A 144,179-nucleotide genomic window follows, 5' to 3' on the forward strand; every position below is an offset into this window, starting at 1 on the left:
GCTGGTTTTGATTTTGGTGGTGGGTTGCGGATTTAAGTTCCTTTCCTAGGGCAGAGATTTTGTCACAGAAGAAGGAAGAGAAATCCTCGCTTGATATTAAGGGTTTAGGTGTTTCTTTGGCAGTTTTCGCTAGTTTGTTGGATTGGTGTTTGACCAAGTCGAACAGCTTGCGAGGTACGATTTTTGCCGTTCTCCAGTTCAGTTCTGAAGAATTCTTTTTTAGTGTTGAGGATTTTCTTATTGTAGGCATTTCTGGCCTGTCGAAGGAGTTTCAGATGTGCTGCAGATGGGTGTTGTTTCCAGATTCGTTCAGACTGTCGAAGGGACCTCCTCTCCTTGTTGAGGGCTACGCTGAACCAGGGATTTCTGTCTTTGATCTGGGTTCTTTTCAGTTTTAGCAGTGCCAGGTCATCAAAAATGTCAGATATGGTGGAGGCGTAATGGTCCGCTAGGTTGGTGACTGATGTGCACTGTGGGGGGGGGGGGGGGGTGGTCAGACTCACAACGCGCTGCCAGTTTCTTGTGGTCGAGGTTCTTGGTGTCCCTAACCCATCGTTTGGGAATCACGGGTTGGGGTGGCCATGATTTGTGGGTGCTGGGCAGGAGGAAAGTGATGGCGTAGTGATCAGACCAATCACAAGGATCAATGGAGATAAGTTTGACCGCTGATTCCTTAGCAATGATCCAGTCAAGGGTGGCACCTTTTAAATGAGTAGGGAGGGAGCAGGCTTGGGTAAGTGCTTGATCGGCCAAGAGTTCTCTGATGGCATTGACCTGAGGGTCCTTGGGATCGTTCCAATGCAAGTTAAAGTCGCCAAGGAAAATGTCGTTAGAGTTTGGGGACACCTTGGCTGTGATGATTTCCATGAGGAGGTCCGTAATGGTGTTGTTCTTACCATGGGGGTGGTAAAAGATGTGAAGTTTGCTCAGCTGTGAAGTGTTGTTGGAGATGGCGAGTGCTAGGTATTCACAGGAGTCCATGGGGTCCACCGGCAGTTCCGTAACAAGCAGGTTGGAGCGGTAGATACAGGCAATGCCACCCCATTTTTTCTTTGGATGCCTGTCCATCCTTACGATGCTATAGTTGGGCGGGACTAAGAGGTCAAGGTAGGGCGATGAGGAATCCTTGAGCCAAGATTCCGTCAAGATCGCTAGGTCCGATTTATGACTAAGTATAAGGTCGGAGACATCTGATGCATGCTTTACAGATGACCGGCAGTTTATTAGGAGGCCGGCTAGGGAAGGGTAGGAGTGGGTGTCGAAAGTAGGAGCAGAGGTGGGCACTTTAGCTAGGTTGCTATTGACCACCCCTCTGATGCGGCGGGTAGCAGATCTGTGAGGGTTGGTTGCAACTGTGCAGATAGGGTGTTCTTCCTTCAGGACTAAGGGGCATGAGTCGTAGCTACTGCGGAGGTCAGCCACTTCTTCCTTCGTGAGCTCTGAGGGATTAATCATGCCAGGGCAGGGTTTTTAGGTGTGAAGGAGAGCAAGAATTTCCTCCTCAGAGAGGTGGCAGGGTTGCTTGCGTGGGCGCAAGTGTCTCTGGGATAGTGGTATAGGGTGAAGGAGGGGCTTCGTGAGGGGGATGTGAGTCGCATTCTGTGAGAGCCATAGTTTAGAGAAGGAGAGTTCAGTGATGTGAAGGAGGTGCTTTAGGTCCAGAATCGATTTGTGGATGCTCCGTGTTAACTCGGAGGATCTACGGTGGAGAATATCAATATCTCTAAGAGAGGTATGTCCTGGTAGGCCAGGGGCCAGTTGCCAGGGAGCGGTTCTGATGGTATGTTCAGGTAGCCTAGAGGTGGGTTCAGGCAGGCTGAGGGCTAGTAGCAGGCGAGCTATTGGGGCTAGGTCGATCCGCGTCCCTATGTGAGGGGAGGTCTTGTGGGCAGTGGGCCAAGAGGGTGGGAGCGATTTCATCTGATTGAAATTGCAAGCTAGTGGAGGGGCTAACTCAACCAGAGTTCTGGGCCATATTAGGAGTTTCCATATCAGTCTGGTGAACCCTAGCGGGGGTTACAGTAGGCCGGTAGCAGGTGTTTAAGGGTTTAGGGACGCTACTGGTGTGTGCTGGAAGCGTGATGGCTTGGCTGGGTTGACATGAGAAGTGGGTCCTAGGGGGAGTTTCGGAGTTCGATGGAGCGGGGATTCCTGGGAGGTCTAGGTGCAGTGGTAGGGGGTGCAGTGGATGGCATGCGTGGGTGACAGGGTGACAGGGCCGGGTTGCCCAAAGGCGAGGTCACTGTCAGGAGTGGTTGGTGAGAGGCAAGGTATACTTGGCAGAGTGGGCGCGAGGTGGATTGAGATGGGTTGTGAACATGTTTTTTAAGGAGGGTGAAGAGGTCCGCAAATTTGATGAGGTTTTTGGGAGGCCCTTGAATCAGGAGAGGGCCGCTGTTGTATAAGGTGATGGTAAGGTCAGCACTCAGATTTGTAGAACGAGTGATTGTGATTTTTTTTCCGTGAGGCATGTCCCTTGTTTCTTGGACTTTGAGGAGGCTCGAGAAGGCATCGCGCCAGAGGGACGTTTTCCTGAAATGGAAGATGAGGTCGTTTATGACAGTACCCTGGTTTTCCCTATGGGCAACAGGCAGTAAAGCCATAAATCTGCTGTAATGCATGCCCCATAGGGAAATGGGAGGCAGGGTTCATCCCTGCACTCTGTGGCAGGCACCTCAACTGGAGGCCGGGCACCCAAAGGCCAAGAAACATGCTTTCCGACATGGTTTCCATGTCAGACAGGCCGGCATGGAAACCATGCTGGAAACTGTGCATCATAATCTTAAGGGCAGAAAGGCCAGCCCTTGAGATTACTGGCTGGCTTTCGACTGACCAGTGGGCTCTTCAAGCCTATTGGAACCCAGCCAGAATGACTGGACAGTTTACTTTCCGACCGCCAGCATCATAAGGCAGCGGTTGGAAAGTAAACCAAGGAGTCCACTACGATGCGGCTCGGAGCCTTCAGAGAAGCATCGTAATCGGCACCTTTGAGTGAGGGTCCAACAGCCTCATATTGCTATTGGGCGGTTTCATTGGTTTCACTGTTTTTTATTTTCCGACTTTGTGTGAGGAGTCACTAGCCTCATACTGGTATTGGACCACTAACTTCCCCACTCATAATTGCTCCCCATCCCTACCCTTTCAGTCCAATTTATTGTATTTATATATTTATGTGTATTATATTAGCAAGTGCCTAGCAGCAGTACACTGCCAAGCACTTTTTTTTTATTACACAGCATCACTCATATTTGTTTTATTGTTCGAAAATCGAGTTTGCCATCTTGGAATAATGAATAAAATGTTCAAATAATATAACAAAATGGCTAACAGTGCATCCAAGACATACGCATACACCGTCACCATCTTAGAATGGGTGTCTTTTAGAAAACATCTGTCCAAATCTACCTGTCGTGTGCATACTCAGTGATGTCATGGTGAAAGATTACTCTATGAAACGCATTTCAAAATGGCCACCGGTGCATGAATGTGCATTGCAATGCATGCACACGCCACGAATACCAACTTGGAATACCCTTTTATCAAAGAAAACATATTGCAAGATGACCACCATGGTATACACCTGCGGCATGAGGTAGAAGTCTTGCAGTATGACAACAATACCATTATCTTGAGTAAGACAAATTTGGGCCTCCAAAGACAGCTGCGAGCTATTGAGGAGTATTATAAAGCTAATAGATGGGAACACAGAAAAAAACAACAATTATGGTAATTAGGCTGATGTTGAAAAAACTGGTCAGAAGTTTTAAGTGGACCGAAGCTGAAGTGGTTTCAGGTGTACAAATATCTTGGCATATGGTTTCACAGGAGAGGGATGGGCATCATTATCATCTCGTTGTGATGAAATCAAGATGCTCATTCATCACATGCACCATCTTTAATTTCAGCAAGAAACAAACAGGTATGTGTCCCAAACTAAAACTGAGTGAACTTGATGCCCGCTTTATCATATGGTAAAAAAGCATTTCCTGGATAGCTATCAGTTTGGCTAGTTATACGGCAGCCCAGCATATAAAAGAGGTTGTTTTGCCTGCCCAGTTCTTTGATGGAAGCACAAGTAACGCTTGATTTTGAGATAACCAAATAATCAACCATAATGGAGGCAAAGCTATCAGTGATCTCGAACCACTAAAAACTGACCCGGAGAAGGGTTTCATGCTACATACTAGTTCATATAGCACCCTTGGCAAACGAAATTAAGTCTCCTGCAGCAGGAGCAGAGGCTGAGTAAAATTCCACTCCAGACACCTTTAAAGACACCTTGAGTGAACAGCAAAAAATTGACTCTTTTTATGGTGATTACATGACTTTGCATAGGGAAAATATGCTTGGATACTGCTTAGTTCTTATTCTTACCTACCTACGCACATACCTACCTATCCTAATAGATTAGCTTTAATCCTTTCGCTGCCAGGCCATTTCCCCCTTTGCGCTAAGCTTTTCTTTTTTTTGGCTATTTGGGGTAGTTTGCGCTTAGGCCCCTGTAACTTTTTGTCTACATAAGGTATCCAAGCCAAATTTGCGCCCGTTTCTTCCAGCATCATAGGGATTTTAAAGGTACCCAGGGTTTGCGGATTCCTCTGGAGGGGACCCAGAAATTAGCCAAAATAAAGCTAAAGTTGTATTTTTATTTTTAAAATGGGAGAAAACTGCTGCAGAAGAAAGCGTCTGGTTTTTCCCCTGCAAATGGTATCAAAAAAGGGTTTGTGGTGCTGAAATCATCATCTTCCGGGCTTTCAGGGACAAGTAGACTTTTGTCAGAAAACCCAAAAATGTTACACAGTTTTGGCATTTTACTGGGACATAGCCTATTTTTGCTACTTTTTGTGCTTTCAAACTCCTTCCAGTTCGTGGTAGTAATGGATGTGAAAGCAATAACCGTTCCTGGAAAGCTATGCATTTCTGAAACATAAACAAAAATCTGAATTCAGCAAGGTGTCATTTGTGTCCTTTGTGTAGATCCTTTAAGGTTTTCTTTATAGAAGCTAACAGTTGAAAATAAGAAAAATTGAAAATGAGTTGAAATAAAACAGCCATTTTTGCCAGTGTTTTCACCTGTAACTTCTTTTAAGTATGACAGATGTTTCAAAGCAATATACCGTGACATCCACGGGACCCTTATGGTTGTGGAGATATATAGGACTTGTAGGTTCACCAAGAACCCGAGTAACCCAAAGCCAATAAATGAGCAGCGTCTTGCAGTGGTCTTTCATTGTGTACCGGGTATATAGCAATTAATTTGGTAAAATATAAAGAGTGAAAAATAGGTATCAAAGACACCTATGTATTTCGAAAATGTGAACAAAATATAGAGTTGAGAAACAGTAGCTCTTTGCACATCTCCGAAATTGTGGTTAGCAATACTAGCCTGTGAATTGTAGGACATTTTTCAAAGTGACTTCCTTTTTACACATTGTCTTACATTAGGAAGGGAGAAATGCATAGAAAGTCAATAGGTAATAACAGTTGCTCTATAATTCTGAGTTTCCCTAAGTCTCCCGATAAAAATGGTACCTCACTTCTGTGGGTAGGCCTACTGGCAGCGACAGGAAACGGCCCAAAACGCAACGTGGACACACCAATATTTTTACTGTTAAAACTGACCCTTTTTTTGCACAGTGCCTAGCTGTGGATTTTGAACCCTAGCTCTGCTGGCACCTTGGGAAACCTAGCAAACCTATACAATTTTGAAAACTAAACACGCAGAGAAATCCAGGAAGGGATGACTTTTGTGACTCTCACCAGGTTCTGTTACCCAGAATCCCTTGCAAACCTCAAACTTTGTAAAAATAAACATTTTCCTCACATTTCTGTGATGGAAAGTTCAGGAATCCGTGTGGGTCCACAAAATTCCACCCATCCCGCATTTCCCAAAACCTTCTGATAAAAATGGTACCTCACTTTTGTGGGTAGGCCTAGTGCCCGCACACATTTTCCTGACATTTCTGTGATGGAAAGTTCTAGAATCTTTTATTGTGAATGTCTTTATAAGAACTTCTGTATATGGGGGGGTCAGACTTTTTTTTTCGAGTCTCTAGGGATACCTCCTGAATTTTTAGCATACTAATTTTCTGCATATTTTGAACTTAGAACAATTTTTTCAGATGTGCTCATGCTGCATCTATTTTCTTAAATGCTGCTCATCTTTATGGTAAATGATTTTGATACTTATGATAATTCCTTATTTTTGATTATCACACATTTTTGCCTTCTTTATTGCACTTTTTCTAATAAATCTTCATGGTTTACATTTTACTATTGACTCTACAAGTTTTGTTTTTTTGTAATGCTAATTATTATTTTTGTGTTTGGGTGCCATTTAAGGACACATTTCCTCATACATGTGTGAGGTTCGCCACCGTTCCTGATCCTACGTAGGCGCTTTATCTTGATTATCTGATAAGTTACTCTCAATATCTCATTCATGGAAGGTTTTGTGGCCATCCGTCAAATGGGAACCAACAGGGAGATCCAAAAAATTGATTTTATATGTTAGTTCACTGAGGAAACAGTGCTCTCTGATGCAGAAAAAACTGAACCAATTTTAGCAAGAAAGTTAGAACTTTACTCAGAAAGCATGCTTTTTGTGGATTGGTGTGAATCCGCTCAGCCGCTCATAAGTCATTTTCATACTGTGTTACTGAGGTGCCTGCAACTCTAAAGAAAATGTTGAGACCGCCATTAAAGGACTTGCTCCCTGTGTTTTGAAAAGCATTTTGAAAAACAGCAAAAGGGGGTAGTGTAGAGACACCCTGATACCCAGACACATAGTGGGATAATCCAGAGAGACCCCCAGAGGCTAAATAACATTTAAAAACAATTCCTGCCACAGATACCACAATACTCCTACAGGACTCAGTATGGCCCTCCAGTATTGGACTGTGGTACTGCTACACGACCTGCTACATGAAGCTTCCACCCCTAGGACTGCAGTACCGTGGAAGCTTCCATGAGAAAACTTACACTGTCCTCTGGCACAATAGGGTAGAAGCTTGCATGCCAGCTATCGTAGTAGTACCTTAAATGTTTTGGGAGATAATGCGTGAAAATAGTCTGTGGGAGTTGACAGCCCGTGAGGGGTTCGGCTCATGGTCTGGCCAAAGACCGTGTGCAACAGTGGTATTGGCTGTAAGTTGCTCAAAGTAGTTTAGTGTATGGTCACTTTGCAATGCAATCAAAAAAGCCCAGCAATTCCAAAAAAAACATTAGAGGTTAAAGTGGTACTAAAGTTATATGTGTCAAAAACATTTCTACCTTACGTTAAAAACCCTAGAAATTCACTGAAAAAAAACAGGTTAAAGATTTAAGTGATGTTATAGTTAGGTATTAAAATGAGAATAAAAATGAATGTTTAAGACAAAAAAACTGCTAAAAATCAGTAGTTATAGTTTACTGGACTAACTGTAACGTGTGCCCCTACCATGCAGTGCTTATGTTATGTTATGTGAATTTGTAGAGCACACTTATCACCCAAGGGCTATCCAGGTGCTGGATAGGTGAGTGGGTAGATCAGGGTCCTAATTGAATAGCCAGATCTTCAGTTTCTTGCAGAATTCGAGAAGGGATGCCAAGGTCCTGATGTAGTGTGGAAGGAAATTCCAGGATTTGACAGCGATATAGCATGAGGAGCGTCCTGCCGACTTGCTTCTGCAGACACAGGGTACTTGCATAAGGTGGTGGGATGCTGGGTGCAGTTGCCTGGTGGGCTGATGAAAGTTGAGGCAGTGGTTGAGGTACACAGGTCCAATGATATGGAGGGCTTTGTATGCGTGGGAGAGCAGTTTGAACTAGCATCGCTTTTGGATTGGTAACCAGAGTAGCTCTCTGGGGTGGGTCGTGATTTGTGCGTTGCGGGGGATGTTAAGGATGGGTCAGGCTGCAACATTCTGGGTGGCCTGGAGTCTTTATTACGAGTTGATTCATGTTGCTGGCATAGAGTGCATTGCCGTAGTCAAGTATGCTGGTTATGAGGGCCTGTGTGACCATACATCTGGTTTCATGGGGAGCCCATGGAAATCTTGTGAATCGTACGTAGGATGAAGAAGCAGGAGGAGGTGAAAGCGTTCATTCTTTGGTCATTGTGAGTCTGTTGTTCACGATAATGCTGATGTTTTTTGGCATGGTTGGTGGGGATGGGCGTGGGGGTGGGCATTGGTCTCAGTTCTGTTGACCACCAGGAAGAGTCACATGGAGAGTTCTTGTTCCTAAAGATCAGAACTTTAGTTTTGTCTGTGTTTTATTTGAGTTGGTTCTGTTTTATCTAGTTTGCTACGTTAGACATGCAGGTGTTGAAGTTGGTCCTGATGGTGTGGTTGTTGTCTGTTAGAGAGAAGCTGGGTGTCCTCTGCTTAGGATACCATGTTGATTCCATGGAATTTTATGGCGTGGGCGAGATGTCCCATGTCAAGTTAAAAGGTGCTTTATTCGGTTAAAAATCAAAGCATACAGTTCAAAACATCATGGTTAAAACATCACGGCAAGAGGTAGCAAGCCTGCTAAGAAAGAAAAGTTAAACACAAAACAATATATTAAAAAGTAACTCACACAACAATTCATGAGATAAATCTTATCAAATGATTAAAAATCCAGCAGTGTAACTGCTCAATATGCACAGAGTAACACATTGCTGGGTGCAGGCTTGAAGGCTATCCAAACCAACATTTGGTTATTAAAAACAAGATTAAGGGCCTGATTTAGATCTTGATGGTCTTACCGGCAAGTGGCAGCGGGTCGGTCCCAAGTGCTCCTTCAAGCTGACTGCAGCCTGCCCGCCCTATTTACATATATGGCTACTCAGCAACCGCCCACGTAGATGGAGTGCACTCTGTCATGCTAGCTGCATCCTGCATCCAACTTGGCGGTCTCCAATGATGACGATCAGCCCACTGCTGGCAACTTGATGGTGGGATCCTGCAGAGCCTATTTAGATAACACAGCTGTGCTGGTGGTATAGCAGTGGCAGTCCCATGACGGCAGGAGTCCATCGCAGAACCTACCTGGCAGTGGACCATGGTTGTCGCCATTGGCTGGCAGCCAAAAGTACATACCTGTAGCACATTTGACAATTGGGAACACCAGCAAAACACACTATAAAACACACTCCAGTTCAGAACCTGATCTTCTGCCTTTCCACTGAAGACTAGCATTCACAAGCAGTCAGACAGAAGAAAGACCCTGGTATTCTTTGACAATTTGTGTTTCTCTACTTCTGGTTTTTTTTACTCTCCATATTACATTTTTGTTTGTCACCACCCCTAGCTGCTCACACTCCCCTTTTTTACATTTTCACAATGACAGGGAGGAGAAATCCACGTTTTACTGAGGGAGAGTTGTCTGTCATGGTGAATGAAATCACTAGGGTAGAGCCACAATTGTTTAGAGCCCAAGTCCAAAATACAACAAACTCAAAGAAAAAGAAAATGTGGACCAGGATAATTGGCTGAGTGAATGCTGTAGCCAACAACCTGCTCACATAGGAGGCGATTAGGAAGAGGTGGAATGACCTGTGGAGGAGAGTACACTCCCTTCCCTCCAAGCATCATTTGGAAGACCAGAGGACTGGTGGAGGTTCTCCCAGCCCCCCATTACAACTATTTCCCCTGGAAGGAGAAGGTCTTGTAGATCCTGCATCCTAAAGGCCTGAGTGGAATCCCTGGTGGAGTGGAGTCTGGCACTTTGAACCTAGCAATGTCTTACTAATCGCAAATTAAGTCCTGCGCTTAAGATAGGCGTTTAGAATGGGTCTGCACCCTTATTAAAACGGATAAATATCTAAACTTGACTACCAAAAATATCTTGTGTCATTCCAATTACTATTCACAATATGAGGGACAGGGGCTTGGTAGGTCCAGCATACATGTCCCTAAGCATAGTGATGAAACAAGTGGTATGCAGTTCCTGGTAGGAGAGGGCTGGAAGGCCAGAAAGGGGGAGGGTCAGCAGGGGGTAGGCGGGGGCATGCCAGAAAGCTCCGGGTAAGGAAAGAGAGACACATCTTGTTGATATGTTTCATGGCTGAGTTCTACTATCTGACTGACTCTTCATTTGTAAGGAAGGGTGAGAGGTGTTCGTGAGTGACCAGGGTGGCCCTAATCGGGTCACTTTCTTTAGTTGGCACCCGAACAGGGACCCCCATGGGCGAGTGGCCCATCTCCTCCGGAGGATGGGTGGGGAGGTCGAGGAGGCCATAAGGTTGGACGGACGGACCAGGGATTCCTGCACAAGAGAGTTCCTGAACGAGCAGCTACCCCTTCTGTCCCACCGGACGGTGCCTTGCCCAGCGGTCATCCCAACATGGGTCCTGAATAGCGAAACCCGTGGATCTGACCGTTTGGTCCGAAGAGTCAGCAGTCGAGAATAAATTAGTTTGACCTGTGTGCACCAGGTGAGTGTTTCTTTTGGTTAATTGTGGATATGGTTCCGTTTTGGTTTGTATTTGGTATGGTCTGGGGAGTGATTTTTGGTACAAGGTGCTTGAGAACAATTTGCCAGGCAACATAACGAGTTTGGCCCACTTTTGAAAATGCCTGGATTTAGTAGGTTCTTGGTTTCTTGTTGTCGTTGTTGCTCTGCAGATGCTCGATTGAAAGAAAGTCAGCCAGCACCTCCAGAAGGCACTCCGAACTTTGATATGCATGTGAAGCATGGCCTTGGCCCTATTATGTTTAGTATGGTATGGAACAAATATATGAGGGAGAATGGCAAGTTGCAGTGGCTGTTGACGGGCGCTTTTTAATGAACAAAAAATTGGGTTTCTACAGGAAAAGTTGTTTGCAAAAAGAAGCGACAAAAAGATGCTAAACAGAGGCGAATGAAAGCAGAGAAAGAGGCCCGTAAAAGGAGACTGCAAACATTGACTCAGAAGGCTGTAGCACATGATAGAGAGAAACAAGAGATAGGAATTGACCGTGAAGATAGGTGGTTTCGATTGAATTTTGATAAATCTTATGAGGCGCAAGAAGAAAATGATACATATGCCCCGCTCTTCCCTCACAGGTTCAGCTACCGTTTTTTCTGCTACCGTTGATAGGACTGCCTTTGTCAATGCACCTCCTGCCCTTTCTTTGTCCTCGGCGTCTGCGGCAACTATGACTGTTAGTGCTCTTGCAACACCTATTGCTTGGGCGTCTCTTTCGCCAGTTCTTACACCTGCGACATAGCCAGCAGCAATGTTAGTGCCTTCTGCCTCTGTTATCACTCCCACTGTGTTCTTCCATTCTCCAACATCACAGAGTAGTGGGACACCAGTACATGGATTTGAGGATAGAGACTGGACGAAATTTAAGGAACATATGGGGCGGACGTTAGTGCAATCTTATATGGGAGATGCAAAGAAAAAGGTTTTGGCTAATCAGGCAGCGCAGTGTGCCTGAAACCCCGTTTATGGTGTGGAAAATGCGTGGAGTGTGATGAAAGAATATGAGCCTTTTGTACATCAGCATGCCCTTTAGCATTTGTCGGATACTTTGATCGATCTTTGGGATCAGTTTTTCAACAATGCAGCACCATAGATTCTATATGATATTAAGGATCATGTCTATGTTACGGATATGGCACCTGGTCAAGTTTTTGGTAATGTTGCGACGTTGGTTGCTTATCGGGGTAGACTGCTTGAGAACAGCCCCACCCCGGTAGCTCAGTTCCCATTGTGGGAAGTTCCTCCTATCTATCATCCCGAAATACCAGAGCTAAGGGATCAGCATAATGTTCTTGTTACACCAGGAGCAGAGGCCCGTTTCCAAGAACAATGGGTTTATTCTCCATGGAAAAGGAGTGAAGTCTTGTCTCTTAAGACTCAGTAACCTGATCCTAAAAAAATACAACTGCTTATTATAAAGAGTTGACTGAAGCTGCCTCTTCTACAGTGATGACTCTTGCTGATATTAAAATGTTCTTTGGCTTATTATGCCTGGTTGACATTTGGAGACAGGTACACACACAGGATCATGCTGCGGAGCTGGGTGGTACCTGGGATCAAATTAAAGTATGGGATCAGGAGCAGAAGCCAGGTGATAAGCCTAGACCCATACTTGCTTTGCCCGGCCGCATTATCACGTATATGCATTCCCTTATTCCACTGAGAAAAGTTGTTTGGGACAAGTTATCCGCTTGTCGCCAGAAGAAAGATGAGAGTGTGTCTGACTTTTTCACTTGGTTTGAAGGTGCGTTTCTAGATTATAGTGGACAGGATTTGTTGATCGAAGGTGGCCTTCGATTGTTTTTTAATAGATTTGTTTCCAATTTACTTCCTGAGATTGCGACCCGATTACATGCGTCAGTTCGCACCTGGTCTCATTCTTTCCCTTCTGTCATTTTGAATATGGGTCAGTATTCTGAACACAGGGAAAATTAGGATAAGGAGAGAACAGAGAAGAAGCACAAGGATTCAAAGACAAAGGTATTGTTGCAGCAGGCTTCTAGGGGGATTGGTAAAGGACATGCTTATGGTTCAGCCCGACAGCTTCCACGCACTAACAGGCCAACAAATACCAAGCCTTTAGAGCCGAATCAGTGTGCATATTGTAAAGAGGAGGGACACCGGGGTAGCGAGTGTCTTGTGCTTTTGCAGAAGGTGACGGTCCCAAGAGGACAAAGTTCTCATGGACGGGGTCGTGAAGCTGGTGGTCAGGACAGGGCTCAGACCACTGTGGCCCCGCAGGGTCAAACTGATCAGAATTACTTTGATGACCTTGGGGAGGACAGTATTATCATGATGATTATGACACAGATGAGGTGACAGGTATGTCTTGCAGCTAGGACAGCCATTGACAGAGTGAGGGACCTGTTCTGATACCTGTAGATCAACGTGGTCCGTATGTTAGTGCGGATGTGCATGGTTCGGCTAAGGAGTTTTTGGTCGATAAACGTGCCAGAAACAGTTCTAATTCTCATTCCTTGGGGCGGCTCTGTCTGGCCATAATAATGTTTCGTTAGGTTTTTCTGGTGTACCGGTAGTGAGCCCCAATTCTAAACCCCTTGCGTTGACTGTTGGTCCTTTCACTGGGGTTTCACCATTCTTGTTGACGTCTAATTTTGGAGAAAATTTGATGGGTTTGGACTTGTTAAAGAAATTGCATGCTACGATCTATTGCTCCCCGACAGCCGTTTACATGACAATGTGTCTGGATGTAGTGCACGCTACGCAGTGTCTGTCCAAAGAGGCGCCTCTTCATGCAGAGTTTAAAGATGTACCGCCCATTCTAGGGGCGACAGGTGACACTGATGAAGGACTGCTGCAGATACAGCCAATTTCGATCCCAGTTAAAGACAATGCTATTTTACTTCCCTCAGTATTAAATACTTCAGGCAGGTGAGAGAGCTTTATTGCACATTGTACAGGACTTGATTGAGAAAGGAGTGGTTGATGAACCAACTGCTAATGTTTGCAATAGCCCTATTCTTCCCATTCTCAAACGGACACCTTCGGGTTCCTCTGATGATCATGCAGATGTTTATCGCTTTGTGATTGACTTGCGGAAAGTTAAAAAATATTGACTCCCCAGTTTCCAGTGGTCCCCGACATTATGACTCTTTTGACAATGATTCCATCTTCTGCTACATTCTTTTCTGTTATTGACTTGAAAAACACGTTTTTCACCATTTCCATTCATCCTGACCGCAGGTATCTGTTTGGCTTCATCCTAGTTGGTGGTAGAAGCCTTAGATTTTGTCGCGCTCCTCAAGGCTATATAGAGAGCCCAGGTATCTATAGTCAGGCATTGAAAGGTCAGCTGGATTCCTTGCCGCTCCCTACTGGTAATGTATTGCTTCAGTATGTCGATGACTTGCTCATCGCCTCGGATACAGAACAAGGCTGCAGTGACAGTACAGTGAAATTGTTGTTACATTTAGCTGAACATGGCCATAAAGTATCCCTTTCCAAATGTCAGTATTCTCGACAGGAGGTCACCTATTTAGGTCACCTACTGTCGAAGGAGGGTCGGAGTTTGACCCCTGAGCACATCAGTACCATTGTTAAAATGCCCATTCCGCAAACTCAGAAAGATGTGTGCTCTTTCATAGGTATCACTTCCTATTGCAGGCAATGGATACCTAGCTACTCACTGTTAATTAAACCCCTGCTTGCTTTAACACTAAAAGATGTGCATGAACCCAGTACTTAGCCCCCGACTATGCTAAGCAGTTTGTATAGTACGTCTATGAGATGGCTGGTTGTGCCCTTTCTGTTTTAACACAAACATTTTGAGATAAGCAACGCCTATGTGCTTATTCTTTGCTGTTCTTGACCCTGTTGCAAGAGCCCTCCCGGGCTGTCTAAGTGAGGTTGCGGCTGTGGCTGTTCCAATAAGGCAATCGGCTGGACTCGTACTTGATACTGACCTCACAGTCATGGTACCCCATGCTGTAGATACACTTTTGAATAAGACAAAGACACAGTACCTAACCAGTGCACGTCTGACAGGTTATGAGCTAACGCTGTTCGCCAAACATATCACGATCAAACGATGTGCCACTCTGAACCCAGCTACATTACTACTCCTCCCTTCTGAGAATCAGGAGATTGACATACATGATTGTACCTTCTGGATGGAAGAAGAGACGAAAGGACGGGTAGGCCTGACTTATGTTCCCTTATCTGAACCTCAAGGGGAACTGTCAATGGCTCTTGTTTTAAATTATCAGATGGCACCACAACTGCAGCATACACTATTACTACGCTGCGTACAGTAGTTGAAACATCACAAGTTCCCTATCAGTCAGCCCAAGCTGCAGAGCTCATTGCCATGATACGAGCCTGTGAGTTGAGTGAGGGACTGGTTGTTAATATTTATACTGACAGCCATTACCCCTTTGGAGTCACCCATAATTTTGGGCGGCTCTGGGCAGAGAGAGGGTTCCTTACTTCCCATGGGACAAGGATTTAGCATGGTCATCTTATATATAGGCTTTTGTCCACTTTGACACTCCCTAAGAAATTGGCAATAGTAAAGTGTAGCACCCATAAGAAAGTTACTGATGATGAGGGTAAAGGGAACGCTTTTGCAGATCAGACAGCTAAGGAAACAGCCCGGACTAGGATGAAAAGAATGTTCGTAGCAGGTCCCACTAGGTGGGTGCCCGAGGTCACCATGTTTGAAGATACACTTGAGAATGTGAAGAAAATACAGAGTGAAGCCACGGTGGAGGAGGTAGAAGTGTGGCAAGAAAGTACAGCACAATTGAACTATGAGGGATGTTAGATTGACAAGTGAGGGAAGCAAAGATGGATGTTGCTAGATGCATATGTTCTTTCTGTAGTCACAATGGCCCATGGCCCAGCCCACATCAGTTCTAAGGGTATTTGCAAGTTGTTAGACCCTGCATGGCAGAATGATAACATCTCCAAACTTTCAAAACAAGGGAGCCTAGGGGGTTTAAAGGGTAGGTAGCCCCCCTCTCACAATCCTGAAATACAACAAGACCTACCCTATGAACAAGTTTATAAAAATTCTTGTGTAGTGTGCAGGTGCTCAATCTCTGTAGTGCCTGCCTAACTCTCAGTCACTGATGTATTTACCACATGTGTCTTAAGAACATTGTGTCCAATGGTGCTGTAAAAACCCTACTGGTGATTAGTTCGTGTTCAAGAAAAGTGAAAAAGGTAAAAAAGGTGTGATAGGACGACAGCGCCTCACGGAAGCAGCCCCAACGAGGTATGTGTAGACTGGTACTCGCCTACTACCTCCTGTTGTCATCATCGGTCGCTGCCGCCCAAACAGAAACAGTAAAGGTGGAACAGAAATGTGTAATGTACTGCACTCAAACTCTTCGTGATAGTCCTAGTGACTCCTATCTATCGAGCAACCTATGTGTTGCAGTGATGTGTGCTAATCTACAAAAACAGGAAGTGTCGACCCAGATTCGGTGAGTTGAGCCTGATCAGGACTCAAGTCACTCAGGAATAAAACCGAGCAGCACTACACTAGCTATATGGTGCTTTATTCTCAGCTGTGTCGCTGCTCATTTAAAAACCGACATGTTTCGTTGCCATATTACTTTACCGGCAACTTCATCAGGGCTTGGGTCGACTGGTCTCTCTGCAAACGCTAATGTGTACCAGCGATATCTTTAAATCAGCACCTGGGGAGAACACAATAAAAACAGTAAAACACACACATGTACTCTGTATCTCCTCTACCAGGTCATGCCTGGTCTTACCGAGCAAATGCTCCTCATCCAAGGTAATAGATTCATGCTTGGCAAAGATATTTACCCTCGAGATGCTGTGTAGCAGCATACCTGCACCTCCATCATGTAAGTGTCTTGGGTATTTGTGCACCAGCCCTTTGGCTGTTAAAATCAGAACTGCGGAACTTTGTTTCTGAAAAAGGCACATCAAAGGAATATGTGTATCAAAATCACTGACATCGCATGCTTTTCAAACCAATGTTAAGACTCTTCTATTTAGATGTTATATGAAAGGTATTTAATTGAATCCAGCCATTGGTCGAGAATCGTCATGATAACTCGGTTGCGATTCACCATTGAATTCCTTCATGCTGGAGTGTGTATCATGAGTGGTTGCGTATGGATACCAACTTGCGCTATATAGCTTTTTTACAAACCGTGTAAACATACTGCTATGGTGGCATAACAATGTGTGGTAGTCAAGCCTGTATGGACATCCTGCTAGACGATGTGCTATGTATTTGGACTGGACCGAGAACTGAGTTGGAAGATTTCCTTGTTTGGCTTAACAACCTGGATGATTGCCTGAAATTTACCTGGACCATCAGCGACACCACAGCCACATATTTGGATCTGGACATCAGGGCTGAGAACTACAAGTTGGTCACTAACGTTCATCAAAAACCAACTGACAAGAATTCCCTGTTGCATTACAGGTCACACCATCCGAGAGCCTTAAGGGACAACTTACCTGTGGGACAGTTCTTGCGTTACCGCAGGAACTGTTCTTCCACAGAGGAATTCATTGTACAAGCCCAAGTCCTATCCAATAAATTGGAAGAGAGAGCGTATCCCACGAAGATTATCAAAAAAGCTCGCAAACGAGCCTTGAACACCCCGAGAGCTTCTCTATTAGAAAGAACATCAAAAACTAAGAGCGATTGTATCCCGGTGGTCACTACCTTTGGCCCCTTGTCTACCAAAATCAGACAAGTCATTAGAAAACAAAGTTCCGCAGTTCTGATTTTAACAGCCAAAGGGCTGGTGCACAAATACCCAAGACACTTACATGATGGAGGTGCAGGTATGCTGCTACACAGCATCTCGAGGGTAAATATCTTTGCCAAGCATGAATCTATTACCTTGGATGAGGAGCATTTGCTCGGTAAGACCAGGCATGACCTGGTAGAGGAGATACAGAGTACATGTGTGTGTTTTACTGTTTTTATTGTGTTCTCCCCAGGTGCTGATTTAAAGATATCGCTGGTACACATTAGCGTTTGCAGAGAGACCAGTCGACCCAAGCCCTGATGAAGTTGCCGGTAAAGTAATATGGCAACGAAACATGTCGGTTTTTAAATGAGCAGCGACACAGCTGAGAATAAAGCACCATATAGCTAGTGTAGTGCTGCTCGGTTTTATTCCTGAGTGACTTGAGTCCTGATCAGGCTCAACTCACCGAATCTGGGTCGACACTTCCTGTTTTTGTAGATTAGCACACATCACTGCAACACATAGGTTGCTCGATAGATAGGAGTCACTAGGACTATCACGAAGAGTTTGAGTGCAGTACATTACACATTTCTGTTCCACCTTTACTGTTTCTGTTTGGGCGGCAGCGACCGATGATGACAACAGGAGGTAGTAGGCGAGTACCAGTCTACACATACCTCGTTGGGGCTGCTTCCGTGAGGCGCTGTCGTCCTATCACACCTTTTTTACCTTTTTCACTTTTCTTGAACACGAACTAATCACCAGTAGGGTTTTTACAGCACCATTGGACACAATGTTCTTAAGACACATGTGGTAAATACATCAGTGACTGAGAGTTAGGCAGGCACTACAGAGATTGAACACCTGCACACTACACAAGAATTTTTATAAACTTGTTCATAGGGTAGGTCTTGTTGATAACATCTCCAAAACTGCTACACATTTAGTGAGGTATTGCATGGTGTGCAGGATGCACAATCCTGGAAAGTGTACCCCTACACCTCCTGATCATTTTGCACCACCTACTTTCCCTTTTGAGGTCCTTCAATTAGACTATATTGAATTGGACAGGGTCAATAACTTGAAGTACGTGTTAGTGGTTGTTTCTGCATTCAGTAATTGGGTTGAGGCTTACCCCACTAAAGACAATACAGCTGTGACAACTAAAGGAGTTCTTTCCTCATTTCAGCTTGCTCCGTTTGATCTGGATTGATAACGGAAGTCATTTCAATGCCAAGGTTATCCAGTTAGTCTGTGACGGTTTGCACATAAAACAGAAATTCCATGCTGCAAACCAACCTCAATCAGCAGGTTTGGTTGTGAAATACAATGGTACTCTCAAACTGAAGTTGGCAAAGATTCAGGAGACAACAGGGCAGTGGCGGCTCGCCGAGGGAGTGCTGCAGGCCAGTGGGTGAGGCGGGGCGGCGTAGAGTGGAGGATAGTAAACTCCTTCATGTGGCAGAACAGAGTTAAATAAATAAATAAAACCATTTACATTGCGCACGCTGCAATGCCAACTCTGCGATGCAGCGCAAATGCCGGAGTTTGCTACCCCCTACCCTGCCTCTCCTCTCCCCTGCCCCACCCCACCACCCCGCAGCACTCCCTCTGTGAGCCACCACTGCAACAGGGTTACAGTGGCCAGATGCTTTACCATTAGCTCTTTGGTCGACAAGGACAACAGCACATTCTAGAACAGGATTGTCACCCCACAAGGTCGTGTTTGGGCGCCCGGCAAATGTCTGGGGAGTCCCGCGCCCTTGCAGATTCTCTGATATTGAGTATCCATTGTTGACAGACTACCTGTGCCAGTTAACCAAAAATTTGCGTTCTATTCACCAACAGGTCTGGGAGGCTCTGCATGATATACCAGAGGGACCAGGACACAACATTCAGCCTAGTGATTGGATTTTGATGCGTAATTTTCAGTGGTAAAAGAGTTTGGAGCCATGCTGGAAGGGGCCTGAACAGGTCCTTCTAGCCACCAGAACTGCAGTCTAGGTCGCTGGCCAAAAGAATTGGATCCATGGTACTCATTGCAAACGAGTGCCTCTACCTTTGCCCTATGACCAATGGGTCGCTGATGGAGTTGGGGACACTGAGTGCGAGACGGTGCCTCAGTTTGTCCCATTCAGTGATGCAAAGCTAACGTGGACCCAAACAGATGCAGAGAATGATGATGCACTAAATGCAGCGGTCCCTCCAGAAATCCAAGCCATTAAAGAGCTGCTGTTTGTTGACCCCTCTGTGCCTGGAGTTACCAGGTACAATTTGCGTCCTCGGCTGAGGAATAGTGCACCAAACGAGAAGTCAGATTAGTTTGGGATGGACTGTGCAAGTTAGGGTGTACTTTCCTATAGTACCAACAGTGTTAGGTCAGGGTGTCATGAGATTGGTGCACTGTTCTGACATTGGACGGGATAAATCAAATGTGCTCTCTAGGAAGGGGGTACAATATCCTGTGAAATGTGGGATTCATCGAGAAATTAGGAATGGGAAAGCTCCACCCCTGGTGCTCATGAGCGCCAACGTAGGAGCCTGTACCAGTGAGGCTCTGACGGACACTGGAAACACTTCCCTTTGCTAACGGTTTTGTTGCATTCCTTTTTCTTGTTCCATAAAGCAACCGTTTGGTTGATCTATTGAGGAGGAGGAACAGCCAGTTGCAGCACTGCGTTTAGCGCGGAGTTGGTCAACAAAGAGTGAAATAATTTAGATATTAATTTCTGTGATTACGCTAATAACAATTCTTGGAATAACCTGGTTTCTAGAGGAGAAATATCCTGCACATTCCTTGGTTGGTACAACGCCCACTCCCCCGAGCACATTTTTGTCACTTTGGCTCCACACAAAGCAGCACTTAGGTTGTCCTACACCGATAATGTTTTTATACAAATATTGCATCAAGCCCATAATGTGTCCAATACAACTAATTGTTGGGTTTGTGGATTGTTCCCCTCAGTTACTCATAAGAGCGACAATTTGCTGTTCATGCCATTGTCATATATTGGTAGCTGTGAAGGTTGGTTTGAATTGTTCATTATGGTGCACTACCATTTCCAACTCTCTACTCTGGTTATGACACCTGCTGATTCCCGCACTGTGTATCCGTTTTCATCACAGGTTTACTCCCGCAGGACAGTCAGGACAAGGGACCTTCGGTACATTGTCCCCAAAATCCTGTATGAGCACATATGAAAAAGTGAAGAACGAAACATGACTTCAAATGGAAATGGCTGATTTCAAAAGGTTCAAAACCTCTGTGTATTTTCAATCTTTCAAAGCTCGCAATATTACTAAGGACAAACTGAGGCCGGTGTCCGTGATCAACACAACAGCTTGTTTCTGTGTCCAGGGGACTGGGGAGGTAAGGATGGGGGAGAGTAAATGCAATTTCACCTACAGACTGAGTATGATTAATAGTCTGCCTTTGATCACACCCTGCAATGTCTATTTTGTCTGTGAATCCCAAGCTCATGTCTGGCTTTCAAGGGGATGGTCAAGCAGATGTTGCCTCTCGTTCCTCCTTCCCCCTGTGTATGTTGCCCTGTCAAATTATCATAAAGATCATCAGCTGCAACGTAGGAGTACATACTTGCCCCGAGTCAGAAGGGTTATTGACACAAAGGATATAGATCAGACAGATACCACCGCACAACAGTTTGAGGATGCCATAAAGGGCCTCCTACCTTTTTGGGGCCCTATACCTAATCGTTTTCAACTCAATCGGTTTACAAGGGTTGTGAAAGGGGTTATTAATACAACTGCTGGGATAATGACAAATATCACTGCTGAGCTCCAGGCTACAAGATTAGTCACTTTACAGAACAGGATGGTGTTAGACATCATCCTTGCAGATCGGTGAGGGGCCTGTCGCGTCATTGACAGCAGCTGTTGTGTTTACATACCTGACCACACCCCTATGTGTATGAAGCTTTACAAAAATTGCATAGACTTTCGTCTGACATACATCAAGAGACAGGTACTTGGACCCTATCGGGGAGGTTCTGGAATGTGCTAACAACCTGGGGTTGGAAGATCCTCATCATTTTGATTGCGGTTGCTAGTATTATTTTTACTTTTTGCCTCTATATACACTGTCTTCCGGCTAGTTGCACCTATTGGGTAAATATTCTCACCCCTAAACATAAAATATCAGTCCATGATACTAGTGCTGCGATCATGTTGCAGAAGGACATTGAGGATATGATGCAGATCGATGAGGGTGTCTTTGAATACTGATTATGTGAACACCAGCTTATAGTGATGTTTCTTATCCTTGCAACGTTATACATTTCTTGATAGTAAAATAAAATTGTTAGCTTCTGCTACAAGGAGGGTCCGTTAGAATAAAAATGTCCCAGCTGTGTTGTTTATATATGGTTCTGGATAAGTTAGGATTCGCAGCTCCATTTTATGTTTGGCGGTCATTTTGAGCCATGATCAAAACTAGCTTCTCTCTGCCCCTGCAAGAAGCATCTTTGGTAATTTTTGTTTCCTTCAAGGTTGGGTCTTGCTGTACTAATGAATACACTGTTCTTATTAGCTCATATCTTTCCCATAGAGATAGTGTGTGCCCGGTCTCAGGCTCTAAACTTATCCTTCTGTACCTCCTTTGTGTAGCTGCCTCCATCTGGAAATTTCCAATCTGGGCGTGCCTTTATTGGTTCTGAATCGTACATAATGTATCACCATGTTTTCTGATGTCAGTCCTCTCTGCAGCACCCCTAAGCGACTGGGCAGACGGGGCTCTGCTCGAGTGTATCAGAATAAACATATATTGGTTTATATTCTCTACTGTCTGACCGACTCTTCATTTGTATGGAAGGCTGAGAGGTGGTCACGAGTGACCAGGTGGCCCTAATCGGGTCACTTCCTTCAGCCCGCAATGTGACTAGGCATCATGGTGTGAGGAGGTTCCTACTGATAAACCATGCCACACCTGGTGGGTGAGAAAACACCCTACATCAGTTACGTACAACATCCCTCTCTGTTTCTCTTCTCTCTATCAGACCCAGGTGTTTATTTGTGTTTATTATAATTATTGGGGAGTAAAATCCTGATGGTCTCTAAATCTCTTCTGGCCATCTTTTTGTGGTTTGACTGATTTTACCCACACATTCAGGACCTTGAGATCTATCATTATTCTATATCCTTCAGAGACTTTGGGGACTAGAAACATTATTAAGTATACTCTTGTCCCTTACGGGCCTTCCAGGACCAGAATCACTACATTCTTTACCGTCAAGGTCTTGGGTCAGTTTCTTGAAGGCAGCTCTCTTCTCTGAACACTTCGACAATGGTGTTTACTTGACTCTCGATTCTGGAGGGTAACACATAGCGGCATATTATCAAGAACGGCGTTAAAATTATCGCCGCTTTTAGAATTCCAATAGAATCCCATGTTCACACCAGAACATGGGCTTCTATTGGAATTCACAAGGGCATATTATCAAGCCCATTATCCCCGCTATAGCGGCAGTTTCCTGCCGCTAAAGCAGAGATAATTTTAACGCCGTTCTTGATAAAATACCCCATAAAGTTTATTAGATATCCTTTTGGATTACTTGGTTCAATACTCTGTCCCAAGTAGAGTCCTCCCATTTTCTCCCATGCAAATGTGTTGTATCTGCCCATCAACTTAAAGTTCCTGAATGTCTGCAGCATAGTCAAGAACATGCCTGCTTGTTTGTAGATGCTTTCTTTTGGGTCGCCCCCAAAGCATTTCCTATGCTTCTGACATTGAGCAAACTGCCACTGCTTCTTTGAAGGCTTTCTGAATGACTTTCCAAATTGTCCTGAAGAATTTTACTTACTTTGTTTTTTCTCTTCGAAGAAATTCCAAACCAAAAGGTTGTATGCCTTGGAATGGCATTCTAAGCATCACTGCTTTCTAAGAGTTATCTGTATTCACGTCTTTCAACATCAGATTACTTCATGCTGGCACGATTGCTCCTTCTGTCATGGCTGATACTCTCACAACATCTAAAGATAAGGCAGATACAAACTCTGTATGTCTCTCCATACCTTTTGTAAAAGGCAAACCTTTTTGATGCTTCCTCTGTGGCTTTGAATAGAGACTTAAAATTCAAAATTAAGGACTGGGAAGTGCATCCAACATGGAAGTCCTTCCTACCAGACTTCCCACAAAAGAATCCACCAACACAGTATCTGGAAATATATAATCTGCTACAGCTGTCCATGGGCCCTGCTGGATTTCTGATCTACAGAGGTTGTGCCACCAAGGCACTGGGGGGCAATATCTCTGAGTGACCTGACAGATACTAACTTTTTTTCACCATCTTATGCAGGTAACCCCTGTGTGATTCTTCTAGCGAGTTCTCTGACACACTCCAACCAACCCGCTGATGAGCTGGGTTGTACCTAGTTCATGACACAGTGATGCCCAGGTGTGGGCATGCATCATAGGAATTCACCTTTCCATCCTTTTGTCTTACTCCTCACTATGCCCTGCCTGAGGGAAAGATACTCTGGGAAAGTACCCTGAAAATTCTCCTGTCTCTCCAGATGACACATGCTCGCCCAATGACCAGGTTTTGGGTTTCACAAAATAAAATGGATTCTATTCTCCCAGCCATCAAAGACTGAAAAGACACCCTTGAAAATCAAATCAGCAAGGTGGTGGTGGACCTTGGCCTACTCCAGGCTGACCAACATTAGTTGGGAGAACAAATTACTGACACTGAACTCATCTTGCAGGAACTGGCCGCTACAACTAAAGACCTATCCACACAGATGGAAGACGTGCTCTGGCAAGTGCAAGTCCTTGAGGCATGGGCTGAGGACTCTTGGTTTGTGCCCATAGAAACAATGTACGATTGGTGGACGTGCCTGAGAAAGCTGAGGCTGAGGATGCAGTAGTTATTCTGGAGACCTGACTTTGGGAGAAGGTACGCTCAATGGTTTTTCCCCCTTTTTCACACTTGAGAAATCTCACAGGGTGCTGGCCTGCCTGCCACCCCTTGGCAGACCACCTTGGCCTATTGTGGCACGTCTCCTCCACTTCATGTATAAGGACCACGTCATCAGCTCAACAAGGTTCCTGGCGACCCATGAGGAACCTTGGGGAGCTGATGATGGATAACAGTCACATGCTTCTGTTCCCTGATTTCACTGTCACTGTCCAGAAGAAGAGGGCCTTATTTCTTGAAGCTAAACGCAAACTTAGGGACCTCAGTATCGAGTATGCTATGCTCTAACCCACTAGACTGCAGGTCATCACTGATTGAGGTTCTTCATTGAGTCGGAGGAAGTGTGGGACTGGCTTGACTTACACCATGTGACAAGAGGTCATACTCAATGTCCTCAGAACAGATCACAGAACAGGAGGGGGAGGAGTGGGGCTCCTTCTTCTTATCAGGTGCACAGGGACCGTCAGGGCACCATAGAGACAGCTGCTAGGCTTATAGTTTCCAGCCCGGATAGCCACTCACCTGAAGAGCGAAATACATCTAGTGACCCTGACCCAAGCTCAGAGTCTGATTCCATGTTTAACACTCACCGGACCTAGGACCTGCCCGAGTTCATAGCAAACACAAGGAGATGATGGACGGAGCGCTTAAACTTTTCAGACACTCACCCCCCAGTCACAGATCTGGGTTGAATCCATCATCGTTCTTTAGCTCACTTCGCCACCTCAGTTCAGACCCAGCTATATGCAAATCAGTCTTGACCCTGAACACTTCGACCATGGTGTTTATTTGACTCTTGATTCGGGAGGGTAACACATAAAGTTTATTAGATATCCCTTTTGGATTACTTGGTTCACTGCTCTGTCCCAAGTAGAGTCCTCTCATTTCCTCCCCTGCAAAAGTGTTGTATCTGCCCATCAACTGAAAGTTCTGGAATGTCTGTATCATAGTCAAGAACATCACTGTTTATTTGGAGATGCTTGCTTTTGGGTCCCCCCCAAAACATTTCCTATGCTTCTGACATTGAGCTAACTGCCACTGATTCTTTGAAGGCTTTCTGAATGACTTTCCAAATTGTCCTGAAGAACTTGATTTACTTTGTTTTTTCTCTTCGAAGAAATTCCAAACCAAAAGGTTGTACGCCTTGGAATGGCATTCTAAGCTTTAATGCTTTCTAAGAGTTATCTGTATTCACGTCTTTCAACATCAGATTACTTCATGCTGGCACGATTGCTCCTTCTGTCATGGCTGATACTCTCACAACATCTAAAGATAAGGCAGATAAAAACTCTGCATGTCTCTCCATACCTTTTGTAAGAGGCACACGTTTTTGATGCTTCCTCTGTGGCTTTGAACAGAGACTTACCATTTAAAATTAAGGATTGGGAAGTGCATCCAACATGGAAGTCCTTCCTACCAGACTTCCCACAAAAGAATCCACCAACACAGTATCTGGAAATATATAATCTATATGTACACAAGGGTACGGGGTGTGGCCAACAGCTGATGGAGTGAGACTTGGCCTGCAGTAGCTCCTGGCGTGGCTCCTACATCCGACCCCATCCTGCTTCCGATATTCGCCCCATTGGTCAGCGATTCCTGCTTACACTGCTGGGGATGTTGGGGGACCCCCCTGACTTTGCAAGGTGTGACATGGCTTCTACGCCTGCCACACTAACTGGGCTGTGCACCGACGTATTCAAGATGGTGACTCCCGGTGTCTGAAAGTCGCTGCCACCCAACTTTTTCCCCTGAGTTGTGTGGGACTGCCAGGTGTACTAGGGCCGACATAGATGCCTTGTGGATGCTCCATCATTCTTAAGCTCACTTCACCACCTCAGTTCAGACCCAGCTACATGCAAATCAGTCTTGACCCTGTGCCTCATGGAAACAGTGCCAGCCCAAACTGCCAAACCTCGTCTTCCCTGAACCGGCAGCAAGTATCCTGCCCGAGTTCATGCCACAGATGCCAGAAATTATCAACTGATGTATTGAACCACAGAGATTATGCTCTCACTTGGGGCCAGATGTACGACCAAGCATTTTGCAAGTCGCAAATTGCGTTGCAATTTGCGACTCGTAAAATACTATGTATGACAGTGTCAGAGACACTGATTGCGATTCCCAATGGGGTCGCAAAATGCGAGGCTCATGAATATTAATGAGCCACTCGCAATTTGCGACCCTATTGGGAATGGCTGGCCCTCCCAGAGATGGCCTGCTGGGCTCAGTAGACCTCCATGTCTAGGGCTGGTTTTCAATAAAGCAGGTTTTTTTTTAAATGCAGCCCGTTTACCTTAAAGGAAAACAGGATGCATTAAAAAAAAAGGAATGTTTTTGTTTCATTTTTTAAGGGCAGGTAGTGGTCCCTGGGACCACTGCCTGCCCTTAAAAAATGTTTTCAGATCTAGTCACAAATGGAAAGGGGTCCCCTGGGAACCCCTTTCCATTTGTGACTCCTTCACCACCCTTTTGAAGAGGGTGGTAATTTGCAAGTGCAATTGCGGTCGCAAAACATTAGTACATGGCTTTGTGGTCGCTATTAGGAAGGGAACGCCCCTTCCTTCGCAAAACCTAATTAGCAAGTCGCAAATAAATTGTGACTCGCTAAATAGGCTTTGTACATGGCCCTGAATGTTTCCGCATGGGCAAACGGGTCGCAAACGCATTTGTGCATGCAAAAACGGGTCATACATCTGGCCCATAATATTTATATTTACATGTTTTGTCTCTTCTCTTGATCTCTTCTCCTTCCATCTTTTGTCTCCTTGCTCTGCTAATCCAGACAGCTGTTGTATATCTCAGTGAAGAGTCGAGGGGAGGTCCTCCCCCTGCTTCCTTCATTTTCTCTTTTACAGGGACCTGCTGGGTCGGTGTTCCTCTTTTCACTGATGGTCCTGGGTGAGGGTGCCATGTCATGGCCCTCTTCCCCTTTAGAGGTGCAATGTCTTACTTTTACCGCCTCTCAACTCAGATCATAGGTGTATCTCTGACCTGCGGATTTGGGGCCATATTATCAAGGAACAGCGATAACATTATCACCACTTTAGCGGCAGGAAACTGCCGCTAAAGCGGCGATAATGGGCTTGATAATATGCACATGTGAATTCCCACAGAAACCCAGGTTCTGGTGTGAACCTGGGCTTCTATGGGAATTCACAAGGGCATAATATCAAGCCCATTATCGCTGCTTTAGCGGCAGCTTCCTGCCGCGAAAGCGGTGATAATGTTATCGCCGTTCCTTGATAATATGACCCTTAGTTAATTGTTGTTCTTTTTAGTTTGGATTACTGTCCAGGGGAGAGGGTGTTGGGCTGTTTTGTTTGTTTTATGGGTTTTCGGGTTACCTGCGGCTGATTCCTCCCATTCCCCACTGCTTTGTTACAACTCTGCAGCCCTTTGCCAATGCCTGATTCTCTTATGGGAGTGGATGGTCCTTTGATATTTCTCGATGGGGGATGATTGTTATAGTTAAAAATATCCTCTGTTGAATATTTTGCCTGCAGTATCTAAGATCACAATCCTCTGGTGATGACGCTGCAATGGGTGGGACGCGTACCTGTATTCCCAGCTGACGACTGAAGGAGTTTTGCGACTTGATCCGAGAGCAGGGGCGGCTCTAGGCTCATGGTGGCCCTGTGCAGGGAGCGTAGGTAGGGGGCCCCAGAAGAGGGGGTCCGGGTGGGGTGGAGCTCAGGAAGGTGTTTTAATAAAACTTCCAGAAAAGGCGTTAGATGACCAGTACCTGCGGCTGCTCCTACCCTTCCGAATTCGTCTCAGAACGATAACATTTAGGGGGAAGAGGAGGAGGGCATTGTGACACACGATGTGAGGGACTGGCACAGACGGCTGCATGGCCATGACAGGACCTGTGTCCTCTGGATACGCGGGCAGCGATGTAGTAAATAAGGGTTCGTTTTCACCCAGGCACACCAGGAAAACTGCAAAAGAAACGAATTTCCGCAACCTCAGCATGTGACGCACTACTCATGTTTACCTACTGTTTACCAAAAACCTATCATGCTTCCCTTTCTTCCCTTTTTCACCTAAAATGTTTTTTTTCTTTGCATTTAAAAAATTGTAAGACTCACTGAGACACACCTTCCTACCACAGTTTGGCAATGTGTGACAGGTAGATGGCACCGCACGAGTCGTAACGTTCCGAGTCCGACCACCAGAAAGAATGCAGACTGATGACACACGCCACGACGCATGCAGGAAGCAGTTTGAGGAGGTTGAGTCTGCGCAGATCACTCTATCCCCACAGAGACAGAAACACTAATAGGCAGCGTTTCTGACCCAAAAAGAAAGACAAAATGACAGACAGCACTGACACATCCAGAAAAATACAGGGAGTAAAGGAACCCTGCATTCAGAGACACACATGCCTGTAGCCTGCTTCATCCGCCTGGAAGGCAGATGTCTCACCTGCATTCAGTCACCGCTGTCCCGAGTGGACAGACAGATGGACGTGGTCCGGTATGCGGCCCTCAGGCCGATAAGAGCTTGTGACAGGGCTTGGCCGGACGCGGAGGCTCTCAGATCTCGCGGACGCCACCAGCTCAGCAGTAAAAGGCTTCGTCCCGAGCCGCGGACGGACAATAGAAGACCAGACAGACAGACAGAGCAAGATGGCGGCGTCCGCGAGCGCGCCGCACGACCGTTGCGGGGGAGGTGCGAATCAGGAACGAGGAACACAGGTGCGGGAAGGGGGGTGACGGTCAGGGTGTTTGCAAGTTAGTGGAAGCCGGAGGCCGCCAAATCCCTGCCAGGACCATTTACAGCTTATTATGTTATGTAATTCAACCAATGGATACACATGATTATTTAACGATTAATATGAGTTATTGACATTAAAATAAATTCACATAGTGGGATATGTTTCTAATCACAGAATGTCCCAAATATGCTTAAAAGTGGAAGAACAAGCCATTTGTTTCTGAGCCATGGATTTTCTGTTGTCAGCAATATACACAGAGACAATCAATTGTGTAAATCACTGTATGGGAAATGTTACATCAGACAAAGAACTACAAGGTGTAGGAGTCACATGACAACCATATTAGTAGGCAGTATAGTTTAATAGTGATTGATCTGGAGAAACACAAACTCAGAATTTAAAGCTTAATACCATGATTGGAGGTTCCCTTTAATAATCATTATTGATTTCTATCCAAATGAACACTTTTTGCAACATTAGGATAATCAAAGGCTTAGGGAAAAAAACATAAAGCTCTAGTTTATACCTTGAAGTTTGTATGCAGCTCTAAGATGAAAGCTAATAGCTCACTGTTCTTTGTTAGGATTTTAACTTATAAACTGCAAGTAGCAAAAGGATCTTACTGTCAAAAGCAGTAACCCACTAACCTATTTACAATATGTGCACTTTGTGATGGGCATGGTACATGTTCTTAGCAGCAGGCACATTAACCCTCTGCACTATCTTTCCATGAGTCAAAACTTCCACTAGACAAAACTCCGACCTCGCTCTAGTAAGACGTTTATTCACCGGAGTTATCATGACATTTTTATTATTGCCGAAAATTGCTGTAGGCCAGGAAGGAGGCAGCAAGTGCTTTTAAAACCAAAATATACAATGCCCCCACTCAAAGTCAGCACCCGTTGCGGTCACACAGGTCGCATCACCCTAGTGCCAGCTCTTCTCAGGGGTCCTGTGACCTCACTGTTGCTCTAGGGTCTGCTACTTCTTAGGCCTGCCAGCAAGACTGGAGGTGAACTTCAGTATGGATTGTGGTGGGCAAGCCTTCGAGGTGAACCCACACGCCACTGCTAGGGTCCACCTGCTGGTGTTAAGACACCAGGGTTTTTCCGGATTTGCAGGGTCTTCTAAGGTCTAGCGTGGGAATGTGCTCCCTCAGGAGAGTGGTCTGGGGGACTGCTCATGAAGGCTGAACCTGGTTCCTCAGCTCTGAATTCGGCAGCTCTGCCCCCAGTGCTACATCCGCTCCCTCACTGAACACCATACTGCCCCACTGAGAGAAATTCACATTGCCTTCAACTACAATCCAATTTGACCTGCTATAAACAACTGGATGCGACTCAATTCAAATTAAGCACTGGCAAGAGCAATATGCTCCCTAAAGGAAAAAAGTAACAACATCCTGGAAAAAGCAAACACTCATTGGGAATGAAAGATTAAATAAAGCTTGTGAAATGTAAGCAGGAACAACATGGTGAACTTAACACTTTTACACTCACTATTCAGAAATCAGTGAGTGCTTCTGCCTGAAAACTACAGGGCCCAGAAAGGACCCATTTCAATGTCCACTGCTTATATGCTTACAAAACGTAAGCAGTATGGTTTAAAAAGACCACATTCGCGAACACAAAGCCGCCGTACACATTTGGTTTTCCAATCCACCCATCAACCAGGTATCGCAGTACCTCCAGGTTTGGCGCACTTCCCCAACGGGGAAAACAGCGCTTCACTGGCAAACTGAGTAAAGTGACGCTAATGTTTTTGGGGTTTGAATAAAACCGATCTGGGCAATTTAAGAACATTCCGTCTTGCTTTATTTATTGATTTTTCATATTTTGAACATTTTATTTCCGTGGCTGCACTTTGGAATAGAAAAATGTCAAAACGGCATTTCCAGCAAAAGTGTTTTTCTTTTTTGCATCCATTTCACAGGGGAACAAATGAACGACAGGAAGAAAGAGTCGGATTCCGATTGCTCGTGGCGGCCCCCGGGATTTGGCGGCCCTGTGCAGGTGCACAGCTTGCACATGCCTAAGGCCACCCCTGCCGAGAGGGTATTCATAAATTGTAGAGTGAGAAGCCTTTAAAGTAGTAATTAGGGGAGCTGCTTGTCCGAATCAGCTGAAATCCGGAAGTCCCTCTTGCAGGATATTTTCGTCCATGAATGACACTAAGAGATCCAGACTGCCGGCACTGAGACCACCCAGATCAACAGCAGGAATTGCTGGAAGCTATGAAGAGAGTAACAGAGAATGTGGAGAGCCTCTGCTTGCCTTCAACTACAATCCAATTTGACCTGCTATAAACAACTGGATGCGACTCAATTCAAATTAAGCACTGGCAAGAGCAATATGCTCCCTAAAGGAAAAAGTAACAACATCCTGGAAAAAGCAAACACTCATTGGGAATGAAAGATTAAATAAAGCTTGTGAAATGTAAGCAGGAACAACATGGTGAACTTAACGCTTTTACACTCACTATTCAGAAATCAGTGAGTGCTTCTGCCTGAAAACTACAGGGCCCAGAAAGGACCCATTTCAATGTCCACTGCTTATATGCTTACAAAACGTAAGCAGTATGGTTTAAAAAGACCACATTCGCGAACACAAAGCCGCCGTACACATTTGGTTTTCCAATCCACCCATCAACCAGGTATCGCAGTACCTCCAGGTTTGGCGCACTTCCCCAACGGGGAAAACAGCGCTTCACTGGCAAACTGAGTAAAGTGACGCTAATGTTTTTGGGGTTTGAATAAAACCGATCTGGGCAATTTAACCCCTTCCATGCTCATGACGGAACGGTTCCGTCATGAGCCACGGTTGAGCTGTGCTCATGACGGAACCGTTCCGTCATGAGCCCGCCCGCGCTCGAACCCTTCAGCACCGCGGCGGAATTCGCCCAGCGCTGAAGGGGTTAAGAACATTCCGTCTTGCTTTATTTATTGATTTTTCATATTTTGAACCTTTTATTTCCGTGGCTGCACTTTGGAATAGAAAAATTTCAAAACGGCATTTCCAGCAAAAGTGTTTTTCTTTTTTGCATCCATTTCACAGGGGAACAAATGAACGACAGGAAGAAAGAGTCGGATTCCGATTGCTCGTGGCGGCCCCCGGGATTTGGCAGCCCTGTGCAGGTGCACAGCTTGCACATGCCTAAGGCCGCCCCTGCCGAGAGGGTATTCATAAATTGTAGAGTGAGAAGCCTTTAAGGTAGTCATTAGGGGAGCTGCTTGTCCGAATCAGCTGAAATCCGGAAGTCCCTCTTGCAGGATATTTTCGTCCATGAATGACACTAAGAGATCTAGACTGCCGGCACTGAGACCACCCAGATCAACAGCAGGAATTGATGGAAGCTATGAAGAGAGTAACAGAGAATGTGGAGAGCCTCTGCTGCCGAGCGTGGAATTGCTTACTTCAAACAATACTCGCCTATACACTCAGGGAAATATCAATGGCTCCTTTGCAGACTTCTACTCTCATTTGTATGCAGCTTGTCTGACTCCACGAGATTACTCTATTGATAAGTTGCTTTCCACTCTGGGGGGGGGGGGGGGGTGGTCTGGCCTGGGAGGATGTGGATACGCTGGGGAGAAACATCACCAAAGGGGAGATCTGTGCTGAGATCCCATGCATGGCACTTGGGAAGGTCTCAGAGACAGATGGTCTACCAGTGATGTTTTATGCCACATACCTTGACAATTTTAACTTCCGCCTACCAGATTTATATGCACTCACTATCAAGAAGTCACTCCTCACGTTGCGTGAGACCCTGCTTGTATCTCTTCTTAAGCCAGGGAAACCTGCCATTGACGTGTCCGCTTACCGACCCTTGCCCATGCTGAACGTGGATCATAATATTCTTGTACACTGCCTGCCTACTCACATGCCTGGATTGATCCACCCTGATCAATCCGGGTTTATACCTGGCCGTTGCATGGCCTTTAATATTAGGCATCTCCTAGCAATTCTTAGGGAGCGCCCACAGCACCAGAGATGGATGGGGTGCATGTTTGTTGTCATAGGAAAGGCATTTCCGTGCTTTCATGGTTCAGATGGGACTTGGGCCTTGATTTGTGGCCTGGACCTTTTTATTATAAATGGACCCTGTAGCTAGGATACACACCAGAAGCACAATCTCTGACCAATGTGTGGTGGGCTGGGGTACTCGTCAGGGCTGCCCACTGTCACTGTTACTTTTTGCCCGCAATGTAGAGCCATTGGCATGCAGGGCATGCTGTGGCTTGCCATTTTGGGTGTTCACATTCGTGGGATAACACATTTTATCTCCCTCTACAAGGACGACATGGTGCGCTTCCTTCACGATTTGTGCAAAGAACCAATGAGAGCGGTTTGCCTTTTCTTGGCCTTTGGAGAGGCCTCCAGCCTTAAGGTGAACTGGCTGAAAAACAATCTGTTCCTGATGCTCAGCAATGGGGAGGAGCCCCTGGATTTGGGAGACATGCACTTGGAACTGATTGTAGTGCAGAATTTAGTAGTGCGGGTGTATCGATCTCTCCCTGACCTCCTAGAGGGCAATGTAGGTTGCTATGCGACAAAGTGTGGGGTTTTGGAAGACCTTACACCTTTCTGTTGTGGACCACATCGTGGTGGCTAAGGTGGTGGCATTACCTCACTCCTGTATTTCTTTGCGGTGCTCCCTCTGGTGATTCCACTAGCCACATTCTGAGAGTTAGACTCCATCCTTATTGACCTTATTTGGAACAAAGGTCTTTGACGCGTGACCCTAGCTAAATTGCAATGTGTGACGACGGACGGGGATAAATGCCCCTAACTTTTATCTGCACTACTTAGCAGCCCAATTGCAGTGGTGCACAGGCTGGTTCCCGGAACAGGATGCTGGGGGATTGTTACGCTTACCAGAACTCCCTGACTCGCAGCAGCTTTGAGCCCTAATGCTGAACCTGAGACGAGCCATCCATAGAGGTCGTCATGACTTAACAGTCCTCCAGTCATGTTTGATGTGTGTTCTCACAAAGGAGCGCGTACGATCACCGTACTCCCTGAAGTTGCCACTGCGGGCATTACTTAGTCAATTGCAGGTAAGAGAAGATGGTCAAGTGTTGGACTTGGAGACAGAGTGGGTGTGTTGTATGCTGAGGGTATGCTGTGGCCATTTGATGACTTATGCACAAACTATGATATTCCAATGGGATAATTTCTGATCTACGGTACCTTAACGGCAGCAAAGATCTGGGGCCTTCTTGTGTAGAACCCAAACCCCTCCCCAGCTGTTGCTTCCTTTGAGACACCTCCAATACCTGTTGTTGTGGTCTCAGGCCTTTATGTGGCGTTGAGGGATGACACCGGTTCCCCCCTTGCGGTGCTGCGGCATCGAGGGGAGGGGGACCTGGGAGACCCCATTTCAGATGGAGATCGGGCCAGTATGCGGAGAATGGCACCCAACATTTCCTGCAATGCTCGCTTTAAGTGAATGCATGTTTATGTCCTCCACCGAGAGTACTTCACGCCTTTGAAGCTTAGTGTATATTTTCCCCCGACAATGCCTGACTGCCCACACTGTCGAGTTACTTCAGGAGACATCCTCCATATGCTGTGGGGATACCCTCACTTAACTCATCATTGGCCTGATGTGGTATGCGTGTGGGCGGAAGCCAATGACCACGCTCTAACCGCTATGCCCTGATTTTGTGCAAAGGCATGGAATATATTTCTGGCCGATTTTTGGGAGTGTGGGCCTGGGAGTAGAGATGAGACCTCTGACTGAAGGTACCCTTGACTGCGCCCTTCCTACTAGGCTATCCAGGGCCTGGTATTCGAACCTGAATCTGCACTCATGACTCCCATTGCTCATTACTGTATCTCGATATTACACGATGATCTTGAACACGTGCCTGTTTCTATCACGGTTACCTGAGATCTTGGGAGTTTTTTGTCTGAGGGGAAGTGAGGAGGGAGACATGCTGCGGCAGGTGGGAGCTCGGCCTGGGTGTTTAATTGATCACCTTTTAGTTGTTTTCTTTGTTTACCTTTATATGCTTACTCTCTATTTGTCATGATATTCACCAATTTAGCGGTGGCAAGACTTTTCGTTGCTATGATGACTTCGTATATATTTTGCGTTGCTGGCTTTTGTCATTCTTTCAAACATAATGTCCTCTCTGTTGAAACTGAATGTTATATGAGAGCATCGATATATATTATACAACTTAAAAGTGCTGCTGTATTCCAACAACATTCTGTTCAAAAAAAGAAATCCATCTATTCACAATGGTAAAACGTTTTACATGAATCTAGGCTTTTAGATCTTGTTGGGGTTTTCCCGTTCAAGCAAGACAACCTCAACTGCATGAGGATGGAGCATGATTGTCTCCAAGACCAGACTTTTCATCTTATCTTCCTCTTTCTTGCAGGGAAGAGGGCCATCCAGAGGCTGATGATGTGGGCTCAGCTGAGTGTCCCCATCACAAAACACAATTAACATGTAAGAAACCTGCTGTTCAGAAACCTACAGAACTTACTTGCTGCAGTGTTGCTTCTTAAGTGAACAAATGTCCATTCTAGGCGCAAAGTGAAAGCCTGCGTTTGCTCATAACTGTCCGGTTCTACTCATCATGCTGGACCGCCAAACACTTCTCTTTTTAGTTTTGGCCATCGCACCCTGTTGGGGAAGCCAAACTCCTTGACATTCAGGAAATCAGAAACTCGCTGCTATTGATACTTTCCTCTGCATCGACCATACCAAATTCGAGTTGTGATTGTTCCAGGGCTCGCAAAGAACGATTTGCTAGCCATATTAAAATGGATACGGCCACATGACCCGGTGATAACAGTACAATGCCAAACTGAGCAGACTTACCACTTTACTGCAGTGGCCTTGACATCTAGGTTGTCGTTGTAAATCCAATTCACTGACTGGAAGGGAGGCATGGTCAGACCATACCATGTTTATATCAAACCCGATGTCTACAACAGTGACCCACAAAACACCATTTAAAAGAAAGAGAGGATAGATTTAATAAAGTATTTCTGAATTTGAATCTACACATGCAGCGATCTCTGCAGTTTGATGATTGTTGGCTGAGATACTTTTAGCCAGTTGGATAGCTCAGTGGCTTGAGCGCTTGCACCAGTTGGATAGCTCAGTGCCTTGAGTGCTTGCGGCAGGCATGTGTCTGTACCATGCAAGTCACAAGTATGAATTGAACTAAGACAGACGGTACCTTCTGTTCTTGAGAGGTGAACAAAATAAATATCATGATTTTACTAGGTAATTTGGGCATCACTCATTAAAGGGAATTGACAAATTTCATATTTTGTTTTGCTCTCTATCACATGGTAAATTTAATTTGGGATGCCTTGTTTGGCATGCCTGTTGTTACACATAGGAGTAACAGCACATCAGCTGCGGCTGCTTAGCTGCTCCCTCTGCCTAGGGAACACTTACCATCTAGCCACGCAATGCAGGAACAAATTGACTCTGACAAAGCCAATAGTTCTCGTATTGCGTGACTGACTGGCTTTGCCAATGCTTGTCTGTCTCGTTGCCAGCAAAGAGTTGTACTATGCAGTATCTGCACTAGTTGGGACTCAAACGAATACGAGTGCAAGGGCAGGTGCATAACCACTGCATGTATGGTAAAACCAATTACTCTTTGACTTCCATATATAATCATATAAGAATCTGCAGACGTTTTCACAGTCAGAGCAGGTGTGATAAAGGATATTTCATTATTGAAAGACTGAATCAAAACAAGTCCAAAATCAATGTTTAATTAGTGAAATAGCTGGGAAAAAGTCCTGTTCTTGCAGGTTGTTCGTGTTTTGCATTTCTTCATTTTCTCCTCCTACTGACAACAATAGAATTTAATGATGGCGCCCTGGAAAAGATGGTACTTGATATTCATCGCCTCTATATTGTTTAAGTCCAATATTTTAATTTAATTGACTTTCTTTTTGTCCAGGAAATGTTGTAACGATCTTTTGCTGCTGTTTTTAAAGTTACAGCTTGCCTTCCTCTGCAAAGACTTTCTTCCACTGTGCTTCGTTCATTTCCCATTACCTGAAGTAATTTAAAGATAATTAAATACAAAATGGGTCTCGTGTTGAAAAGTCTACACTGGAAGCTTTGAAGTGCTCAGTTACAGCGATGCACTGAAATGGTTATTTCTCACAGAAGTGAACTTTTACAACTGTGGCCCTCATCTCTGAAGGCTTGAAGGTGGAAATACCGAATATCCGGTTGTCTATGATAGTGTCTAGAAATCTGCATATAACGAATACAATTTGATGAATTGATCAGTATAATAAGTTCATTGTGAATGTATAGATAATATTTGTAAAACCTGTCATAACATGAGAGCATATTAAATACAATGTGGACGATTCACAAAGCATTTATGAATATAGGGAATTGTATAAGAGGTCTACTTGTTTATTTACGCTAATATGCCTTTGTTAACTGCCCAAAAAATCCAGTCCCCATTAGTAAAAGTTAAAGAGGACACAGTCCTCTGTTTATGAGCATAATAGAAATAATCCCCCAAAATTCACATTTTTGAGGCTTGGGGGCCAATTCACAAAGGCATGTCAAGAGTAAGTAAGAGTACGACAGGAGTACTCATTTATGTACTATGCATGGCATGCCTTTGTGAATCATCGCCAATGTATGTAATTTATAAGAGTCCAAAGATAATTGAAAATACGAACCATAAAATGTATTTAAAAAAGACAGCCCCCTCTACAAACACAGAAAATGTTATAATGAAGCTATAAAAATTTAAAATCTATTGCATTGATCTTGTATAATAATCGCTAAGGAAGGTGTTATATGGCCATTAGGGTCATTGTTGACATTGCTAAGTGAGCACAAGCTTTGCTGCCATGATGCTGCTTTTGCGCTCTTTACTACATAACATTATTTTTGCAAGACTTTGGTTATGCCTTTCGTATGAGAACTGTCTTTTTTTCACGTTATCTGCTAAGTCCTCTCCTGGAGTTTAGTATGAACACGATGTGCAAGGTCGATAAACAATGCCCCTTGTTATTCTGTTCTGGTCCGTCTCTAGCTCCTAGACAAAACATGCTAAACACAGCTGCGTTGCTGCAGACTCGTGCTTTGATATTACGGGGATGCATGTTGTTTTATCACACACTTGGAGAGAGCCCTTTCCATAGAGAAGAGCTATGCTGTTCCTATGATGTAAACCTTCCATCTAGGCTTCAAGGTATGGGGTCTGCTGACAAAGCCCAGAGATCTTCTTTTATATAATAAACTTCTTCCAGCCAAGGGGAGGGTGGTTAGGCCTTATAGTCCTTTTTCCACTGTCTTTATATAATGATTTCCCCCTTCGTACTCTATGGAATTGCAACAATGCTAATTGTTCTGAGTTTATGCATTTTGCTGCTGATAGTGGCTCGTATACTCCATTGTAGAGCACAATAGTTAAAATAAACATTTTGAACTATTACAGCGACTCTGCCAATTCCTATTGTGGACAAGTACGAGTGAGCGAGTGAAAGTGTATATCCTGCTACCGCGATTCCTGAGAGAGTCGGGAGTGTTCTGGGTTGTCTAATCATTTGTAGCTTCGTGATTTTGCAGGAGAACGAATGAGACACTATAGCTAGTCGGTCTTGGGATTTTGGGTACTTAGTGATAGGTTGGTACACCCCTATACTCCGAGGTCCTGTTTTCCTGTGCATAGTTCTGTGTAGGTGCAGAATCCTCGCAACATGGCGCCGCCAACATGTGGTCTGGTTCCTATCTGCGAGACTCTTGAGTAATGCTTGTGCTTGTTCACAATCCCCTCACATCTGTTTCCGGAGACAGTTGTGAAGGTGAAACCTCCTAAATTGATGTTTTATAGGTTCTTTCAAGCTTGAAGTTTTAAAACGTTCATTCTCTTTACTCTTAACCCCTATTGCGCTGCCACACTTTAGGTTGTCGTTCTCTGTTATTCCTTATGGCGGTTGTAATTGCTCCCACTAATCAGGCTGCAGTCACATATTATTTGACTCAAAATGGAGTCCCTGATGCTGGTGTTGTGCTCATTTTTGTTGTTGAAGCAGATGCAGTTTACCGCTTTGAGGTGTTTTATTCTTGGGTCACCTTTCCAGCGGTGGATGGAACAGATCATTTGTTTCATGAATATACTGCCACTGCCCTTCCTCTGATTTATCAGCCTTATAGGGCTCTCAAATTTCCACTAACAGCTTGGCAACACCAAATATGGTTTATTGGTGCCCTTCCTCACCCAATAACTCCGGTCCTTTTAGGCCCTTTATCGATAGATGGGGCCACGTGGCCCTTTTTGGCTGGGTATACCCCACACCCACGTTATCTAACAACTGCAATGATTGCAGAAGTCCACATATTACTTCCTTGATACATGTTCATACGGCTGTTATACAGATCATGTCACTCAACTTTCAATTGGAACCACCTGGCATTGCTGCAAAATACGCTGGACCTGGTGGTGTAACCATCAGTCCTCTTATGGTTAATTCAGTGATAGGCAAGCATCCACAAAATTGGGACGAGTTCTTTATTGGCTTACTGAAAAATTCAGACAAACCAAGGCTGTTTTTCCAAATACCACTCCTGTGGAGGAACACAGGATTCTAACTATAGGTTTGCCTAAAGACTTACAGGCACATGCATCAAAGGAAAAACCGGTCGTAAACGGGCAGATTCTCAGAATCTGCCCCTTTGTGACCGGTATTTTTGCATTTGGGATGCATCATCCCAAATGCAAAAATCGCAATTTAAGTAATTTCTAAATTGCGATTACTTAAATAGCGATTGCATTTAAGGAATCTCAGATTGAGATTCCTTAAATGCAATGCATTAAATTAAAAAAATTAGCGATTTCGCTAATAGGGGGAGCAAATTACCATGAAGTTGAACTTCATGGTAATTTGCAAAAACTTTGAAAAATGCACTTTTGTGCATTTTTCAAAGTTTCATGTTGCGCACACACATGCCCTTAGGGCATGTGTGTGTGCAACATATGTGCACAGATCAATTTCAAGAGTGCAATAGGGTGTCATTTTGATACCCTTGAAATTGCATGAGCAATTTGCGAGTACCTACTGGTACTCGCAAATTGCTCATGCAATCTCCAGTTCATTCCTATGGGCCTGGAGGCCCATAGGAATGAATGGGACGGCATTCCTTAATTGCGACTCGCAATTAAGGAATGTGTAGGAATCGCTATTTTTATAGCGATTCCTACATGCATAGGCTTTTGCAATTCCTTAATTGCGATTCCTTAATAATCGCAATTAAGGAATTGCAAAAGCCTACGTTGATGCATGTGCCAGTTAATTCCCAAATTAGCTGATTGTAACACCTGGGGTAAGGTGTTTGCAGCGGTATATTCAAAGTGTTTCGGCACCCCCTCCATGACCGTACTCTCCTCCTTGATAAAACGTGTTCAGGATGAACACGGAGCCGAGGCGGCTCTTGAATTGGGGATGAGACAGGTGGGGTTGTTCGACATCGTTGCTGATATGATCCTTGCTAATGTCAAGGGTGATGCTGGTAGCTTACAAGTGGTCAACCGCTTGGAGGCTGTCGCAGACAAGCCGTGCAAATTACTGAAAATTAAAGCAAAGGCTTATAAAACCATTGGCCGCAATAGTCTGAGAGTTAAGCCTTTTACTCAAATGCAGACGCAATCTCAAACACAAAAAGCCCAAGCTGATAAAGACGGGCGTCCGTTCTTTCCTAAAAAGAACTGGAAAAATAAGAAACAGGGGCAACAACAACAGAAGCAAGGTTCGTATGCAGGTTCACCGACGCCTGAGTCTTCTGAGCGTACTTATGACTTGCACAACCGCACAAAAATCAAGACTCCTGATAGAATTCTAGTCCCTGATCAGCACTCTCCTCATTCTTTACAGGACACATCTGCATCTCAAGTCGGTGGAGGGAAGCACCAGGATCGTGGCAAAGCTCCAGCTAATCAACAGGGACGAGGTCAAGCTTGACAGTTTGATGTTTTCGACCCCCGAATCAGAAGAAAAAAGTTGCCGCTTTAACAGCAAGATATGCCCCAGATGGTGAGAATGCGACTCCTGGACTGGACATGGGCAGCGACTCTGCTGGACAGCAGAGCGGAGGTTACCATAGTGCGGGAGGCACTGCGTCCCTGTCTGGAGGCAACAGCAACTGATACATTCATTACATTGGAAACTGCAGACACCCAGGTTGCCCCACCGGACAGACTATATGAAATTGTCTTCCAAATTGAAGGTGATATACAGCGTCCAATCAAAACAGTTTTCTGGGAAAATCTCACCTCCACATACAACATTTGTTTGTTGGCAGAGGCAGATTGGCCTCCACCCTTTGTGCTAGCCGCTTCTAGAGGGGAGTGTGGAATACTTTTGAGCTTTTCGCATTACGTCCCTGAGGCTTTTGCAGCTGAGTGGGCTTTGGTCCTTGCCCCAGCAATGTACCACAATCAGGTAGGCTGGGATAATAATTGACAGGCACATGAGATACCTTTGCGATCTATGCAACAGCCACAACCGCAATATCCAATCAGGCGTGCAGCTAAGGCTCACGTTTGTGACATTCTAACACAGAGTATCAAGGAGTGATTGAATCCTGTATATCACCGATGAATAATTCTCTTTTTCCGGTATCAAAACCTGACGGTTCTTATCGCATTGTATTGGATTACCCAAATTTGGAAAGTCATTGTCGCACTTTTGAAGTACAAAACTACACTGGACATTTCCAATGGTTTCTACAGTCATTGACAGCATTTACCACCGGCGGAAACCAGGAAAAATGTACGCGTTTGCCTATGGGGTATAAAAACAGCCCCAGGACATTTGCTGCACGAGTTGTGTCTTTGTTGCACAACATAGATCCAGATACATTCTTGTACATTGATGACATTTATCTGATGGATGATGAACTTATACCGTATCTTGTCCGAGTCGACCGCATCATTTTATCATTTGCTGACTATGGTTGCAAGTTCAATTTTGCAAAATCACACATCGCTCATTTGGCAGTACTCTTTTTGGGCTATGACTTCAATAATGAAGGTAAGGGGTTAGCCCCCAACTTCCCGGAGAAATGTGCACAATTGCAACCCCCTTCTACGCTGAAGAAACGTCAGTCTCTGCATGGATTTTGCATTTCGGGAGGACATACATTCCCGATTATGCCCAGTGTATCAAACTGCTTTATGTAGTGATAAAGTCAACATATTCTTCTGCCAGTTGGCTCCTGGAACATATCACTATCCTACAATCTTTGCAATCTGATATGCTTGCAACTAACTACTTGTTGACGCATGATAACACCACAAACCTGGTGATATGTATAGTACCAGGGACGGTGGGTTTCACTTACTTGACGTTCAATGAGGGGGCACAGTACCTATTGCATACAAATCACATTTGTACACTGCAGCTGAAATGCGTTTTTCAAATGTTGAAATGTTTTTGACAGCGGTCCAAATGGCGATTCTGAAAGAACGCTCACTGGCGCAAGGCAAACACTTTCTTATGGTCACACATTTCCCAGCTTTGGAGGCCGTGACTAAGGCAAGTGTACCTAACTCTAAAACACTCCATCCCCGTTGGATTCAATGGGCTACATCTTTGACATCATCGGATGTCACATTTATCTTTGACCCTACACTTCAGACACAGGGGTTTTTGCAGTATGAACCTGTTTATCCTCCTCCGTTGTGGTTGCTTCTCTTACATGAGTACAAATGTACCATTTGTACTGATGGCTCGGCTCAACTGGCCACTGGCTCCAAACACGCTTATTCAGCAGCTTGCTAAATTGTGGTTGGTTCAATTGTCAATGGAGAATTTAAGTCTTTCATAGTGCATACACAGGCACTTGGGGACTGTACAGCGCAATTGGCTGAGCTGCGTGCTCTTGTTATTGCTCTAGAGTTTGCTGATCCTAATGCGAATACTCCTATTGTGTGTGATTCTTACTACTGTGGCCAGTCTTTTATTGACAACTTATTCTTTTGGTATCAACCTGATTATCGAGACCCTAATGGCAGCGCAAATAAGCATAAAACGCTTTGGGTTCGAGTGGCAGACCTTAAATAACATCTGCCCCTCACACATGTTATACATACTCTTGACCATCAGCGTGTGGGAGCACATGATCTTGGTAATTCTTTGGCTGACAAAGCGGCAAAATCTGCAGTAGCCATGCGTTCTGTAGCAGCAGTTACAAGGTCCATGGCTAAAATAGATAATGATATTCTGGCAGCGGTAGCTGCTAGGAGGGAGGGTACTGCTTATCCTCAGGGTTTCCCTTAAAATACTCTTATCATATATCTCCCGGAAAAAGTTCTTTATGCTAAGATTCCATCGGTTGGGGATCGGGTGATTCCCAACTTGGACCGCAGACTTACTTTGATCATTGCCGCACACGAAGGCATGGCTTCTGCACATGCTGGAGTGTCAGCAACAGTCTCGATTTTACAGCAACGTTATTGGTGGCGTGGTTTATATAAGCAGACCAGTAATTATGTGCTTTCTTGTTACATTTGTCAACAAATTAAACCGTCTACGGTCACACGCCCCCCTAAAACACAGCTATGTATTTCTAATCAACCACTTGGCTGTGTATATCTTGATCATTGTGGTCCATTCTCTTCTGATACTGCGTAGAAATAGAAATTTGTTGCAGTTGATTCATGCACTAGATTCCTCTGGGTTTGGCCACAACGTAGTGCTGTCGCTTGAAATGTCATCAGGGATCTGCGTGTCTTTGTCGGGATGTTTGCCTATGGCACCTTCCATTCGGACCAGGGTCCAGTGTTTGCCTCTAAGGCATACTAGGACGTGATGAAGTCGATGGGGTGCTGGTGCAGTTTTCGTCTCCATATAGGCCTGAGGACAATTCCATAGTGGAGCGAATGAACCGTTACTTAAAGCAATCCTTGACAGCTAGAGTCTGAGGGCCCAATTCACAGAACTAACTTAAGACAAAATCCTAAACTTACTACCATTTTGGTATTCACAGAATGCACTTACTGCTTTTGGTATTCACAGAATGCACTTAGTACTTTTGGTATTCACAGAATGGATTTACGACTACTAACTTTACGTCCGCACTCGGGCCGGAAATTCCGGCCCGGAGGCGGAGCTTCCGGCCCGGAGGCGGGGCTTCTGGCCCGGAGGCGGAGCTTCCGGCCCAGTGGTTGAGATTTTGGCCATGGCTAAATCTCCGCCACTGGCCGGAATCCCCACCTCTGGGCCGGAAGCTCCGCCTCCGGGCCGGATTTTCCGGCCCGAGTGCGGACGTAAAGTTAGTAGTCGTAAATCCATTCTGTGAATACCAAAAGTAGTAAGTGCATTCTGTGAATACCAAAAGTAGTAAGTGCATTCTGTGAATACCAAAAGTAGTAAGTTTAGGATTTTGTCTTAAGTTAATTCTGTGAAACGGGCCCTTAGGTACTGGCAGGAACTGGCTGGCTCATTTGTATGGTGTTCAACGTGCACTCAATATTCTCCCTATAAGATCTCTGGGTGGGCAGATCCCATATGAAATGCTCTTTGGAATTAAAATGTTTGTGCCACACCTTGATGGTCTAGACGTTGTGGTGGCTGCCACAACCTTTGACATAGATATTCATTCTACTGTGTTACAGGATCTACAAAAGACCTGTGACAGCTTTGCAACTGAACATTTACCCTCTTCCAATGATGCAGCACTGCTGATTCCGGTTGACTGCCGGCTTCCCAAAATTGGAGATCTGGTACGAGAAAAGCTAGAGAGCAAAAAAGAATTTGGTCCCTCTTATTGTGCACCAGTTCCAGTACTTGGATTAAAGGGTACTCGTACAGTCATATTACCGCCTTTACCTGGTTGCAAAGGCAACAGATACATCTCAGTGGACAATGTCAAGTTACACCGTCTGGCCGATTCTGAATAGTGTAACACCTGCTGTTTCCTGCAACGCTAGTTCTTTGAATCCGGTATCCTCAACTGCTACAGCTAAAGCCTGTACGGGTGAGGGTGAGATGGAAACTAGTATTGACCTTTCGCCTGTTCTGCCTCCATCCCCTTCCACCACAGATGTTGAGTATACGTATCCCACAGATGAGTCCCGGAGGGAAGTGCCGAGCAATACTCAACAATATCACTTTGATACATCCCACCCACCTTTAATACCGAGGGGTGCAAACAGTTATTTGGGGGACCATGCCAGCTTCTCTCATCCTCCTCGTCTTCCACTTTGGGACTTCCATGGAAAAAATTAAGCATTTTCGTCTCTTGGTTCAAAAAGACTTACCTGGTCCCCCCATGGACCGACATCTGGTTTGTCCTTATCCTAATGTTCCTCTTTATGTCGATTGGATTTGTAACAGTGTTCTTCTTGCTCATCAATGGTCATTATTTGCCAGAACGCTCTGCTGTGAACTTGGTCGATGGAATTCTGGCCCCTCACACATCAACCCATATCATGAAACCTGATCAGACACTTGTGAACATTTCAGCATTCCCAGTTGCAGATGGCATCATTTGGGACAAAGTAGCTTTCGAAATTCACGGTCAGACTGAGGTGCTCAGGGTGCCATACGTGTTTCGTGTCTCATTAGGAGGTAACACAGGACATACATAATTTTATTTTTATTTTATTTTATTCATTTTTAGAGCACATGGTTACACCATCGGTGAGTCCCCACGCTGAGACAAAGGCTCTGAGGAGAAGCGGCTGCCATCCACATGTCCTGTTGCGTTGTGCATACTGATAAATGGGATGTGCAAGCAGTACATTCATTGCTTTCCGATTTAAAATATTATGCTGCTTTTGATGCTGAAGATTTGTATTTAAATTCTGCCAGTTATGCTGATTTATTCAGTTAAAAACATTTGGGCATCATTTTTTACACAAAACAAACACGTGAAGACATGTTCTTAATTACACTCAATGGGATTATTGTCCTACTCCGGTACATGGGAGTTCTAAAACTCTTAGAGATAACTTCACATATTTTACAGATTATGACACATCTAATCCGGAATCCTATCTTTTTAAACTGTAATTATCTTCTCAATCCAAATTTATCTTGACCCACACTAAATTGATTTACTCCAACTAACTCTTTTAGGACTAAATTGACCACTCAGGGTTATGATCACTGGAAAGGGACCATTAATTTAAAATCAGTCTGGGACGCGAAGCCTTGGCAGGTTCAGGGAACTGAGGCTTTGCATCGTGCCTGCCTGATCCCGACTCAGATTTTATTTTTAAATGATACAGTGTACCAAACCACTTGCTTTGGCTTGGCAGCTGTAAAAATGTGAATATCCCATCCATTCCGTCATTAGCAGAATATGACAAATGGCGTGCTAAAACAAATTATACTATTGATGCATTGCAGGCTTTGTTTCGAAATGACACTTTCAATGTCTCTGATTTATTCAGGTAGTTGGTGTGGCAAACAAATTTAAATGCATGTCAATTGTGTTTTTACAATGTAACACCTGGTTTCACACAGACTAGACTGGATCCTCGTTATCCACTTACTCATTCGGTCACCACATACTCGGTGGGTACATTATGCCAACAATGGTTGGAACATTCCACCTTATAGTTTGTGAAACAACACCTCACGCTTTTGGCGAGTGACATCAATTTGGCTGATTTTATCTTAGGACCTAGTGTTCCTAGATCTAAGAGGTTTATCTATGCCGCGTACAATGACATTTGGAAACTTTCACAGATTGAGGCAGCACTTCGTCCGCGCCAAATTGATTAAGCAACAATTGATTTTCTTCACGCATTTATACATTGGATAGTATTGTTTCTTCTGTTATTGATATTGTTCAGAGTGATGTGTCTGTATTGTGTCATGATTAAAATCAATTACGATCAGTTATGCAGTTTGCATGGATGTTACAGACCCTCAAAATGGGAAAAGTCCCCGCAACAAAAGTATGGCAAAAACCTTTGAGTAGGGGAGAATGAACCTCTCCTTTGCCTGCCTTGTTGAAGTTCTTACTCATCAGACAGGCCATTCAATTGTGATCAATCTGTTTTGAAAATGATTGTTCTCCAAGCATGCCTAGTGACCGAAATTAGGTTTTTACTTTGGGAGGTGAGTACCCCTACCAACTCAGGAAGGACAATATGGTTAGGTTACAAAACGGTTATAATAGAATATCTTATGAGCCCCTGGTAGCAATGGCACAAGACAAAGGCAATTCTCCAGAGAAGTGCATGTTAAATGTAAGTAGTACTATACTGCTGCAAAAGACAATTCCGAAGCCAGTTTAGAAAAATTAAGAGAAATTTGTTGAGCAAATAGACACCATAACAAATAAAGGTATAAAATCATAAACTGTAAAGTTGAGATATGATTTTGTAAAGTTCTAATGCAAAAGGGCATAGAAAACAAAATGAACCAGTGAAAAGTCATAGTTCGTGGTTGACTGGGTTCCAGGTGAGATTTCGGGCCTGTAATGATCGAGTGGAATTCGGGTAACCCAAGCAATTCACCCTGGTCATACCTTTTTTCTTTGGGCTTAGAGGATTTATTGGAGCTCAATGTACTCGGCAGGAACTCAAGCTACTAAGGTACCACAAAGCCAAATATGTTTTTATCAGACTCCGTCTAAAGCCTTGGTTTTGGTGCAGAAACCTCTGAGTGGGACATAGTAGGATTTCATCACTGTGAGGTCACTTGGCCACTGGGGTAGATTTTCAACCTTGTCCTGGTCTATGGTTTTACCTTTGGACTTAGTCACTCTTTTGGTCCCCGAAATCCTCTAGTGAAGCAAGGCTGAAAGCTGTAGCTGGGCAAAGCTCAACGAGCCTGGATACCTGCACCCCGAGGTTTAGCTGAAGTTTTTTCTTTGTACAAGAAATTCAAAAAGAACTAACCTGGAAGCCTCAACATCTTGTCCGTGTGCTGTGGAGATATAAAATGACTAAGGGCCCTGATATAAAGTGTAGCTGATGGGTTACTTCATCGCAAACATAACTGATTTGCCATCCACCTTATTACAAGTGCATTATACACTGTAGCCCTTTCATTAAGGCAAACTGAATATCCAACACATTTATGATAGAGCAATGCATACTTCAAACTCTAAATCAGGCCCTAAGTATTGATTGTTTTTGCGTGTAAGAAAACAACTTCTGGTCACTCCTAAAGCTCACAGGTCCTCAGGGCAGGTTTCCAGACACTAGACATCTCTCTAGGTATGGCTCTAGCAGGATTCAGTCCATATTAGTCATCTAGAACATAAAAAAAATTAAGAGTCCTTCTGTCTTTTGTGTCCCTGTAGCATCAACCAGATGACAACCGCTTGACCCTTAGAGAGCAGTTCCAATCCCTGGATGCTAGCAGGAGTCAGACGTTCTTGGTTCTTGTTTAGTCTGGTGTTTTCTTAAGGGGTCTGAGAATATTCTAAGGAGGTGATGGTGAGGTGCAAGTCTTCTCCTGTGAACTGGAAGGTGACTGAATAATTTCCAGCATCCAATCATGGTTACTTACTTGCAAACTCCCATCCTCATCTTGCATCAATTTTTTCTTTTGTTTGCAAACTTTCCCAGAGTCCCTTATCCCAAACAGCCCTAGCATTCCTCCAGCTACAGGAGCCCTGCCTCTTCTTCTTGATACTCCCCTATAGAAATGAGGTTTCCTTTCTTCTGACAGTCCTAGAACTGTTTTTCCTCTTGGAGTACAGACTGGACGCTTATGGAAGCTCTTGTCATGAACAATTTCAGTTCCTGCAGACATATTTGGGATCTCCATTTCATCGGAAGTGCTGTCAAAGCTGACCTTTGAGATTCCAACTCCTCAAGTCGCCTTATCAGATGCCCAATCTCTGCCGGTGGACACTGTTAATATAGCCTTAAAGCCCACCTTAGCGGGTTATACCATCCATTAAAGACCTGCTCCATTTTTCGGCGAGGGCCTTTAACAAGGGAACAGACCTTTAATGGCCAGTATATCCCAGCTATAGCAGGCTATAAAGCTATTAGAACATTCCACTCCATCAGGGAAGAATATTCTAGTTAAAAACACAAAGGGTTAAAATCCCCCATGGGCTCCGAAGCCTTTGTTTTCACAGCTCATGCTGTGAATGTTCCACAGCTAACAGCCCACGCAGGGCCATGGCTGTTAGCTGCTGAACATTCACAACACGAACTGTGAAAGGGGGCTGAACTCAGCCCCTGGTTCCAGTGGCTTGGCTAAACTGCTTTCTATACTTCAGCCAAGCCAAGGAGCCCCCGGAGCTTTCACCCCTCCCTCCTTCTGAAGCCCTAGTGACACTGATCTACAGGAGGAAGGAAGGGTGAAAGCTGCATGTGTCCTCCTGCCTCTGCCTTTTGCTTTCCTCTACCTAAATTATATATTTTCGAGAGGCAGGGGAAAGAGAAAGGCAGATGCTGTGTATTAGGACATTGAAATGTTGAGAGCAGCGGGCCTATACCAATTCATATGGGTTGCTACTGCTCCATTGTCTTCAATGGAGCTCTCAACATTCCAATGTCCTAACACCACTTGTGCTTTCCTGCTGCTAGAGGGTCAAAAAAAGCTATCCAGTTATGTGTATTCAGTCTCTAGAGCAGGGTTTGTCAGTCAAACCAATTCTTAACCAATTTACTGTCAGGCTGCACACTTTTATAAAATTACTTTTCCAATTATCTTTTGAAAACCTACTTTCACCATTGAATTAGATTTGGTATAATACATGGATAATAACTTTAATGGACTGCTCTGTTATTTTTCCCAGGTCAAGGTATAAAAATGTGTCTTTATTCATAACTAAGACGGTTAATGTAAAATGTACCTTAACCTACACAGTTCTTTTTAACTGTTGACTGTGCAGACATACGTTACCTTAATATCTAGCATGCTCTACTTTTATATATTTTGCACCCAGCTCTTTGGGGGTTGCAAGACATACTTTGGGGTGACTTAGCTTACATATCAAAGTCGTTTTTCTATGGCAAAGGAAATTGTCCTTGCCATGCAACATTGCAGTGATTTAAACTTAATCTCAGATAGAAAACATTGGTGCTCTCTAAAGCCATACACTTTGTCTTAAGCGTAGTGCAAATACACACTGCTTCCCAATTATGATATTTAACTTCCATGCCACTTATTTTCTGTGCCAAGGGCCATGGCCGTACTCAAAATTTTAATCAGAAATTTATGTGAAACCTAAAGCAATATCACAGTACACAAAATCCTAAAGCCCGTAAAACCAAGCAGAAAGTGCTGGTACTGATCCACCGAAAGGCCAGGATGAACATTTCACAATCAACAATTACTCACAATGGGCCCATATTCACATTCAAGTTTCCTGACTGTTTCGCTGGGGGTCAAGATTTATTTCACTTTGATCTGAATTAGTCAATGTCTAACTAACCTTCACAGATCAACACTCTTCCTTTGTTCAAATGACCATTAGTCGAGTAGTTGATGGTAATATTAACAAATTCACTAATCTATCTTATAACTTTGAATAAAATAATCACAGACTCCAAGTAGATTCAATAAATGTTATCTAATAACTCATTCAAAATGAACTCTCATTTGTACAGATTCACAGTGCAGACTCCATCAACTTTCATGGGAGAGAAAAATTCATTTATCAAATTACATTCAAATATACAGACGCATTCAACAACTTTAATGCATTGGGAATGATAGATGAAGAGACAATAGACACAGTAACTCATACTTTGCAAAAGATATGCAAATTCAAAACAGAAATAAATTTACTGAAATGGGGAAACCCAACCCCTGGCCAAAAGGATTGGTGGAAGTCACCTGATAAAGAGTCAGGAGACAAAGACTATAAACAGGTGCAGGACAGGATTATACTTACTACACTTCTTTAGAACACAATGTAACGGAGCGCATCCCTCTCTTACACTCTCTCCCTCCTCGATATTCTTTTGCAAATCTTCAATCTAATCAGGCTGTCTTTCAGTATTGAATCTTCCCAGTCTGTTCTTCTCCAGCAGCAGCTCTTGCCCACTCCTCACTCAGCATAAACGTTTCAATAATCAACAACCTCTTCACTCAAATCACTCTAGTTATAGTCTTTATTTCTGCATGTCCCACCCTCAAAAGTTGCAAGTATTCGTGAATCATGGGCTGTGATTGGGCACAGGCAGGGGAGTTGTCATCACCTCATGCTGTCATTCTTGATTTCTTAACTAATTCTTTGTTTAGTAAACCCTTCCCATTTAATTTATTGATTTTTGAATTCCATTTCCTTTCACACACATTCATAAAACAAATTAGATACACATTTTATATAATTCTACAGTTGAAGAGCATTCCCAGGCATCTGTCCTTGGTTCTTGGCAGCCTGTCAATGATCCAGTCATCAGGTCACTTCAAAACTTTAATGCACAGACTCAACTTGTGTTACGTTTCATCAGCCATCTTTTCCCTTGGCTTAGCACATCAGGCTTAAACGCACACTATTAATAAAGGAATCATAAACAGATTTTATTTTCTCAAATATGTTATTAAACCTGTTCACCACCCACTTCTACTCTATCTCATGTTATTTTCTTCTTTGTTAAGCAAAAGCCTAAGCAGCGACATCTCCTTTTAAATCCAGGCAAGCATATTCCAGGCACGCGGTGCCTCGAGACCTACAGTTAGTAACTCCTTGCACATGCATGAGAGTTTCCCTCTCACATGGGTTGATCACATGGTTATTTGCGCTGTATTGGTTCGCACATGTGCAATACAAATTTCAGTTTCAAGCGGAATTTCAGTTACGTAGCAAATTATTCTTTGTTTTTTAAGCAAGCATAAAGCCTTTTCCATGTATGGATGTTGTGTGTTTGTTAATTTTCTTTTATTTACTATTTCTATTTGTTAGTACCTGTTAACGAGAGGTTGATCTGAGCAAGTTTCTTTTCCTCGAATCCTTGCTCCATCAGTACCACTGCAAAAATTATATCCTTTCTTATACCTGTGTGGTGGTATTTTCTGTAACAAGTCTTGCCTCATACTTACTTGGTACAGCTTCCTTCTACCCCTGGCACACTTCCAGTTTCAGTCAGAGATTAATTTTTGCTTTCTACCTTGAAGAGAACTGTGCTTTTATTTTTGTTCTTAACGACAATTTGATTGCTACTTTATGCAATGGGAGGGAGAGACCATTGCTTTGATCTCAGCTGTAATTGAATTCCCATAATGACCAAACAATCAGACTCCTATAAGGTAAAGTGGTTTCAAATCAGGACTCTCTTGCTCACTCCTCTGAGACTGGCTCAAGAAGCCATGCTTTACTCAGAGAAACAGAAATGGTACACCACTAAACAAAACAACACTACTTTCAGATAAAGAAGAAACACAATAAAACAAGTCTTTTGAGTTCTAATGACCAGGTTTTTTCTCAAAGCAGGTGTGAGGGGGTAACAAGGAAGTAATTACCACTTCCTTGTAGCAGCAAATGTTTTGGTTAAAATGTGCCTCTATGGAAAAAGTCCAGAACTTTGGGATTGCTTCTCAAGGTCACGATTCCAGTTTCAAGGCCCCCTGTAACCTGAGTAAAGATGGACACCAAAAAATCTACTTCCAATATGTCCTCTGGATTTCTCGGTGGAGCACAATCTGTCTTTGTGCACGTGACCTTCAAGGTTTCCTAGGCACATGAGGAGACGTTTCTCTGAGCAAGCAGAGGAAAAGACCATTTACAGACACCTCAATCCCTCCTCAAGAAAACCACACGAACTAGAAAAAATGAATATACTAAATCAAACTGTCTCTGGAGATTAAAAGAGAAAGACTTTCCAATCACCCAACCTCAGTAACACCTTACCTCACAGGAAAGCATGTGAACAGATGGATTTCGGCTAGTTTTAGAAACCTTTCACTGTTCAACTTCATTTACTCCTCCTTCCCAGGTCTGCTTGTCAGGATACATTCTTGAATTGCGAGAGCATTTTCTTTCTAGGTGGAGTTGATTGACTGCAGCATAGATCTGCTAAATTGAGGCTTTGATTTATTGCTCGCAGCATGTCTGCTCTGCATTTAATGTCATCCACAAGCGTACCACGGTGGTCCATTAAGTGTGTACCGGCTTTCTACCTTGGCAGGGACGGCGAGCACTCAGCACATACACAGAAGCACTTGAAAAATGTTTTTGCGAATCTATCAATAGTTGCTTTGATTAGTAGGAATTAGGTTGCTATTCATCTTTCACAATCCATGCTGGCCCATAAAACACTATTAAACGGAGAGTCCAAGAGCATGTCAGGTGGCAAATCAATACTTTGAGAATAAAATGTGAAATATAACAGCCCTGAACTGTAAAACATGCAACAGTGAAACTTTGATTGCTGAGATTTTGTTGCTCAATTCAAACTCCCTGTGAATAAACAAAGAAGTACAGGCAGATACATGCCCCCAAGACCTCCACTGCCCCAGAGACTGCTAGGTGAATTGACTTGAGCCGATTCACGTGCTCTGGGGCATATATCAAGGACGGCGTTAAAACTTATCGCCGGTTTAGCGGCAGAAAACTGCCGCTAAACCGGCGATAATGGGCTTGATAATATGCTCTATGGAATTCCCATAGCAGCCCATGTTCTGGTGTGAACATGGGCTTCTATTGGAATTCTCTGCGCCTTATTATCAAGCCCATTATCGCCGGTTTAGCGGTGATAATGTTAACGCCGTCCTTGATAATATGCCCCTCTGTTCTTTCAGAGTAGTTTACTTTACGCATTTCAGTGGCTGAACAATGCACTAATGTATGTATTGCTTCAGGACATTTCTTTCCTTTTACCTGAAAGGGGCCAATCTTACTTGTGGGTGCCAGGAAGAGCTACGAGCTTGAAGCTACATCAACAACAGGCAGGCTGGCGGCACTCAGAGTACGCTTTGCCCCTGCTGTTTTATTTTTTATTTCAATATTTTTACAGCATGAACCATGGCCTAGGGCACTGGAGAGTGGTCGTATGATGTATATACAGATTTTATACAGCAGGCCGTTGATTTATATGGTTCCACAAGTGAACCGTGATCAAAACAAGTCCTGTTTAGCATCACGGGCGAAGCACAGCTTTGTAGGTGAAATACAGGAACCATTGGTTTGTTTTCATGTAGATTGCTGTCTTTGTTTTAATTTCGGATTATATTATGATATTTGTGTTAATATGAAAAAGAATTCCTACATCAATGAAAATGAAATATCAGCATAATTAACAGGTTCGCTATTTGAGACCTCTACATCAATCCCCACTCTCAAAATTGTAGTTCAGCAGGCCCTGGTACCTAGGCCTCTGAATTGCGGGAATTGCAGAATTATGGGTCAAAGGTGGGACGGTGTGTAGCTGGCAGGCAAACACTTGGGCAGGAATCTCTTGATCAATCGCAAAGATTAGCACAGCAATATTTCAATGGTTAGGGAAGATTGCCCCAATAGAGCACACATTTTGGGGGGGTTACGCATGCTCCTAAAAACACCATAAAGTCAGATGCCAAACAGGACCTACCACACATAGTGATCACGCGCCCTCCATGCTGAACATTTGGACACTTTCACCACTCGCAACACATTGTCCACACGAGGTGGAGACCTACCTGTAGTAGCCATCGACCATTAATTTATGACTCCAAAGGCAGCAACCAAAATTTCACACGATATCTAGTAAGCTAAAAACTTTTTGTTACCTGTTGAATTTTGGATATAAGAAGGACACAAACCAAATATAAATTGAGACAGTCCTTAGACCTAGTGCCTGTAACTTTTCTCCCAGCCAAACTGTGTAATTAACCCTTTGGGCGCGGCCGGAATTCCACTCTTTTTTAATGCTAAGGACTTGAGCCTATTGGTCATAGAAAAGTATGTATATTGGGTCCTGTTTCCATTATTGGCATCAGGTTTAAACTCCACTTACCAGAGTCCTTTAGTACTTTGGAAGTACCTCGATTAGGGATTTGATTCAGTCAGCACCAGTTTACAAGGACAATGCTTACCATGCTAACTGAGCACTGTTTAATGGATTCCTTAAAACCTAATTGCTGTGCTGCAAATAAACATAACTGGTTTAAAGATAGGCAATAGAGCACATCTCACTTTGAAAGCCACAAATTTGCTTATATTGTCACTATAAGAACACAAATAACCCAGCTTCAATGACCCAACACATATCTAATGAAAAGGATATTGAATACCATTACAGTTACAAAGAAACTATTCAGAATCTGTGAGGACCTGAAGAATGCACATAACAAGCTCTTTACCTAGCCCATCTAATTTGCAGTTGTTTCATAACCATTACTTAAATATCTTGGGCCCGATTCACAAAGGCAATCTAAGACAAAAGTCTAACTTTACGACTTTTGCTATTCACAGATTACGAGTCGTATCTTTACGTTTGCAGTTGGGCTGGAATCTCCGCACCTGGGCCGTACTCTCCGGTTCGGGCCGTACTCTCTGGCTTGGGCTGTACTCTCCGGCTTGAGCCGTACTCTCCAGGTGAAGTGTAATCAATGGGCCAGAATATAATTTTTTACAAAAAGGAACATTAGGAACTTGCGATAAATGATAGCGGAGGTCATGAAAATCAGTTTGGGCAAGGACCGGACACTACATCATATCCCAAAAAGGCTTGCTCCATTGTATCATGGTACATGCAGTCCATGATTTGCTTTCACCTCAAAAAGGAGAATTGTACTTAGGTATGGTCATTAATCCATTAAAGATTCAACTTAAAGCATTATTGTCACAGATTTAAATAGTCCAAGAGTCAATATTTCAAGATAAGGAAAAATAGAACATTAACAACAACTACATAAAGAATAACAAATATCCAGAATGTGTTACATAAAGGAAATCCCTGATCTAGATTAATTGGAAAGGGCCTTTGGTTAGGCAACTAAAGTAACGTGTCTGCTTCAGAAAACCAAATAAAAGTCTCAGAAAGAGAGAGTAAGTCTGCTTAGGCATAAAGTCTTTGCACTCTGGCTGTGGAGATCAGCATAGGCATGGAGGGTCTTCTCAGTTTGAAGTCAGCAAGCATCTCCTTCTCTAGTCTAATTTGCAATATGACAGCTTGTTCTCACTCACAGGAGCCAAGCATATTGCTCCGGACTCTGGGAGCAGGTAACCTCAACTTTTCTGGAGGCAACACAATGGTCCATGCATGGCTATGCCCTTGGTTTATTACATGGGACAGACTGTTGGATATAGTCAGCTCTTCCCACGAGTCGCTCTCCCATCCTGGCATTTTCTTCTTCTTTTAATGAGAACCTAACTATCGGTCATCTAGTACATACAAATAAACAGTGAACTATCAAGCTAAAGGCGTCTGTAAAAACAGCATCTGCAGTGGAAAAACACACACTGTGCAAAACAAACAAGAATGAAATGCACAGGCCTCTCAGCTTAAACATTTAAAATACAACATTCAAAATGGCAAAAGAAATGTGGCTGACTTAATTTACATAGCAAGTTAATTTGGGTGCTGCTAAAAATGATTAAATGTAGCCACCTACTACAAATTATGTGATTGCCATGCACACATTATTTAGCAATGTAGATAACAGTTGGCTCATAAATGTTTTAGGTTTGCAAATAAAAAATTACGCTCCTTCAGTCCTTCCTGTGACGGCTAGAATAACGATCACAACAAACTGAAATGAATCTCCAAGGAATATTTTACTCCCTCATCTTACCCTAAAATGTTTCCAACTCCTTCATCAATTTTTGAGCATTTTAGCTCCTTTCTTCCATTTGTATTTCCTCCTTCTTTTATCTTCTTGCTTCCTTCCATTTCTTTTTTGCTTGCAGACATCTAAATCTCAAATGGCAATAATCAAAATAGACCTTAATATAGCGCCTAAAATTTGACTACCAGTGCTTACAAGCCAGCTAATTATAAGAGATAACCTTTTTCCTAAGGTTCCCAAATGACTACTTACTTGTAAATCCTCTAATTGAGGTTTCAACTCAGAAATGTCCTATGCAAATCCCTCTATCTCTTTTCTCTTTTCAGGCATATAAGCACAGCAATGCTGCACTTTCAACAACTTACAGGCTCCTCGTTTTCTGCTAATATACCTAAAGCTGGTGGATCTTGCAAAACCATAGATCCAAGAGCTACTAATTCTGGATCTACTGCTAACAAACCACCAGAAGTATTGGTTTCTAATTTATTCACTATTGTTGAATGCTCGCAAATCTTCTCTTCATTTAGGACTACTCCTTTACTCTTGGAATAATGGCACCATAAATATCTCCCACTTAATGTGAGCCATCATTAGTATTATGTCTAGATTTATGTGGTGGATTCTTCTCAAAAGCCTCTAAACTATTTACATGATATATTTTCAGGAACACTAAAGCTAAATAGCATGTACCTACCCAGCCAGCAGGCAGTTGGAAATAGGCATCCTGTCCACATACAAAATATACTCCATGGCTTCAGGAAGCAGGAGTGAGAGCAATGGGTGAAATATATTAAAGAAGAATAAAGATTGCTAGGATTCTAGTTAGTGCTGGGATTCTTCTTTCACTACTTATGTCATTGAATCTGATCTGAGATCTACCCTTAGTTTTGGTACCATTACAGATGGAACCTTTTGAATCATTGGAGCCTTTGGATGTCAGTATTCTAAACATAAGGCAGCATTTTTGGTAGCTAGTACTTTGGGCTCTCTTTCTTGTGGTTAGAATGAAGTCAGTGACATTAAGGTTGTAGTCAGCGCTTGCTGAGTAACGGCTAACCCATATGTCTTAAGAAGCACCACGTGAACTACCAAGCACAGCAGTGCTGAGCAATGCATTTTCGCTATTATCTCTTCACACGTCACAAATTTCAGGCCTCCATTACAGATTGCAAACTGAAAGTAGTGCACCAGGTATCCAGCTGCAACCAATCAAATAAAAATAAACAACTTGGGTAGTCAAATGGCTTTATTTCAGCTGAGGCTATAAAAGAGCCAAATAAAATAAAATCCAGCGATAGAAAAGTACAATAAATATTTAAAACACAATAAAATAGATGAATACAATAAAAATAACACACTTTCCAGTGTGGGTTAAAATAATGAAACATTGCATAAATTCGTGCTGACTAAATGGTAAGTGTTAATCAGCGACTGTGGATACGTAGCAATTGGGCCACAAAAAAGACTATACGTAAATCGCATAGGCGTATAGGCTCATTTAACCGCACATTGCCATATTGACCACATTGACCCCAAGAATTTAGCTACCCCCACAGGAAAAACAGAGGACAAGGGTGCATTTTCAATATTCTCAAGGCAACAGAGTGACAAGTGGTATGCAGCTGTCTGTAAATAGATACCAACCAGCTGAGCGGGGCTGGGCATAGTCGGGGGACACAAACATAACATGCAGTACAGACTCAACATGTGAACTGCAAAAGGGACACATGGCGCTCTCAGAACCTGCCCATTTTAAAGTAAATGACGTAGTGTCCCCACTCGTAATTGACAATATAACTTCCTGTCTACAGTGACAGAGATCAAGTCCCAGTATTTTTCTAAACAATGCAACGATTTGAAATATCAAAAGTTGTCAGTTAATGTACCCACAATGTTTTGTTCCTCCCTACTTGCTAGTAAAGCCCTATATTGTTTGTTCATGGCACCCTTGGACTGCATGGGCGCTGCCATGGGATGTAACCTGCTATCCCCAATGATTAGGGTGAACAACAGACTCTTCATGGCTCTCAGCCATGGAATTTGGTTAAATCTATCCACCCTAATAATTTCTTGTAAAGCCTCTGCATAACGGCCCAGCTCTGGGGTGAACAAGAATCTCTGCCAAAAAATGTAAAAAGCTTTAGGAGACTTTTGAGGCGGTCTTGTTAATATCCAAATCCAGATAAAATGATACAGCGGAGCACTAGAGGGAAGGGAAACTAGTGCTCGCAAAAAATCTACCACTGAGCACTATGGCAGAGACATCACCAAGGCCCCATAATTCAGCCCCGTAAAGTGCGGCTCCCAAGGCCTAGGTGACCTGTAAGACAGGGGCTATAGGTTTAGTGTAAGAAGTATGGAATTCTTTCAGGATAACTCCAACGATATGCCTGTGTTTCAGAAAGGTCATGTTAATATGTGGGCAAGACAGAGTTGGCGAGAGTTTGATCCTCAAATAGTTCATTGAGTCGACTATCTTCAAGGCCTTTCCCCCTAGCACTAAGGTGCCCTTGACCGTTCTACGATTTGGGAGGACCATGAATTTTGTTTTGGCTATATTTATTTCAAGGCCGCAATCATTACAAAAGATACAGCATTTATTAATAAGTAAATGAAGACGAGTGGGGGAGAGAGAAGCTAAGATTCATTCGGCTTCCATCCGTTAGATGAATAATCAATTGTGAATTAGTCCTTTGTCCTGTGTGTAACCAGGGTCTGGGGTTCTAGTCATGTTAAAAACCCCCATTCATGAATTAACCATGGTGTGGTATATCTTGATTCTCCGGCTGGTAGGTTACGTGAAAAGCATCATCATTGGGTCTTTGTTACGCTTTCCTCCATCCGGAGGAAGATCAACTTGTATATTACAATAGTGATCACAAAAAGTGAGGGTGGAAATGAAGTGTGGTTAAAATACCTCCATCTCAATCTCAATTTTATTATGTTGAGGATGGGGTAAAGATAAAAGCAAGAGAGCTGTGCAGAAATAGAAGAGCTACTGTTCTATGGCACCTACTGAGAATCGTGTCTGGTTGACATGTTTCAGCCCAAGGGTGCCCAGTCGGATCAGCGGGCTTTCATCAGGACCAAGTGGTTGCACGCTACTGTGTGGTAACGTGCAAGGGTAAGTAGTGCACTTACCCTTCTTCTTAGGTGCGTCTGTTCACACACTTGTGAGTTATAGATGAAATTCTGTCTAGAACTAGAGGAAAGTAAAGACCGTAAAGATAAAACATAACTAAACAAAACAACATTTAAAGATCTATTGTGATCTCATTTTGTCAATCATGATGCTAATAGTTAACTATTCATAACTATGAAATCTCTGAATGTCATTGGGTGGGGTAAAATAACACATCAGGACATTGTAATAGTCATTGCAACAAACAAGTGCGGCAGAGAGTGGTGTGCATGCGCCCATGTGGATAGAGAGCGTGTGGAGAGACTGAAAGGCTGCATTAGCATATTAAGACAGTAAATCCATTACCTTGTTCAGGACATGTTCATGCTCCATCGGGGGACTGGTGGTCAGACTCTCTCTGTGAGTGCATTCAATCGATTTATTTACCTCAAGGTAAATCTGCCATAACGTGTTTTGGCTCAGAAGAGCCTTGATCACATGACACGCATTAAAGTCAGCTGACCAGTTTTAGACCATTTTTTTGGGGGACTTGAAGTACATTGCATGTTGCCACCTTCAGCTTGTTTGAATAATGGTATGAATAGCTATTTGATGACATAAACATCAGTACATTGTAGATATTCCATAAATGATTTACGATCACATTCCTCAAAATGTCAATACCATGTGCAACATTTATGCATATTGTCATAAATAAAATACCAGTATAAATAGATTTTAAAATATCATAAAATTGGTACAGGGAGGTAGGAATTTACATTCAAGGTTTAAATACCAGATCATCCACCTCGAATACTATGTATTCATAAGACTCCGGGTAAATCGCACAAAAGTGTATTCAATAAATAGATAAATAAATAAATAGTAGACATATATTTCATCATAAAAACCCTGGTCTAAAATCATTCATAAAATCATATTGTGCGTTGATGCTTGTGACCCTTGATATGGTCATATATTTATGACTTGATGTATGGACTTGATCTGTATAATGTCTTCGATTCAATGTGATGTTCTATAGCCGCATGGGTTTCACTTGACCAGTCAACACAATGTGCAAAGATTGTGCGAATAAAGTGCAAATTACAGTATCTGTTTGACAAAAGCCTTTGTCAATAGTTACTTAAATAACTAAAAAACTGGTGAATTAAAAAAACAAGATAAAAGCCTTTATCTTGTTAGGACTTCTGTGGGACCTAAGGCTATGTTTACTGCATCTTTATAATATATGGCTCCATACTCCTACTTGATTTGTGATGTTTAATTTTGTTCTTTATACATGAAACTTATATGAGGAGAAAAACAGGGATCTGTGTCGGGGTACGAGCATTCATTCTTGTCAATTAGAGACATGTGTACAGATCTTCTGTTACATTCAGGCCATTAGGACTTTTGGAATCCAGTTCCAAGATGTATCGGGTCTCTAGTTGTCATAGGGTTCTTTCCCTGTCTCCACCTCTTCTATTAAAAGGTACACAGTCAATTATAAAATATTTCAAATGTTTGGGGTCTGACTGATGATGTTCCTTAAAATGACGGGCGACTGGATACACAGGATCTTGGTTGCTGATTGCTCTGATATGTTGCAAGATCCTCTTGTGCCCCTGTAGCTTGGTATTTCCCATATACCGAAGCCCACAGGGGCACCCGAGGACATATACAACAAATTCAGTCCTATAAGACAGAGCTCTATTAATCACTTGATCTTGTCTGCTGACGACAGTTTTATATGTCAGGGTGTTGGTGCCAAATTGACAGGCCTTGCAGGTTCTACATCTGTAAAAGCCTTTTCTTTGGCGTTACCAATTGCCTTTCGGTCTATCTATTGGATTATTTTGAACCCGCCTATCCTTCATATTGGGGGCTCTTTTGTTAGTGATTGAGAGCTTTGTGGGTAGTATATGACCTAGGACTGGGTCAGTTTTCACCAGCGGCCAATTTCTTTGGATGATGTGGTTGATTTCTTTGCTCTGATTACAGTATCCCACTATCATACGAAAATCATCATTGGCCACACTCTTTGATTCAAATGGTGATCTAAGGACCTCCTTAGTTGTACCTACTACATCAAGCTTTAGGAGGGTGTCTCTGTTAACTAACCCACTTTTCAATATGGCGGCATCTACGCACCTTTTACTGTAGCCCCATTCAAGGAACATGGATCGACTGTTTTGTTGGGCCTTCTGTAGTTCACATACAGTGCTACAAATTCTTTTCAGTCGAATCATTTCCCCATAGGGGATACTTTGGATAAGGTGTCTTGGGTGTAGACTGGTCGCGTGCAGCACTGAATTCACTGCTGTAGGTTTCCTGTGTATGTTTGTCTCAATTTTCCCTTTTTCTATGTACACCTCTACATCCAAGAAAGTAACCATCTCTGCACTGATGTTAGCAGTGAACTGCAAATTAATGTCATTTTGGTTCAATTCATCAATAAACGTTTTAGCATCTGTTTCTGAGCCATGCCATATTAAAAACAAATCATCAATATAGCACCACCAACATTTCACATTCTGTTTCAGAGTGTTGGAGAATTTTCTTTGTAGGACCAGTTCCCCCCACCAACCCATGTGGAGACAGGCGTAGCTGGGGGAGAAACTGGCCCCCATAGAAACTCCCCGTAATTGTTGGTAGAGAACATTCTGAAATAAAAAAATATTATTATTGAGGCAAAAGTCAATCATATCAATCAGCATTTTGTTGTGTTGTTCATGTACAGCTGGTCTTTTTCTAAGATAATGTTTCACTGCCCTCAAACCATCTTTGTGGCTAATGCTCGTATTCAGAGCTGTAATGTCCATTGTTATCTATAAAAATACATTTTGCCATTTAAAGTCGTTTATTTTAGCCAGAAAATTGCCAGTGTCCCTTAAGTATGAGAGCAATGTTCGAACAAACTATGGAAGAAAATAGTCTATGTATTGTGAAGTATTTTCAGTAAGACTATTGTTGGCGGACATAAGGGGGCGTCCAGGCGGTTTAGTTGGATTCTTGTGAAGTTTGGGTATAAAGTATATTACTGGAATTGTGGGTGTGTTGTTTCTGAGAAAAAAATATTCATCCTTACTAATTAACCCCAAGCTTCTCCAGGCTATCAGTTTGCTATAATAGCTATCATATGTTGCTTTTAGCGTGGATTGGTCGCTTCTACGATAGCATTGGTGATCTGTCAGTTATTCTAGCGCCTCTTCGATGTAATCCTCTTTAGCCCAAATTACCAAATTGCCGCCTTTGTCCGCACTCCTTATGATGATGTCTTTATTGGTCGATAATTTTTTCATCAGTTGTTGATACTTTATTTCCTGTTTGTTCTTTTTGTTTTTTTTTATGACTTTGATTTTGTTAACTTTGATATTCAGCTGTTTCAATCCCATTATGACCTGCTCATGGTATAAATCGATGGCATCCCTCGGGATGATTGGAACGTATGATGAACGTGGTTTGAATTTTGTACTATGAAATGCTCCCTCAGTAATGGTTGTGGTGGATGCATATGTAATTTTCAGAAAAACACACATTCACTGGATGATTTCATCAGTGATTTCATCAGTGATGTCATTTGAGATGTCATCAGTGATGTCATGAGTGATGTCACTGACCATGTCATGAGTGATGTAATATGTGACGTCATCAGCAGTGCATTGCGGGCGCGCAAGTTATAGTTAGCTGAACTAAGTATAACAGGGGAATTTCAATGGTTTTGTACGATTGAAAAGTCCAGCTAACCATAATGCCCCTGAAACCTATGTTTTTTTCAGTGAATTTCTAAGGTTTTTTAAATGCTAATTCCTAACTATACCGTGCCTGAAACCTATGGTTTTTTCAGTGAATTTCAAAGGTTTTTTAAATGCTAATTTCTAAACTATGCCTACAGAGATAGGACATGTGAAGAAAGAAGAAAAAACGCACAGAAAGAAAAAAATAAATGCAGAAAGAAGCAACAGAAGTTCTCAAATACGAAGAAAAGTGCAAGAAGAAGGATAACGTGCAGAAAGAACAAACAGAAGAGCAGAAAGAAGCCTTGTTGCAAAGTCATCCTGTACCCTCAACTTTTTCAGACAGATACTGGTGGTAACTGAGTCTGACTAACCAGTCCTAGAGCCAGTGCTATGTTAAAAGACACTCAGAATACAGTGAAAACACCTACATACACTAGGGAACACTATGCGTTGGGGTCCCCCTGTGATTAGCATGACCTCCTCTGTAAGCCCCTAGCATATAATAGGGCAGGGGATTAAAACTACCTCTGAAAACGCGCCACAGGGCGTGTTTGCACACGTCACCTCAGGCCCCGTCCCCTCCCTTCCCCACTGTGAAAACACACCCTGTGGCTGTTTTAAGTTGGGAGATTAAATCCCCTTGAATCCTGAGGGTCCCAAGGGTCCAACTAGACCACTAGGTACCTCATGTAAGCGCCACAGAGCTGCGTTGCAGAGAGATGTAAAAAGGGGCATGGCCTAGACCACCTCTGTGCAGCGCAGCGCAGTGGCGCTTGCTGGAAGCACCTGGTGGACTAGTTGCCCCCAGGGGCCCTCAGGATTGAATGGGAATTATTTCCCCAACTTAAAACGCGTCATAGGGTGTGTTTGCACATGTCACCTCAGGCCCTGTCCCCTCCCTTCCCCACTGTGTAAACACGCCCTGTGGCCATTTTTTAAGTTGGGAAATTAAGTCCCCTTGAATCCTGAGGGTACCTAGGGGCAAAATAGCCCTCTAGGTACGTCCAGTAAGCGCCATTGCAGAGAGGTGTAAAAAGGGGCACGGCCTGCACCACCTCTCTGCAACGCAGAGCAGTGGCGCTTACTCGAAGCACCAGGTGGGCTAGTGGCCCCCAGGGTCCCTCAGGATTGAAAGGAAATTATTTCCCCAACTTAAAACGCGCCACAGGGCGTGTTTGCACACATCACCTCAGGCCCCATCCCCTTCCTTCACCACTGTGTAAACGCGCCCTGTGGCCATTCTAAGTTGAGAGATTAACTCCTAAGGGTCCCTAGGGTCAAACTAGCCCACTAGGTACCTCCAGTAAACACCACAGAGCTGTGATGCAGAGAGGTGTAAAAAGGGGCATGGCCTCAGAACACCTGTATGCAACGCAGCTCCCTGGCGCATACTGGAGACACCTGTTGGGCTAGTTGGCCCTCAGGGACCCTCAGTTTTGAAGGGGAATTAATTCCCCAACTTACAACTGGCCAGGGGGCACGTTTGCAGAGTGCTGCAAGGAGGGGGCGTGGACTCCGGCGCGATGCCGGTCTTTTATTTATTTTATTTTTTTAAGAAGGAGGGCTGTGTGGCCGCCCTTCTTTTTCTAATTTATTGGCCCTGGGGACCCTATCCCCCAGGGCCTGCACCCTAATTGTTTTTGTTGAAAAAAAATAATTTGGCCCTCCCAAAGCCTTAATCGGCCCCGGGGACCCCAACTCCCGGGGCATGGTCTTTTAAAAAAAAAAAATCTTTAGGAGGGGGGCTGCGATGCCCCCCTCCTCAGGCCACTTATGGCCCCGGGGACCCCATCACCCGGGGCCGGCCTTTGTTTTTTATTATTTTTTGAAAATATATATTTATAGAAACACCTAGGACATGCTGGACAAACCATATGTACCTATCACCATGACGATTTGCATGATATTCATTAAAAGGCGACTATGCATACAATGAATCCACGTGGAATGTATTTACACCTCTAGTGAAGCTCTGACGTGTCTGACGCCCTACCATGCCTAATCCTGGCGCCCCCGCCGGTGGGTACTCTCCAAGTAGACACCCTTGTCGTTTATTTATACAAACATGGGTAGCTATTGACGGGCACATTTAATACACACGCACAGCAAGCCATTCAAAGGAGATTCGACAAAAATTTGACCAAACTATGCAAGAATCCCCCCCTCAGGGTTAATAAAACACACATCCACCGCTGGATGTGTAATACTTTTTATTTTACTCTCTGGAAAGGAGACGAACCTCACTTGAGAGTCACAGTGTGCTCCTGGCTGAGCCCAATGCTGTGTTACACACACCAATGCCCGGCAAGTGCCACACACCTCTGTGTTGTATTCCACCAGCTAGTGCGTATGCTATGACACTCTCTAGCCCATGTACACTGTAACACCACCCCGTGAATATGTCATGCCACACTTGCCTTCGCACGGGTTATATTGCCCCATCTAACGTACTTTCCTCGATGCCTACGTTATAACGTACAGTGCTATGCCATACATATTACAATCTGGGATCCATCTCTTTGTCACAGTGCATATGCAACGTTACACTCCCCAGCACATATTTTATATTACAACTTTAGAGACTAGTTAGGTTACACAACACTGCCCTGTGCATATTACACTCCAAGGCGCATATCACATAGCACGCGCTAGTGCCTGTGCTATCTCGCACTCCCCAATGAATCTGTCATTGCGCACAATGTATGGCATATTATATTTCACGCCCTGGTTCATCTTATATCACACTTTTTGGTGCATAGTTTATACCATATACTATATCTAGTTTTCATTTTCAATCGTGCTCTCAGGACTATGTTCTATATAACACTGCGTCCACCTACCCTTTTCACGGGCATTACATTTTGCGATGGGAGTGGAGGGTCAGGGGGTGTTTCTGCCAGGTGAGCCCGGAGTCACAGTCACAAACGTCCTCTTCTTCCTGAATAAAAGTGAGATTATGCTGCATACTTGTTCATATTTTAAGTAGTTCGCACAGACACACATTTTAAAAACAATAAAGTTCCTAATACCCACCTTCTCTGAACAGTTAGCTTGCTGCCCCATCCACCTCCTCCCTATTCTCTGTTGTCTGAATCCATGGACTAGCCTCCTCCCTCCTGCCATGCATGGTCTGATGTGCTGCCACTGCCCTCCATTTAGCATGATGTACCAGTCCACTCCTCCTGCCCTCCATTGCCCAATTCTATGGCCCATCATTGACCTCCTGCTGAGCCTCTTTGCTTAGCTTGCTGCCCCTATTCTCCTTCCCCCTGCCCTCCGATGTCTTTGTGCATGCCCCTGCTCGATCCTTTTTGCCCACCATGTTCCATGGACCTGCCACTCCTATCTACTCTTAGTGTTCTGTTGAGCTGCCACTCCCCTCCCACCTGCCTAGCATTGTCAGATGACTGTAACCTGTCCCTGCCACCTCCACCCTGCCTGTCCACATGCCATGCCCATATCCCCTTCCTCCTGTCCTCCATGGTCCATTTTACTGCCACACCCTCCTGCCCTCCCTGGTCTGTTGTGCTGAAACTGCTCCTCCTGCCTGCCCCACGCGGTCTGTTGTGAGGCCCCTTCCCCTGAACTCTCTTGTCTGTGCCCAGGTCCTGACCCTCCCTTCTATCCTCCATGGTCCTTTGTGCATGCCCCTGCACCCTCCTTCTTGCCCATCATAGCCGTTGTGCTGCCACTAACTCTCCCGCCTGCCATGCATGGTCTTCTGTGCTGCCATGGTCCCTCCCTCCTTCCCTGTGTGGTCAGGTAGCTGCCCCTGACCCCCTCCAACCTTCCCTCCATGGTCTGTGCGTATGCCATCATAGTCTCACTGTTGCTCTCTATGGTGTGTCTTGTTTCTAGTACCCATCCTGCCTGACCTCCATGGTCATCTTGCTGCTCCTGCCCTGCCCCCTTGCCCCCAGCCCTCTGTTTCCATGTGCAGGCCCCTATTCCCTCCCTCCTGGCTTGTCTGTTCCATTGTAATGCCCCTGATCCATCCCTCCTGCCCTTTATGGTCTGTTATGCTGCAGCTTTCTCTCCTGTCTGTCCATTAGTGTCAGCTAGCTACCATTGCCTCTTTCCCCTCTGTTCTCTGTTGTCCATGTGCATGGTCCTGTCCCCTCCCTATTGCTTTCTATGGATTGTTGTGATGCACTTCCATCCTGCATGCCCTGTGTGGTGTATTGTGCTGCTGCAAACCCTGATGCCTGCCCTTTAGGGTCAGTTTGGTGCACCTCTCCATGTCCCTCCTGTCCTCTGTTATCCGAGTCCACATCCCTACCCCAATTCCTCCTGCCTACCATGATCCAATGTACCATACTTGCGAACATTTTGAACTTGGTAAGAGGGAGATTTTGAAAAAAAACTGGGGTATTGATTTTCCCCTTTGAGTTACATTGAAAAAGAGGAGATTGTAGACAGGAGACAGATCAAATAAAGCCTATTTGAGCTTAAAAACCTTGGACGTTTCCTGGCTGAAACGGGTCGGTTGGCATGTATGGTTGTACTACCACTGCCTCTTCCTTCTGCCCACAATGGTCTATTATATTGCCACAGCCTCTCTTGCCAGTCCTGTATTGTTGGTTTGTTGCCCCTGCCCCCCTTTCCACTGCCCTCCATAGTCTGTTGTGCTGCCACTGCTCTTCCTGCCTGCCCAGTGTGGTCATATTGTTGCCTCTGCACTCTCCTACCTGCCTTCAATTTTCAGAGTACGTGCCCCTGGCCTCTGCCTCTCAACAGTATCCCAATGAACAACTAGATTGCTAACATTCTATATTTATACAAAAGTGTGGAACGCCTGACATCATGTTGATGTAATCAAAACCGTAATACCTAGAGCATTTCCTTTAGAAATTACATATATGAGAGGGTCTTATTTGCATCACAATGATGGTTAGTGCTCTAAAAAACTAAAATGAGGACATATTTTCTGAGTTTTCAAATAGCGACAAAGAACTTTTAAATTATTTGTAATCTTTATGTTTTTTTATCCAGTTGACCACTTGATTAAATGTTACACCTAGGGAAGAGGATGTGGTGTTACTTCCAGAGCTGCAGGCTTTGCAACTGGGGAACCAGGTTGGAGTTTCTGCTTCAGCTCAACATTCTGTGATTCTGGTCAAATCACTTAATCTCCCCATGTCTACAACCAAAATGAATTTGATCTTGTGTGATGTAACCAATGCTCATGTAAAGCACTCCAATACCTGACAAGTCTGCACTATATAAAACTGCAAATACACAAAATATAAGTGTTTTGCATACTTCTGTCATTGGGCTACATGTGGGCTACATCTGGGTGATATTTGTGCTGCATTTGGGCTCTTTTGTCTCTGGTGGCCATCTTGGGAGATTTATTTGTTATGAAGATTCCTAATTTCCTCATTTACTGCAGTCTTCTCAGTAGGAAATGCTTTCAGTTTTTTACTTTGATTCCCTCAAGAAGGTATTCAGATATGTCACACATTTGCCATAAATTCTGAATGTTAGCACTCTAGTTTCTCATTAGATCACTGTAGTAAAGCTACTGCTCACCAGGGAAGTCTGCAGATGGTATTGAAAGTGCATGTTTCAGTCTGCATGTCAGAATTTTTTAATGAAATAGAAGAGGATTTGACAAGTCACTCAAAATGTGCCCTAATTTTTCTTTCTTCAGCACTAATCATAATTTCTATGGTAAAATGAACCCCCTCATTGTGTTCCTTTTTAAATTAAATGTTTTAAGTGTTACCAGTTTATTCCAATCAAGATGGCTTCAGGTGTGCCATACTTTTGTCATATGTAAGACAGTAAGCGCTCTAGTTTTTCTTAAGAACACTCTGGGACATTCTGTCATTGGGCTATACTTGGGATACATCTGGGTGATATTTGGGCTACATTTGGGCTCTTTTGTCTCTGGTGGCCATCTTGGGAGATTTATTTGTTATGAAGTTTCCTAATTTCCTCATTTACTGCAGTCTCCTCAGTAGGAAATACTTTCAGTTTTTTATTTTGGTTCCATCAAGAAGGCATTCATATGTGTCACACATTTGCCATAAATTCTGCATGTTAGCACTCTAGTTGCTCATTAGATCACTGTAGTAAAGCTACTGCTCACCAGGCAAGTCTGCTGCTGGTATTCAAAGTGCATGTTTCAGTCTGCATGTTAGAATTTGTTTATGAAATAGAAGAGGATTTGAGAAGTCAAAATGTGCCCTAATTTTTCTTTCTGCAGCACTAATCATAGTTTCTATGGCAAAAAGAACCCCCTCATTTTTTTCCTTTGTAAATTAAATGTTTTAAGTGTTACCACTTTATTCCAATCAAGATGGCTTCAGGTGTGCCATACTTTTGTCATAAGTAAGGCTGTTAGCGCTCTAGTTGTTCGTTAGAACACTCTGGGACATTCTGTCATTGGGCTATACTTGGGCTAAATCTGGGGGATATTTGTGCTACATTTGGGCTCTTTTGTCTCTGGTGGCCATTTTGGGAGACTTATTTGTTATGAAGTTTCCTAATTTCCTCATTTACTACAGTCTCCTCTGTAGGAAATACTTTCAGTTTTTTACTTTGATTCCATCAAGAAGGCATTCAGATGTGCCACACATTTGCCATAAATTCAGAATGTTAGCACTCTAGTTGCTTATTAGATCACTGTAGTAAAGCTACTGCTCACCAGGGAAGTAGGATTGGCGCCAATGCTTCGCCGCCATCCACGGGATCAAGGCGCTCCTCCTCGACTCCTCGCATTGAGTCTTTGACAGCGACGCTTGCTCCATCCAAAGTCCTGAGTCTTGTAGCCGGCCTGCCCTCCATCATGGTGAACCTCAACTTTGGATTCATCCCGGTCTAGCATGCGTGATCTCAAGTAACCCCTCAGCGCTATTAACATCTAAGAAGTAGATGGTGTATTCTTTAAAAATCCATAACTCAGATTCTACTTATTGGATTTTTGTCATTTTGGCTTGATTTCTCTCATAAAAATATTCATAAAAATATTCTATATTTCCTAATCCTGTGTGGAGTATTTTTGTGGTGTTTGTGTGTCACTGTGTGTTGCACAAATACTTTACACATTGCCTCTTTTGAGAATCCTGACTGCTCTGTGTCTAGCTACCAGAGTGTGAGCACAGGTTATCTTTTATTGTGTATCTAGGTTTCCCAGTCTAGTATTATAGTCCCTACTAGGACAGGGTGCATGCCTCTGCCAACTAGAGACCCCATTTCTAGCTCGAATAGGCGATGTAACTTCGCTTGTGCTACAACGCATGCGATTACAACGCAGTCGTTACAATGACTGTGTTGTTACAATGCAAGCCATTACATCGCAAGTCATTTCTACAACTTGCTGTAGGGGGCGCGCTGGACTTAGGAATAGTATAATTTACTCTTTCAACTCCAGCGTGTGCAAAAGTAGGGAAGGTGTTGGAATAGTAACTTATATTATTCCTTAGTTTTGCGCATCCCCTACAGCAAGTCGTAGAAATGACTTGCGATGTAATTGCTTTGTAACAACACGGTCGGTGTAACAACTGCATTGTAATCGCATGCAATGTAAACCCTGTTTCGCTTCTAGCACAAGCCTTCAAGACAGTGAACACTACACACTCATTTTTCACATTATGTATCCTTTGCAACGTAAGGAAGATTGAGCAAGAGTGTAACTTCAAGAAAATGTGAAGCATAATTGTCTCTTTCACAATTTTCAGTTGCATTTTAGGCCCATGTTGGTAACAGAGACTGCTCTTGATATCAATGGGGATGGCCTCCTCTTCACCAAGGTGAAGGCAAGCAAGCTGAAGAGGAACTTTTTAAGATTTCTGCAACCTGCATGATGCCATGGGCTGCAAGATTTTGATGAAAGGATAAATACATTGATGGGAATGTCCAGAACAAGCTAAGAGTGGATCCCCCCCTTCTCCACAACGAAACCGAACAATTGACCAAGGATTGGATATATCATCGATTTGATTGTTGGTTTTCAGTGTTCCACAGGGATCTGCTCTCTCCTCCCTCGTGTTTAATATGTTTTTGCTCTTGCAGGACCACATACTTGAACATGAACAGGGTAATTTCGAAGTGTAGGCGTAGCACATCCAAATTTGCAGACATCAAGTAATAAATCAGTGACCAATATAAATATCACAGAATGCTTAGATTATATGTGCTGTCTGATATGCACTATTGGATAAAAGGAACCTTTCTTTGTCTTAAAGCAGTGAAAACGTATCCTGTTACTAGGATGTAACTATGATGTCCAGATCATCTGCAACAAGAGGACTATAAGAATGAGATTCTCTCCACACTCATCTACTTTAACTGCACCCCAGAAAAAAATACAAAACAATGGGAAAGATTTTTTTCCTCCTTTGTCATGAAACCTCTCCATCTCCTGCAAACCAGTCACAGATTCATACACAAGGAGCCCTGCTATTGATGAAACCACAGGACTTCCACAACAAAGACTATTATGGGCATTCAAAATCGGTGGCAAAACTGTGTCTAAGTTTTCATTATCGTGATCACATGGAACCAGCATGGAGAGTACTCCGCCCGAGTTCCAGTGAAGTTAAGATTCAAATTGAAACCTCTTTGCACCATCCTCAAGGCCTACTTTAAATTATTTCCTACTTGCAACAATTGGCTTCTCATTAAACTCCAGCTTGGAACTTCCTATTGGCAGACTTGTTCCTGGTTCACCAGTAATACTTTATGCTACAGAAACTTGCTATCATTGAGTGTTCACAACGCTTGACACTGGAAGTCTGCTTGTGAGTAGAACTCAGCCATCTCTGTTTGAAGAACCTGGTAAAAACTGATATTTTAGGCTGGCATTTTGCTGAAGATCTCAGACAACCAGTGAAGGAATTAAAAGTTAACATATATGAACCCAACTGACTGGCATTAAATATTGCACATGTTGATTTCTGCATTTGGGATTCACTATATTTTGACACATTTTACTACATCACTGTGAGAAGGAGGTGCTGACCATCTAATCCACCTTGACATTTTTGCTTTTTGATCACCTGATTTTTGACCTTTTACTGTGGGAAAGCTTCATAACCTGTGACTCACCCACGGTAAACTCATGGTAAAATGGACAATGCGTGTTTACCGCCAGTGTCTGCCTTGTGAGATGTGGCCACTGTGATGCAGCCAGGGTAAGGGGCACTGGACTGATTGCATGTGCACATGTGTGCACATGTGTGACATGGGACACTCCTATTGTGTGCAGCCCAGGAACTGCGTACAGGTATCCTAGCACGGAAGGGACTATGCAGAGTTGGGTGGTGACCTAGAATAGTCCTTATAATAGGGGGGTGCACATGTATGGAAGTCAGTATGTTTTACTGCCTTAAATATAGTAACACTCCAGTAAACTCCTATTCGAAAGTCTGCCTTAAGGAGCAGCTTCCGTTCCCTTGGGTCCACAGAAACCAGAGTCGCACCAATGTACACTGTAACTTGTGTGAAAAAAACTATTCTGTAAAGTCCAAAAGCATATCTGCATCGCTTTTAGGTCATCCAAAAATATCATGTTTCTCTTGCTCATCTCAGAAACAGAGCCCAGGCCTTTTGTGACCCCACTGGGCTAGGTTCATTACTTTTCTTCCCAACTGCAGAAACAAAGGACACACCCTTCAAAGCAAGCATTGGACAGTGCCTAGGCCATCTTTCCAAGAGGAAGGGACTGGGGGAAATTGCTCTGCATCAATCAGCCAGCTGGCATCTTATGCCTGGAAGAGGGACTGCCCCAGGCCCCACAACCAGGGAGGGGGCCCAGACCTCTGGAGCCAAACCAGAGAAGGGGCTCCGTTTGAAGATTTGTTGGGGAAAGGTCCTGTTAGATTTGTCAGCGAGGGGGAGCTGAGACCCTCAGAAACAGGGATGAAGAGGTGATGTGGCACCTCAGGATAGGCCTGTGGTGCATTCTTGCTGGCACCTCCCACTCTGCTCAAAAGGTCTTGTGCAGGGGGGAGAGCTCTCCTTCGGATGTGTTTTCTCTGAGGAACACAGGGACTGGAGGAGGATGCCATGGACAGTTGGAAGAAGGAGTCCCCTGACTGTCAACAGGAATAAGGACTCTGTCTATGATTGACCCCAGGACCAGTGGGTGAAAGACTGGGCTTCTGCGCAAGGAGGAGAGAGGCCCAGAAGGCTGGAGGAAATTCTCCAGGTGGCTAAGATTTGCCACCAGGAGCAAGAGGAGCCAAAGACCATCCAAATCAGCTGAACAGGGCCCAAGAAATCCCTTTTTAAAGTTTAGCGACCATTTGCGAGACACCGACGACGAAGCTAGGGCTCTGCTGCTGTTTTCGGCCTTACCCCTCGGGCGGGCCTGGACCCAAGCGCTGCCAAAGGAATGAAGAAGGTATAGGAGAAGCACCGTTGTGCTTTCCCGCAGCAGGGACGAGGGTCACAGGATCCTATCCCTGGGTCCCGTGAAGTTAAAGACGAGGTGGGCACCTTCAAGCTCACCCCATGCCAAAGTCAAAGGGGGCCCATGGTGAGAAGACTGGCGCGAGGGAGTTCAATTGGACTCCCTTGGTTCATAGAAAGGGGCCTTGACCCCATCCCTGGGGCCAGAGAAGACCAGTGCTCCAGGGGATGCTATCACACTACTCCAGGGAAGGAGCCTAGTACTTCATCCCTGGACCCCAAGAAGGCTGGCAGCACCGCATACATCTGCTCACAGGAGTGGGCAGACCACAGTGAAGTGTTGGCTCCTGCTGCAGCACTCAAGTTGCTTGCTATGCGGGAAGCCTATGAGAGCAGCTGGGAGTGGGCTTCCCCGAGCGGCTCTTCAACGTTGCAAAAGGTGCAGCGTGCCAGGGGGTCCCGGGTGCCCCAAAGAAAAAGTATAGTGAGGCAGCAAAAGGAACGTAAAGGAAACTGACACGGCTCCCCCAAACGCAGCAGGAGGGCTGCTGCTTAAAAATGCACAGAAGAGCATGAGGAGTGCCCCATAATGCCTTGTGGGGCTCAATGATTTTGCCCACATTGAGAAGAATGAAAATCGCTCGTATGTGGCTTGTGGTGACCCCAGTAGAGCAAGATCACTGCCAAAATGGTGCCACCGGGTAGGGGGAGCTGCAGGAGTAACACAGCCTTCCCCCAATAGTTGTCCAGAGTTCCCACACTAAGCTAGGTGGGACTCTAAGATATCAAGACGTTTTCAAGCCTTCCCTAGGCTTGAGCTATGTCTCTACAGCTTGCACCATCAGGGGAAATGACTATGGCTGCAGTGCTTGTGGCATGAAATGGTGCTATGTGAGCATTCATATTCAGAGACACCCTCTAGGGGTGAAAACTGATAATTTTACCTGTGTGTAGTTACAAAAATGAAGCTCTTTAGAGACTATGTTTAAAGTGCAGTATTTATGTGTCTTAATCATGGTGACAGTTATGATGAGCACACCACACTCCCAGTCATGCTCAGATACTGACTCTTGCTAATGCTTTATTTGAATAATGAGACTGATAGCAAATTGTGATTAAAGTGCATGTTTTATTGCCAGTATTAGGTGCCCTGAGTCATGGTTATATGCAATGTTTGCATTTATTCCTATGACTAAATGGTTGCTGAAATAATGTGGTGGATTATTACTCACTTTGGTGCCAGTATTAAGTGCTTGTACTGTAAGTTATGTTCATCCGGTGGCATTTAGGAACAAGATAACGTTCAGGCATAGAAGTTGTGCTATTAGATCCCCCTCTTTAGGGAGGGGTAAGAATGTTTGCACAATGTCATCCAAAAGTAATTCCATCCGCCTGTGTATATTTGTAAAGTGCTGCCTAGTATTGAGTGATGTGTGTGTAATAAATGACTTTTTCCTTTTCCAAAAGAAAAAACACAGACTAGACAATCATTTTTTGGGTGTTATTATTGTGTATCAGCAGTAGCGGGCAGTGGTGGGAGTGCTGATGTGCGGGGGGACGGGGCAGGGTTGGAGCAGGGTGGGGGGTAGTAAACTATGGAATACGGGCCAATGGAGGTAAGTACACAAATAAATAAATAAAACGAATTTCGTTGCGCGTGCTGCATCGCATTTCGCAATGCAGCGCGCGCAATGAAATTCATTTTATTTATTTATTTGTTTACTTACCTCCCTTGGGCCGTATTTCATAGTTTACTACCCCCCCACCCTGCTCCACCCCGGCCCCACCCCACCGCCCCACAGCACTCCCACCACCGGCTGCTACTGTGTATCAGTGAATGGCAACTACTAGCCCGTATCACTTCCTTGAGAAGGCCTTGGACAGCTCTGCATCGCTACCCTATGGGAGTCAAGCGCTACAATGGGATGTTTGGTTCCCAGTGGAGGACCAGTGTGGACCCATTACTTGTGCAGGCCACCCAAGTAATGACCCGTTTTCCAACAATCACTCATAGGCAGTAAGGTGTAAATACATTTGAACACCACTACATAAGATATTTGCTCCAAATGAAAGCAGGAGTCAAGCCATTCATGGCCTACGTAATTCGATATTTTACTAGAGTTGAGCATATCAGAATTATGCAGATCACGTCTATCGGATTAGCGACTTTGATTTGTCTTTGGTTTTTTTTTCTGACTGATGCAAAATTAGCTCAGCGAGAGGGAACCATAGGTTATAAAATCTAGGGTTTTTCGGCTTTTCAAATATAGGTTTAAACGAACTGGTTGTAAAATGAGATGCAGAATATTTCAGAATGTGGCCTGCTTTGCATGCCTTTCTGTACAGTGATTAAAAGCTCCTCACATGCACATCCCTCTTCCTGAAATTCTTCACGCTTACTGGGAAATAATAGTTGCAATCAAAGTGTCAAAGGGCTAGAATGTACTCCTCAGGGATGTAATTATAGCAGTGCTGTGCAGAAGGCAATGCCATCATTCACAGTGTATTTTACAAGGCAGTTCAAGGTATTTGTCATAGTATTAGTGAATCATAAACTTTATGTAAATTGAAAGTGGATGCAGGGAATGAGGTAAGAATGTACGCTGGCTAATAAAATGTAGAAATTACAACGTTTTGAAATAAAGAAAATATACTATTTGTTTTTTTAATTGCACTGTGAATATGATCTAGGTATTGGTAATGTGCTCATATGCACAGCATATCTTCTAGTAGTCAATGAACATTCTCACAAAACATAATTTAAATTTGGAAATGGGATTCAATAAATGTCAGCAGCAGTGGCAGCATACTGCCATAGAGGGCCATTGGGGACTTGTCTTTAATGCTGTTCATCAAATCTAAGCTCGTTAAAAATGTTGCAAACTGACCAACTGCAATCAAAAGACTCAGGGCTTGATTTAGATCTTGGCTATGGGTTACTCCATCACAGCAGGGACAGATACCCCGTCCCCTGAAAAATAGATCCCATTACATGGGATTTATATTTCGGCGGACGGTATATATCCATCAGGTTGTGACGGAGTAACCAGTCCGCCAAAATTCAAATCAGTCCCTGAGTCACACGCATCACCCCTTCTTATTCAACATCATCAACGGTTTTAAACAAAACTATGGGGCAGATTTACAAGCCCCCTGCGCCACTTTTGCGTCACTTTTAACATGGGAAAAATTGTAAATCTGCCCCTCTATATTTTGGGGAAAATGTTATTACATTTCAGGGGCCGAAGGTTAAATGATTCATTTAAGTGCAAGGATGTTCAATGTAGGTCTAAGAGGCCCAGATCCATTCCAAATTTTCAGGATATCCACACAGGCATCATTTACATAAAATGAATCTAAATGGAACTTATGTACATAGTCAGGAGCAGATTTACAAGTCCCTTGTGACACTTTTATGTCGCAGTTGCGTCACTTTTGTGATACTCTGCCTTTGAACCTACGTTCCACATTGCTACATGGGTAGTTTAAAATCTAATTAAATTGGTTTCCAAATAGTTTTTTATGTAACATGACATAAAACAAACACAAATCAAAATCTAATACTGAATTGTAATTACTCATTCATGCTGTTTTACATTTTTCACTTTTACTGCTTGTAGACTATTCTCAGACATATTTTCGATCGGAACCCATGTAAACTGCTGAAAAATCTTGTACCTTTGTGAGCATGCAAAAACTCCGATCTGACCTACTTACCACAGTGGAACCGGTTTGAAAGCAACTTCAGACGAGGGCTGGACTCACTCCTTTTCTGGGATTAGAAGAAAATAGACCACCTCTAGATGAATGGGAATGCTAAAGAAGGGGCTTTCTTCATAAGGAAAAGTGTTTTCCCCATGGAAAAAATGTATTTATTCTCCATTTAGATGTTCACATGGGGGGAATAGTAAACTGTGGGAGATATCACTTGACATTCCCACTAGTATCCTGGAAAGCTACACCTGACACCACTTTCAAGGCCACTAACAGGAATATTTGTTAATTGAACAAAATAAAAAGTATTTTGAGGCGGATTTTAACGCTGCTATTTTTATGTTATGGTCTCTTCAAAAATGCTGCCTATAAGCCAGCCATTCTAGACCCAGCATTTCCTCACACTTTTTGCCAGTACTCAAACACATATTAGGAGCTAAACTAATATTGGTAAATGTTCATATTGGCTCCTTATAATTATTGTCATGGTTCATCAGCTGTGGATGAAAAATAAGCAGCGTTTCATTTCGTTTCAATTTCCACAGTGTATGAGCAGCATAGCACCCTGTAATAGGGGCTGTTGCAGTGATTGATGTGTTCATTACATCATGTGGCTTACAGTAATGAATGCATATATCATACAATAAAGCACACGGAAAATGTTTTCTGAATTTATCGCACTATTTTCATTAATCCTTGATAAGTACAATGCTGTACAACCATGTCTCTTTCTTCTGAACATTATGATAAAGTTTACATGCTCAATTTATGCTTTCGCATTAGACATGCGAAGGCTACCGTTCACTCTGTAAATTTTCTGAATCAATTTTTTTATCCTGGACCATACTTGGAGGCAGTGGCAGCTCTTCCGCTAAGGCGGCGGATCGTCGCCCCACTGCTTTTAAGTAGTGTAACTAGAGGAAAAATAAAATGATAATAACTAACTTATCATTTTATTTTTTCCATTTTGCGGATAGGGCGGGGCTGCTCTGACAGAGCAGGGGAGGGGAGAAGTGGTTCACACTCCCTGAAGAGCACCTCTCGGGCCGCCCAAACATTCATGCACACTTTACATGTTCTCCACCCAGGCTGGATTTGCAGCCTGGGTGGAGAACATGCCCAGGCCCCCAGTCACCATCTGAGAGCTAAACCATGGCGCTCAAACAAATCACAATGCTGCAATGCAGCGCTGTGATGGGCTCAGGGGAGCATGGATGCTTACTGGGTGCTATGTTCCTGTTCTCGGAGACAACAGTGAAGAGAGTGGTGAGAAACAGCAAGTAGGTACGTTTTTGTTTCTTTACCCCCTCTCCCGACCCCCTGCCCTCCGCCCTCCCACCCCCGATCTGTGCTGGCCCCCGCTGCTTGGAGGACCCAGCTATTGAAAAATCCTGCTTTACATTTCTCATCTTAGGTACTGTTGAGATTATCTTTAACACTACAAGACTGCTTTGGTTGTCCTTTCAGAAAACCCGCAAAGTGCCCACTGTAGAAACTTTGGTAAGAATTGAGAACGGAGCAATGAAGCAATTTGAAGTGCATCAATCTGGGTAAAGCTAGGTTTTTTAAATTGAAAGTTTTTGTGTGCCCCGGGACATAAAGTCAAGAGACCCCAAGTTGGTCATTCACCATCGTCGAGGAAGAATCTACGTAGAATACAGTAATGTCTTTGAGAAGCCACCCATACTTTGCTTCCACCTGACTCTCATCAAAGTTGACCCGTCACTATACATTACGCCTGCCTCGATCTCCTCTTCCATTGCAGTCTTACTTACAATGGATGAGCTCGAGTTCCTCCCTTCCCGCTATTGCCATTTCACACCATACACCGTGAAAATGCTTAACATGTTTCATATGTTCCAAAGTGATTTGATACCCACATTGGTCTGGGTCGTGCTATGTAAACCCAAAGTACATAAATAAAGGTGTACAATGGCCTTCTCTCGTTTACCGATTTCTTGAGTCCTCTTAAAAGAAGTGGTGTTTCAATGGTGCCATGAGCCCTATTGTAAGCAAGAGATATTGACCCCATTCCTTACTCTGGTAGTAAACGGCTATAATTGGGGTGCAGTGGGCCTGTCAGACACCTGGATCTGTTGCCAATGTACCTGATGCATTATTGATAGCTGCATTTAGATTATAACAAGCTTAAGCAAGGAGCTGGTTCTGAATTTCATTCTATCTCTATCACATCAGTACTAGAATCTATGCACAGATGTTGTGCTGTCACATGTCAACAATAAATGACAGTTATCAATGGTTGTGTTGTTCCGTTATTTAGTGAATTATGGGATGTCATAATTTACATTTATATATATGTGTAAAAAATGGACCTAGCAGTTTTTCTTCTTGACATGGCTTGTATTGTATTCAGTGTCTTCACGAGTGAGCCATAACAAACCAAGGGCCACAAGTATATCGTTTATTTGCCCAATTCACAGAATCAGACCTTTGCAACTGACAAAAAACACTTTTCTATGTAAAAAAGCATTTTGTGGTTCAGTCGCAAAAGATTCACATTTTACCACCAATTTGAAGTTGGTGGTAACCCATGCGCAAACTGGAAGGGTCTCCATAGGACCTCAGCATTGTATCCTACGCCTACGACACCCAGCTCATCGTGTCCCTCACCCGACACCCCCACCACTGCCAAACTGAACTTCCAGAAAGGAATGCAAGACGTCACAGATTGGATGACCAACAGCTGTCTGAAACTCAACCCAGAGAAGACAGAAGTCCTCATCCCTGGAAACACCCCTTCAGCATGGGACAACACCTGGTGGCGACAGCCCTCGGGAGCCCACCCACCCCTCAGAACATGGCAAGAACCTGGGTATCATCCTCGACTCCTCACTCACCATGAACCGACATGTCAACGCCGTCACATCCAGCTGCTTCAACACCCTCCGCATACTCCGTAAGTCCTTCAAAGGGATCCCCCTCGAGTCAAGGAAAATGGTCACCCACACACTCATCACCAGCAGACTGGACTATGAAAACGCACTCTACACCGGCATCAACAAGTCCCTACTCCGCAAACTCCAGACCATACAGAACACCGCAGCCAGACTCATCCTCAGCATCCCCTGGCAAGAACACATCAGCCAACACCTACAAAGACTCCACTGGGTCCCCTTGGAGAAAAGAGTCCCTTTCAAAATCCTCACCCACACCTACAAATGCCTACACAACAACGGACCCGAATACCTCAATGACAGAATAAACTTCTACGTACCCAAAAGAAACCTCTGATCCTCCAACCTCACACTGGCCGAAACCCCGTGCATCCACAGAGCCAGAGCAGGCGAAAGATCTTCACTCACATTGCAGCCAAAACATGGAACAAACTACCAGCAGACATCAGACACGCTCCCTCCCTGAACACATTCAGAAAGACCCTCAAGACCTGGCTCTTCGGTTAAACAGACCAGCGGATGCTCCCACCCCAGCACCTTGAGACCCTCACCGGTGAGTAGCTCGCTTACAATTTCCCTGATTGATTGATTGACCACTTCTGCTTCGTGAATGTCTGTGAAAACGATTTTCAAGAGATTACATTGGTTCCACGGGCTACTGCATAGTCTTAAAAAATGAAAAGAAAACTTTTCATTTTTGCATCCTGTTTCTTTTAAGGAAAATGGGATGCATTAAAAAAACTTGCTTTATTTAAAAACAAATACAGACATGGCACTCTGCTATCCCCAGCAGGTCACCATCCCTGTGTCTTCAGTGATTCCCAATAGGTCACAAATTGCGACTTACCTCATAATTACATTAATGAGATAAGTCAATTGCGACCACATTAAGAATCGCTAAATGTGTCAAAGACACATAAGCACAGAGGCGTTTGCGATTACCTTAAAGCGAATAGCAAAACTTTGCTATGAGGTAATTGCAAATGGAAACCTATGTACATATGGCCCTAGATAACACCATTTGAAATGCAGTGTGGCTTGGCTTTCCTGGCTTTGGGCAACTGAAATATAGAATGTCAGCGAAATTTTGAGTAATTTCAAGAGTGTAGATGAACCAAATGTGCTCATAAGTCCCACCAGTTGTTTATCATTTAATACAGCTCAGCCATTTGTACAAGCATAGAAATGGAGACTAGGTTTAACATTGACTTTGGACATGCAGGAAGGCACATATACACAGAATATCCACTTACACATTGACATCCATCATACAATCATACACATAAAAAGTGATGGACTTACCTTCACCCTCTTGTTTTCTGAACCCATTTTTGTTGGCTTTGATGTTTCTGTGCTTTTTACCACTGCTAACTAGTGCTAACATGCTTAGGTTTGCTCATTAAAACTTCGTAACATTAGCTAATCCCCAATTAGCATATATAATTTACTTATAAGTGCCCAGTAAAGTGGTTCTACATGTACCCAGGCACTGTAAATTAAATGCTAAAAAGAGGGCCTGCATTAGTTTTTGCACCACCTACCTAAGTAGCCCTTCAAACATGTCTCAGGTCTGCCATTACCGCATGTGTGTGTGGTTTTAAGCTATTATTTCGACCTGGCAAAAAAAACCTTTTGCCAGGCCCAAACCTTCCTTTTTAATGCATATGTCTCCTAGAGAGCAGGGTGCAGTGTATTTGAAAGTTGGACATGCAGCTTTAGGTTTAACATGTCCCCAAACTCTTAAGTTTGTTTTTCACCACTTCAAGGACTATCTCTCCCATAGGATAACATTGGTGTTACCTTACTACATTTGATAAGCTGTGATTTCTAAATGGGAGCAGGTAATCAGTTCATGTTTGGTATATTTTGAATTGTGATGAAAAACCTCTCTTTAGGTGAGTCAGAATTCCAATTCCAATTTTGAAAATGCCGCTTACAGAAAGTTTATACCAATAGTTTGGGTCTGTCAAATCAGCAAGGTTGGACCACTTGAAAAACAACAAAAACATTTAACAAATACAAAAAATTATTCTCACATGAGCAAGAAATGTAATTAACAAGATGCACATAGTATATTTTCAACCATTTTTCTTAACATATTTAGCATATCAAAGCATTTACAGTGGAAAACATAACCATCAGTCAAAATCTAATATACCTAAATATCACACAATGTATGTCATTGTTCTACCCAAAAACATACACATAAATTGTAAATTTCCTGAAAAGCTAACAATTTGGGACAAATTTAAAATGTAACAGTCCACAACTTTCTAAACACTAAGGGGTCGATTAGGATGTAGGGCAGATCACCACCGCCCGCAGGGCAGTGGCGATCCGCCCTACAACACACTCCGCCCGCCACCCATTTCCCCCGCCATATTAGTATGGCAGGGGGGACCCCGGCGGACGGAAAGACCGTCCTCCGGTTTTCCGCCAGTCACACAGGTGACTGGGCGGAAAAGGGGCCTGATATGGTGGCGATGTCTGCTAGACACCGCCATCCATATTAGGAAGGCAGCGGGAAGCCAGGGTATTGGGGGGTGGGGGGTGCACATGGGGGGTACCTATAGTACCCCCTACATTGTCATGGACAAGGTGGCAGGCACCACGCAGTGCTGTGAGCACTGCCCGCCACAATGCTGGGAATGGAGGATGCCACTGACACGGTGGGGGTAGCATCCTAATTGCAGGTGTGGGACCGCCGCACCACTGCCGGCCGGTTCCAGTCCGCCCGCCATCCTAATCGGCCCCTAAGAGTAACATATTTATCTAAATTGTCCATACTTTTAAAATTAAGCATCAGCAGGGGTTGTAACAGTGTATTAATTGAACTAGAGCAAGGCACCTATTTTGCAAAAGGGTTGCTTGCACACAGTGGAAAATCCAACAACTCCCTAATGTACAGTTGTCGTTGCATTTCAAACCTCATAGTTTTGGGTTCTCCTCAGGACAAAGAACTGGGTACAACTGTGAACAAATGAAACAAATAAATTGGCATGTTATATTCTTATCAATTATGTGGGCATTTTTTATTTAACTATATTGGGATTGTGAAGTCAAAAGCAAAAAGATCAAATCTCATGGTTACAGTCCAGCCTCAGGTGAATTTCAACTCTTTGAGTGACATTTATTAATTTGTAGAAACGTGACTCACATGATTTCTGATGCTTTGCTTGAAATGTTGGGCACTGTTTATCTTTCTCTCACTGGCACATGCAGAGAATACTCTTACCTTTAATAATTTAATTTTCTTTATAAAGTTTTGCATAGCGCGAATGTGACACTAGAGAGTATCAGAGCGCTTTACATGAAGGGATGGTAGGGTATAATTGAGCTAACAAAACTAGTCACATATATAAATGAAGGACACAACATTGAGACTAAGCAGAATAATAAGCTTGAGCTCTGTAGCTAGTCAGCAATGTAGAGGTCAGGCATAATAAAAGAACAGCAGGTATGTTTACAATCAATAAACACAGAGGTGTTTATCATAAATGATTTTGCTTCTTTATTTAAGGAGGTGGTAGACGAGATTATGTGAACATCTGGAGGCAGAGAGTTCCATATCTTTGGTGCGACACCCGAGAAAGCTCTGTAGCCTGTTTTACTTTTTTGGAAACACTGAGGTTTCAGACATTTGTCTTCTGAGTATATTGGCAGGCTTTTATTTAGCGGTAGGCCCATTAGCCATGTCTTTTACACTTCTTTTTTGCAGTGAGAAAGCACACCGTTAGTTGAAGTTTTCTTATTTGAGTTATACTTTGTAACAAATTGAGAACTTACTTTCTCTATTAAAAAATCAGCTAGTTTTTATCTTGACAAGACTCCTTAAGGTCTGGTTTGGGATTCAAAATCATGAAGCTATTACCCTGCATCTGTTGGACCCAGGACCACAAAGTGACTCTAAGGACTAGTTGGCTGACCTCCAGGTCAGAGCATCAGGGACAGAAGGCTCCAACAACCTTTAAACCAGCACCTGGGCTCTGCCATCTGAGAGTCCTTCACTGCCAAGTGGTGTCCCGGTAGCCCGGGAAACTTAGAAGTGAGCCTGAAGGTGCTCTGCCAGCCCATCTGTGAATCTAGCAGAACCTACGCATATTCTCTATGGCGCATCTCCAGTAGAACCAGTGAACCGCCTTTGCTGTTTCGAAGATCCCCTTCAGAAGCCAACCAATGCCTCTGTTGAAAGCATTCTCTTGATGCAAAGGACTCCGCATCAAGCATGCAGCTGCATCAGAACTGCCGCCTATGCGAATTTTTCCCTAAACAGGTCCTTATATCTCTCGTTGATGGCAGCTCCGATAAGGATGCGCAGCTTTCCACAATACAGCCTCACAGGTCCTCGGAACTGACGCTTCGCCTTGACTGTGTAACACATCCTCGATGTCAGACCTCGTTTCCCAAGCCCCTGTTGATGGGATCCTCAACAATACTGCAGACCTCAAATTGCAGCTCCTCATTGCCTCAAAACTGACACATCACCTTGGCTGCTCACTGCATCCTCTGCACGGAACCTCGCAATGCTCTAAAAACCAGAATCTGAGGGGCATATTAACAAGGAACAGGGAAAATTAACGCTAAGGGCGCTTAGCATTATTTTTTTTTAACGTCCGCTATCGCTGGATAATATCGCCTGGTTATCGCGTTATTAACAACGCTAACCGCCTAGGTGATAAAAAATCCAGCGATAGCAGCATTTTTGGAGGTTATCGCTGGTAATGCAGCGATAAAACTACAAGGATAGGGATATCCTTGTTGATAGCCCATGGTGGACTTAGCCATGTAATCCACCTTCCATTGGATTTCATGGCTAAATCTGAAAATTAGCGGACGTAAAAAAGCAGCGACGTGGTTAGCGCTGCTTTTTTTGTCTCTAACAGGGTTAGGTTGAAGCTTGATAATAGGAGAAATGTCGCTTAGCGACATTTCTCCTATTATTTTGCTCTGGAACGCCCATTTTGCTTCTCATTAGAGATGCAAAGGGAAGCGTAGTGAAAAAGGGTGCTAACATGCGATTTTGCATGTTAGCACCCTGTTGTTGATAGGGCGATATTTTTATCTCTGCTTCTTTGGCTTTTAAAGCCAAAAAAGCGGAGATAAAGCCCTTGTTAATATGCCCCTAAGTTTCTCTTGTTCAGCAGGACAAACTAGATCCCTGTAGCTGAGCTGGTGTGGGATTCTTTTGTGGTGTGTTTTCACTGTGTTACTGATGGAAGGGTTGTGCAAACTCTTTACACATTGCCTCTGAGTTAAGCCTCACTACTCTGTGCCAAGCTCCCCAAGGGTTGAGCTCAGTTTAATTTAGTGTTGCTTGTGACTTCACCTTGACAAGGATTGTGGTTCGTTCTTGAGGAAGATTTAACCCCATTCAACCACAAACCCAATTTCTTACAAAAAGCAAGAGCAATATAAGTACCTGCACACAAAATACCTGCTACCAGTTGTGTACGCACAAACCCAAGGCTTGAATGAGTATCAGGGTTCTCTGGCATCAGTGATCCACAATGGCTCTCTGCAGTAATGAGACAAAATGGACTCATGCAATAATAAACCTCAATGATCCAATAGTAATGAATGGCATTGGCCCTAGGCAGGTCATACCTCAATGGTCACAGAGGTGATGAACATTAATGAGCCCAGCCCTTAATGAATATCACTGAACACAGACAGTAATGGGCATCAATGGTAGACCCATGCTTTAAGACGCCTCTAAGGGGACAGAACTCATGACGTAATGGCAACATGGATTGCTGGATTATTGTATGAAATAAGTGAGTTTGCTAATCAAAAATTAATGTGAGAAATGAAATTTAGGGTAGATAGATCTTAGTGGTTGGAGGAATGGGAGGGTGAGTAGTAGCAGTAGAGCACTTTTTGTGACTCTTGATATTGTATCTTTGTACTTTTTTTTACCAGCACATAACATCTTCGGACTATTTCTTTAGCCTATTACATCATAAGAGAAAAAATGTAAAATGTTTACTTAAACCGAGCTGCAAGTAAACTGGGAGTGGCAACAGCATATGCTTATGGTAGAGGTACAGAGCATCAATCTTTCACAGTTGGAGCAAGCATATGCAGAGTTGCTAGGGACTTTAAAAAGAACATTGGTATGCATCTTCACTACCGGAAATTGTAAGGCAGTTGCAGTTAAGCTACTTTCTAGTGCCTCTTGGTGCTACGTCTTCGTTATTACTGGAAGTCCACACAGCAGGCCCGCCAGTAGCATACCAAATGTGCAACAAAAGTCAAGGCTACCTGCACAAGTCTGTGCTGAGTCCACACAATTTTTCTGGGTGTGAAAGAACCTAACCGAAGTTTCTGGCAGGTACGTCTCATTGGAGAAATTGCATGACGTTATGGCTGCAGCATTTTTGTTTTGGGGGCGAATAAAATGTCCCCACAACCGGAAAACACACTCCTTGTTTTTCTAGGCCTTCCACCCCCTACCACACAACAGGGACCCGCTCAGAGCAGGTGGTAAATTTGTATGTTAAAACGCCATGGTATTTGAATTTCTATGTGGTTGTACTACCAAACAAATTGGTCTTAAGTGGCAATTCTCCTTTTCATGGAGATTTATTCACAATTGCAGGCTACTGGTGTTTACTGCAAGGCAGGGGTAAAATTGCATTAATTTACTGTAATCCCAGTAACATGCAGCTTGTAATTACTCCCAAAATGGTGTTATGTTAAAAGCTGTGAATGGCTAAATGAGTCATATACCAAAGAGGGACATTTGGTAACAATAAAGCAAAATAACACAATGCAATCTAACAGCTTTGTTGATGCCCTTCTACAAGTCTATGAACATCCAAGACCTCAGGATAACATGGGCATGTCAAAGCTGAGCTAAAATGCTGCAAACATGTGGTATGTACTGTTTTTCTCAATTGTTATGGGTGTTCACATTTTCACTTATGCTGTGCTAGAGATGTTTTAGTAGTCTGTAGATAGCACTGAATTAATTCCCAATTTGCGACATTTTTGTCTAGTTTGCTTGGTGGTGTTTAAAATAAGCCTAGGCCTTTGTTCACCGCTTTCTTCGCTTTATGCTTGTCAACCACGTTGTCAAATGTAAATGTAAGTGTAAATAAAATTTGTAGTGTGCAACTAATGCCCAAGGGCATCTTGGCACTGTCGAAAACTGAAACAAGTGTGGCAGAGGGAAACTGCTGCTATAGACGGGACTAAAAAAATGTATACAACTTGTGTAAGCAGCCAGGTTTTTAGGCCCTTTCTGAAACTAAGCAAAGAGGGAGCTGTATTTAGAGTAAATGGCAATTGATTCCAGAGCATTGCTGTTGCCCTGAAAAACTCCTACATCCCCATGTAGCCTTCTTAGATAGGGGGACCACCATGTTCTTGGCCAAAGCTGACCGTAGAGTTCTTGTTGGCATATACCATTTCAGTTTGCTCTTAAATTGGTCTGGCCCCAGTCCGTGCAAAGATTTAAAAGCCAGGCAGAGGGCTTGAAATTTACATCTTTGTCTGACTGGCAACCAATGCAGATTTCTGATGGCTTCTCTTGCTGGTTCGTTTAAAAAAAAAATTACATGAGGCGGGCTGCCGCATTTTGTAAAATCTGAAGTCTGTTACCAAAGCCTGATTCAAGAGTGAGATAAAGACTCTCGCTATAGTCAATCCATGTTAGGACCATTGCCAAGGTCACTGTTTTTAAGAGTTAAGAAGGTACATATTTTTTTATTTTATTCATCACCCTTATGGAACAGAAGGATGCAGATCAAATTTTGCTAATTTGTCGTTTAAATTTAAGTTCACTATCACTATCTATTATAATACCTAGGTTCTTTACCTTGGTTGAGGGTGTGGGCAATGTGTCTAGCTCTGGGGGCCACTAATCCGGCATCCAGAGGGAGGGTTTAGTGCTTCAAGCAATTTCCGTCCATCCATACGCTCACCTTCCTCATACAAGTGCTGTAAGCCTCTCCAGGGCTATTTTCCCCATTTGTCAGAGACACCACAATGTGGGTGTCATCTGCATACGAGGCTAAGGTAAAACCAGCGTTTTTGATAATCGATGCTAGTGGCGTGGCATAAAGATTAAAAAGTGTGGGGCTCAGTGCCAAGCCCTGTGGGACTCCACATGGTAGGGAAACCTGCCTGGAGACAAACGTCCTCATTGCCACATTTTGCTGTTGATTTGTTAAGAATGATTTTAGGAGATCTATTGCTGTTAATTTTATCCCTAAGTCATAGAGCCGGTCAACCAAGATCTGGTGGCTGACCGTATCAAACGCCGCAGAGAGGTCAAGCAGCACCAAAGCCGCCGTCCTCCCTCTGTCGAGACCTTTACGTATTTCTTCTGTTGCTATAATTAATGCAGATTCAGTGCTATAATTTTTCCTGAATCCATGTTGTGATTCATCTAGCAGCAAGTTCACTTCTATGTATTCTGAGATTTATTTGTTCATAATTTTCTCTGCCAGTTTAGCAGCAAAAGGGAGTATCGAAATAGGCCAGTAGTTACTCGGCTCAGCGCTGTCCAAATTGTCTTTTTTCAGAAGTGGGAGAATTGAGGTACATTTCCACTGGACAGGGAAAGTACCGATGGTGAACAAATTGTTAAGAATTTGCTCCAGATTTTTTGCCACTTGGGCAGGTATCAGGTGCATTATATTTGGCGGGCAGGGATCATATGGAGAACCTGATTTAATTGACAGAACTAGGTCTCTAAGTTGATCCTCCGAGGGGATCTTACAGGTGGAGAAGCTGTTTTTACTATCACGATCAGGAGGTGTGTGCTCAGCCTGATGATAAACTGCTTTGTTAGCCGCAAATGTATTATAGATATTAACCACTTTCTCTTCAAAGAAAATAGCTAATGTGTCACAAAAATCTTGATTAATTCCGATGTGACTGCCATTAGTTGGGGTTACCAGCTTCTTAATAACCGAGAAAAGAGTTTTATTAGCATCACAGGCAGTTTTTATATGCTCTGAGAAATATGCGGTCTTTGCTTCTAAGATACGCTCTTTATGTTTTGCTAGTTTAGCTTTATGTATGATCTTCTCCTCTGCCTCATAGTTGTTTTCTCCATCTCTGTTCCTGTCTACGGCATTCCTGCCTTGATAGTCTGAGATTCTCATTGTACCAGGGTTGGGACATTTTTTTAGTTGCATTTTTGGAGGCAATTGGTGCTATCCTGTCCAATGCCGTGTTTAGCCAGTGAGAGAAAATCTCCACATTTTGCTCCACATAGTCCCCCAATTGACAGGGGGTGGAGGTAACAGCCTCTCCTAGTTCACTTGAACGTATTTTATGCCAGGCTCTGCCCTTTATATGTTGAATAGGTGGTCTATGCATGAAGGTTTTTTTGGTCTTCATTAGCCAGTTCACCACCCAGTAATCCGACCAGGTCACTGGAAAGGATGGCAACAGCTTGATGTCCTCATAGTTAGGAAAAATACCGTCCAACATATGACCAGCCCTGTGTGTTGGACCCAAAGGCGTCCATGGCATCAATAGGTTTTTGCGAGTCTGGGTCAGCTATTTTCTCCAAATGAAAATTAAAATCCCCCAGTACTGTAAAGTTCTCATTAATTATTAGTCTTTCTATCACAGTGCTGAGTTTGTCAATCAAACTGCTCCTAACACCAGGTGGACGGTATACTAGCATCCCTTTTATAGCTGATGAGTCTGGAGGCTGTATCAAAAATGTCAATGCCTCGAACCCCAAGGTGGTTAATGGTTTGAATCTAGTCTTAAAGTTATTGAGGTAACATACTGCCAGTCCACCTCCTCTTTTTTTCTGTCTGTCTAGTCTAAATACGGCGAACCCAGGAGGTGTGGCAGCAACTATATCAGGGTCGGAACTGTCATCCGCCCAAGATACTGTATAAAGTATTTTGAGTTTGTACAAGATCATAAAAATCTAACTGATTTTTCACCAGAGATCTTGAATTTAATAACATGCAGTGGATTTTACTGTTTTTTGGGGCCGGCCTATTCTTTTGCGTATGACCAAACGACACAATAGGTTCTGAATAGCTTACTGAAAGGGTGCCTAAATTGGTCGTTGTACTTAGACTGATGTGGGAGGCATGGCGTGATAGTTTGTCTTAATGCCAGTAATGCTTCCTGGGAATAACTAATAATAACTACCGGTTTTTGAGGGAAAAGGACCAGGAGTCCTGGCACTGGGCAGAGTCCAAGCACAGACGGGCGCAGACGGGCTTACCTTTCTTTTTGCGCAATGTGGTTGTGCACCATTTTGTAAAAACAGTGTGTCTATGTGTATGTGGGTGTGTGTGTGTGTGTGAGTGTGTGGTGCGTTTGTGTTATCTTTTCATTTTCAAATTGTTATCCATGCCGTCTCCCTTTTTGCCAAGTAGGAATCTGTGAAACCTGCAGGTGTAGGTGATGGTTGATTAATAACCACTTTCTGATCTTTTAAAAAGCCCACATATATCTCGCTCATATTCAATTGTAAATTGTCTGCCATTGTGTTTGTGGCCTGGGTATAGTCTGTGGGCCATTATTATTATTTTTAATTAATTTACTTGAATTTTGCTAGCCTCTCCTTTGCTCTCATTTGGTTCCCAGGGGTCGTAGTAAGACACAAGATATTAGTTCCCATTAATTATTATTTTTTACAATTATTTTCTGCAGGTTAGTTGGGCCTGCTGAGCCATGGGTATTATGTTTAAATAATTTAATTGATTTTTGCCAAACCTATTGTATCAACTATCTTTATAGCAAGGCAGCTTTCAATATTGAAAACAATTGCAATATGTCTATAATATCAGCTTTTCGTTAAGGAATTTTGTGTAATGTAAAGCCTAATCTGCCAATTAGATATGACACCTTGTATTAGATTCATTAGAAGTCCCAAATCTAGAGTCTTCATTGTTATATGTTATTGCTTGCAGGTAGAGGATACTGAGCTACGGACACCTTTGTGAATTATCTGAAACTAGAGTTCAGAACCAACAAGTTGTCAACAACATTGCACCCAAGAAACAGGTTCCTGTCAATAAAGTAGCAAATGAAAAGAAAACAGTCACCACTGGAAAAAGCAATGGCATCGAACCCTAATAATGTGTCTGCCATGATGTGCAATATGTTATACCTGCTCCACCTTCTTCTCTAAAGGATGACTTTGGTATTAGCCTTGGATCAATGGCTCCACCATCAACACCAAAGCCCATGACTCTCGGTGCAGCAGTGAGCGCAGAGATGGGTGGGGCAGTGAGTCAGAAGCTGAGTTGCCCCAGCAAGACGAATCTTCACAGCAAACACAGCTCGAGCAAGGGTCTGCTAAACCTGGTCTCTTTGAGGTAGGAACAGAGCAAAAAGGTAGGCTTGAAGTACAGTGGAATATTGCTCTAACTGCTCAGAAACGTACATTTCCTGTACTGCATGAGATTGTACCTCCCCTTTCATCTTACACATTATCATCCATCCTCCACAAAATAGAAGGGCAACTCTCTGATTTCCTCTAAGATGCCACCTCCATCATGGGAGAAAAACAGAAGGAAGCTTTCCGAAAGCATAGTTGCCAGTCAGGCGCTTGAACTAGCGATTGGTAATGTTGATTCTGGCACCGAAGAAGTGTTAATGAACAGCCTGCTCCTGTCCAGCACCAACTGCCTCCTTCCTAAAATTCCCCAAAAGAGCAGCACCAACCGCCATCATAATCCAAGTCCAAATGTGCCCCAAGCAAGTTTGGCCTATAAGGAAGCTCTCTGACTTAGTTTGAGACATTTTTATAGCTATGCAAAATGATCAACCATTTGTAGACTGCTCTGTTTGCCACAAACAAAGACGCAGTGGGACGGTAAGAGGACAGCTTGGTACAGAGAGGCTAGTGGCCCATTTGAAAAATAAATATTTAATCATATGAAACTAGCACCTAAGACGGAAGGACTTGACCTGATAAATTGAGAAGATGATAATGGGAAAATAGGTTGTGGTCCGGAGGACAAAATGTTCTTACAGTGTGCATTCAGCACCAGTAACAACCACTGTTTGGTACAAAGAGAAGGGGATAGCACTGTCACCCAGAAGCCTACTCCCACAGATTTTATGTGGATAGTCAAAATAACAAAAGACAATATCAGCAAAGATATGCTGTACCATTGCAACCGTGATAATACATTTCTACAATAGGAAACTGGCCAGGTTGTTGCCTTTTGACCTCCTTTCCCTTTCTTAGGTGGTTGCAGCAAAGTTTCTTGTCTTTAAAGTGGGCTTATGTCCAAAGTGGCAGATTCCAAGCTGAACTGATTTCTTAACTACAGTGAATTGCTAAGATTGGTTGCGGGAGAGCGCTGTGCAGTCTATCAATGTTACTGCAGACTTGTGGCTCATGTTAATGTGCATAGTACATGTGCGTCACTCCTACACTGCTTGACTCCGTCAAGGGGATTAAGAAAAGGTTATCACTCTGAGAGTACAGATGCTTTCCAAGGTGTTCGTGGACATGCAGAAGCCGCAATGTTCTCCATGAAGAAAGCACACACAGCTGCTTATATCCTAGAAGAATTCAATACAAAAGTCCACAAAGTGCTTGAACCTAGGGGTATTAGATGAAGTGTCGTTCCAAGTGCTATGTTTAGCCCATTTCATCAACCTGATTCTGTAGGACATACTTAAAAAATAATGTATAGTTAAAATGTACTACTTACAGTCCGAAGATTTGCACATAATTTAGCTGCTCCTTTAAAGCCTAGAAGTGATTGAGAATCATTCAGTGAGCTAATATAAAGTCCCTGTAACCCATTGGAACTCCACCCACCTCATACATGCTGCAACCCCTGTTTGATTAGTAAAAGTCCTTAAATTAATATGTTCTTGCAAAGGGAATGAGAAGTTACTGAAAACAAAACATGTCAAAGGGGCTTGAGAAATGGGGGCTAACAGACTGCCTGATAAAAATGCGTACACCCTTTGAGATTTAGATGCACACAGTCAGCAAGGAAGATTACACCATGAGTCATGCCATCCCATTGTTGTAGTTTCTGCTGACCATTGGCGTAAGATGAATGAAAAAATGTGCAATCTTAACAATAAAGCAGCTCCTTTGGTCACCATCATACTCATTCTTTTAAATACAAATACCAGTCTGAAAAGAGAGATCAATTCCTCTCTAGAGTATATCTGTGCCACTATACTGGATCCAGAGTAAACACATGGGCTGTCTACAGTCATTGCATTTTTAGCACTGGATGTTTCCATTTATATTGGCTGGACGCTCAAGAAAGTGTCTGAACATGAAGATAAAAGATTGTAGCTCTTAGGGAAAAACATGGGGGCATATTATCAATAAACGGCGTTAAAAATTATCGCCGGTTTATCGGCATAAAACTGCCGCTAAAGCGGTGATAATGGGCTTGATAATATGGTCTGGTGTGAACATGGGCTTCTATTGGAATTCTCCAGGGCATATTATCAAGCCCATTATCACCGCTTTAGCGGCAGATTTCTGCCGCTAAACCGGCGATCATTTTTACGCCGTCCTTGATAATATGCCCCTAAGTGCTTTATTCGCCAACTTCCGCAGAGCCCGTTTGTGGCATCAGCAGAGTCTGCCTCTTGTAAAACTATCATTATTCCAAGTATCACCTTCCACTAAAGAACCAGCGCCTGAAGCATCACTAGAACTGAATTGGGTTTAATGATTTCCACTCACAGAGATGCAGGAATCTCAGGAGGAAAATGTCAGCTGTTTCAGAAGACCAGATGCCAAGGGAGTACTTGGATGACCAAACAAGATTCCCCATAGTTTAAGAACCGTCGATCTATGGGCAAGGAAAAAGAGACCAGAGGCCAGAACCCAGCAGTGTGGCAATACATTATCTAGCATGTGCTGAAGAAAATGTATCCTGGGAATGGGTTATCAGTTCAGTTTTGTCAATTTGTTATTCGCAGAAGAACAATCTTCAAAATGCAGAGAGGCTGATGATGCTATTCTGCAAAGATGGACAATGCTAGAGCTGCACTATGTTAATGCAGTATCAATTTACTTTATTATAAATACATTTTAACTGTTTGCTTCCTCCGTATTTGGCAATCTAGGTACCTAATTTGGGAGTCTGTGGGCTGATAAGGAATGTTGAATTGTGTTAGCTGCTATCTTTTCTTCCATGAAAAATGGTTTGATTGTTTAACAAAAAACATAGGATGATTGATTTAGCAAAGACCTCAGTTGTAGAATTACTGTGTGTGATTAACTGTGTGACTTATTGTGCACCTATTCAATGGGTACTGCTACTTAGTGGTGACCCCAGAAGGTAGGACGGTACACAGTTATTATTAATGGAATGGAGAGATCATTCACAAAGGGTGAAGGGTATGGGAAAAATCAGTATTCGGATTCTGACTGCAAGGAGTTTAGAGGCACACATTGGGATGGTCTGGCAAGGGAGCTCATGCATAGAGATTTAAAGTAGATGGACCTTTCTGGTTTATCCTGAATACTATTGATTAACAATCGTTTAACCAATATCTTTAACAAATCACTAACACAAAATATCAAGAAGGAAATCAATATATTAAAGAATTTTTTTTTTTTAAAGCAAACGTAGATACCACACCGTTGCCCCCTAAACCCGACTTAACTAGCAACTACAAACTAGTTCTTCCCTGGCTACAACCTCTGCATTACTGTTTAAAAGTGTTCAGGTTACCCAAATACCACAGAGGCGAAGGATTCAACCTTTATTGCATCAAATCATGGATAGATGCAATCATATTCAGCAAAATTGCAACCCAATCAGCAAAGTTGGTAGTCACCAGTTCAACATTATGTTGTCTAGCTTCAGTAAAATGTTCTTTTTCACCTTGCCCCATGTGTGAGAGCAAATATCTCAACCGGTATTATTGAGAATACTAGTTATCAAGTATGCATGAAACATTGCAAGAAAGGACAATCTGGAGACTCAAAGAAGATTTTGAGTGTGCTAAAGGCATTGTAAGACCTGGCACCATTGGCATGGGTCTCCCTTCCATTTTTCGCTGTTGTCTCCTCTGTTTTTGCTGGAGTTAGATGCTCTGGACTCTGTGCCACTGCCATTCAGTGCCACAGCGCGAATGCTCCCTGTGTAAATATGACATGTGAATTGGGATATCCATGATTGGCTTATTTGGTTTGCCTGTTAGTCCCTAGTGGCGTGGCCTGTGTGTGCCCAGGGCTGGAGAACCAAATGCTGCTGTTGGGCCTGCAGCGCTGGTTTGCGCCACCCACAGAAGCAGCTTGTAAAGTGTGTCTCAGACCTGCCACTGCAGAGTCGGTGTGCAGTCCAGAACTGCCATCTTGGCTGTGAAGTGCACCCACTTCCCAGCCCCTGAACCTTCCCTTGGCATCATGTAAGTCACCCCTATGGTAGGGTGCATTGTATGTGTAAGGTAGGACATGCCTTGGTGTGTGTAGCATGTCCTGGTAGTGAATTATACCCAATTTCGTTTTTCACTACGGTAAGGCTACCTGTTCTCCAGAGGCCAGAATGGGCAGTTTGACTATTACAATCTTTAGTCCTAACTGACCCAAGGAACATGGTAGAAAAACGAATTTAGTATGCCAGAGCTCAGAATATTAAAATAGATCATTTGGTGAAGTTTATTTTTATATTCAGGGTTTGAAAATACCACTTTTAGAAAGTAGGTATTTTCTTGCCTAAGCCTTCCAGTGTGCTCTGCTGTTATGTGTATTGGCTGTCTGGTTTTGGAGGGACAGGGCAGGCTGAGTCAGACCTGGGTTGCATTGGAGTATGGGGAAGGGTAGCTCCTTGACCTAAATAGCGCTGTGCCTGGCAAGATGAATGCTGGCTCCACCTCCTACTGTGCGTCTGATGGCAGACCCCCTCTTTCTGAAAGGAAGGATGCAGCCTGGTAAACAAAGTGCTCCAGGACTGGGCATAACTGGTTCTGGCTGGGTTCAGTGACTTGTAGCTTTTGAGAACAAAGACTTTTGGGGTATAAATATCTGTGCTGAAACCCCTACAAGTTGTATTGCTCCTGGACAACAAGACGAACCTCTGTCCATGTAACTGAAGGAATCTGCAGGAGGTGACTATCCTTGTGTTTGTGTGCTGTTTCTTGGATTGGCCTGCAGTGGTTACCATTGGACTTGGAAGAAGAGGGAAAAGGACTTTGAGAGAACTTTTATTTATCTTGCTACAGCAATCTCCCAAGGGCTGGGAGAGAGCTAGCCTCCTGTTGAAGTCTCAGGCACATCAGACTTCACCACCAGCCTCCTCATTCCTCCCAGCGAGGATTTCCATCTGCAGGTTAGGCTCCTGTGAGTTCCAGGGCCTCTAGTTCTATTACAGAGAAGAGAGTGCTGAAATCGTCGCTAACACACGTTTGCGAGCCGCCGCAGCTGAAAGCGCACCGGAAAATCATTGTGCTGCTGCCGCTGAGTGCTCGCAAACAAAAATCATCGATTCGCACGTTTGCGGGCTGCCAAGCGCTTGTTAAACCCAAAGATAATCGCATCGCACGTTTGCGGGCTGCCAAGTGCTCGCTAACCAAAGATAATCGAGATCATCGCATCACGATATTGTAGCGCGGACGCCGGGCGTCTGCCATTTTCATCGCATCGCATCAGGATCGTCGCTCCCTCGCGGAGTGCCATTTCTTCGCATCGCAACCCGATCGCACACGCAACAGGATCGTCACCACGTCTCCTCCCTTGCGGCAAGGAGTCATCGCATCAACGGCCTAGCGTACAGAAGTTTGTCGCCTTGTCCCCGCACGCATCAGCAGATCAGCGCATCGTATCCCCCCTTGCAGCAAGGATTCATCGCATCGCCGGCCTCGCGTGCAGAAAATCATCGCTACAGCTTCTTTGCGACATTTTGGTTATTTTGCTATGAAATCCAGGTACTTTGTAAGTAAAAGGGTCGCAGAGACCACTGCTTTGAACTGAACTCCTCTTTGCACACTTTGAACTATTTTTGCAGCCTTTCAAGAGTAATCCTATTTTACAGTATTGTGGCTTTTTACCGTTATTGGTCTTGTGTTAAGTCTATATATAAAGATACTTATTTTTTATAACTACTTGTGTGGTGTCCCTTTGTAGTGTTCTTCACTGTGTTACTGTGTATGGTCATAAATGCGTCACACACTGCCTCTGAGATAAGCTTAGCTGCTCGTGCTACGTTACCACAGGAATGAGCAGGGGTTATCAAAGGGTTTAGCCCTATTACTCTGACTTAGGAAGAAGGGCCCCTACTTGGACAGTGGCCAGCCGTTGCCAACTAGAGACCCCCATTTCTAACATTGGTGGCTGCGGTGGGATCCGGTCTTGCATTTGTGATTGCATACAGTAATTTTAGTGTACACTACTAGTGAGTGCAGACCATAACACAACCACATACGTTTTTGAGGTTTTTTGATTCTATTTTTGATTAATATTGCCAGTTATTGCTACAATGGGCAAGCCCAGATCCAATGCCTCGGAGGATCTCTCCTGGGAAGAAGAGAAATTAGAAACCTACAATGGCAGGCAGCTCAAATATTTTTACAAACGCTTCACAGTCCCTATCACAGGTCTCACTAGAAGGGAGGAGTATTACAAGGCGCTGAAGGCCTGGCTAGAAGCGAGGGATGCCCCTAAGGATATGGGAGAGCCTGGGGAGGGGGAAGAGAATGCAGGAGAGCAGCAGGATGAAGTAGTAGATTTGGTGGAAGATAAAGCAATTTCCAGCCCAAGGCACTAGCGTGTCCGCAAGGGGTCTGTCCCCAGAAGAGATGGAGGACAGGGAGAGAGATAGGCAGCATAGTATGGAGATGGCTAAGCTTAAAATGGATGGTAAGTGGGACCTAGAGAACAAGAAGTTAGAATTTGAGATTATGAAAATGAAACTTGAGCATGAGAGAATATTGAGGGAGTTGGAGATTAAAGCAAGGAGTGTAGAGATCTCCCCCTCTGGTGACAGCATACCTGTAGTGTATACTGAGAGTAGAGTGTATATACCCAAGGATTTCCATAAAAGTGAAGATATTGGGCAATGGTTTGCAGCCTATGAATTTGCCATGGTGTCCCACTGGGTCCCTGAGAAGGATTGGGGAGGGGGTTGTGGGGACGCTTTGTGAGTGAGTGAGGGATACCTTGTTGGACCTGCCCCCAGAAAGTAGGATGGTTTATGCCCACATGAAGGAAGCTTTGATGAGCCGCTATGATTTGACCCCTGATATGTATAGGTAGAGGTTTAGGACCTGCAAGATGTTAGAGGGTACCACTTGGGTTGAATATGTGTCTTTTTTTGCAGAGCAATGGAATGCTGGGTAAAAGGTAGCAAAGTAGAAACTTTTGAGCAGCTTTATGATTTGATTGCATGGGAGCATTTATCTAGTAACTGTTTTCCTGAGCTACACCAGCACCTGATTGATTGCAAGCTGACTAACCCTAGGAAGTTTGCTAAGGAGGCGGACCACTGGGTGAGCACCCGGGTTCGCAAGGGTCCAGTTGGAGACTTCGCCAAAGGTGGGCAGGGTCCGCAGCAGAGAAGTGGGGGGGACAGGGGTAATCCGAGGAAGTTCCAGAGAGGGCCCCAAAGTAATTCCCAAGGGAACCAGGCAGTGGTGTCCCAGCCTCCATAAGAGAAGAAGCCAGTGCCCCGACAGGTAGGCCTGTTCAGAGGGGGCCCCTAACTTGTTATAAGTGTGGTCAAGTGGGCCACAGATACTTTGATCCGCAGTGTCCTCAAAGGGATGCTCCTGCACCACCCGTGCACCACTCTGCCAGCTTGCTAGTGTAGCCCTGGGAGGGGAGGAGATGAGTGCCCAAGGTGGGTGGGATCTCGTTGAGTTGACCCTTGTCTAATTAGGAGACTTTGAGATGGTCCCTAAGCCTGCACTGCCTGATAACACTAAAAAGTACAGGCAGTGGGTGACCATCAATGGCCATAGAGTTGAGGCTCTAAGAGACACAGGAGCCAGTGTAACTGCTGTCATCTCCCGGTTGGTGTCCAAAGCGCAGGTTGTCCCCCATGCATACTACCCAGTAGTTTCCACAGACAACTCAGAGAGCCAATGTGAGGTGGCTCGAGTTCCTTTTGAGTGGGGGGTGGTCTCAGGAACTCTTCAGGTGGCTGTGAGGCCCACCATGCATGTAGACTGTCTGTTGGGCAATGATTTAGAGAACTCCCCATGGGCTACGGTGGAGAGGAGATCTCACTTGGAGATGTTGGGTCTGCCTGAGTGGGCGTGTGCTACCACTCAGTCCATGGCAGCCAAGGAGTGTGTTGAGAAGGACCTGGAGCCTGAGAGTATGGCCCAGGTCCCTGCCTTAGACAGAAGGGGCAGGGGGCGTGGGAATCCGGCCCCCTTGGTTCCCACGGCACAGGAGGGAGCAAACCCTGAGGGGGATGCCCTGGAGCCTCCCAGGGAGCAGATCGCCAAACTGGGGGATCTGTCTGAGCTGACCCATTGGTAGTAAGAAGGGGGGCCCACCAGGGAGGAATTTTGTGAGCAGCAAAGAGTTTGCCCTTCTCTTGAGGGTATGTGGCGACATGCTGCAGCCAAGTCAGCAGGTGACATGTCTGGTTCACATCTGATTTATTGGGAGAACAGTCTCCTGTATAGCGAGCCTAAGGCTGCTGAGCCGGGGTCAGCCCGTGTGCTGGTGGTACCCGAGTGCTTCAGAGCCTTCCTACTGGGCTTGGCTCATGACATTCCATTAGCAGGACATCTGGGGCAGACCAAGACCTTTGAGAGGCTGGCCACCCACTTTTATTGGCCCAAGATGCGCAAGAGCTCAGACACACATTGCAGAACCTATGAGACTTAAAAGGCAAGTGGGAAGAGTGGGGGAAGATCACGACCCCACTCCAGCCCTTTCCAGTTGTTAGTACCCCATATGAGCAAGTGGGCATTGACATTGTGGGGCCTCTGGACCCCAAGACAGCCATGGATAACAGGTTCATCCTGGTCTTGGTGGACGATGCCACCCGGTACCCTGAAGCCAACCCACTCAGGACAATGACGGCCCCCGTGGTGGGTCGTGCACTGATGGGGATTTTCTCCCATGTGGGGTTCCCCAGAGAGGTGGTGTCTGACAGGGAGACCAATTTCATCTGCCAGTATATGAAGGCTCTATGGAAGGAGTGTGGGGTAACCTATAAGTTCCCCACTCCTTACCACCCCCAAGGTAATGGTTTGGTTGAAAGGTTTAAACGGACCTTGAAGGGCATGATCATGGGCCTAGAAGAGCCCCTGAGGCGTAAGTGGGACGTCCTCTTGCCATGCCTGTTGTTTGCCTACTGTGAGGTGCCACAGAAGTCCTTAGGGTTCAGTCCCTTTGAACTGCTCTATGACCATCCAATAAGAGGACCTCTGAGTCTGGTCAAGGAAGGCTGGGAGCAATCTCCCAGAAAACCTCCCCAAGGACACGTGTCCAGGGATGGCTAACGCTACTCTGACTTGCACGCACCACTGAGCATAGGCGTACCCGCCGACGCTGACTACAGGGACCACAGTTCTTCGGGGTAACACGCTAGTAGGTGGAGCAGTGTGTGACCATTTTGTTTAGTTATTTAGTGGCTCCCTGAGCCCCGACAGCCGACGGGCTGTAGGTTACGCACCTGCGTCGCTACGAGAGGTACAGACCTGATATGATTTTAGCAGCCTACACTAGCAACCCTGCACTCTTCCTACTCCCTGCTGACGAGCGGCAACTACCGCGAAACACGTGTCCAGGGATGGCTAACGCTACTCTGACTTGCACGCACCACTGAGCATAGGCGTACCCGCCGACGCTGACTACAGGGACCACAGTTCTTCGGGGTAACACGCTAGTAGGTGGAGCAGTGTGCGACCATTTTGTTTAGTTATTTAGTGGCTCCCTGAGCCCCGACAGCCGACGGGCTGTAGGTTACGCACCTGCGTCGCTACGAGAGGTACAGACCTGATATGATTTTAGCAGCCTACACTAGCAACCCTGCACTCTTCCTACTCCCTGCTGACGAGCGGCAACTACCGCGAAACACGTGTCCAGGGATGGCTAACGCTACTCTGACTTGCACGCACCACTGAGCATAGGCGTACCCGCCGACGCTGACTACAGGGACCACAGTTCTTCGGGGTAACACGCTAGTAGGTGGAGCAGTGTGCGACCATTTTGTTTAGTTATTTAGTGGCTCCCTGAGCCCCGACAGCCGACGGGCTGTAGGTTACGCACCTGCGTCGCTACGAGAGGTACAGACCTGATATGATTTTAGCAGCCTACACAAGCAACCCTGCACTCTTCCTACTCCCTGCTGACGAGCGGCAACTACCGCGAAACACGTGTCCAGGGATGGCTAACGCTACTCTGACTTGCACGCACCACTGAGCATAGGCGTACCCGCCGACGCTGACTACAGGGACCACAGTTCTTCGGGGTAACACGCTAGTAGGTGGAGCAGTGAGCGACCATTTTGTTTAGTTATTTAGTGGCTCCCTGAGCCCCGACAGCCGATGGGCTGTAGGTTACGCACCTGCGTCGCTACGAGAGGTATAGACCTGATATGATTTTAGCAGCCTACACAAGCAACCCTGCACTCTTCCTACTCCCTGCTGACGAGCGGCAACTACCGCGAAACACGTGTCCAGGGATGGCTAACGCTACTCTGACTTGCACGCACCACTGAGCATAGGCGTACCCGCCGACGCTGGCTACAGGGACCACAGTTCTTCGGGGTAACACGCTAGTAGGTGGAGCAGTGTGCGACCATTTTGTTTAGTTATTTAGTGGCTCCCTGAGCCCCGACAGCCGACGGGCTGTAGGTTACGCACCTGCGTCGCTACGAGAGGTACAGACCTGATATGATTTTAGAAGCCTACACAAGCAACCCTGCACTCTTCCTACTCCCTGCTGACGAGCGGCAACTACCGCGAAACACGTGTCCAGGGATGGCTAACGCTACTCTGACTTGCACGCACCACTGAGCATAGGCGTACCCGCCGACGCTGACTACAGGGACCACAGTTCTTCGGGGTAACACGCTAGTAGGTGGAGCAGTGTGCGACCATTTTGTTTAGTTATGTATTTAGCTACATGTTAGCCTTCAGGAACCAGACTCGGCGTTTCAGAAAACTTGCTGAGGCAAATCTGGAAGCCAGCCAGGAGGAAATGAAACGTTGGCACGACCAGAATGCTACTCTGGTCGAGGTTCAACCTGGTCAGAAGGTTTGGGTACTGGCCACAGTGGAGCCTTGTGCACTCCAAGATAAGTGGAGCGGCCCATTTGAGGTGGTGGAGCGCAAAAGTCCAGTTACCTAGTTGGTGGACTTTAAGTCTCCCAGGAACCCCTTGCGGGTCCTGCATGTGAACCGCCTGAAGCCCCACTTTGAGAGGTCTGATGTGGGCATGCTTCTTGCCACAGATGCTGGAATGGAGGAGGAGAGTGAGCCTCATCCTGACCTCCTGTGTGCAGGAGAGAAGGATGGGTCAGTGGAGGGTGTGGTCCTCTCCACCACACTGACCCCTGAGCAGCGGAGAGATTGTCGCCAGTTGTTGGGGCAATTTCCAGATTTGTTTTCCCTGGTCCCTGGTGTCACTGAGTGGTGCGTACATGAAGTGGACACCGGGGATAGTCCTCCTGTCAAGCACAAGGCTTACAGAGTGACTGACAGGGTCAGGGCCTACATTAAGGAGGAGGTCTCCAAAATGTTTGCCCTAGGGGTGAATGAGTCCTCTAGCAGCCCTTGGTCCAGCCCCGTGGTCTTGGTACCGAAAGATGCAGCACCTGGTGCCACCCCTGAACTTAGGTTCTGTATGGACTACATAGGTCTCAATTCGGTCACGAAGACTGACGCGCATGCCATCCCCAGAACTGATGAGTTCATAGATCGATTAGGGGCTGCCCAGTACCTGAGCACGTTTGATCTAACGTCTGGGTACTGGCAGATCGCCTTAACTGATGGAGCAAAGGAGAGGTCAGCATTCTCCACATCAGATGGGCACTACCAGTTCTGTGTGATGCCCTTTGGGATGAAAAATGCCCCTGCCACCTTTCAGAAGTTGGTCAACCAGGTGTTGGTTGGGCTGACGGATTTCAGCGCCACCTACCTGGATGACATTGCAGTGTTTTGTTCCTCCTGGGAGGACCACTTGGGCCTCCTCTGGGAAGTGTTGATGGCGCTGCGCCGAGCAGGCCTCACAATCAAGGCCAGTAAGTGACAGATTGGGCAGGGTTCGGTGGTGTACTTGGGACACCAGGTTGGGAGTGGCCAGGTGGCACCCCTACAGCCCAATATTGAAACCATCCTGGCTTGGGAGCCCCAAGGACCCAGAATCAGGTGTGGGCCTTCTTAGGACTCACGGGTTACTACAGGAGGTTTGTCAAGGGTTATGGCAACATTGTTGCACCCTTGACTGAGCTGACTTCCAAGAAGCAGCCAAAGATTGTGAACTGGACTGACACCTGTCAGAAAGCTTTTGATGCCCTCAAGACTGCCATGTGTACAGCACCCGTACTCCAGGCACCCAATTTTGCTAAGGAATTTATTGTCCAGACAGACACTTCAGAGCATGGGGTGGGGGCCGTTCTGTCACAGATAAATGAGGAGGGACTAGACCAACCTGTAGCCTTCATCAGTAGGAGGATACTTCCACAGGAACAGAGATGGAGTGCAATTGAGCGTGAGGCATTTGCTGTGGTCTGGGCACTGAAGAAGCTGAGACCATACCTGTTTGGGACTCACTTCCAGGTTCAGGCAGACCACAGGCCCCTCAGATGGCTGATGCAGATGAGGGGTGAGAATCCCAAGTTGCTGAGGTGGTCCATTTTCCTACAGGGTATGGAATTCATGGTGGAACACCGCCCTGGTACCGAACACGCAAATGCTGATGGTCTGTCCAGATTTTTCCACCTTAGTGATGAGAACTCCCAAGGGGGTGGGTAGTTCTCCCCATATTTCAGCTGGAGGGGACACGTGTTAGACCTGGCACCATTGGCGTGAGTCTCCCTTCCATTTTTCGCTGTTGTCTCCTCTGTATTTGCTGGTGTTGAATGCGCTGGGTGCTGTGCCACTTCCATTCAGTGCACAGCACGAATGCTCCCTGGGTAAATATGACATGTGAAATGGGATATCCGTGATTGGCTTATTTGGTTTGCCTGTTAGTCCCTAGTAGCGTGGCCTGTGTGATGAGTACAGGCCCCAGCAAGGCCCGCAAGTACAAAGGGTTCGGCCTTCTGCGTACAAAATACTAGAAGGAAGTTGGCACGGAAACTGCAAATACAAAGACAAAGTTTATTAACCTTCAAAGGTGGTCTTACAACCTACGCAACACTCTACAGCATTGCACAGAGTAGTACAAAGAACTTGCGCACATGGCCCCCTTTATACACAATAGAGGGGCTCATGAGTAGGCGGATACAACGCGAAGCAAGATATGTGACCTTATATGGACATGTTCAGTGCATGATCAATATGTGGGCGGAGTTAACAGTTACTTGAAACCCGTAAAAACATATTGGAGCAAGGCCTAATTAGTGGCAGATGTGATCAGTTCTGGACATGCGCCAAACACACAAAGGGGTTATTTATAGACTGTTGCTAAGCAGATCTCGGGAGTGGCTGGTGAAGAGGTAGGACTCTTCTCGTGCAAAGCACATGGCTTCATGGTCATACAAGATGACGAACAGCTATACATAATGGAGTCTGACGATTGGTCAATATAAAGCAGAAAATGTAACTTCAGACATGAAGAGCACATGTCTTCAGCAAAGGCTTAATCATATCGCTGTTGTATTTACAACAGACGACCCTTTCAGCATTTGCTGAAGACACTCGGCCTGCTAGGATAATCAAGATAATCATCATTTATATTGATTCTCATCATCTCAGTTATTTCTTTGTTTATGCTCTTTTGATAGGTGACATCAGCAACAGCTTTCTTATTGGGGATGCAGAGTGAAACACATAGAGTACATATCATAGGACCGCATTGAATACACATACAACATGTGAACAATATTGCTACAATAATGCACAGACCAGTAAGAACTTTCCATCCCCATGTGGTAATTAAAGTCCAAAACCATCCCGAAAAGGTCCAAGTACCGTTTTCTGTATGAAGGTCAGCAGCAATTTTATGCAATTTATTAATAGCTTGATAAACTGATGGTGTATGGTCAGGGATGAACACACAACAGCTACTCCCTATAATTCTACAGGCTCCACCTCTATCTGCTAACATAACATCTAATACCATACGATTCTGTAATGCAACAATTCTGGTGATCTGCAATTCTTCTGTAATGTTCCCGAGAGCAGCAGCAGTTTGATTCGTTACAGCCTCAACAACCCTGGTTAATCGGCGAATCTTCCTACTATTCAGGGCAGCTCCAACGAAGAAAAACAGTCCTAGATTAAAATCAATATACTGTTGCAAACTAGTATCCGTCTGATCAACATCATCAACAGATAGAGTGCGTTTATACCTGTTTACATTGTTTAATAACTTCAAGTTTTTGTGATAAGACGCAGGTGCTAAGAATACAGGGGGTAATAGAAAGGCCACATAGCATACCCCGGACCATCCGGCAGGCAAACGATAGTAACCTTTATTGCCGCACACAAAATAAGTATTGTGGGAGGCCAGAAAGGTACTGTTATTTAATCCGTCTATATTTAGCACAACAATGCAGTCACTAACACCAACAGGAATATAACCAACACTTTGGATACACAAGTCTGCTTGGGCTTGTGCCACTGAAATTACAAATTTCTCATTTCCATTAGTGTCTCTAGTGTTCGTGAAGATATAGGGAATTGATTCATTGTCTGGTCGGTATTCTTCCCATTCCCATATTGTTCCATTGGCTTGTGGATAGCCTTCTTTATCCTGATGACACTCTTTGTTAAGTCTGAAGAGTAATCGTCCCACTGTAGGTTTTCGTGTGGCAAAAAGCAAAGTATACCATGCCCTACAAGAGCCATTGTGCGAGAAAGGGAGAGGTATAAATAGTGTGCCCCCTTTCTTCTGATGGGCTGGCATCATGCCACATATCCAACAGTTGGTAGCGTTTGTAGCAACGTGGGTATGATGCAGCATCTGGATAAAAGTATTATTCAGATAAGACTGGCGATGCTTCAATTCCTGGTATGGAAGGGTGTAGAAATAGTGCTCCTTGGGCACTGGAGTAGACACAACAAACAACTCACGGGCAGGAATTGCATCCTCTATAAACCACGTGGTTGTAGCAGCAATTGCTATAGCAGCAACGAAACCTATCACACAGAAAATTTTCTTCTTCTCCATTTTCAAAACAAATATCAATATCTTCCTGAAACTTAGAAAAGGTTGTCAGAACTCTTCCCCCTAGGCAGCGGTTGATTTCTTCACCATCGGGCCAAGACGGGTGTCACTACACTAATACAGGGCTGATCCCCCCCCCTTGCCTCATTGGCTCTCCGTTTCACCAACCTAGGGGCCGCTCTGACAACGCATGGCGATACTCAGAAATTCACTTCCTCGGTCTGAGGTGATATCTTCTTACTCCAGGAGTCGATTGTTCCGGGAAGAGCTCCTCAGTGTCGTCCGGGTCCACAGCGCGGCCTTTCTTCGCAGTCAAGATTTCTCGATGGTCGATCAGTACAGCAGGTTCCACCAATCCGGGTGGCACTCTACGACAATGTATGGAGTGAATCGAATTTTTCCGGTTAGAGACCCGGACAGCCGTTCTCGTCGCAAGCAAAACCTGCTCAGGACCGCACATCTTGGTTCTAAACTGCTCATCCTTTCAAAGGCTTTGATCAAAACAAAATCGTCGGGCCGAAGATCGTGGCCCTCACCTGTGGACCGGTCAGGGAGCGCTTCTCGAACCTGTTGATGAATAGAGACCAACTTGTCAGTTAACTGTGCCAAATAATCACTCATCATTACACAAGGTACATCATACACTGACTTCGGTTTTGGTGGACCCCAAATATTCATCGGACGCCCAAACACGATCTCATATGGCGTGAGACCGGTGCGAGAATGTGGTACTGATCTGATTGACAATAATGCCAGGGGTAAAGCATCTGGCCAAGTCAGGGAAGTGGAAGCTTGTATCTTCGCTAATTTAAGTTTCAAAGTCCCATTATACTTCTCAACCAATCCCGCAGACTGAGGGTGAAACACTGCGTGGAATTTCTGCGTAATTCTTAATCCTTTCAGGACATATTTGATAACGTCCGCTATAAAATGTGGTCCGTTATCACTCCACAACAATCTGCAAACACCATATCGAGGGAAGAACTCCTTCAATAACACCTTAGCTGTAGTAATTACAGTATTGTCTTTCGTAGGGTATGCCTCAATCCATTTGCTGAAGGCACAAATCACTACTAGAACATACTTCAGATTATTACAGCGTTCAAGCTGAATATAATCCATTTGCAAAACTTCAAAAGGTGCAGCGGGTGTTGCAAATCCTCCTGCTGGAGTTCGTGTCCCTTTTCCTGGATTGTACTTTAGACAAATCATGCAAGTTTGCACCACTCTCTTTGCCGTGCTAGCAATCTCTGGATGCTCCCAAACTTGGGTGAGCAATTTTACAATTGCGGAAGCTCCAACATGTGCTAACCCATGTGCCATCTGAACCATAGGTTGTGTGAGAAGTTGGCCTGATATGTAGTGCTCACTATTCTAGTGATCACTGTGTATCATTCCAAACGACCCTTATTGATGATTGGTTGTAAGTCAACCTTATAGACCAGCTATCCTAGTAGCGTGGATACGAGCAGTCTTTAGGCTAAACTTTAGAGGGCGTGTTAAGCCAGCTGTTTACCATCACATATACCCCTTGAACACCAAGTGAAAGGACACCACACAAGTTGTTATGGAAATAAAGGATATTTATTTATAACAAGACTACCCTGGCTCTTTATGAGTCAGGGAGCTAAGCACACTACAAAACTCTTATGAAAATACTTCTGGTTGCACAATTTACACAAGTGCCCGAAGGGCACGAAACCATTTACACTGCAAGTGGAATGGGAAAGGTTGGATAGTTTAAAGTTACTGATTCCGGAGGAATCCGATCAGTGGGACTAAACGAAAAAGGAACTGGACACTTGTAGAGTGAACCTACGATGGAGCACCGAGATGCTCGAGTTACCTAGCCCCGAGGCTGCGGCTGCGTGGGGTTCAGCAAGATGTCGGGAGTCCTCATTGTAGTCTCAGGAGCCTGAAAGAAGAAGTTGCTGGCAGGCGACCAGTGTCGATGTTCAGAGAGATCCAAGCCTGGATCGGTGATGAAGGAAACCTGAAAGCAGAGGGGACTCAGTTCTCAACCGCTAGCCAGCGATCGTGTGGGTACCAGGAAGGTACCGGCTGAAGTCACCTCGACCAGGTGAGTGGATGACGTCGGACTCGGCTGTTCCTTGGACCAGGAGGCGCGGCGGCGACCCGGAGGGAGGGCGAGCTGTCCCACGAAGGTGTCTGCTGTCGATGATGCTGGGCCCAGGAATGGGGCAGCAGGTCTTGGCAGTGGCAAACCCACGCGGTGGAGTCAAGATGGCGTCGGGAGTGGACCAGGAGGGTCCGAGGTACTCCTCCGTTGAAGGGGAGCAAGAGCCAGTCTGGAGCAACCAGACCAGTGATGAAAGTCTGTCGTGGTGCGTCGTGAAGAGGGCCACAAGCCGGTCGGCGAGTGGTCGGACAACGCGGTGAGCAGTAAGGAGCAGAAGGGCCCCCACGCAGATCTCGTGGATGCTGGGGAGGCAGACTTCGGTGCTGGAGCCGCTCAGGGTTAGGGCTTCTCAAACCCTAGGTGCACTCACTCGAGGGTCCCTCGGTGGGCGTGCTAGATAAGCGTCGTGCAGGTTCTGAAGATGGCCGGTCCCGTAGGTCTCGTCACACCTACGAATCTCAGCTGGGCTGATGATGTAGGTAGAGGTCAGAGATGGCAGGGAACCCGGGTCTCGTCGAGCTGGGCAGTCTTGATCCGTGGGAGAGACGTACAGCAAACCGCAAGCGCTTAGGTGGTGCCTGCTGGTGCAGGGTGGCTACTTCTTAGCCACAAGGGAGAGTCTTCAGAAATAGTCAAGAGTTCCTTTCGTGGAAAGTAGTTCAAGATTCAGAATTATCCAATTTGGGAAGGGGACTCGCTCCTACCTTTATTCTAAGAAAAGGGGCTGGCCCGTGACTAGGTCCTACCTATGGGTGGGGCCAGGAGGGGGGTGGTTACACCCCTATCCTTTGTCCGGTTTCGCCCCAGCTCAGGGGCTGGTGTGGCCCCGAAACTGGTTTGAGCCGGGCTATGCACAGTGAGCACCGGGGTGCCACTTGCAATCACCTTCCTTTCAGCCCTGCCTACCTGGGATACACAAACCCTGTCTGGGATGGTGCTAACACCGCCCTTGACAGGAAACCCTTTGTCCAAGCTCCCCTCGCTGGAAGGTCTCCCAGCAGCAGGAGGTCAGACTTGTGTCTGGTGGCAGCATCCATTTTGTGATGCTGAGGCTTGAGTCAACTTTAACCGGGGTTCAAGGTTACTTCCATGTCGTGCCCCTCTAAAAGGGGGAATGCTAACCCCGTCGCCAGAACTGGCGAGGGGTTCGTATTCCAATTCGTATGACACCTTACTCAACATGTTTGGGTGATGCGATGCCAAAGTTAGCAAATAACCGCAAGGGTTATAATGCATTTAAAAGGAGTTGGCCCGCGTCACCATGGAACGGCTATTAGGATTTGGTTCCGCAAGCCGTCGACGGGCTCAGCTCGCGCCAGAGCACCATCTCACATGATTCCCAGCACTCTGCCTTCAGGATTGATAAGGCCTGCCATAGGAGTGACTGACAGGAATCCATGCGTCCATTTTAGGGTTAGGTATAGGAATACTACACCTACAGCAACGGGTGATTACACCACCTTGCCCCAGCTGTCATGCAGCCAGTTGTGTCAGATTTGGGCGGCCATCCAGGGGTGGCACAATACATGCTGCAGCCCCTGGTAGGCCCTGGGTACACCGATGCCCTGGATACCTGTGGTATGCTGATACAGGGACTGATAAGGCGGCCCAGTTCCAATTAGTGGATGCACCTAATGTACATGTGTGTTAATTTCGAGAGAGAACAGCTAGGCTGTGGGTCTGATTGGCAGGCCCGCAGCCGGGGAAAGTCGTAAACCAAGGGGAACAACCTTTACAACGCAACTTTTACAACGCACTACCATTACAACGCATTTTTTACAACGCATAATCCATTACAACGCATGATATTACAACGCATGACACTACAACGCATTTTTAAAAACTACCTTTACAACGCATTCCATTACAACGCATACTACCATTACAACGCATACCATTACAACGCATAATATTACACTATACTATCCAACACTTACCCTACTGATGCACCCCCTGGAGTTAGAATAGTAATTTTTACCCCTATACTATCCAACACTTACCCTACTGATGCACCCCCTGGAGTTAGAATAGTAATTTTTACCCCTATACTATCCAACACTTACCCTACTGATGCACCCCCTGGAGTTAGAATAGTAATTTTTACCCCTATACTATCCAACACTTACCCTACTGATGCACCCCCTGGAGTTAGAATAGTAATTTTTACCCCTATACTATCCAACACTTACCCTACTGATGCACCCCCTGGAGTTAGAATAGTAATTTTTACCCCTATACTATCCAACACTTACCCTACTGATGCACCCCCTGGAGTTAGAATAGTAATTTTTACCCCTATTCTATCCAACACATACCCTACTGATGCACCCCCTGGAGTTAGAATAGTAATTTTTACCCCTATACTATCCAACACTTTCCCTACTGATGCACCCCCTGGAGTTAGAATAGTAATTTTTACCCCTATACTATCCAACACTTTCCCTACTGTTGCACCCCCTGGAGTTAGAATAGTAATTTTTACCCCTACACTATCCAACACTTACCCTACTGTTGCACCCCCTGGAGTTAGAATAGTAATTTTTACCCCTACACTATCCAACACTTACCCTACTGTTGCACCCCCTGGAGTTAGAATAGTAATTTTTACCCCTACACTATCCAACACTTACCCTACTGTTGCACCCCCTGGAGTTAGAATAGTAATTTTTACCCCTATACTATCTAATACTTACCTTAAATGTAATTTAATATTATGCGTTGTAATGGTATGCGTTGTAAAGGTAGTATGCGTTGTAATGGTAGTGCGTTGTAAAGGTATTTTTTAAAAATGCGTTGTAGTGTCATGCGTTGTAATGTCATGCGTTGTAATGGATTATGCGTTGTAAAAAATGCGTTGTAAGTGCATGCGTTGTAATAGTGTGCGTTGTAACGTCATACATCCGTAAACCAATGAAGCAAAAGCAAAAAATCTGGGTGATCATAGGATTGCAGACCCTACTCTCCTACAGGTTGTACAAAAGCTATGGGTAACTTCCATTTATCCATCTGCTTATTTCTCCAACAACCTTCATCGTCCAATTCTCTGTCAGTAGACCATTGCTCCCGTTCTTTGTCGGAAGCTGTCCTATGGATATGTTAATGCAGTCAAGAGGTTGTGGACTAACTCTCCATGCATTATCTGTGCTCCATGTGACGTTAGAAACCCTCTCTCCTTCCAGAGCAACCCAAAGTCATGCGCTACCCCGAAGGCATAGCGGCTATCCGTATAGACATTTACACACAATCCTGCACTAAGCTCACATGCTCGTGTTAAAGCTATCAGTTCCGCTGCTTGAGCTGATTTCTGCGGTATGCGTGCTGTCTCCACTATTGTTTGTAGCGTGGTGATTGCATATGCTGCTGAAGTCGTACCATCTGGTAGCTTCAGGCACGACCCATCTACCCACAATTCTCCATCTACATCTGTAAAGGGCGTATCCTGGAGACCAATACGACCCTTTGTCTGTTCCTCAGTTAAGAAAATGCAATCATGTGTTTCCTGTGCCTCAGACTGAGTCTCCGGAAACGGCAATAATGTGGCCGGATTTAGTGTTGCGCATCTCTTCAATGTGATATGAGGAGCCAACAATGTTAGTTCATATCCTGTTAGACGAGCACTAGTTAAGTGCTGCATCTTTGTCTGATTCAGCAGAGCATCAACAGCATGGGGGACCAGCACCAATAGCTTATGAGATAACACAATTCCTTCACTTTGGCGTATTGACACAGCTGTCGCCGCAACCGAGCGAAAACACCCAGGCAGTGCTCGGGCGACAGGATCAAGTACTGCCGAAAAATATGCACAAGGGCGCTGCTTGTCGCCGTGCATCTGTACTAAAACTGATAACGCACATCCATCTCTTTCATGTACATACAATGTAAAGGGCTTCATATAGTCAGGGGTGCCTAACACTGGTGCTGAACAAAGGGCTTGTCGTAATTGTTGAAAAGCATTTCCACACTCGTCTGACCAGGGAAGGGGAGTTGGAGTGTCTTTCGTCAAAAGTGCCAACAATGGTTTAACTATATGTGAAAAACCCAATATCCATTGCCTACAGAAAGAAGTGAGTCCCAAAAAGGCACGCACGTCTTTCTGTGTGGAAGGTACTGGAGTGTCCAAAATCGCTTGAATGCGACCTAATGTGAGTGCACGCCCCTCCTTAGACAAAAGGTGACCTAGGTAGGTCACCTTTGGTCTACAGAATTGTAAATTCTTCTTCGATACCTTGTGATTGTGCGATGCCAAAAAGGAAAGCAAGGACAATGTGCATGTCTCACATTGCTCAGGAGTATCGGCCGCCAACAAGATGTCATCGACATATTGTATGAGGGCCACCCCTTCAGGTAAAACAAAGGAATCCAACTGTCGTTTCAATGCTTGACTGTAAATGCTAGGACTTTCCGTGTAACCCTGAGGAACTCTACAGAATCAATATGAACGATTATTCAAAGTGAAACCGAAAAGATATCGGCTATCAGAATGAATGGGAATCGAGAAGAAGGCATTTTTCAAATCAATAACAGAGAACGTGGTGGCCGTTGGTGGGACCATAGTAAGTAATGTCGTAATGTCAGAAACCACTGGGTATTGGGGTATCACTATCTTATTCACCTCCCTCAAATCAATAATGAAGCGTATCAGTATCTTTTTTCAAAATCGGAAGGATAGGACTATTGCATACATTATAGGAAACCTCCTCCACTACCTCCGCCTTAATGAGATCCTGCACTATCCGTGTGAGTGCCTCCTCCCCCTCCTGCGAAATACGATATTGGGGTAGGCGTGGTAACACAGCTCCCTCCTTTACCCTAATGTGTACCGGGGGAATAACCATCTGTCCCACATCAGTATCCGAAGTGGCCCACAGAGTGCGGGGTAAAGAAGCCAATACAGTATCCTCTGCAACCACACACATCCTTTCAGCCCTTGAATAATTATCGTTTAGGATCACACGCACTCCTTCAGAGGAGCAACGGATTGTGGCTCGAAAATGTTTGAGCATATCCAAGCCCAGAATGTTATCAGGTGTGTTCGGGGAGAGCAAAAACGGACAGGATGCAGAAAACTCATTAACATGAAATGCAAGGGGTTGTGATAATGGGCTAAGTGAAGGTGTGCCATCGAACCCTATCGATGTAACCGTTAAGCCAAACAGGAGAGCCCTCGGAACCAATTGTTTGGACGAAGCGCTACGAGTAGCTCCTGTATCAACCAGAAACCGATCAGTAGAACCCATCACACGTGCTGTAACATAAGGACCCCTCTGATCTACTGGCACTTCAACTGATTCCTCCCACCATCCTACGCAATCCTATGCATGTTGGGAATCATGATACCCGGGGCGTTCACGGTCGGATATTTGATACTGGTTTTGTCGGTCAAACACATTCGGGCCATCGCGTGGCCGCATATTAGAATCAGAATGAGCACGGTCAGTTAGATGTCCTCTAGGGCCCGAAAGACCTCCTCTACCTCTCATCGGCCCCTGCCCCCGCCCCTGGCGCTGTGCATATAATACCGGGCAATCCCTGGCCCAATGACCCAACTGTTTGCAATACGCACATTGGTACTTGGTTACATCTGGGCGACCAAAAGGAGGACCATAAAATCCTCTTCCACCTCTCTCCGCACCCCGGCGAGGCGGACCATACACTTGCGCTAGCATCACCTTTGTTTTCAAATCTTTCGAATTTTTCTCTTTGTTACCCTTCGCTTCTTGTTCCTGACGCTCGTAATACTGAGCCATCGTCAGGAGGGATGCCGGAGACGATGTTGTCCAAGAGCTTTCACTCGCTTTTAATCGAGCTGCTACTCCTGGTAATAAATTCGACACATATTTGTCAACGAAAAGATGTCGACCCGTATCATCCGTAAGTGACTGACCGCTAAAATCATGAAATGTTTCCTCAAATCGCGTAAAGAAATCAGATACGGATTCATCAACCTTCTGTTTACATGAGGCTAACATATTCCAATCAATCTTTTTGGGGGGGATAATCGTTTTCAACTTAGTCAAAATGGCAGTTGGGAGATCTAAAATAAGCTGAGGCGGCTTTTGTGCGGGTTTTCTGTCTCTATCCTCATCCTCTATGTCAGACCATTTCGCCTTGAAAGCAGTCAGATCATCTACTTTCCGTACGGATCTCCACATATCCGGTGGTAAAATAAGCCCAAAGAACAAATCTATGTCTGCTAAGGTCATAGTACAAGAATTCAAAGCCCCCTCAACTTCCTCGTAAAAGGCGGCAGGATTCTTTCGGGGATCAGGTAATGCTTTCTTCAATGCCATACCATCAGCCCTATGCCAAGGGGTATAAACCCAATTGTACACAAAATACCACTTAGCATCAGGGGAAGACATATCCGAACTAGTACCTGCCCCTTTGGGAGGAACGTACAGAGGCGCTGCCTCTCGCTTCGGTTTAGCATGCACTAATTCAATCTTATCTGAATGAAGGATAGATGACTGCTTTCCGCCTCCACTTGGATTCGATTGCTCCTCCTCCCCTTTCTTTTGGCGCGCTTTCTCTTTGAGTTCAAACGTCGCGTCCCGTAACGCAAACAGCCGTCGAACCGCATCGGGTACCTTGGAGGGAGAAAAGACACCGTTACGTAATGCTTTAGAATCTCATACTATATCGTCAGCCTCAAGAACATCGGAATATTTCCGAAAGGCAGTGACCACTTCGTTAGAAAAAATTTCAGCAAAGTATAACTTTTCCCTATCCTGCCAATCTTTCAAAGATGACAATAATTCAGTAAAATATAGCTTATCTTTAAGCGCACGAAAAGAAAATTTCCGAAGCTCACCCATACGATCAGTTGATAACATGGACCGCGTGTCTACCTGTTCCTTAAGCAATCCAGGATCCTTGACTCCCAGAGCGGACGGGCCAACATAAGGTGGCGGAGAGCAATCTAATAGAGAAAAATCATCTTCAAGATCAGTAAGGACAGGATAAAGAGGCTGCCGAACAGCATATTGACCCGATATTTGCAACCTATGCTCTCTCTCCTGTTTTTCCGCCAGTTCTTTTTCCTCACGCTGTCTCGCTTCCTGTGCTATCACATGATCCTTTTTCCGTCGTTCTTTGTCACTCAGCGCTTTTTCACGTTTCTCGCGCTCACGTACTTCTTTCACCCACAATCGTATACATTCAAACATGTCTTGTCTCGCACGCCGCTTACATATACACTGCTCCACATACTCAATCTTACGCATATCAAACGATCCATACAAAGGCCATCGCAACTCAGGATCCTTTTTGGTATATTTCCTCCACAATGTGCTGCACATTATAGGGGAAAGACCGTATTTCACATACATGTCCCTATTAGGAGTCCCCTCTGGAGGGGCTGGTTCAGATTCCTCAAGACTTAACCGGTTTCCAAAACAGCAGCACCCCTTACGGAGTGCGCTCAAAGCAGGCATGTTCAAGAATAGTGCAAAATATGCAATATTATCAAAAAAATGGCACTTAAACGTTGCGCCGTTCAAATTCAAACGCCCCCGGAGAAATATCTCCACATTACCTGCCTATATGTGTTGCAACGCATATATTTTCACATTACTTATCTCAAAACATGACCGGTCATCACAAATTAAATCAAATAGCCTGGTCCACTCAGGCTTCAAAAGCTCGCAGCAAGCACCGTACAACGGTTCTTACCAATCAAGAGCGCCCAGATTCCAACTGCCAAGTTCCAAATTCGCCCAAACGGCCATTGCACGGCAGGACCGACAGAAGTGGTCTCAGTCGAGGACCGGCGCCACCCAGATGGTCAGCTCGGAAGGGAAGGAAGAAAGCCTCGGGATGCCAGGACTAAAACCGCCGCTGGCAGTGATCACATCCCCGGCAAGGTTCCACTCCTTCGTCACGACCAATCCTTCGAGTATCCGAGTCGCCGATGAGCCCCACGTGACGGGCGCCAATTGATGAGTACAGGCCCCAGCAAGGCCCGCAAGTACAAAGGGTTCGCCCTTCTGCGTACAAAATACTAGAAGGAAGTTGGCACGGAAACTGCAAATACAAAGACAAAGTTTATTAACCTTCAAAGGTGGTCCTACAACCTACGCAACACTCTACAGCATTGCACAGAGTAGTACAAAGAACTTGCGCACATGGTCCCCTTTTATACACAATAGAGGGGCTCATGACTAGGCGGATACAACGCGAAGCAAGATATATGACCTTATATGGACATGTTCAGTGCATGATCAATATGTGGGCGGAGTTAACAGTTACTTGAAACCCGTAAAAACATATTGGAGCAAGGCCTAATTAGTGGCAGATGTGATCAGTTCTGGACATGCGCCAAACACACAAAGGGTGCGCCAAACACACAAAGGGGTTATTTATAGACTGTTGCTAAGCAGATCTCGGGAGTGACTGGTGAAGAGGTAGGACTCTTCTCGTGCAAAGCACATGGCTTCATGGTCATACAAGATGGCGAACAGCTATACATAATGGAGTCTGAACATTGGTCAATATAAAGCAGAAAACGGAACTTCAGACATGAAGAGCACATGTCTTCAGCAAAGGCTTAATCATATCGCTGTTTTATTTACAACATGTGTGTGCCCAGGGCTGGTGAACCAAATGCTGCTGGTGGGCCTGCAGCGCTGGTTTGCGCCACCCACAGAAGCAGCTTGTAACGTGTGTCTCAGACCTGCCACTGCAGAGTCTGTGTGCAGTCCAGAACTGCCATCTTGGCTGTGAAGTGCACCCACTTCCCAGCCCCTGAACCTTCCCTTGGCATCATGTAAGTCACCCCTATGGTAGGGTGCATTGTATGTGTCGGGTAGGGTGTTTAGCCAAAATATCGAGTTTTAAATTTCGACCTACAATAATATCGTGTTTTTAATATCGTAGGTACAGAATATCGAAGTCAAGAATATCGATGGACAGAATATCGATCCCAAGGTAAGTAATATCGAAGTTAATAATATCGAAGTACTTAATATCGATGTAAGTAATATCGTAAGTAAAAATTTCGATGTCAATAATATCGATATTTATTTAGTGTAATGTCATTTAATATGTATTTTATTTGTATGTTAAAGATTATTGTAATGTATTTTAATACATTTAAAAATAAATGTTTAGAGATTTATAATTATTTTACATTTAATTTAGCGTTTTAGTATCAGAGCGGGTTGTGGGTTTATAGGGGAATAGGGTGGGAAGTAATTTAATTAATGAATTAATATGTATTGTTTAATTGGTATTTATGATTAATTAATTGGTAATTAATTAATAATTGGTAATTAATTGATTAATTAATTGTTAATTAATTATTAATTGTAAAATTATTTTATTAATTGGTTAATTATATACATTATAATTACTTTATTATTAATATTTATTTATTGTTATTGTTAATTAATTAATTGTTAATTAGTAATTAATTGGTGATTTAAGTTTATTAAGTGATTAATTGATAAATTAATTATGTGAATTTTTATGTGTAGTGGGTTGTGGGTTTATAGCGGTATAGGGTGGGAAGTAATGTAATTATAATTAATGAATTAATATGTATTGTTTAATTGGTATTTATGATTAATTAATTGGTAATCAATTAATAATTGGTAATTAATTTGATTAATAGATTAAATAATTGTTAATTAATTATTAATTGTAAAAATAATTTATTATTTGGTTAATTATATAAATTATAATTAGTTTATTAATAATATTTATTTATTGTTATAGTTAATTAATTAATTGTTAATTAGTAATTAATTGGTGATTTAATTTTCTTAAGTGATTAATTGATAATTAAAATTAATTATGTGAATTTTTATGTGTAGTGGGTTGTGGGTTTATGGGGGAATAGGGTTGGATGTAATTAAAATAAAATAAATAATGATATATTTTATTTATTTGTAATTATTATTAATTAATTGTTATTAGTTAGTTAAATATAGTAAATATAAATAATTGATTATTGTATTTTATTTGTTGTTATTGCTAATTAATGTATTGTTAATTAATAATTAATAGGTGAATATTTGTAATTTCGTAGTTAATATGTATTAATTAGTGAATTAATAACTATATTAATTATAAAGAATGTATTATTAATTGTAAATAAGAGATAAATTGATATTTAAATCTATTGTGTATTTTGTATGTGTAGTGTGTTGTTTGTTAAAGGGGGAATAGTGTGGGATGTAATTTAAATTTATTTATTTAAATATTTATTTTACATAATTGGTATTTAATAATAATTATTTTTTTAAAACATTGTTAACATGCAATTTTTTTATAACAAATTATTGAATTGGTTATAATGTTCATAGAATCACTATGCTAGCTAGTGCTTTCCCAACTGTTTTACTATCTGGAGTGGGAATAGTAATTTTTACCCCTACGCTATCCAGCGCTTTCCCTACTGTTGCACTCTCTGGAGTTGGAATAGTAATTTTTACCCCTACGCTATCCAACCTTTTCTCTACTGTTGCACTGTCTGGAGTGGGAATAGTGAATTTTACCCTTACGCTATCCAACACTTTCCCTACTATTGCGCTCTCTGGAGTTGGAATAGTAATTTTTACCCTTACGCTATCCAACACTTTCCCTACTATTGCATTCTCTGGAGTGGGAATAGTAAATTTTACCCTTACGCTATCCAACACTTTCCCTACTATTGCACTCTCTGGAGTTGGAATAGTAATTTTTACCCCTACGCTATCCAACGTTTTCCCTACTGTTGCACTCTTTGGAGTTGGAATAGTTATTTTTACCACTACGCTATCCAACGTTTTCTATACTGTTGCACTCTCTGGAGTGGGAATAGTCAATTTTACCCTTACGCTATCCAACACTTTCCCTACTATTGCACTCTCTGGAGTGGGAATAGTAGATTTTACCCTTACGCTATCCAACACTTTCCCTACTATTGCACTCTCTGGAGTTGGAATAGTAATTTTTACCCCTACGCTATCCAACGTTTTCCCTACTGTTGCACTCTTTGGAGTTGGAATAGTTATTTGTACCCCTACGCTATCCAACGTTTTCCCTACTGTTGCTCTGTCTGGAGTGGGAATAGTAATTTTTACCCTTACGCTATCCAACACTTTCCCTACTATTGCACTCTCTGGAGTGGGAATAGTAATTTTTACCATTACGCTATCCAACACTTTCCCTACTATTGCACTCTCTGGAGTTGGAATAGTAATTTTTACCCCTACGCTATCCAACGCTTTCCCTACTGTTGCACTCTTTGGAGTTGGAATAGTAATTTTTACCCCTACGCTATCCAATGTTTTCTCTACTGTTGCACTCTCGGGAGTTGGAATAGTTATTTTTACCCCTACGCTATCCAACATTTTCCTTACTGTTGTTTTTGTTGAAGTTGGACTAGTAGTTTTATTGTGTCTGATATTAAATATGTTTTGTAATATTTTAGCTATTGTAATATATAATTAATAATAAAAATTATTCAAATTAAAATTATTGATTATTATTTGCTATATGTAATTATTTAATATTTATTAATGTTATTGTTTTATGTGTATAGATGTATTGGTAATTTAAATAAATATTTAATAATTTATATGTTACAGAAATTATTATTAAAAGTAATTATTAAGTAAGTGTATATATTATATATTATATATGTATGTTTCATTAAAGTTTCATTTAATTATATATATTTATTATACATTTTACATATTATACAATATATTTAATTATGTTTCTTTGATTTATAAGTATTATTTGGTTTATTTTACATATATTTTTAAACTAAAAAAAAAACGATATTTTTGAATTACGATATTTTTGACATCGATATTAAATTATCGATATTTTTGTACTTACCATGTTGTAGATAGGATGTCGATATTCTTGACCACGATATTTTTGTTGCGATATTTTTGTAGGTCGAATTTTTGTCTTTCGAAATTATGTCATACAATCGTAGGGTAGGACATGCCTTGGTGTGTGTAGCATGTCCTGGTAGTGAATTGCACCCAATTTCGTTTTTCACTACTGTAAGGCTATCTGTTTTCCTTAGGCCAGAATGGGCAGTTTGACTATTACATTCTATAGTCCTAACTGACCCAAGGAACATGGTAGAAAAACGAATTTAGTATGCCTGAGCTCAGAATATTAAAATCAATCTTTTAGTGAAGTTTATTTTTATATTCTGTGTTTGAAAATACCACTGTTAGAAAGTAGGTATTTTCTTGCCTAAGCCTTCCAGTGCGCTCTGCTGTTATGTGTATTAGCTGTCTGGTTTTGGAGGGACAGGGCAGGCTGAGTCAGACCTGGGTTGAATAAAGAGATCTGCATTGGAGTATGGGGAGGGGTAGCTCCTTGACCTGAATAGGGCTGTGCCTGGCAAGGTGAATGCTGGCTCCACCTCCTACTGTGCGTCTGATGGCAGACCCCCTCTTTCTGAAAGGAAGGATGCAGCCTGGTAAACAAAGTGCTCAAGGACTGGGCAGAACCGGTTCTGGCTGGGTTCAGTGACTTGTAGTTTTTGAGAACAAAGACTTTTGGGGTATAAATATCTGTGCTGAAACCCCTACAAGTTGTATTGCTCCTGGACAACAAGACAAACCTCTGTCCGTGTAACTGAAGGAATCTGCAGGAGGTGACGATCCTTGTGCGTTTGTGCTGTTTCTTGGATTGGCCAGCAGTGGTTACCCTTGGACTTGGAAGAAGAGGGAAAAGGACTTTGCGAGAACTTTTATTTATTTTGCTACAGCAATCACCACAGGGCTAGGAGAGAGCTAGCCTCCTGTTGAAGTCTCAGGCACATCAGAATTCACCACCAGCCTCCTAATTCCTCCCAGCAAGGATTTCTATCTGCAGGTGAGGCTCCTGTGAGTTCCAGGGCCTCTAGTCCTACTACAGAGAAGAGAGTGCTTAAATCGTCGCTAACGTATGTTTGCGAGCCGCCGCAGCTGAAAGCGCACTGGAAAATCATCACGCTGCTGCCGCTGAGTGCTCGCAACCAAAAATAATCGCATCGCACGTTTGCGGGATGCCAAGTGCTCGCTAAACTCAAAGATCATCACATCAAACATTTGCGGGCTGCCAAGTGCTCGCTAACCAAAGATCATCACATCGAGATCATCGCATCACGACATCGCAGCACGGACGCCGGGCGTACGCCATTTTCATCGCATCAGGATCGCCGCTCCCTCGCAGAGCGCCATTTCTTGGCATCGCAACCCGATTGCACACGCAACAGGATCGTCGCCACGTCTCCTCACTCGCGGCAAGGAGTCATCGCATCAACGGCCTAGCGTGCAGAAGTTTGTCGCCTTGTCCCCGTACGCATCAGCAGATCGGCGCATCATCTCCTCCCTCGCGGCAAGGATTCATCGCATCGCCGGCCTCGCATGCAGAAAATCATTGCTACATCTTCTGCGCGACATTTTGGTTATTTTGCTACAAAATCCAGGTACTTGGTAAGTAAAAGGGTCGCAGAGACCACTGCTTTGAACTGAACTCCTCTTTGCACACTTTGAACTATTTTTGCAGCATTTCAAGAGTAATCCTATTTTACAGTATTGTGGCTTTTTACCGTTATTGGTCTTGTATTAAGTCTATATATAAAGATACTTATTTTTTATAACTACTTGGGTGGTGTCCCTTTGTAGTGTTCTTCCCTGTGTTACTGTGTATGGTCATAAATGCTTCACACACGGCCTCTGAGATAAGCCTAGCTGCTCATGCTATGTTACCACAGGGTTGAGCAGGGGTTATCAAGGGGTGTGGCCCTCTTACTGTGACTTAGGTAGAAGGGTCCCTACTTGGACAGTGGCCAGCCATTGCCAACTAGAGACCCCCATTTCTAACAGGCATCATATATTCAAAGGAGTACAGGGCCTTGGAAAAACACTAAAGACAAGGGTGCTGAAAATTGGAAACAGTTGTATCAGCACTGTAAGCAATTATTGAGTAAGTAACCTGAAAACTTTGTGCACGCAAGTGCTCGTGACACTCAAGGGTGGACGTCGCAGGTGACAATTGAAGAACACAGTGGTGGCGCAGAGTGTATAAGTGACACATAATCAATACAAAGAAACTTGTGGTTTGCAGTTAATTATTTACATCTATTTGACATATTTATAATATTTTTAGTGAACCACAGAGAAAAGGCACTGGACGTTGCACTGGTATGACGACGGCCTTTTGATACTAGCGATTGAGGATCATCATCAGGACCAGGTTACTGAATTAAGGTGCGAAGGTGAAGTGCAGCGAGGGAAGAGAGGTCAGTGCAGAGGATCTTCAGAAATGAGATCAGTCACTAATGGAAGTGAAGAAGGAGTAGTCAAACCCGGTTCAATAAGAATCTGAGAGCGGCGGTGCTGATTGGAGTCATGGAGGCCTAGAAGCAGGTCAGGGCCCTGGATCGGATCCCCTATTCGCAAGTCACAGTCTCCAGGAACGAGAAGTAAGGGACGGCCAGCAGTGCCGTTGCAAAATATGAAAGCACCCACTTCCGGAAACTGCAGAATTTCAGTGTTCTGAACCTGGGTCAGGAACCAGATCCACAGGCAACTGTCATGCTGTGATCGGCTGAAAGACTGTTCAGAGGTTGAGTCAGAAAAGGTAACGCAGTCTATGTTGTTTTTCCAAGGCCCTGTTCTCCTTTTAATATATGATGCCGTTGGCACACTTAAAATCTCCTTTGAGTCTCCCGATTTTCAGTTCTTGCAATGTTTTGTGCATGCTTGATAACTAGTCTTCTCAATAATACCGGTTGAGATATTGTTGCTTGTTTATACTTCCTCACCTAGATCTCAACCTGGTCTATGGGTTTACTCCTGTTGTATATACTTTTACCATGTGCCGTGGAGGAGAGAACTCCTTCTTACTAGTTGCTGTGGTCACCTTAATACTGAAGGCTACAGCAAAGTGATCAGACCATGTCGACGTAAGGTGGTGGCCTAAGTCTAATGTGTTGTGACTGGAAAAAATAGCATCCAGCAATTGGCCTGCGATGTGGGAGGGAAAACTGACAAACTTCCTAAAACCTAATCCTGTCATTGGTGCATTTACAGCAATTGTGTTCGTATAAAGAGCACAACTAACTCTTATTCATTTAATCCATCATAAAGAAACTGGAGTGAATTCATGGAATGGTTATCTAATCTCAATAGCCAACAATAATACTTGGCTAACTACTAACTTTGGGTTCCGTAGCAGAGTGCTGCCCAGCGTAAAAGCCTCATCAGTGGTAGTAAGCGCTTTTACAATTACAATATTCCTGGCAAAATGCCAGTTCAAATCTCCCAGAACAGAAAAGTTTGGCTTATGAATTAGAGATTCAAGGAGTGACCCTAAAGATTGTACAAAATCGGTTCTTGGCCAAGGAGGTCGGTATATAGGCACTCGCAAAAGTGTCTTCAAAGCCGTTAATCTCAAAAGTGAATCATTTTTGTTACAGACAGGGGCATCCATTTTTTAGCTAGACCCTTTAATCATATCGCCAAAGACCACAGTTAACCCACCTCCCATCATATTTGTTCAATCCTTTAGGTTTTGGAATACCCCGTGCAGCTATATCTTGACTGGAAGAGTACTGTAGCCATGTTTACAGATAAACATGATTTCCAACTTCTATGTCTGAGCAAACACCCCAAATTCAAATGTGTTTTTCACCATCGATCTTGTATTCAAGTGAAAAAAAAATCACGTCTCCAATTTCTTTCCACAACTACAGGATGTTCCTGCTCTGCTATACTCTCCTTAAGAGGGCTACCAGCGCGATTCCCAAATTGAGAAACAATTAAAATAGAACCCGCAGATTTCATATTCAATATTCTGATTGCTAATAAGATTACGGGGCATATCAGCAACAACCGGCGATAATTATCACAAAGCGCACTTAGCACTAGGATTATTATCGCCGGCTAGCGTGGATTTTTATCGCTGAGATAGCGTGCTATTAGCAACGCTTATCTCAAAAGCGATAAAAATCATAGCGCTAACTGCCAAACGTGAGATTATCGCTGGAAACCCAGCGATAATACCACAAAGTTTGGCGATAGCTTGCTGATAGGGCCTCACATACTTAACCATGATATCCACATTCCATATTATATCATATTATATCATGGCTAAATCAGGTTCAAAGCAGGCGTAAGGAAAGTAGCGATAACAGATGTTATTGCTACTTTTCTTGTCGCTATGCTGCTTTGCGTGAGGCTTGATAATAGGAGAAATGTTGCTTAGTGACATTTCTCCCGTTATCCTGGGGAGGAACGCCCACTTTGCATCTCATTAGAGAAGCAAAGATGGGCGTTAGGAATTCAGGCGCTAAGGCAAGGTTTCACACGATAGCGTGACCTTGCTGAAAAGGCGCTAAAATTATCGCCGCTTTTCGGCCGAAAACGGCCGCAAAAGTGGCGATAATTTTATATCGCCGGCTTGTAGATATGCCCCTACTTAAGTTAAATACGAAGCAACATACAGTAGACTTACAAGTGCTGTTAAACTTTTAAAGAGCATGTTTAGAACAAGTGAGCTGCATTAGAGGCACTGGATTAGAAGAGGCCTGGGCTCTGGCGCTAGACATTGTCTAGGTGCAAATGGTCTTATCCACTGAGTGCACCTACATCAGGCAAAAAGCAGGAAGGCCCCACTGTAAGGTAAGTGTACTGGAAAAAGAATACAAGCTAAATAAAAGTTGATAAAGAGAAACTCATAAAAGTAAGCAAATCAAGGGAAAGATAAGACAAAATGGCTCCCGGTTTTACTGTGGAGCCAGGCCCGTCCTAATAAGCAGCAGGTGCTGTACAAGGGGGAAAAAACGATCTGTTGAATGATAGCTCTCTTCCAGGGCAGCTAACAGACCCAGACAAAAGCTGTAGATTTAATGGATATCATCTTGAAACCGCACTCATGTGAACCTGACTTCATCTCCTAACTTTCAGAAAATAAGAAATTACTGCTAACCTAGAATAGTCCAACATGCAACAGAGCTGCCGGTGCATCAAATATTTTATGGACATAGAAAATAAAATAGCTAATAAGTATACTAACCTGGACAAAACCCTCGAACAATAACAGGCGCAAAGATGTAATTTCTCGACTACTAGCCTGTAAAACTTCGAGGGGAATATTATCAAGGCCTGGCGATAACTATCGCCAACGCCAATTAGCGAGAGTTTTGTTATTCCTGTCTACCCTGAAATTTATCGTCTTGTTAGCGTCGTATTACCAACATGTCGATAACAGGCGATAGTTTCAGGGAACGGCGGTGAAAACTCTCGCTAACTTCTGCGCAATTCGATAGTTATTTAAGCGTTAGCGAGCGATACCTAGCAATCACCGCATTAGCGGCTTGAAAAGTGCCGCTAATGCAGCGATATTAGGGGCATATTAACAAGGGCCGGCGATAAATATCGCAAAGCGCGCTTAGCGCTTGCATATTTATCGCCGGCTATCTCTGGAATGTATCACCCGGTTTGCGCGTTATTAACAACGCGCATCGCCGAGGCGATAAAAATTCCAGAGATAGTTGGGATATCGCCGTTTTCCATGGTGGAAAACGGCGATATCCTAGATGATAGGGCCGGTGAACAACCTTTACAACGCAACTGTTACAACGCACTACACTTACAACGAAATTTTTACAACGCAACATCCACTACAACGCATTCCATTACATAGCATGACACTACAACGCATGTTTAAAAACTACCTTTACAACGCATTCCATTACATCGCATACTACCTTTACAATGCATACCATTACAACGCAATCCAACACTTACCCTACTGTCGCACCCACTGGAGTTAGAATAGTAATTTTTACCCCTATACTATGCGTTGTAATGGTATGCGTTGTAAAGGTAGTATGCGATGTAATGGAATGTGTTGTAAAGGTAGTTTTTAAACATGCGTTGTAGTGTCATGCTATGTAATGGAATGCATTGTAGTGGATGTTGCGTTGTAAAAAATGCGTTGTAAGTGCATGCGTTGTAAAAGTGTGCGTTGTAACGACATACATCCATAGGGCCTGTGGTCTTAGCCACAAAATCCACCCCCATGTTAAGTATGCCTTAGTCAGGAATTTAACAGACGTTAAATTCCTGCGTTAAGGCATACTTAAGGCGATTTTAAAAATCGCTACCCTCCCTTGTTAATATCGCGAAGCTGCCTTCGTAATATTTTCCCAAGCGAGTATTGTCAGGCATGCCTCCTTTGCATCTCATTAGCGATGCGATCGGAGGCGTGCTGCAAACGGACGCTAAGTTAGCAAGACACGCAATAGCGTGTCTTTGCTGATTATCCGATGAAATTATCGCCGCTTTTCACCCGCAAAAGCGGCGATAATTTCATTTCGCCGCCTTGTTAATATGCCCCTTATTTCCCTAATTCTTAAAAAATTGTTCAAGAAAAATTAGCCCATGTCGGTCTGCTACTTGTGTACAAAATTGTATTCCTCTCATTTTAATCCGGTATTTTTTTCAACCTTGATAAGAACAACTGTATTGTAGTGTTTGAATGCACTAAAAGCTTTCCAAGCATAAGCGTCAGTTTTAAACATGTCTCTCCTAAAAAACAAACGCATATAAATGAAAATTTGGTATACCAACATCAATTATAAATACGACGACAAATGACAAAATATTATAGCGCTTTGTCCATTGACTAAGCAATGTAAAAACAACACATACCATAGTCACTCATCGGGTACAAAATTAGGCCTAACAACAGTGGAACTACTAAAACAAAATGAATAACATACAAACTAAATTAACCACTTCGCCGCGGCACGAATTTTGCCGCGGCGCTGGGGGGGTTCGGGGTGTTAGCGGCGCGGCCATGCTCGTGATGGAACCACTCCGTCATGAGCCACGGGCGCGCTGTGCTCATGACGGAGTGGTTCCGTCACGACTCCGCCCACTTGCATTGTTCGCCCGCACAGGCGGGGAATCAGTGCCGCGTGGGCGGAGCGGCCGCCAACGGCCGCAGCATGACGGAACCACTCCGTCATGAGCACACGGTGCCCGTGGCTCATGACGGAGTGGTTCTGTCATGAGCAGGCAAGGGGTTAAAATACAAACAAAACAAACAGAGCAACGTGATGCAGTTTTTTATAATTTTGGGAGTTTTATAAAGCTTTGTTATTTAGGATTCTGTCAACTTCTGAGCACAAGCATGCATTACAGCAGTGGATAAGGATGTTAGTACAGTGGTTTTGGGGGTACGAGTAATCAGTGGTCAGCCTGGTAGAAGCTGGTAAATGCGAGTCCTTGGCTAAGGATTCTGCACACCCCATTTTTCATATTTTGCCTCAAAAAACAACCCATTTTTCATACTTTACTCCAAAACACACCCCATTTTTCATATTTTACCCCAAAAAACACCCCATTTTTCATATTTTACCACAAAACACACCCCAATTTTAAATTTTTACATCCAAAACCCATACCCACCCGAAAAACGTTAAATTACCCCATTACTGACCTCACAATGCGTTGTATTCAAATGCGATGTTAAGGCACCTGCATTGTCAGAGTTGTGTTGTTAACGATGTACTGCCTGCATTGTAATGGTCGCCTCCCGTGCCAAAGGCAACCAAAGGCTATGCCGTTTGCATCCATCTGCCCCTGGACCGTGCTCAGCACCAAGGAGCATTCCTCTTGGACACTCCACCGATACAACACCAGCAGCCTCCTCACCATCAACCCTGCACATCAGCTGCCCGTTTTTTTATCTCAAAGCATGTTAGCGATATTTATCACTAATGACATGCAAAGTAGGCGTTCCCGTGCAAAAAGGCACGCAAACACCACTACTCCATATTATCAAGGGGCTCCTTGAAATTCTGAATAGCCAAAAAACTGACTCTAACTGCAGTTAGAGCCAGTTTCTTAAGAAAAGAAAATAGCTGGTCTTAAAAATGGTGATAAAACTTGGGGCCATATCTCTTCAGGTTTTGGCGCTGGCCAGCACTACAAGCAATGTTGCAGCGCTGCCCTGCGACAAAACTACAGTGCAGGAATGCACACAATCAATAAGATAGTGCGCATTCCTGTGCCACAGTCATAAAAAGTGTTTCTGCGTTGCCACAAGACAGCGTTGCAACACTTCTAACTATGCCCTTCTTGTGACAGCATGGATGCGCTGTAATCACAGGACAGCGTTCCATGACGCAAGTAATGAAAGATACATCAGGAATCCTGACGTATCTGCTTGCGCTAAAGTCACGCAGTGCTGCAGTCTTGTCACAACCATGACACAACTCCAGCAATGCATGGGGCCAGCCTATCCCTGTGGCACTGCGTCACCCTCATGCCTGCCATCAGGCAGGCGGGAGGTACTGGTGCAGTGCTGTTCATGAGGGGTGCACAAATGTTGGCACTGTTGGAGATCCATCGGTGGTGGTTGCGCGCTCCGGTGTCATCGTTTGGAAGCATTGGTGGAGTGTTGGTGCGGAGGAAGTTGACGAGATGTTCTTCGCTGGCCTTGATCCAGCTGCGAGGGGGTGCGATGATGGCGGTGGCGTCTGGTGGGCAAGGTGAAGACGTGATGTTACCAATAATGGTCAGTCCAGCAGAGTCCGGTGTTGTGGCTGTAGTTGAAGTACCCGCTGGCTGAGGTGACGTGCTCGACCGTGTGTCCTGCTATGTGGCCTGTTGAGGTGACTTGCTGCTTGCGTCTGATGTCGGCGACCCTCCCCTGGAAGGGGTGGTTCTCTGGTCACTGGGGTTGTCTAGGTGGAACTTGAGTTCACCTAGTTGGATGTCGTCGGTGGATGGGAGACCCTGGGGTGCAATGAATTCTGCAATGGTATTTGAGAATGGGGGAGCCATGGCCCGGGGGGCCTCCACATGAGGGTGCCACAGAGGATCTTCTTGGGCTTGGTCTGGATCTGGGAGTTGACGTGGTCCATGGTCACCTTTGCCACATTAAAGTGCATTGTAAATTAAATTAAATTAAATTGTGGGTTTATATAGCGCTAGAATCGACTCACGGAGGAGTATCTCTGCGCTTCGACCGCTGGGGAACCCGTCCTGGCTCACCCTGAGAGATGGTCCCTAATGGGTATCTCCAAGGTGCGACCAAGCATCCCTGGCGGTCTAGGGGGGCCGTTGTGAAGATGAGGCAAGCTAATGCCCAGAGTTGCCGAGTGTGGTCCCTGACTAAGGAAGGCACCGAAGCGAGAATTATCGAGTCCGCTGACCCTGGTCCAAGACCCTGCCGCGTCGGGAATTGAACCCTGGTCCCAGGCCGTCCTCTGCTTACGGGTCTGCCGCCTCTAACCAGTGAGCCACACTTCTCCACGTCGGAGTGTGCCTCTGTAGGTGACAGCAATGCCTCCTCCTTGACTGTTGGGGTGCTCCTTGAGGGTGATACTGCAGCCGTCAGTGATGGTGAAGGCGATTTCCGGCATGGAACAGAGGTTGGTCCTGGCAGGCGAGGTGGCGTCCAGGGTTGATGGCGAGGAGGGCGCTGGCGTCGTCGCGGTGGAGTGTCCAAGAGGAATGCTCCTTGGTGCTGATCCAGGAGCAGAGGGACGCAAGCGGCGTAGCCTATGGGTTGCCTTTGGCATGGGAGAAGACCATTACAATGCAGGTAGTGCACCGTGGGTGCCTTAACTTCGCATTTGATCACAACGCATTGTGAGGTCAGTAATGGGGTAATTTAAAGTTTCCCAGGTGTGTAAGAGTTTTGGAGTAAAATTTGAAAATGTAAGTTTTTCTTGGGGTAAAATATGAAAAATGGGGTGTTTGTTGGGGCAAAATATAACAAATTGTGTGTTTTCTGGGGTAAAACATGAAAAATCAGGTGTTTTTTGGGGTAAAATATGAAAAATCTGGTGTATGGGATGTTTGTTGGGGTAAAATAAGAAAAATGGGGTGTTTTGGGGGTAAAATATGAAAAATGGGGTGTGCATTTGTCTCAAATGTGATCTTTGTGTGTGTATTGGGGGCTCAAAAAAGGAATTCCAGGGTTCACGGTTGGGTTTGTGGCACAAAGGTTAGTTTTGGGTTGCACTCACTGAAGTGGGAACAGTGATCTTTATGTCTCTGCTATGCAACACCCACTCTACTGTTGCAATGTGCCTAGTATTAGTATGCATTGGAATGGAATGCGAGGTGATGGCATGCGTCGCAAGTTCGTATGTGCCTTTGGCACATGAGTGATAAGCTCGCTGTGCTTGGGGGCACAGCAGCCACCACTGAGAAGTGTGGGGTGTGCTGGACAGCTGTGAGGCGGTAAACAATGGAAATAACACTTGATTGTGCGTAGACATGGGGATATGTGTGTGAGTGTGTGTTGTTAAAAATGTATTGAGTGAAGTCTTACCTCGAAGCTGTGTCCCGTGTCTTTGTAGCTCCTGCTCTCCTCCATCTGCTTCCAGGAAAAGGAAGTAGGCAGCCAGGCTCCCTCTCCTGAGTCAATCACAACGCTGCGATGCAGCGGTGGGATTGGTAATCGGCAACGAGACAAGTCATGCAGCCAGGGGCCAGAGGGGTGACCATGTTCTCCATGCAGGCTGTAATGCAGCCTGCATTGCGAACAGGGAAGTGCGCATGACTGCTTTGGATGGCCTAAGTGGGCCGACCAAACAGTCACTGCGCACTTGAGTGGGCATGTCAATCAGTCCATGCCCTGCTCTGTGTTTGGAGCCATCCTAACCACCCTCCCACCCCCTTAGGATACATAGCATGATTACATCAGTTAGGTATCCCTTGTTTTTAACTTGTGATTTGCTTTTTTGGCTTCTCGGAGCCCACACTTCCCGGTTCCTGCCGCTGCTGCCCCAGTGACCCCACACCTCTGTCCTTGCCCATTGCTGCCTCCCAGCTGATCGTTCCTCCCCCTCCTAAACGGCAGACGCTGTGCGGTTGCGCAGCAGATGTGCATGGCTGGCGCGCAGATGGCGCGCCTAAGCCAAGCCCGCCTGCGTCCGTCTGTGACCTGACCGCGACCAGTGCCAGGAACCCTGGCTCTCGAGCCAGCCACTGCTACAGCTCAGCCACCCTCCACGCACTCAACTACGGAAAACTCAGAGACCGACAACAGGCCTCGCCAAACATGACCCACGGCCCGTTCTCCTGCCTACACTGCCGCCAGACCTTAACCACCACCCCGGCCTCCAACACATCCGATGCCAGCATCGCAGCCAGAGAACTCCACACATGGATCTCCAACTGTGCATACAAGCTCGCCCCGCTGCGCAAGTCCGACAAACAGCGCCCCAAGAAAGCCGCCTGTTTCACCACCGATCTCCAAGAAGCAAGACGCACCTGTAGATGCCTGGAGAAGAACTGGAGAAACACCAAGACACCCGAAATCTACACTACCTACAAGGATACCATGACGGACTACCACAACTAAATCCTCAACAACTCCACCAACAACAAGCAACTCTTCAAGGTTATTCATGAATTCACCAACCCACACAGCAAAGCCACAGACATCACCCCGTCCCAAGTCCACCACCGCCAGACTCAACTTCCAGAAAGGAATGCATGACGCTGAAGTCTGGATGACCAACAGCTGCCTGTTGCTCAATGCCGAGAAGACAGTTGTCCTTGTCCTTGGAACCACCCCTTCAGCATGGGACAGGACAACAACTGGTGTCTGCCGCTCTCAGAAGCCCACCTACCCCCTCGGACCAAGCCAAAAACCTCGGCATCGTACTCGACTCATCCCTCACCATGAACCGACAGGTCTACACCGTCACCTCCAGCTGCTTCAACACCTTCCGCATTCTCCGCAAGACCTTCAAATGGAGCCCCCCAGAGTCAAGGAAGACAGTCACCCATGCACTCATCACCAGCAGACTAGACTAATGAATCGCATACTACGCAAGCATTTACAAGTCCCTACTACGCAAACTCCAGACATTACAGAACACCGCCGCCAGACTCATCCTCGGCATCCCCCGTCACGAACACATTAGCCAACACCTAAGTAGACTCCACTGGCTCCCCGTGGAGAAAAGAGTCACCTTCAAAATCCTCACTCACACCGACAAAGGTCTAGACAACAATGGACCCAAATACCTCAACGACAGAATCAACTTGTCCATGTACCCAAAAGAGACATCTGATCTTCCAAACTCACACTGGCCAAAACCCCACACATCCACAGAGCCAGAGCAGGTGGCAGATCCCTCTCCCACATTGCATCCAAGAACTGGAACGAGCTACCGGCAGACATCAGATGCACCCCCTTCCTGAACACCTTCAGGAAGACCCTCAAGACCTGGCTCTTTGGCTAACAGTTTTGGGCCTCCCCTCAGCGCCTTGATACCCTCATGGGTAAGTAGCGCACTTACAATTCCCCTGATTGATTCATTGATTGAGTTATCATCATGTGATGATTGTTCCTATTCTGCACTGCTTGAGGCGGTGAGGCAACGCTCCTCTGCCATAGCAGAAGAGCCGCCACTGGGGGTGTGTCATCTACGTGTGTTAGGCATTAGCAACTTGTTAGACCTGGCACCTTGGCGTGAGTCTCCCTTCCACTTTTTGTCGCTGTGCCTCATGTGTTTTATGGTGTTGGCCGCTCAGAGCGCTGTGCCACTGCCAACCAGTGCCACAGTGCAAGTGCTCCCTATGTAAAATGTATATGTTGGTTGGATTCCATGATTGGCTTATTTGGTTTACTATCAGACCCCAGTAAAGTGCACCAGGAGTGCCAGGGCGTGTAAATACAAATGCAGCTGGTGGGCTTGCAGCACTGGTTGTGCCACCCACAGAAGCAGCCTGGTAAAATGTGTCTAGGTCTGCCATTGCAGAACCTGCGTGCAGTCTGGTACTGACATGCTGACGGGCAAGTGCACCCACTTGCCAGTCCCTAAACCTTCCCTTAACTTCATGTTAGTCACCCCTATGGTAGGCTCAAGGGCAGGGTGCATTGTAGCATAAGGTAGGACAAGCCCTGATGTGTGTGGCATGTCCTAATAGTGAATTACAGCCATTTTCGTTTTTCACTATTGTAAGGCTACCCTGTTCTCATAGGCCAGAATGAGCTGCTAAGATTGTTACATCCTACGATCCTAACAGACCCAGGGAACATGGTAGAAAATCGAGTTTAGTATGCCTGAACTCAGAATAATAAGGCACATCTTTTAGTAAGGTTTATGTTAATATTCTGCGTTTGCAAATGCCGCTTTTAGAAAGTTGGCCTTTGCTTGCCTAACCATTTCAGCCCGCCTCTGCGTGATGTGTATCTGCTGTCTGGCTTGTTGTGAGTGACAGGGCTGGGGAAACCGAGATGGGCAGGGCTAGGTAGCCTGGTGGTGAATAGAAGGATTGACCTGTAGATGGGTGGGAGGAGTACACCTGGACTCTGAATAGGGCTGTGCTCTGCCACCACAATGCTGGCTCCGCCCCCTGTGGAGCGTCTGATGGCTCTGCCCTGCACCCTGAAAGAAGCAGCCTGGATCATGTCAACAAAGGGCTCAGAAACCGGACTGAACTAGGCAAAGGCCTGAAAGAACAAAAGAAATGGCGTACAAATGTAGGAGCCCTGCTCCTAAGAAATCAGATCCTGTCCTGCCAAGAAGAAACCTCTGTCCGACGAGAAGGAACTGGGAAAGCTGCATGGAGGAGTACTGTCCTGGGGGATTGGCCTGCTGTGGTTGCCTTGCTGCTGAAGAAGAGGAACAAAGACTAAAGAGACTTTTATCTGACTTGTGCTGAAGATCTCCAAGGGCTTGTGAGTGAGCTTGCCCCCTGAACGAAGTCCCAGGTACAGTGGACTTCACCGCCGTGAAATCGCCGTGGAAAATGGACCGTTTTCCTCACATCTTTGCGTCGAACTGCTGTGTACACCTCACTGATCACGGCTTACTCCCTGCGAGCTGATATTCCGCTGTCCGGCACGAACAACGCGTCTTTGGCCCCTCTACGAGCCGTAGCTCGCACCGCGAAGGAAGGTACTGCCAGCCCAAGCAATGCGAGTTATTGCCCCTACGAGCCGTAGCTCGCACCGTAATTGAAGGACATAACCGTACCAGCTCGCACTATCACTGTACGCGCCTCTCCCCTGCTTTGGGAAAGGCCGTAGTACGTGTGGTGGTCGCATACGTCTCCTGTCCGGAGCGTACTGTTCGCCTGTCTCAGCAGTCCAAGTGAAGATCAGCCATCCCGGTACGTCGCGTACCCAAACGTCTGGCAGTACGGACCGTACTTTCGCCCCGTCCCCTGAGCCGCGCACGCCCAAGGTCTCCCGTACCATAGTACACGCCGCCCAGAGGACTTCGCACCGTACTGTACGCCTGCTGCCAAGGAAGTGTCTGAGACGAACTCACCAAGCATCAAGGTACTGTGCCCGTTCGCACCGTAGGGCGTACACTTCACCTGAAGCGCCTGCAGCGCGTGTACGACACGTCCCAAAGCCTGTGTCTACCGCGTACGATGCGTACGAAGAGGGACAACGCGCACAGAACTGTAAAAGTACGCTAAACTTAAGAACTCTTTCAAAATAAATATTGTGGCCTTCTTAAATGTTATTTGGTCTTGTGCTAAGCCTGATAATTCTATATAAAGTATTTTTTGATATATATCCTGTGTGGAGTCCATTTGTGGAGGGTCACTGTATTACTGTGTGGGTATTTACAAATGCTTAACCTAAACGCCCTGAGATAACGCCTTGTCTGCTCGCGCCAAGCTACCTAGAGGGTGAGCAGGGGTTATTATTGGAGTGTATCCCCCTACCCTGACTAGAGGAAAGGTTCCCTGCTTGACACAAGTACCTACCTGTGCCAACCAGAGAACCCGGATTCTAACATTGGTGGTCAGCGGTGAGGATTACGAATTTGCATTTGTAATACATACACAGTGATTGGTGAACGCCACATAGTGAAGGCAGACCAATAGCGCAACCACTTACTTTTAATTTGCATTTTTCTGGGAAATCGCCAGTTGTTAAAAGAATCATGCCTGGTTCAAGCGTTGTGGAGAGAGCAGAATCTATAGTCTCTGACATTGAAGGTATTGAATGGGAAGAAGAGAGACTAGAGAGCTACACTAAGGCCCAGCTGAAGGGTTTCTGCAGGAAATTCAAGGTCAACACTGTTGGATGTAGGACCAAAGCAGATTTTTTCAAGGCGCTGAGGGCCTGGGTGGAGTCAAGGACACCCTCTAATGACGTGGAGGAAATTGAGCGGGCAGAGAACATCGCTAGCTCAGGCAGAGGCCTGTCGCCAGAGGAGTTGGCTGACAGGAAGGAAACCAGAGCTCATGAGATAGAGATGGCGAAACTAAATGGACAACTGGAAATGGAGAGAAAAAGGCTGGAAATAGAAGATAGAAAAAGCCAAATGGAGCATGAAATGAAATTGAGGGAGCTGGAGTTGAAAGCCCAGGGCTTGGGAAGCACTCCCTCTGGTGGCAGCACACCACCAGTGCAGATAGAGTCCAGAGTGTACATACCCAAAGATGTAGTGAAGGAATTTTTTTAAAAATGATGACATAGGGCAGTGGTTCAAAGCCTACGAAGTAGCCATGTCCTCCCACTGGGTCACTGAGAAGGATTGGGGAGCGGGGTTGTGGGGGCGGTTCTTGAGTGAGGGGTGGGACACACTGCTAGATTTGCCCTCAGATGTGTATAAGTCTTACCCCCATATGAAGGATGCTTTAATGGCTAGGTATGGGTTAACTCCTGAAATGTATGGGCAGAGGTTCAGGGGTTGCACTAAGATTCCCAATAGTACGTATGTGGAGTATGTGACTTATTTTTGCAGAGCAATGGATGGTTGGGTAAAGGGTAGTAAGGTTGATAATTTTCAAGGGCTTCTTGATTTAATGGCATGGGAGCACTTGTCCAGTAATTGTTTTCCTGAGCTACGCCAGCATCTGATTGATAGTAGGCTGACTAACCCTAGAAAGCTTGCTGAGGAGGCGGACCGCTGGGTCAGTACCAGGGTCCACAAGGGTCACGTGGGAGACTCCGCCAAAGGTGGGCAGGGTCCCCAGCAGAAGAGCGGGGTGGACAAGGGTAAAGAGAGGGAGTTCCAGAAGAGGCCCCAAAGTAATCCCCAAGGGAACCAAGGGAAGGGTTCTCAGCGTCCCCCACCCCAGAAACAGACTGGGGCCCGACAGGTACCCCTGTTCGAAGAGGGCCCTCAAACTGTTACAGATGTGGTGTGCTGGGTCATTTTGCCAATGATCCCAACTGTCACCAGTTTGGTAAACCAGCACCCACTGGTGCAACCCCCCGGCAGACGGCTAGTGTAGCCCTGGGTGGAGAAATGGGTGTCCAAGGTGGGTGGGGTTCAGTAGAAATGTCCCTGGTCTCATTAGGAGACCATGAAGGGGTCCCCAAAACCCAGCTGCCTGAAAACACTAAGAAATACAGGCAGTGGGTGACCATAAATGGCCATAGGGTTGAAGCTCTGAGAGATACAGGAGCCAGTGTGACGGCTGTCAAGCGCCACCTGGTGTCTCAGGAGCAGGTTGTCCCAGGAGCATTCTATCCGGTTGTTGCCGCTGACAACACGGAGAGTCACTGCCCGGTGGCTCAGGTTCCCTTTGAGTGGGGAGGGTCTCTGGTACTCTTCAGGTAGCTGTGAGGCCCGCCATGCCTGTAGACTGTCTGTTAGGGAACGATCTGGAGAGCTCACCTTGGGCTAAGGTGGAGCGGGGTGCTCACCTGGAGATGTTGGGTATGCCTGATTGGGCGTGTGTCACCACACGGTCCATGGCAGCCCGTATGGGTGCTCAAGAGGATCTGGAGCCTGAGAGGGAGGCCCAGGAACCGGCCTTATGGAGAAGAAGCAGGGGGCGCGGGAAACCGGCCCCCGAAGTTCCCACGGTCCAGGAGGAAGCAGACCTTGAGGGGGATGCCCTGGAACCTACAGGGGAACAGATAGCTGAACTGGGAGACCTGCCTGAGCTGACCCATTGGCAGCAAGAAGGAGGGCCCTCCAGGGAAGAATTCTGCAGGGAGCAGAAAGAACGCCCTTCTCTCGTGGGTATGTGGCAGCAGGCTGCAGACCAGGCCAACGGTGATCAGTCTGGAACACACTTTATTTACTGGGAGAACGACCTCCTGTATTCTGAGCCTAAGGTTGCTGATTCTGGGTCAGCCCGTGTGCTGGTGGTACCCCAGCGCTTCAGAGCCTTCCTAATGGGGCTGACTCACGATGTGCCATTGGCAGGACATTTGGGGCAGGACAAGACCTTTGAAAGGCTTGTCACCCACTTCTTTTGGCCCCAAATGCGCAGGAGTTCAGACACTCACTGCAGGACCTGCCAGACTTGCCAGGCAAGTGGAAAGAGTGGGAGGAAGCAGAAGGCTCCTCTCCAACCATTCCCTGTGGTCAGTACCCTCTTTGAGCGAGTGGGGATTGACATTGTGGGGCCGCTGGACCCCAGGACATCCATGGGCAACAGGTTTATCCTGGTCCTGGTGGACCATGCCACCCGGTACCCGGAAGCCATCCCGCTGTGGACAGTGACGGCCCCCGTGGTGTGACGTGCACTGATGGGAATTTTCTCCCGAGTGGGATTCCCTCTAGAAGTGGTGTCTGACCGGGATACCAATTTCATATCCAAATATATGAAATCCCTTTGGCAAGAGTGTGGTGTAACCTACAAATTCACCACACCTTACCACCCCAAGGAAACGGGTTGGTTGAGAGATTCAACTGAACCCTGAAGGGCTTGATAATGGGTCTTGAGGAACCCATGAGGCGGAAGTGGGACGTCCTCTTGTCATGCATTCTCTTTGCTTACAGAGAGGTGCCCCAGAAGTCTCTAGGGTTCAGCCCCTTTGAGCTTCTGTACGGCCACCCAGTGAGAGGACCTCTAAGTCTGGTCAAGGAAGGCTGGGAGCAATCTCCCAGGTAACCTCCCCAGAATGTATATAGCTGCATGCTGGCCTTCAGGAACCAGACTAGGTGTTTCAGGAAACTTGCTGAGGCAAACCTGGAAGCCAGCCAGGAGGAGATGAAGCGGTGGTACGACCAGAATGCTACTCTGGTAGAGCTTCAGCCTGGACAGAAGGTATGGGTCTTGGCCCCAGTGGAGCCCTGTACGCTCCAGGATAAGTGGACCGGTCCCTTTGAGGTGGTGGAGCGCAAGAGTCCTGTTACCTATTTGGTAGACTTGCGGTCTCCAAGGAACCCCTTAAGGGTCCTTCATGTCAACCGCCTCAAGATCCACTTGGAGAGGTCCCAAGTGGGCATGCTCTTGGCAGATGCTGGGATGTAAGAGGAGACCGAGCCTCTTCCTGACCTCCTGTCAGCAAGGAGCAAGATGGGTCAGTGGATGGTGTCATCCTCTCTTCCACCCTGACCCTTGAGCAACAGAATGATTGTCGCCAATTGTTGGGGAAATTTTCTGAAGGCCTACAGGGTGACTGACAGGGTGAGGCCATGCATCAAGGAGGAGGTCTCCAAGATGTTTGCACTCGGGGTAATTGAGTCCTCCAGCAGTCCTTGGGCCAGCCCAGTGGTCTTGGCCCCAAAGGCTGCAGCGCCGGTAGCCACACCTGACCTCCGGTTCTGTGTGGACTACAGAGGACTCAATTCGGTCACCAGGACTGACGCACACCCCATCCCCAGAGCTGATGAGCTCATAGATCGGCTAGGGGCTGCCAACTACCTCAGCACATTTGATTTAACGTCTGGGTACTGGCAGATCGCCTTGACCGATGGGGCCAAAGAGAGGTCAGCATTTTCCACCCCTGATGGGCACTACCAGTTCCAGGTTATGCCCTTTGGGATGAAAAATGCCCCTGCCACCTTCCAGAGGTTGGTCAACCAGGTGTTGGTTGGACTGGATTTGTTCAGTGCAGCCTACCTGGATGACATCGCAGTGTTCAGCTCCACTTGGGAGGAACACCTGCGCCACCTCTGGGAAGTGTTGATGGTGCTGCGGAGGGCAGGCCTCAAGATCAAGGCGAGTAAGTGCCAGATCGGGCAGGGTTCCGTGGTGTACTTGGGGCACCAGGTTGGGAGCGGCCAGGTGGCGCCCCTTCAACCCAAGATAGAAACCATCCTGAATTGGGAGTCGCCCAAAACCCAGACAGAGGTGAGAGCCTTCCTAGGTCTCACCGTGTACTACAGGAGGTTTGTCAAGGGGTATGGCAACATTGTTGCACCCTTGACAGCACTGACTTCTAGGAAGCAGCCCAGGAAAGTGATTTGGACTGACACCTGTCAGAAAGCTTTTGAGGCCCTGAAAGCTGCTATGTGCACGGCGCCCGTGCTCTTGGCTCCCAACTTCTCCAAAGAGTTTATCATTCAGACAGACGCTTCAGAGCATGGTGTGGGGGCTGTTCTTTCACAGATTAATGAAGAGGGCCTAGATCAACCTGTAGCCTTCCTTAGCAGGAGGTTACTTCCATGGAAACAGAGATGGAGTGCTATTGAGCGTGAGGCATTTGCTGTGGTCTGGGCACTGAAGAAGCTAAGACCCTACCTGTTTGGGTCTCACTTCCGGGTTCAGACAGACCACAGGCCCCTCAGGTGGTTGATGCATATGAGGGGTGAGAATCCAAAGTTGTTGGGGTGGTCCATTTCCCTACAGGGTATGGATTTCACGGTGGAACATCGCCCTGGTATAGATCACGCCAATGCTGACGGTCTGTCCAGATTTTTCCACCTTAGTGATGAGGAACTCCCTGGGGTAGGGTGGTTCTCCCCACTCTTCAGAAGGAGGGGACACGTGTTAGACCTGGCACATTGGTGTGAGTCTCCCTTCCACTTTTTGTCGCTGTGCCTCATGTGTTTTATGGTGTTGGCCGCTCAGAGCGCTGTGCCACTGCCAACCAGTGCCACAGTGCAAGTGCTCCCTATGTAAAATGTATATGTTGGTTGGATTCCATGACTGGCTTATTTGGTTTACTATCAGACCCCAGTAAAGTGCACCAGGAGTGCCAGGGTGTGTAAATACAAATGCCGCTGGTGGGCTTGCAGCACTGGTTGTGCCACCCACAGAAGCGGCCTGGTAAAATGTGTCTAGGTCTGCCATTGCAGAACCTGCGTGCAGTCTGGTACTGACATGCTGACTGGCAAGTGCACCCACTTGCCAGTCCCTAAACCTTCCCTTAACTTCATGTTAGTCACCCCTATGGTAGGCCCAGGGGCAGGGTGCATTGTAGCATAAGGTAGGACAAGCCCTGATGTGTGTGGCATGTCCTAATAGTGAATTACAGCCATTTTCGTTTTTCACTATTGTAAGGCTACCCTGTTCTCATAGGCCAGAATGGGCTGTTAAGATTGTTACATCCTATGATCCTAACAGACCCAGGGAACATGGTAGAAAATCGAGTTTAGTATGCCTGAACTCAGAATAATAAGGTACATCTTTTAGTAAGAATTATGTTAATATTCTGTGTTTGCAAATGCCACTTTTAGAAAGTTGGCCTTTGCTTGCCTAACCATTTCAGCCCGCCTCTGCGTGATGTGTATCTGCTGTCTGACTTGTGTGAGTGACAGGGCTGGGGAAACCGAGATGGGCAAGGCTAGGTAGCCTGGTGGTGAATAGAAGGATTGACCTGTGGATGGGTGGGAGGAGTACACCTGGACTCTGAATAGGGCTGTGCTCTGCCACCACAATGCTGGCTCTGCCCCCTGTGGAGCGTCTGATGGCTCTGCCCTGCACCCTGAAAGAAGCAGCCTGCATCATGTCTACAAAGTGCTCAGAAACCGCACTGAACTGGGCAAAGGCCCCCCTGGCCTGAAAGAACAAAAGAAATGGAGTATAAATGTAGGAGCCCTGCTCCTAAGAAATCAGATCCTGTCCTGCCAAGAAGAAACCTCTGGCCGACGAGAAGGAACTTGGAAAGCTGCATGGATATGTACTGTCCCTGACCTGGGGGATTGGCCTGCAGTGGTTGCCTTGCTGCTGAAGAAGAAGAACAGAGACTTTTATCTGACTTGTGCTGAAGATCTCCAAGGGCTTGTGAGTGAGCTTGCGCCCTGAACGAAGTCCCAGGAACAGTGGACTTCACCGCCGTGGAATCGCCGTGGAAAATGGACCGTTTTCCTCACATCTTTGCGTCGAATTGCAGTGTACACCTCGCTGATCACGGCGTACTCCCTGCGAGCTGATATCCCGCTGTCCGGCACGAACAACGCGTCTTTGGCCCTTCTACGAGCCGTAGCTTGCACCGCGAAGGAAGGTACTACCAGCCCAAGCAACGTGAGTTATTGACCCTACGAGTCGTAGCTCGCACCTTAATTGAAGGACATCACCGTACCAGCTCGCACCCCCCTACGGACCATACTATCACTGTACGCGCCTCTCCCCTGCTTTGGGAAAGGCCGCAGTACGTGTGGTGGTCGCGTACGTCTCCCGTCGTCCCGTCCGGAGCGTACTGTTCGCCTGTCTCAGCAGTCCAAGTGAAGATCAGCGATCCCGGTACGTCGCGTACCCGAATGTCTGGCAGTACGGACCGTACTTTCACCCTGTCCCCTGAGCCGCGCACGCCCAAGGTCTCCCGTACCGTAGTACGCGCCACCCGGAGGACTTCGCACCGTACTGTACGCCTGCTGCCAAGGAAGTGTCCGTGACGAACTCACCAAGCATCAAGGTACTGTGTCCGTTCGCGCCGTAGGGCGTACGCTTCACCTGAAGCGCCTGCAGCGCGTGTACGACCCGTCCCAAAGCCTGTGTCTATCGCATACGACGCGTATGAAGAGGGACGACGCGCACAGAACTGTAAAACTTAAGAACTCTTTAAAAATAAGTATTGTGGTCTTCTTAAACGTTATTTGGTCTTGTGCTAAGCCTGATAATTCTATATAAAGTATTTTTTTATATATATCCTGTGTGGAGTCCATTTGTGGACGGTCACTGTATTACTGTGTGGGTATTTACAAATGCTTAACCTAAACGCCCTGAGATAATGCCTTGTCTGCTCGCGCCAAGCTACCTAGAGGGTGAGCAGGGGTTATTATTGGAGTGTATCCCCCTACCCTGACTAAAGGAAAGGTTCCCTGCTTGACACAAGTACCTACCTGTGCCAACCAGAGAACCCGGATTCTAACACAACTCATCCACCGGCCCTCTTGCGCTACGCGTCCCACCTTCTCCTTACCTGGACATTGACTCCGTGGCACAATCCACTGCAGTCTCTCCAAATCTGTGACTCAGCCAGCAGGAGCCTCAGCCAGGTGTGATTTCACTCAGCTGAGTACAGCAGTTGCCGCCTACTACGCTGGTGGACCTCCCGATGCAGTTGATGCATTAGGGTCCCCTTAGCCATGAAGGCACAGCGCTCACGCCACACAAGTTCACTGTAGCACTGGGGCCTCAGCCTCCACAGCGTACGGCCAGCCCAACATCATCCGACCTGTGATGCAGGGAGACAGCACACACCGTTGGTAATCCCCTCCATGCACCCCGGTGTAGTGGTGGATTGTAGTATGCGATGCGGACCTCACTACGTTGGTGCGCAGGAGCACCTCTACCATTAACTGCTCCAAGGGTCGCAAGGCGGTCTTCTCACACAGGTCAGCTACGTGGCTCCATGTGACCTGCCATGCTTTACCACCAAGTACTGGCGATCGTCGTGCACCAATGTCTCCTGCCACGGCTCATCGACTCCACAGCTCTCCCACATCCCACTCCAGGCTCAAGACGCAGGTCCACCGGGGCATCCAGGCTCCAGACGCAGGTCCAGGGAGGTATCCAGGCTCAAGACGCAGGTCCAGCGAGGCATCCAGGCTCCTGACGCAGGTCCAGCGGGGCATCCAGGCTCCAGACGCAGCTCCATGGAGGCATCCAGGCTCAAGACACAGGTCCAGCGGGTCATCCAGGCTCCAGGCGCAGGTCCAGGGAGGCATCCAGGCTCCAGACGCAGGTCCAGGGAGGCAGATCCAGGGATGCCCCACTGGACCTGCGTCTTGAGCCTGGTCAAGACGCAGGTCCAGCGGGGCATCCAGGTTCTCATCCTGGTCATCCTGGATGTTGGGTGGCTTGAGAGGGTTGTTGATGTGTGCTGCACTTGGGCCAGGTGGCTCCAATCTGCATAAAACTTTTTTTTGGGTATCTTTTCTATGGGAGGTGGACTGTTTTTTAGGTTAGAGGGAAAAATCACTCATGTTGGGCTGCCTAACGTGCGTTTTTTTTATCGCTAATGGGCTTATCACCACTTTTTTAACGTTAGCGCGAGGATTTTTATCGCCGTCCCGCTAATTTTATCGCAAGACATTTCAGCCGGTAAGAGAAACTATCGCCTGTTAGCGGCGTGTTGTTAATACGCGGCTATAATTTCCCGCGGTAGAAGGTGATTAAAAAAAAGTCATGCTAACAGCGGTTAGCGATAATTATCGCCACTTCTTGATAATATCCGCCTCAGGGGCTTATCTACAAGCCCCTTGCGCCACCCTTACGTCACTTTTCCAATGTTAAAAATTACGCAAAAGTGGCGCAAAGGGCTTGTAAATCTGCCCCTCATTGTTTAGTTATATCAATCAGGCCTCAGACTTCGCTCTGTTGTGGCCTCTGAACAACAGAGAGCCCTGTTTGCTTACGGGACAGATACCGACAGCTCCTGTTAAATAATCCGAACAGTTACACAAGAACAAAAATGTAAAACATAATTTGCACAAAATTAAACCTTACAGTGTTTATGTA

This window comes from Triturus cristatus, chromosome 2_2 (assembly GCF_964204655.1).
Source record: "Triturus cristatus chromosome 2_2, aTriCri1.1, whole genome shotgun sequence".
In the NCBI taxonomy this organism is placed as follows: domain Eukaryota; kingdom Metazoa; phylum Chordata; class Amphibia; order Caudata; family Salamandridae; genus Triturus; species Triturus cristatus.